This window comes from Haemaphysalis longicornis, unplaced genomic scaffold, assembly GCF_048455015.1.
Source record: "Haemaphysalis longicornis isolate Haplotype H1 unplaced genomic scaffold, Haemaphysalis longicornis Haplotype H1 scaffold_6, whole genome shotgun sequence".
NCBI lineage: Eukaryota > Metazoa > Arthropoda > Arachnida > Ixodida > Ixodidae > Haemaphysalis > Haemaphysalis longicornis.
Window position 1 is genome coordinate 122,586,277 of NW_027526407.1, and position 143,332 is coordinate 122,729,608.

At 46.0% G+C, this 143,332-nt stretch overlaps 2 long non-coding RNA genes across 2 annotated transcripts; one reads left to right on the forward strand and one right to left on the reverse strand.

The window, feature by feature from the left end:
* The first annotated feature begins 5,430 nt into the window (after nt 1–5,430).
* LOC144141923 (uncharacterized) lies at nt 5,431–9,611 on the forward strand. Its single transcript, XR_013316749.1, has 4 exons — nt 5,431–5,592; nt 8,886–9,036; nt 9,105–9,227; nt 9,450–9,611. It is a non-coding gene; the product is annotated as an uncharacterized LOC144141923 (long non-coding RNA).
* Nucleotides 9,612–48,720: 39,109 nt separating this feature from the next.
* On the reverse strand, nt 48,721–118,271 carry LOC144141924 (uncharacterized). Its single transcript, XR_013316750.1, has 5 exons — nt 118,142–118,271; nt 112,850–113,007; nt 76,488–76,558; nt 55,504–55,584; nt 48,721–48,915 (listed from the first exon to the last, which is right to left on the reverse strand). It is a non-coding gene; the product is annotated as an uncharacterized LOC144141924 (long non-coding RNA).
* Nucleotides 118,272–143,332: the final 25,061 nt, after the last annotated feature.

Sequence of the window (143,332 nt, forward strand, 5' to 3'; positions counted from 1 at the left end):
TCAATTCTGCTTCCTCGAGGCGCTACTGTTGCGTCTGTTTCCCAAGACGAAGTTGGTCCTTTTCCCCTTTGCTCTGTTGCGCCTGTTCAGCGCACCTGTGTTCCAGAACTCACGTCCTCGTGCCTCACGTCCACTATCAGCCCTGAACTCTCTGTTGAAAAGAAGGAACAACTCTTGGGCCTACTTAATAAGCACAAGACTTTATTCGACTCGTATTCCACTCAGCTTGGACGCACATCAGCGGCATCCCACCGCATAGACACTGATGGTTCGTGCATTATCCGCCGCCGCCCATATCGGGTTTCATTGTCGGAGCGCAAAATCATCCAAGAGAACGTTGACGACATGCTTCGGCGTGACATCGTTCGTCCTTCAGAAAGCTCTTGGTCATCGCCGGTTGTTTTGGTCCGCAAGAAAGACGGTTCAGTGCGCTTCTGCGTTGACTATCGGGCTCTTAACAAAATAACAAGGAAAGATGTCTACCCTATGCCCCGTATCGATGACGCCCTCGACACGTTACATGGCGCAAAGTACTTTTCGAGTCTTGACCTTCGGTCGGGATATTGGCAGATAGCCATGAACGAAGCCGATAAAGAAAAAACAGCTTTTGCCACACCGGACGGACTCTACGAGTTTAACGTGATGCCGTTCGGCTTATGCAACGCTCCAGCTACCTTTGAGCGCATGATTGATAGCGTCCTTCGTGGCTTGAAATGGAAGACCTGTCTTTGTTATCTTGATGACATTGTTATTTTTTCTGCCACTTTCACTGAACATCTTCAACGTTTGGACGAAGTGCTGACCTGTCTAGCCCAAGCCAATCTCCAGCTCAACACAAAAAAATGTCACTTCGCCAGTACTTCCATCAAAGTCTTGGGCCATGTTGTGAGCAAGGACGGAATCCGTCCCGACCCTGATAAGATCAATGCAGTTCTTAATTTTTCCCGGCCTCTTAGTCAAAAAGAACTCCGCAGTTTTCTCGGATTGGCTTCCTACTTTCGACGATTCATTCGTAATTTTGCAACAATAGCTTCTCCACTTAACAAGCTGCTCTCATCCGGGACCTCATTTCTCTGGACTGAAGACTGTGAAACAGCTTTCAAAACCCTAAAAGAAGCACTCACCTCTAGACCTGTACTATGTCATTTTGACGAGACCGCCCCCACCATTCTTCATACCGACGCCAGTGGGCATGGTCTTGGTGCTGTCCTTCTCCAACGTACCGATGCTTCCTCGGAACGTGTTGTCGCCTACGCGAGCCGCACTTTGTCCCCTGCTGAAAAGAACTATACCATAACAGAAAAAGAGTGCCTTGCCGTTGTCTGGGCTGTGCAAAAATTTCGACCCTACTTGTATGGGCGGCATTTCTCGGTCGTAACAGACCATCACGCCCTTTGCTGGTTATCGTCGCTTAAAAATGTATCGGGACGTCTTGGTCGCTGGATTCTGCGTTTGCAGGAGTACGACTTCTCTGTCACTTACAAGTCCGGCAGAACCCACAAGGATGCTGACGCTCTGTCCCGTTGTCCACAGTCATCCCCACCAGATACCTTAGCCTCTTCCGATTCCGCAACAGCATTGCCAATGGCACCTCTGCACATCACCGGACAAACTCTCCCTTCTAACCTTGTATCTTTACAACGCGACGACACGTTCTGCTGACCACTCATCGACCAACTGGAAGGTTCAGAATCACCAACCAACGGACGTTCCCGCCGACGACTAAACAAATTTTGTCTTCTGAATGGTGGAGCTCTTTACCGCCTCAACTATCACCCCACCGGCGACAGATGGGTTCCAGTAATCCCTCGCTGCCTTCGGAACCAGATCTTAGAAGTTTTCCATGACGACCCCACAGCTGGACATCTTGCTTTCCACAAGACTTACGACCGAATCAAAAGCCGCTTCTTTTGGCCGCGTCTTTCGGCCAGCGTCGCTAAATATGTTGCGTCATGCCCTTCGTGCCAGTTTCGTAAACGCCCAACCTCGGCCTCTGCAGGGATGCTACAACCTCTTCCTTGCCCTCCTGCTCCATTTGACAGTGTTGGCATCGACTTGTATGGACCTCTTCCTCTGACGCCGACTGGTCATCGGTGGATCGTGACCGCTGTAGACCATTTGACCAGGTATGCGGAAACTGCCCCACTCCGTACGGGTTGCGCTTCCGAGGTGGCAGATTTTTTCCTCCAAGCTATCTTTTTGCGCCATGGCCCTCCTCGCACTCTTTTAAGTGATCGTGGCAGAACATTCCTTTCGGCAGTCCTTGAGGAAGTCCTTCGATCGGCCGGTACTGCCCATAAAACAACTTCAAGCTATCACCCTCAGACGAATGGATTGACAGAACGATTCCACCGTACCCTCTCCGATATGATTTCCTGCTACATCAACCCCGACCACAAGAATTGGGACGTTATCCTTCCCTTCGTAACCTACGCCTACAATACCGCCGTTCAAAGTACCACCGGATTTTCACCGTTTTTTCTTGTTTATGGCCGCTACCCCCCTTCTGTTCTGGACTCCTCTTTCTTTTCCTGCCCGTTGTCTACAACAGACAACGCACTGGATCATTTTGTTTCCCGGATAGCGCATTGTCGAAACCTCGCCCGATTGAGCACTGAGTCCTGCCAGAACGACCGAAAATCTCGCTATGACGCAGCTCACCGAGATGTCTCCTTTCATACGGGAGATGAAGTGCTGCTTTCGACGCCTCTCCGTGCGCCAGGACTGTGCGAAAAGTTTATGCCCCGCTTTATTGGCCCCTACAAAGTTCTTCAGCGTACCTCTCCAGTCAACTATTTAGTAGCTCCTACTTGTGCTGTCAGCGACCGCCGGTGCCGCGGCGTGGAGATTGTGCACGTGTCACGTATGAAGCCGTTCGTCTACCGCTCTCCATCCCCTTGACTTTCGGCCAGGTGGCCGCCTCGCCGCCCGGGGGGGAAATAGTGTGAGCACAGTCTGTCTTATCGGATATCGTGTCCTGCAGTGGTCAATCTCACCACAACCTGCACCATCCAGGAACACGCCCATTACCATCATCATCTCGCCGACGGGCGCGTTCGTTTTGGGCTCCATCTTGGCTGGTCTCTCACCAAAGCCGGTTGCACCATTCCCTTGCAATAAACGCTTCACCAGGACCCCTGGTCGACGTCTCTCAATATATATATATATATATATATATATATATATATATATATATATATATATATATATATATATATATATACATATAGCGAATCAGAATAGGAAATGAGGGACTCGTTGAAAATAAGACAGAAATAAGGGTTAGCAGTCAAGAAAACCTCGGAAAGCAAAGGGGAGGATATGGTAGGTCATAGAAACAGATAAAGAATTTTGAAAGAAAGAAAGTGGAGGAAAACTGCCCGTCAGGTGGGATCCGAGCCCACTACCTTCAGAATACTGGTCTGGTGCGATAACCACTACGCTACCTGCGGGGCTAGTTTTCCCCTCCACTTTCTGGGGTATTTACGTCAATGTAATTTTTTCCTGTGCTTGGGGGTGGTAGCCAGCGCCACTCGGACTACTCGGGGTGAAGGGGACCTTCTTTTTAACCCCCGGGCCGCGACTGGAGTGTCTACGACATGTCGAGAGTGGTCGACCAGCGTTGAACCCTTTTAAGCTTCCTATGGCACCAAGACTGCCAGAACAGAGGCCCTCGCTGTGCATGTAGCGAATCAGAATAGCAAATGAGAGGCTCGTTGAAAATAACAGAGAAAATAAGAGTTGGCAGTCAAGAAAACCCCGGAAAGCAAAGGGGAGGATGTGGCAGGTCATTGAAACAGATGAAGAATTTTTTGAGTCAGAAGGAAATTGGTGAGAAAATGCCCGCCGGGTGGGATCCGAACCCGTGACCTCCACAATGCCGGTCTGGTGCAATAACCACTACGGTACCGGCGGGGCTGTTTCCCCACCAGTTTCTTGAGTATTTATGTTCAGGTATTTTTTGTTCCATGTACTTGGGGGTGGTAGCCAGTGCCACTCGGACTACACGGGGTGAAGGGGATCTTCTTTTAAACCCCCGGGTTGTGACTCGAACGCCTACGACATGTTGAGAGTGGTCAACCAGCGTTGAACCCTCTTAAGCTACCTTTTGCACCAAGACTGCCAGAACAGAGGCCCTCGCTAAGCATGTAGCGAATCAGAAAATGGGAAATGAGGGGCTCGGTGAAATAAGACAGAAAATAATAGTTGGCAGTCAAGAAAACCCCAGAAAGCAAAGGGGAGGTTGTGTTGGGTCATAGAAACAGATGAAGAATTTTATGAATCAGAAAGAAATTGGTGAAAAAATGCCCGCCGGGTGGGATCCGAACCCACACCCTCCAGAATACCGGTCTGGTGCGATAACCACTACGCTACCGGCGGGGCTGTTTCCCCACGAGTTTCTTGGGTATTTGTGTTCAGGTATTTTTTGTTTGCAGTAAGGATTATTGTTTAAACTGTACTGGCCTGTTTTCCATCAACAAGTATCTTCAATAAAGGGCTTCGTTGGTTTTCACAGTTTACCTGTTTTTTCAATATATTCATCCAGTGGCTTCGTTCTCGTCGGATTATTGTAATGAGCAAGTTCAAGACTTTATTTACCTACTCCTCTTCCTATTGAGCTTCACAAATACATTTACCTCCGTCAGCATGGTTTCTCGGAATAAGTTTACTTCCGGCCTTATTTTTTCTTCAAGCTTCGGTATTTACCCTCTCATTTTGTCTTTCGCTTTTTGCTGCATTATTGGCCAGCGTTGTAGTGTGAAACACAAAATCATAATCGTGGTGAAACAAAAAATCTTTTAAACCAATAGTACCCTTTACTGAATGTTGCAAATGCAGCAATATTAACAAGGCAAAAAAATGTTTTAGTATCGAATATTAATAATACATGAACACAAAGTATTTATATCGCTGGTCAAGTAGTTTCGCCGCTGCCGTCAAGTGAAGGAAGGTGGAGTGTCGGGCTCCTTTTATGCGGTTGAACGATGACGTAGGATGGTGCCACAAGTCGCTGATGGCGGTGATGGTCACACCTACGGATGAAAAATCTCGATTTCTACATCCTGGTATTCGAAGTGATGAACCGCGTCGGGCTTTGCGTTGAGCTGTTCCGTGGGGCTCCGTACAAAACACCAAGTTATCAAAAAGGTAAACAAGTTGTTTTGACCTGCTGCCACACAGTTCCACGAAAACTAGCGGTTACCGTCCTTGTACGACTCCCGGTGTCAATAATATTGCAAATAAGTTTTTATTTTTTACGTCGCTTTCCCCTAAAGTAGTCGGCTGGCAGATGCGCCTGCCTAACAATCCTAACATTTTCCACAAGTGTGCTCAGGCAAGATGCTGCCAGCCCAAATACTGATTTTGAGTAATTACTTGTAGAGACAGTTGTCGAGAATCGTTGCCTTTCTCCCCGTTTTATAGATTGGGATGTCCTCACGATGGCCAGACCGCTTATGGCTACGCCAAATATACCCCGGACTCAAGGAGCTGTTCCTGGTACGACGGGTATCTTATGAGCCACCAGGAAAAAGACACCCGAAGCATGAAGTTTTCTCGGTGCTGCAATCGTCAGATGTCCATTTTTGCCCGGTATGTGAATATTAAAGTTGCGACGATTTGAGTGTTGATATATACTGATGAGCCAGGTTTAGTATTGCTTGTGTAGTTTATGTTGAAACATTCCTTTCTTTTAAGCAGGCTGCTGTTTCTTGGAGGTACATTTTGTTTTCTGAAAAGTCTTTCGTGTTTTAAAACGACATTTATTAAGGAATGCTACATATACGAAGCAAAAATACAGTGTGATCCTGATAAGTGCAGTCTGAAAATTACGAAGCAATAATACATTGTGATCTTGACATGTGCACTGTGGATATTATCTAGACATGTGAAAGGAGTATGTATGATTTGCAAGTGCTGGGGTTACCTTCCAGCAGAAACCAAATATACTGTCGTATGTGCAATCGTTTCCTCCTGAGATGTCTAAATTGGGAAGTCGTTTTACTGAACCGAAAAGTCGCCCCGAAACATAACACAACAATTCAGGAAGCCTGATTCCCCCCACTTTCGTCCACACAGGATGCTAATGTCTTAAATTTGCAAATGATGAAAGACTCCCGAACTTCTCTACTTTGGCGGCTACGGAAGCTAGATTGGGGTCTAGTAGCTTTAATATCATCAAGGGAATGGGAGGTAATATTCACGTGTATTGATAGCGGAAGATGCGGAAGGAAAGGGGCAAGTTCGCTTTGGTTATAACGTAGTTGAAATGACTTCGCCATTTGACCAATATATGGGAGGTTGCGAATGGAACATTCTACCATATACATTACGTTTGAGAGGTCCTTTGAGGCTGAACTGGTGGCTGTTTGCATGGTAGGCAAATGTGCGAAAATCTCGTAACGAGGCTTGTTGCAACGATCGCGCCCAGGTGGAATGAACCGCGTGTATATAGAGAAGGTTGAGATAACTCGCTGGTTTGTAGCTCAGTTGTATACAACTCTTGGTGGTTCGGGAAGCATTTGTTGCAACCGGTGGTTACGCACAACGCGTCCACGCCTAACTTTACAAATATTTGGCTAAACATTATATTAATTTGACGCAGAGTGACTGATTACACGAGCGTTTTCCCGGACCACCAGGAGTAGTATATCGCAGAGATCGTAACCTACGGGAAACTTTAACTTCATCCGTAACGACCCCTTACTTTTATCCCTGTACAACCCAGCAACATGCCTAGTTGCAAGCCTCGTTGCAGGCCTCGTTAGCGTCTTCTCTGCCCCTACGCTCCCCCTGCGGCTTCGAGCCAATCTTTCTTAATAATGTACCCACCCCAGTGGCTCTGTGGCTAAGGCGTTGGGCTGCTGAACACGACGACTCAGGTTCGACTTCCGGCCACGGCGACCGCTTTTTTGATAAAGGGGAAGAGTAAAACCGCCCGGGTGTAGAAGAATTCGGCACGGGTTAAAGATTCCCGAGTGGTGAAAATTAATCACGAGCTTTCCACTATCCACTACGGCGCCCCTTACAGGCTGTGTTCAGTCGGCGCGTTAAACCCAACAATCAATAAAATCAATCTTAATGAATGTTAATTCCTTCCTTCCATACTTCCGAGGCGTGTCGGAGCGGAGAGTGAGTGCCTTCTAACAAACTCTACGGCAGTTGCTGGTATCAACCACGAATAGGGAAATGTTTGTACACTAAACTAACGTGATCCACAATCTCGCTCTAACTCAGGAACTCAAAGGTAGTCATCAAGACACAAAAAGAACATAGACACAAACCAATCAAAAGCATGTCTGAGTGCGACAATCAAAGCTCAGGTGGCATCTCTAAATTATTACCCGTCAGGTGGACTGAAATCCGTGTCTTTTACAAAACCGCGCGCTTACTGCAATCGGATGAGCCACTGCAGTTAACGCCTCCCCGCCAGATCGCGACAAACCCCGACATGTTTATAGGGCCCACACTCCATAAATTAGATCAGTATCTCTCCATACACTGCAGCGCGACAAGCTATATTCACAAACATACCACCGAAAGTTACCTTGCATCTAGCGTAACTGCACCGACCAGAACGCGCCTGTGCGTTGACTCCTAAGGCTGTAATTGACCCCGAGCAGCTAGAAAGATATTTGTCTATATCGCAGATAAATCTTCGTCCAAAAGGGGCACATGCCAATAGACCTTTCTGCACTCAATAAATTCAAATATAATCAGTCTCTTCTTCCCGCACGAGAACAAAGGTGCGGCTCTCGGCCCGTGGTGCACATAAAAACGCCACATTCCCGCCTTTCCGGAAAAACAACATATGGCAAAAAAAATTTCCGCGGCAAAACAAGGAAGCTTCACAAGGCATACCCAATAACTCAAACTGAGCTGCCGCAGGTATTCAAAGAACATTTGCGGTACTGAAATTGAATCGCATATTTCCCGTTAAAGCTACTCAAAAGAAACAAAACATTCTTTTCTCGTAAAGTGGGAAAGGAGCGAAGATATCTCGGGGTTTGCGATAATATTTTCCCGGTCTCAACACCATAAGAAAGCAGTTTTCCAGGTCCAAAGACAACAATTCCTACAGCCTAATGTAGAAGGAAAATTTATTTTAAAATGTTTTCTAGCAAAAGCTGCAGCACAAAACAGCAGCCGCCAGATGCGCTTACCAACACAGACGACACTAAGATGTCATTACCACACCGCAAGTTCTGCTACTTGGTGCATCGTTGAAATGGAAAGCGAAAAATGGAGGTTAGACGGATAGGAAGGACACAAAAAAGCTGTTAGAAAGCCGGTGAGACTTTTATATCCATATTCATGGTACCAGGTGCGTTAAGCAATTATGTTGCGTCTAGAAGCGGAAGAGCTTGCGCCAATCAGCACTATGTATCTGTACTGTATGGTTTGTCTTGGTGTGAAAAAACTCTGGGTTGCAATGAGTCTGCTGTTGCGAGTAAAGCATTTATTTGTGTTCTTTCGGATCGTCCCTATTCTTTTGTGCGCTCATACCTTCCGCGGTTTAATAACCATGCTCATCGTTACTTGCCCAATGCCGTTCTAGCCACCACTATTTGGGGTACGCATGTATTTCCTTCCGCAAATCTCTATAGCTTAAGCCCTGGTAACTCGAAATGCCTTTTCGCAATTTAAATCCAGATAGGCCGATCTACTTTCTATATCAAGTTCTGTCTGTTTTAGAAAACATTGTCTCCCTAGAAACCGCTGCCTTCTATTTGTTACTATGATTACAATAAAAATACCCGAAAAAAGGTTAAGCGCCACATACTGCAGCAAAAATGTTGTTTTCACATCCCAGAGGGGAGGTTTTTTGTTGGGATATTTTTTCCACTATTCTAAAGATTTCATGATGACTTTATTGATACTTCTAGGACTCGAGAAGCGCAGTGCCTTATATATCAAAGCTCCATAACGCGAATTACAAAAGAAGATCAAACGACCCTCCTTCCAGGACAAGCAGCGGATAGAAATCAGCAATGCAGAAATGCTTATCCTACAATCACCGAAACCTATTGGTTAGAAGTGAGTGCCACAAGTCATTCGAAAGCTTTATATTTGAAGAGTTTTTCTAAAAAATACTGTTTTTACAGAAAATGGGTGACGAGAACTGTACTATTCAGTGTTTTGTCCCTAAGGATGAGGTTTTTGATGAAGATATGGCTTGGCCCACATTTCTTTCCGATGGCTCTCAATGTGGAGATAAAGTTACAACGGTAGGTGCAAAGCAGGTAGGCCAAATAGCCTAAGTTCTTTACTCGCGTTTGCTAAAATGTAACCTAACCAGTGATATTCCACACCATCTGTTTACAAAGGAACTGAAATATTGCTTCCTGAAACTTTCTCAAGTAAAATCGTGTGCAGTTCGAATCCAGGCAGGTATTTTACTGTTACAAGTATAAGGAGCGTATGCTACAAACATGTCGCCTGTCTCCCAGGTTTGCATAAATGGTGACTGCATTGAGAAACGCGCTAAATACCAAGCAAAAGGAATATAGCAGTACAAAAGATGACCAAACTTGTCCTACGAAGAAAGAATGAAGACTGTATAAGACAATATATATGAAGGAACTGATTCAAAGCAATAGGCTATGTACAAATTTTCTGGTCGCAATAATGAAATTTGTAATCAAATAAAGGCTCATTCATGGGACTCATTTTGTGACCTTTCTGGTGATTTTTTAATTGAATCTAATGTAATAAATGGCGTTAAATATTATATTGCCTTAAACAAGGCGTTTTGAGCAACCCTTGTGAGATCAATGTAGGGCACATGGGCAGTACAATACGGTTTAGGCAGGTTTGTTTTTCATTTCTCGAAGCCAACTCTGTCACTTGGCGGAGTATGGGCAGAGAAAGTAATAGGGAAATGGATGAAAGTATCTGCACTGAAACGTTTTAAATTGAGCTTTCGGCAAATGAACGCGAATTTTATTGTAAGGAGTAAAATATGAACACTTTTAGCATCATCATCATTGTCATCATCATCATCCTCATTTTCTTCATCATCATCACGAAAAACCTCGTTAGGGCCACTGCAGCAAGGAGGCCCCTTCCATTAGCCTCGATCTGCTTCTGTACAGCCGAGCTCGAGTGCATTCTTCGAGATCCGAACGTTGTGATTTCGTCTCTACATTTGGTAATGGCCTTCTCCTTTTTCTTGGTAAGTCTTTGGTATTCGCTCTATTACAGTGGTGGTACACCTCTTGTTAATTCGCCCAATACATGGCCAGCCGAAGCCCATTTTTTTATTTGAACGGCGATATCATCTACTTGGGTTTGTTCTTTATTCCAGGTTGCTCGTTTCATGTCCCCAAGGGTTACTGCTATCATTATTAGTTTCTTGGCCCCTTTCTGCGAGCCTACGTTTGCTTTATAGTTCTTATTACCCCCAAAGCTTCCACTCCTTCTGGCAGCACTGGCAGCCGGCATTGGATGCAATTTCTTCGTTTCAGTGATAGAAGTAGCTTATTTCGTAATTTTGGGAGTGCCTGCAGGATGCTTCCCAACGCATGCCTATTCTCTGGCCGTTTTCTATCTCGTGGTTGTGCTGAGCCCTGACAATGTATCTGAGGACGCTATATTCTTGTTCTTGTTGTAGATTCATTAGATATGCTGAAAACAACACTTTCGTCCTACTTATTTACCCTTATAGTTAACGCTCGATGGGGAAACTGAAAGCCTAAACCGCTGTGGTGTTGAAACAGCCCGCGGATTGCGGTAATCAAACCCGAATATTTTTTGTCAGCAGCCATTGTTTCAGCCTACGAGGAGCTTTATACTTGTCGCGTATTTACGCTTACTAGTTTTATCACCTTAATAAAGCAAATTATGAAACGCAACAAGCACCTACGCACGTCTTCGGCCTGGGCCTTCGCTGTGCGCTGCGAATAAACCTTCCGGCGTGATTGGTTTTACACAAACGCCGCGAGCGAAGAGGAAAGACAGCGTTCCATATCACCAGCAGGCTGCCGAGAGTGGGTCATTTTGTTTGGTCAGTCTTGAAATATTCTCATGATACCAGTAGCAGCATCGCAACAATGTTGCGCATAGCTTTTTCTTGTAACGATGAAGCGACGAAGTGAGCTTTGGTTATGTTGTGACTGATGTGACGGGGAAGTTCCGGGAGAATTTGCCAAGTTGATGATACGCCAAAAAAGGGAAGCCCCAAGTGGCATTGACTGCGCATTATCAAGCGCGGATGGTTGAATGGTTTCTTCATGAATTGGTAACCTTTATTTTTTTTGTTTATTGCCGATTTGGGTTCAGCAGGCATAACAAATTACGGTTCGGGTGACGTCAAGTTGCGCAAAAGTGCCGGCTGTGGTCCGGTCTTTCGTATCGTTTTGTTCCGGGTTGAAACACTGAACATATCTGGGCAAACGTTGCCCAGCTCACTCAAACTCTCTCACAAGTTTATTTTGGAATCACCACTCACTCGAACTCACTCACAGCTGAGCAACACATCTGCGCTCACTCAAAATCAAACTCGCAGGCAGCGCAAAACTCAGAACTCACTCGGGCTGAGAATTAACTAGGGCGCAGAAATCAAAATAAACTCAAAACTCAAAATGAACTAAAAGGTCAAATTGTCTAAAATTCACTCGGGCTCGAAACTCAAAATCGACTCAGAGCTGAAATGAATCAATGTTAAAATAAACTTATAACTCACTTGGACTCAGAACTCATAAGGACTATAAATTAATATGAACTCAGAACTCAAAACGGACTCAAACCTGACAATGATCTCAGAAATCAAAGTATTCGAAACTCCAGTTTTTTATGCACTCAAAACTCAACATATGAACTGAGCACTCACTCAGGATCAGAACTCAAAATGAACGCACAATGCGGACGGGCTAAGGTGAACTAAGGATATACGGATTTATATCACAATGATCTCAGAAATCAAAGGATTCGAAACTCCCGTTTTTTATGGAATCAAAGCTCAACATATGAATTGAGCACTCACTCAGGCTTAGAACTCAAAATTAACTCACAATGCGGAAGGGCTTCGGTGAACTAAGAATTGATACGGATCTATTTATTTATTTATGTATTTTTTCATTTATTTACTCATTTATAGTGCTCACGCACAGCACAAGGGCCTTCTCCGGTGACGCACTGTGTACATGAATATAGGGCATACAAAACACGACATATAGGGAGGGAAATAATTCCAAAAGGGGTGAAACTAAATGTGTAGGTAGATATAAAGGAGGAGTGATCGAACAGGCAAAAACATTTTCTTAACAAAAAGAGCTCGGAGGACGCGGGGAGACGATGTCTTAAACAACACAAAGAAGCAAAAGCAATGTGGATTTTTTGGCGCAGAAACACAATAACAGAGGGAGAAGTGCATGTGCGACCTCTCTATAGAAAGTGCATTCAAAAAGTAAAGTTTTTCAAGGAGCGTTTAGAAAGAACCTCGTAATTGAAAAAAAACAGAAGATTGAAAACAGACTGTTATAGGCATATTGGCATCGGTTAGCTGGTGCCAGGCTCAGTGCTCTGTCAACAAGAAAGCAGCCATGCGGCGCAGTGATCTGTGTGGCACTCGCACGTGAACCGAGCTTACGAGGCAAGGGCAGTCAAACTTGGAATGAATGCAGGTCAAAAGAAAACCCATGTCACGCCGGGAACGCATAATATATAGCTCATCAAGATTCAGGAGCCTGAGAAGCCCACCGTGAGTAACGGTAAAAAACTGTTCTGGGGGAGTTCTTCTGAATCTTTTCTAGGCGAAGAGGCGTTGAAGGGATTAGAGTATTCCAAGTAGTACTGGCAAAGTCGAAATTCCCTAAAATTAAGGCGCGGTAGAGGGAGACCAAGCATGATCGTTAGGTGAATTCACTGGTGGCCCGGAAAATCACGCCGAGCATTCCGCGACAGGACTTCGCGTGTTCCATGTGAACAGGTGGTTTACGTGTTAGTTGAAAAGAAGGTTCGCGTCTGTCATTACACCCAAATCCCGAACTACAGTAGCGCGTTGTACGGGTACACCAAGAAGATAGTATAGCACAAGGATCGGGGCCGTCTTGGCAGTATATGTATTAAGATTTCGCTTGAAATATTTGCGGTCGCACCAAGCCGAAACTGCATTGATGTTGTTTTGCAGCTGGACCCAAAAGAACGGTAAAGAAACCGCGCGATAGATGTTCATATTATCGCATACCGAGAGTGCGTAGCATGTTTAATAACACGGTGCATGTCATTACCAAAAATGCTAAAGAGAAGAGGGCCCTGTGTCGAACCTTGAAGTACCCTGATATCATCGCGAAAGGATGGGAGGTGACGCCTTCATAACAGACGCAATTGGAACTCGCTTTTATATAACTGCGGAACCAATGGCACAACTCACTGGCTAGACTGTAGGCGGAAAATTTGCGAAGCAGTAAGTCATAATTAGGAGCGTAAAAGACCTTGCTAAGTCGAAATATACTGTATCTACCTGTGCACGAGAGAGCGCTGGACGGCCAATGTCGTTTAGAAAACATGCGACATGTGATTCGCCTGAACTTTCGGGCACGAAGACGTGTTGGTTGGAATAGAATAATGGACGCATAGCTGCTACAATAAAATGATGCATGAGTTTTTTGAATACTTTGGAATAGGAGGACGACAGAGAGATTGACCTGTAGCTTCCAGGGATAGTGGCTCTTCCGTCCTTCTGCAAAGAGAAAATAGCACCGAATTTCCGGTATGCTGGAAAATATAGCTAAACAAGGGACTTGCGTATGATGTGACAGAGCCGAGGTGCAAAGACAACAGAACCGCCTTTCACGAGGAAGCAGTGAATGCTCACGCCGCCCATTGACTTTTCGAGGGGAGTTGGCGAATAGAGATCATGATATCGTTGTCGTTAATGTTCGGGATTTGCAGTACTGGGCCATCAGACTGGAAGCACAGTTTGTTGCCGCTGTCAGAAGACGTCGAGTAGTTCGAAGAAAAAAGACATGCGAAAAGTTCACATTTGCCTTCCGGATCAGATACAAACTTTTCGCCATCTTGAATAGTTATTATATTGCGTGCATGACATGTGCGTCACCTAATATACCGCCAAAACTCACGAGGGGAGTGGGTAAGAGGTGATTTAAAATCGCAAAGAAACGTCTCTTGGTCCCGGGCTAGAAGCTTTTTTTTGCTAAGGACCACCGTTCCTTGAAGCTTGCGAGAGAAGACGGGTCATTGTGAGCTTTAAACAAGCTATAGATATGATGTTTTTTTCCGAAGCGTGCATCGCAGCCCGTGACTGAACCAAAAAGAAAACTTGGTGGAGCGATTTCGCTGCTTTTGCAGTATTTGGTTAGATCATGAACGACCGCGTCAACACAGGGTGCATTGTACACAGAAGACCAGTCAGTGCTGTCGAAAGATTGGTAGAGAGACGTGTTATAACAGCGAGCAAGGTGCTTATCTAGGATACCATAATGAAATGCAGCGCTAAAAAGGACGTGACAAAAGAAGAATTAACGACGACACGGCGCTGACTCGCAACTGAATTTATTAGAAAAACACACACATATATGTACTGAATCCTCGTGGCTTCCTATCATGTTTCTCGCGATTGCAGCAAAACTACAACGCTGTCAAAATTTGCCTGCCAAATACCACACACTACGCACTGCACCAGACAGTAAAAAAATAATTCACTCCATCACGTTGGCAAACGCGATAACACCACTGACACAAATCACGTGCCGAGGACTACCCTATTGTGCACTGCGACCATTCAAGAACACATATTCACTCTCGGCTAACGACATTGACGGAATGCTGACGCACTTTTCTCCCTTCTTTGTAATCTGATACGCTTGTATAATTTCCCGCACACGTGTGTACGTGCGGCATGACAGAGAATTTTTTCTTTCTGGATTCAAGCTCAGTACACAGATTATCACATGGATTAAAAAAATGTAGCTGGAAGGTACGGAGTAAACGTGTTGTTCTCTGCCCCAAACAAATTAAGTAGATTGTGCAAAACAGTTGATAAGAAGATATCAGGAGCCGCCAAGCATACACGTTGCGACGTCAAACACGTGTCGCCATGCGTTCCTTGTAGCGTGGCAGTAGTGTACATGATCCCGTTTTCGTGCTACCAGAAAGTGTATATCGGGGAAACGGGGCGCTGCCTTAACCTGAGGCTCTTGGAGCACAAACGCACGTTGCAAGGTGACAAGCATTCTCAAGCTGCTCAGCATTGTGCCAAGTGTGGGTGTGCTCCTGTGTTGGAAGACACTGTTGTAATTGCTAAACATAAGGACCAACGTGTGCGGGAAATTATAGAAGCGTATCACATTAGAAAGAAGGGAGAAAAGTGCGTCAGCATTCCGTCAATGTCGTTAGCCGAGAGTGAAAATGTGTTCTTGAATGTCGCAGTGCACAATAGGGTAGTCCTCGGCACGTGATTTGTATCAGTGGCGTAACCGCGTTTGCCAACGTGATGGAGTGAATTATTGTTTTACTGTCCGGTGCAGTGCGTAGTGTGTGGTATTTGGCAGTCATAGTTTGACAACGTTGTAGTTTTGCTGCAATCGCAAGAAACATTATAGGAAGCCACGAGGATGGAGTATATATACGTGTGTTTTTTTCTAATAAATTCAGCGCGAGTCAGCGCCGTGTCGTCGTTAATTCTCTTTTTGTCCCGTCCTTTTTAGCGCTGCATTTTATTATGGTAACTACGAACCAACTAGCCCAACTTGCCATCCTTCTGCTTATCTAGGAATGCTACAACTCCTGTCACGCGCAATGGATACGTGGGCCGTAATGCAAAAGGGGGTTGCCACGCGTCAACGGCAACAGTGAGGTGTGGGAATTGATCAACATCGACGGACCTTAAGTTAGTATATACAGTGTCTAGAACATCTCCACTAGGGTTTAGATCCAAGACAGCAGGCTTGTTGTCGTTGAAAGAAAATAAATTATTGAAGTGAGCTGCTTTAAACTATTCGCTGACTTTTTCTGTGCGGTTTAACTAAATGCCAGGCACATTGAAGTCGCCAAAGAGAAGAATTTTGTAGTTTTCCTGTTTTGACTTCTCCGATAAACTCTGTATAGCTTATGCAAATACAGAATTTTGAAGAGAGAATTTTCAACTGTACACGCCCAACAGAATATTTTTCGCACCTTTGACATTCACCTTAACACGTAGCATTCAATTTTCAACATTACACGCCGAAAATAACATTTTTTGCACCTTTGACATTCACCTCAACACATAGCATTCACTGCACAGCTCAAGATCAGACCGTCTGACCGCAAAGAAACATTTATTTGAAGCAATGAAGACTGCGGCGCCATGCTTTTGCCCTGTTGTAAAATAATTTCGGTCTTTATGAAGAACGATGCACTCATCCGTGAAGTATTCGGCGGAAACAATACGGTGTGGTAACCTGGTCTCCGTGAATGTTCAAAACGACGTTTTCATGAAAGGCTTAGATTTTGTGCGTAACCATTGAACCCTTTCATAGTAGATTGTGAAACGAGTGTTATTTACTCGTCGGACTCGGTATTTGCGGGTACACCCTCCAAAAGGGCGGAACAAGCATCTGTTTGGCCAACCAGTAGCGTTGTTCCCTGCGGCGAAAGAATCGGCACTGACGCTAATTTGAAAGGATGGAGAGGTTGGTAGTTGATTTCTAACTGCATGCACTGAGCGCTATAGTCAGTAACAACAGAGTTCACAAGCTTCAGAACGTTGGGCGCAGAGATGTCAGCGTGCAAGCGCGACACAAACAAGGCTTTTTTGCCGGGTAGCCCGGAACACTCTGGGTGTCCGAGCTGTTGTTCTCTCCAAGGGCTACACCACGAGCACGTCGGCACGTTTCACCTGGGCGCTCTTAACTCAAGGAGGCCCAGTTTGTAGTGGCTGTAATCAGATTAGCAGGGCCGAGGCACTTTAAGAGGCGCTGTTGTCCTTGCGTTGTTGTGCGGGAGCAGGGCCTCGGTCGAAGTAGCTGCTGTGACAATGTCTTGCTTGGCGAGAGCATCGCGGAGGGTATTGTGGTCTCTTCATCCCAGCTCCGAACGCAGCGTGCGCACCTCGTTTTGAAGAGAGGGAATAGCTGCAGACTTCAGATAGGAGTTCTTCTCGGTGTCCTTTTGCAGGCTCGCGTTTTCCTGGCGCAGTGTATTTACCTCGCCACGTAAGCCGGCGCCATGTGTGCCTCCCCACAGTGGGCCGCCACGTCTTACCACCACCCTGTACCGATAAGGCCACCGCCCTTGTTTCGGCCTCCGCCCCAATAAAGCAGTGCCTGGTGAACGTGGAACAGCTGTCCCATCTGTTTCAATTGCGGTTAGGCCAGACATGATGCCAGGTACTACCGCCGACACCTGACACCAACAAGCGACGATTACGGAGCTAATACTTATGGTCTTCGAATACGGTCACCACTCGAAGCTGGAGCCAATACTGATGGTCCTCGAATCCAGTCGCCACACGAATCCTCCTACGGGTTGGACTTCCCCACTACACATTCGATTTTCGTGATTTGGCTACGCGTCGCTCGCCCTTCGCTGGCCGTCGGTCTATCTCTCACATGCGGTGCCGACCAACCGCTACCAAAGAGGAAAACTAGTTGACACAGTTCCGGGGGCCAGAACTGCGTTACCAGCGAACTGGTCGAGGCCCCGTTTTCCGCCATCAAATGTTATAGACGTATTTGTGGAAGATCAACCTGCATTGGCGTTAGTGGAAACGGGCACTGCCGTTCCAGTTATTCATGCCGACCTTTGCCGTCCCATTAGAAAAGTGACGACGCTGTTAAGTGGCTTTTCGCTACTGTTGCGAACCAGGGTAGCGTGGTAGAAGTGGATCATGGTTGGTGTCGTGCCGGTGCATTCATGATGACGAAGTTGACGGAGAAGAAAACTTTATATACAAGCATTTATCTCGGTATCACAGAACGCGCATTGCGCTCCTGCGCACGAGAGATAAAAAGGCACGTTGGGTCCGTTCCCCTCACCCGTTTTCTCGGCTGACATCACGACGCACCAATCACAAATTTCATGGCTCTGATAGTACCACCCCCGCACACGCACGCACGCACCCCCCCACGCACACACGCACGCAGGCACGCACACGCACGCACGCACGCACACACACACACACGCACACACGCACGCACACACGCACGCGCACACACGCACGCACACACACGCACACGCACGCACACACACACACGCACACGCACACGCGCACGCACACGCACGCATGCACGCACGCACACACACACACGCACGCACGCGCACGCACGCACGCACGCACGCACACGCACACGCACACAGATACGAGAACCCGCTCCTCTGCTGCGTAGGTGAGTGTTAGGTTGCCCCCCCGCCGTGGGAATGCGCCTGGGGTCGGAGCCTCCTTTGTCCTGGTGATGTTGCCCCACCATGAAGACGTCTTGCATTCCTCTGTCGTAGTATTCGTTGAGTGGCTTGTTGAAGACGTCTCCAGCGTCGCCAAACACGCCACAAAAAGGGCATGACAAAAGATGCGCAGACACGCCGCCGAAGCTTGCAGTGCGGGGTGCCAAGCAATGCTATTGGCAGCGCCGCCGCTGGCCGGCAGGCGATTGAAGGACCACGAGGTCGCTGAAAGGCTATTGTCAAGTGGCCGCATAGTTCACCACTGTGAACACGCCGGGTCGCAAAAAAATGAATTGCGGTAGGTTTTTTGGTGGTTCACCCGAGCGCTGAAGCCTGGTTGCGTAACAGCATTGCAAAAGCACCCCCCCAACCAGAAAATGCACCAGGATGACGAGCGGCTCATCGCGGCTCGGCTGGAAGGATGCGGGTATTCAGCAGGTTAATCTAGGGCTGAGGCGGAGAGTGCTGCTTTCTTTCTCTGGTCTCATCTGTGAACCCATAGAAGGCACGAACACAAGGCTCCTGGAGAAATGACAAACTCAGCAGAACAACAATTGTCTAACCACACTCGATGCGGAAAGCGCCTTCTGAACAACCCTCGGGATGCTAGGCCAAGATAACAATAAAATTACTGACCACTCCAAATACTACACCCCTCCAAACGACTCGAAGCGCTCATCTCGTGGCACAAGTTCAGAATCACGCATATATTTTGGGTGCTGTTAAAACACGTACAGCAGTGCAAAAGAATCATGAATGGCTATAGGAGCTCTATGATGCAGATGACGCAAAGCAGCGAAGACGCCAACAGAAACTCAGAAGGAATTCCGTTTTTGCTCATGCCCATTTGTCATATCTACTTAGCTACAATTGCCGTACGAGGCAATCGAGGCAACGCATGCCTTTAGTCACAGTCTACAACACAAAAGTCAGAACTACGAGAACGATACCATGGTGCAGCAAAAGAAAGTATGATTTTACACGACTCTTTCAACAACATAACATTTCGCACGTACACTTACAGAAATAAAACCTGTGATAACATGGAAAGCCACTGATATACGAACACTTATCTGAAAGATAACCTAGAGATAGCTAGCTCACAGAGCTCGGCAACGTCAATCAACAGTAATCTGTAGCCTCCCTTCTTTACACTGAACTGCAAAATTAGCGAGACAAGACAAGACAACCTTAAGCAAGACAACCAAACTGGCACAGATAAATGCCTCAAAATACGAACGGACGATAAGCAAGTAGTAAAAAATGCACCTACCTTCGGTGTTTATATACAACTTCGTACACTCCAACAGGGTGAGAAAAAATTAACCCTGCCTGCAGATTCCGCCAACATTACGCGGCGTTAAATCGCGAACATTAACCACTCCTCCAACGAACAGGAAAATTACGCTTACCTCACGCTGTGTTCGATCACGCAACTAACTACTGCTCTAACGGTTAACAAAAGGTGTAACTAGGCGGCGTTAGATCACGCACATGAACCACTTCTATAACAAAACAAAAAATTTACGCCTACTTATGACGACGAATAACACACTTCCAACTAAAAGAAACAGACGCCTGAATTCCTCTGTCTTCCGAAAACTCGGTAAACACTTCACTGACAAAACAGAAAGAGTAAAGTAGGCTGTTATGCACGCGCACGCTCATTCGTCTCAACGCTTGTAAACTTCGTAAGCCCTCGTCTAAAAAAACATTTCCTGTTGTAGCCTGGCGAAACGTTTCTACTGCCTGCCACTTAGGCTGACCGGCTATGGTCACCTGTTGCAAAGAAAACCGCACAGTTTACGGGGGAGTTCTTTGAAACTGAAGGGGAAAACACGCATATCGCGTTCGGAGAGTACTGAGGTGAAGGGAAGCCAGAGAAGAATGGGACGCCCGACCATGACGAACGCGTCGGCGGTCAACGCACTCTCCCCAAAACGTCTTCCCCCTAGCTCCCCGAGAATTCCTGCGAAACCTAGTCGCTCCCTTCCGCCCTTTCGGGCATAGTGACCCTCGGCCTTTGTGACGGCTAGAGAGCGGCCGGTTCATTTCCCTCAGCCGTCTGGGTTTTCGTGTTTCTCGGCCGCTTCTGGCCACCTTAGTGTTGAATGCTGCAAAGTGAAATGGTTCGCATTCCGTCTTTGGCTTTTCACGCTGACTGTTTTTCGACCGCCTCCTTTTTCTTCGTTTGAGTATCGCAGCGCATTCGAGTGGCAATGCACCGATCCCAGGCGACTTGCAGTACAACGTGTGTGGCATGTTCTGGCTGCCCGGACCTACAAATGCTGATCAGCTGGCATAGGCTAGTTTTCTGTGCTTAGGCGCTGCCCGCACTGAACGTTCTTTCTGTACAAATCACGAGGGTCTGCAACTTTCCCGCGTTTCCCTGCGGAAAACAACGCGCCCGAGAATAGCTCCGCTTTGTGACACGACTCATCCTTAGCTTCCGCTATCCCCAAAGCATGGCCAATGCCCACACGGGTGCGTTATGATCTCGGTGGCCTCTCCGGCGCCCCGAGAGCTACGGCTTCACTGGCCTGCGCCTTAGGCCCGCCCCTGTTAAAGCCGCTGAGCATTCCACGTTCTCGTGTAGAGAGCTTCGCGTCAAACACGCGTTCTGTTTGACAAGCGTCTCCTTCTCAGCGTTCATGAACTGCTGGGATGTTTCGGAGGAGCGTTCAAAAAGTGGGCTTTTGTCACGGTCTGGACACATCACGTGCTTGTTAACCGACTTCCTGCACTCTTTTCGCACATGGCGATCTACCGACAAAAAGCCGCTCGCCCCCTACCGGCGCGGCTGCTGGTTCCGCTCGTGGTCGGCGATCCGCCGACGCAGTTGATGCACTACTTCTCTGCGCGCCTAAGGACTTAGGTCGCGCTTCGCGATCTGTCCACGCAGTCGACTCGCTACTTATGTGCGCGGCTACGGAGTTAGCTCGCGCTTCACCATCTGCCGACGCAGCCGACTGGCAACTTTCCGGTACGGCTACGGAGTTAGCTCACGCTCGCGATCTGCCGAAGCAAACGGCTAGCTTCCAGTCTGAGCGACTGCGGGCTCAGCCGGCTGTTCCCGATCTGCCGACATGATCAGTCCGTTTCTATCCTGAGCAGTTGCGCGTACAGCTTGGGCATCGCGATCTGCCGACCCAATCGGCTCGCTACTACCCTGCACGGCTACCGGTTCAGCTCACGCTTTGCGATCTGCCGAGACGGTAGACTCACTACGTTGTTGAGCGGCTACGGAGTTAGCTGGCGCTTCGCGACCTGCCGACGTAATCGGCTCGCTACATAGGTACGGGTTCTACGTATCTAGCTCGCGTATCGCGATATGCCGACGCGGTCGACTCGCTACTTTCAGGCGGAGGTGCGGGTTTAGCTCCCGCTACGGGATCTGCCGACAGGCGGTACCTACTCCGCAGGAGAGCTGCTTAGACCTTGTGATACACCTCCGTATCATCTTTACTCAACCGCGCGATTACATTGGCGACACAACACAGCAGTAGTGCCACAAGGTTTTGGGCACAAAAGTCGGAAGAGAAACCTGCCTTCTCCACGTGCACTCAAAATAACCAAGAAAACCAGCGATGTCTTCACCAAACGTGAACAGCTGCAGAAGGCCTTGAATTTTTCGGCTCCCAGACTCCCGTAAGTACGGAGCAGAGTGTTCGGCGGACATACAAAACTCCAACTCCCTCATCTTGAGTTCATGTGCTCTGCGGCTTTTCCCTGGCCCTAATTTCCGCCTTTTGCCTGTCACGTTCAGCCTGCTCTTTCTGCTCTTGGCTGTCACGTAAAGCCCGCTGCTGAATTTCCTTATACGCTTCCTGGGCCTCCTCTAGAGTTACCTCACTGGCCTCCAAGAGCTCGAGGATCTGTTTTTTTCCCTTTCCCGGACCAACACAAAGACCCAACTCCTCGCAAATTTTGAGGAGGCCACGCACTCTGAACTTGTCCATCATGATACTGCAGCTCCAATAGTTTACCCTCGACTACTCGCTACATGAAAGTAGAAACCAATCACAAAAATCAACATCTAGAAAGCACGGTGCTCCGCTAGCAAGGTCGGACAGTACGAGAGGTAGAACTTCAGGCGCTTACGCCACCAAGGTGCCGACGTTGGCCGATCCCACCGCTGCCACCACTCTGCGAACCAGGGTAGCGTGGTGTAAGTGGGCCATCTTTGGTGCCGGGCTGGTGCAGTCATGATGACAAAGTTGACGGAGAAGAAAACTTTATATATAAATATTTACATCTTGGTAGCAGAGAACGGGCAGTGCGCTTCTGCGCGCGAAAGAATAAATAGGCACGTTAGGTCCATTCCCCCACCCGTTTTCTCGGCTGACGTCAGGATGCACCAATCATAAAATTTATGGAACTGATATTAGCGCCCCCCCCACACACACACACGCACACACGCACACACACACACACACACACACACACACACACACACACACACACACGCACGCACGCACGCACGCACGCACGCGCGCACACACACACACACACACACACACACGCACGCACGCACGCACGCACACACACACCCACACGCACACGCACACGCACACGCACACACACGCACACACACACGCACGCACACACGCACACACACACACACACGAGACCCGCTCCTATCCTGCGCACGTGAGCGTTAATTTGGCCCCGCCGTGGCAATCCGCCTGGGGTCGGAGTCTCCTTTGTCCTGGAGATGCCGCTCCACCATGAAGACGTCTTGCATCCCTCTGTCACAATATTCATTGAGTGGCTTGTTGAAGACGTCTCCAGCGTTGTCAAACACGCTACAAAAAGGACCCGACAAAAATGCGCAGGCATGCAGCTGAAGCTTGCAGTGCGGGGCGCCAAGTAATGCTATTGTCAAAACCGCCCCTGGCCGGTTGGTGCTTGAGGGGACACGATGGCGCTGAAAGGCTATTGTCAAGTAGCCCCATAGTTTGCCACTGTGAACACGCCGGGCCGCGCAACAGTCGATGGCAGCAAGTTTTTGGTGGTTCACCCAAGCGCTGAAGCGGGTTGCGTAACAGCATCGCAACAATACATTCCCCCAACGCACAACACTTCCATGCCTCTGCAGCGTGCATGGCGCCAATGACGATCCAGGATGTTTTGTTCACAGTAGGGTTTATCGTGCTTTCTTCTTGTTCCGATGACCTCTTTTTGTGGTGGGAGTTTCTCGCTCGTCACCCCGCCGCCATCATTTGTGCGCCTGCAGAAATTTAATTTGCACCAGATTGCGATGCGCACAATGAAGAGATAATTGCGGCTAAATTGGTCGCCAGTGATGGTACAAAAATGGCGCAGCAGTGCGTTTTTTCTATGCCCTACGCTGTGAGTGCACTGTGCTTTATACACTGCCCGGCCTCTCAAGCCGACGGAGATGTCTTCCGCTGCCATCGGATCTTTTAATTACCCCTGCTGGTACGAGCTGCATGCTTGTTAGTAACTAGTCCTCGGATGAAATGTCGATGCTGCAGGGTGAGACTATCGGCTGGATTGAGCCTGTCGATTCGAGTGCTGTTATCGATGTGCCTGACGAATCTATCATTATCACTGATGCATCCGCAGTGCATTGTTGAGTGCTACATCCGAAGCCGAGGTTTTATCAGCCGACGTATCGATGGAGATCTCACGCCAACACAACGAGCTCAACTGCCGGCAAAACTCAACCGGTGTCGCTTGTTTTTCAAATGCTTGAAAGCTCCGCTAAGGCGAACATCAATAGTCGAACACGCGATAGACACTGGCTCGCACCCACCGCTCCTACAAGGGCCTTATCGCGTTTCACGCGAACAATGACGTCCTATTGATGAAAATGGGGAGGACATGCATGAGCGAGGCATCATTCGACCTTCCAACAGTCTCTGGGCGTCTCCCGTAGTTCATGTGAACAAGAAGGATGGTTCGATACGCTTTTGCAATGAACATCGGCACCTCAATAAGATAACCAGGAAGGATGAATACCCTCTTTCGCGTACTGATCGCGCCCTTGACTATTTGCATGGTGCAGAATATTTCTCGTAGCTCGACTTGCACTGGAGGTACTGGAAGGTACCTACGGCAGAGTCTGATCATGCAAATACGGCTTTTTAAAACCCCTAATGGCCTGTTTTAGTTTTATGTCGTTCCATTGGGCCTTTGTAATGCGCCTACCAGTTTCGAGGGCATAATGGACAGTACTTTGAGAAAACTAAAATGAATAGCACGCCTGTGCTATCTTGACGGCATCGTCGTTTTTTCTCGGGAATGGATGGATTTGCGCCGCCAGGAAGACGTTTCGACTTGTCTTGCCGACACAAAGCTTCAGCTTAACCTCCAGAAATATCTCTTCGCTGCTGGAAAGGTCACTATTTTGGGCCATGTCGTTTCGAAAGATGGAGTTATAGCCGACACGTCTAAGCTTAAGGCAGTTCCGGAGTTCCGGAAGCCGACATCCACGAAGGCACTGCGGAGCTTCCTCGGCCTCTGTTCTTACTTCAGGAGCTTCGCCCGCAATTTGAGACCATCGTTGCATCATTGACGCAGCTTCCCTCTGGTACCTCTGAAGACCGCACTACGTGGTCGCCTGCTTGTGAAAACGCGCTCGTGACACTGGGGAAGCTTCTTACGCCACCACCTACCCTGCTGCGTTTTGACGCGAACGCACCCATTTAGGTTCATACTTATGCCTGCGGGGTTGGCTTTGCGGCTGTTCTTCCTAATCGTAAATCAGGCTTTGATTAGTACGTTGCCGCCTACGCCACCCGCAAGGCTGAGTCAAACTACTCCGTCACGGAAAAAAGAGTGGTTGGCCATAGTTTGGGCACTAGAGAAGTTCCGACCTTACTCGTACGGCTGCCCATTCGACGTCGTCACCGACCACCATGTGCTAAGCTGGTTCTCCACACTAAAAGACCCGTTTGGGCAGCTAGCTCGCTCAGCTTTACGGCTACAAGAGTACAATTTGCGTGTCATATGTCGGTCTGTCTGCAAACATTCCGATGCTCTCTTATCCCGTTCTCCAGTGTCTCCAGAGACTGTCTGCATCCTGCCTGACGATGCTTTTGTGTAACCTCTCTTTCACTGACATATCATCCGAACAATTTAAGGACCCATGGATTGCTTGGCTGGTCTCCTTGCTCACTGACGTTTTGCGTGCTGAATGACCTCGCGCCTTGCGCAAGCAAAGTACGCACTTCACGCTTCGTGATGGGTTGCTATGCCGCTGGGAGTACCTCAACGAAGGGTGAAAGTAGCTGCTCGTAATTCCCCGGCATCTTCGCACTGACATTTGCGCTTCTAATTACGCCGATCCGAATTGTACCCTCGCGGGTTGTTGAAAACGTACCAAAGTGTCCGCTCCGCTATTACTGGTGCGGCATGTGGGCATTTGTGTGGAAGTACTTTACGTAATGCACTGCGTGCAAGCGTCGCAAGTCTCCGATTTCCACATCGGTGGGTTCACTGCAGCCTATTCCGTGCACAGAGAAATCATTCGACCGTGGTGGTATTGATCTGTATAGACGTGTGCCAGCACCCTCACCAGCAACCGATGGGTTGTTGTCGCATCGATCACCTGACGTGATAGACCGAAACTACTCCTCTGCGTGCCCCCACAGCACGAGACGCCACCCCTTTCGTCATACGGCGCTTCAATCTGCGGCATAGGGCACCTCGGGAGCTTCTCAGCGACAGGGTACGTGTGTGTCTGTCAGGTATTATTCGTGCCCTCCTTGCTGAGTGCCGTGTTGCTAATCGCACAAGTACAGCGTACCATCCACAGACAAACCACCTCACTGAGCACTTCAACTTTATGCTCGGTGACATGCTGTCGATCTCAGTGGATCATGACGACTGGGACCTTGTGGAACTATACGTGACTTATGCTTACAATAGAGACATGGAGGCCACAATGTGTTTCTCGCCCTTTTTCATCTTTTATGGTCGCAAGCCCCCATGTACCATTGACACTGTTCTCCCCTGCCGACCGGATTGCTCCGAGTGCGGCCACGTTCTGAAGCTGCTCAGAACGCGGCAAAATGCCGCCAGCTTTCTAGGTCGTTTACAACTCAAGATCAGTGGGAGCAAAAATCTCGGCATGACGACGCAGCTACACACGTGGCAGATTCACCAGGATCTGTGGTGTGGCTGTGGAGTACCTCCACCACACCAGGGTTGTGTAGCAAGCCTTTTTCTCGGTAGCACGGATCAGGCCGTATCCTCTTGCGGACATCACCGGTTAACTACGTTGTAGAGCCCAAGACAGCTTCCCCAGACCTCTGTCACCACTGGAGAGAGACTTAATGTGCAGCGTTTGAAGCCGTACAATGAGCTCGTACTATCGTGTGCACCGTGAGTCGCCAGGGTGGCACTTTACTACTGGGGGGGGGGCAGTTGTATTGAGGTAGAGCGGGAGGTAATAAGGAAGAGCGGACAATTCTACATAATGGTCATGTGCTATGAGATTTTGCCATGTTGCTCGCAGACAGCCAGCCGCATGTGTCGAAGAGAAAGCTCGGCCTTCCACGGCAATGGGTCTATTCGTTTGTCACCTCCCTGTGCGGTTTAGGACTTCTGTGACACGTGTGTCGACAAGCAATAAACCTCGTTCTATATATGTATATATATATAGCGAATCAGAATAGCAAATGAGAGGCTCGTTGAAAATAAGACAGAAATAAGAGTTGGCACATATATATATATATATATATATATATATATATATATATATATATATATATATATATATATATATATATATATATATATATATATATATATATATATATATATATATATATATATATATATAGAAATAAGGGTTGGCAGTCAAGAAAACCTCGGAAAGCAAAGGGGAGGTTGTGGTAGGTCATTGAAACAGATAAAGAATTTGGAAAGAAAGAAAGCTGAGAAAAAATGCAAAAAAAATCGCACCGGACCGGTATTCTGGAGGTCGTGGGTTCGGATCCCACCTGGCGGGCATTTTTTCTCCGCTTTCTTCCTTTCTTTCCAAATTCTTGATCATTTTCAATGACCTACCACAACCTCCGCTTTGCTTCTTTGCTTTCCGAGGTTTTCTTGACTGCCATTCCTTATTTCTGTGTTATTTCCAGGAGCCCCTCATTTCCTATTGTGATTCGCTATATATATATATGTATCAGGCCTGCTGGCGATGGGGCCGACGGCGTGGTGAACACGAAGTAAGGAACCTCAGTAACAGCAACAGGGGAGAGTTTAATACGACGTTTCGGGTGGGGACCGTCCTTTATCAAGAGCAATATCTTACAGAATGGAAGTGGTTTATATACAGTTCAAGCAATTATAGCCCCGACCATCAACCCCATCTTGCATAGTAGATAACCAACCTACTACAGAATCACGTGGCACCGCTATCGTCATCTTATCTAATACTGCCCTGCCACCTAATAAAACAAAACTACTCTCAAAGGAGCTGAACGTCTGTCCCACAAAAGGCTGTATAATGCATTCCAATTACTTTATGACCTACAACACTTCACAAGAAATTTAAGACTACGAGAATACATTTTTAGATAAGCCGCCTAACGTCCAAGATGCACACACACGCCCAAACAGGGATTGGACGCCAAGCACTCAACATGACGACTGCCTGAATTTGTACATCGCCGCTGTGGAAAAAGATGTCTTGCGTGAATACGAAATTCGCAAAGGTAAATGGCATAATTTAACAAGGTCCGAGAAAGCGTGCTCCGAGAAAACGATTAGACGTTCCGATAAAGGAGGAGCAATTGCAATCATGAATACAGTAGATTACATTCGAGAAGGGCACCGGCAACCTAATGATTCCAACTTGTTTGAGCAACTTGCGGAGGACCCCACTATTCAACACACCAAAATCGTAAATTCAGTATTAAAAGATCTCTTGGACGGGGGAAAAATCACCTCCAGTGACCAGAATTTATTGCGACCATTGCCACCCAGTCCGGGCCGATTTTACATGATTCCTAAGATCCATAAAACTGGCTCGGGACTCGTATATAAAGGACACCACGGACTTCCTCAGAGTGATTTCGAATCTTCGTGAACCAGAGGGCTAGTACCTGGTAACCCTTGACGTATCTTCCCTTTACACAACTATCACCAATAACGAAGGGATAGCCGCGTTAACCAGCATGTATGCGCTCCATAAAGAACCTGATACCTCAGACTGCCATTAAGTTACGAGATTAGTGGCACTTGTCTTAGAACTGAATTCATTTGAATTCAAGAACGAGCACTTCCCGCAAGTTAGCGGAACCGCCATGGCGACCAAGATGGCATCAAGCTACGCCAATTTGTTTATGGGACAGTTGGAGGCGACATTCCTGTTTGAATCGAACTTTAAGCCCCTCCTGTACATTGATGATATCTTTTTATTTGGACGTACACCGAGGATGAGCTCCTTGACTTCATCCATTCTTACAATTCGGCATACCCGAACATTAATTTTACCAACAGATACCCTCAAGGAAGCATACATTTCCTGGCTGTGACGGTGAAAACTGAAAACGGGGAATTCTCGACGAAGCTGTATCGGAAGCCAACGGATCGCCAGAAATATCTGCATTACCAAAGCGACCACCCACGTCATTGTAAGAATAGCATTCCTTATAGCCAGGCCCACCGTTTCAAATGAATCTGTTCTAAAGGGGAGGATTTCACTATTAACACAAAAACTGTAAAATCCATGCTGGAGGAGCAAGGGTACCTAGCACGAGTAACTGATGACGTCATAAAAAATCCTAAGCTCTCAACCGCGTGGACCTAATTGCGAACCGTCCTCCACAACTTCACCTCCAACGAACCAACCTATGCTTAACGTATAGACCAAATTTTCTTAACGTAAAGAACATCTTAAAACGGCACTACAATATTCTCGAAGAAAGTGAACGCCTAAAACGGGCGTTTCCGTCCGCTCCAGGTGTCGTCTACCGACGATCCCGGAACCTCAAAGACACACTTGTGAACGCAAGAACAGATTCATTGTCCCCGCATAATGAATGCCGGCCATGCCTGAAACCGCGCTGCCTTGTCGGCAAGACAATTTAGCAGACAAGCACTGCTCGAAGCTCAAACTCAGAGTACTCTTTAAAAATTCGTGGGAACTTGACGTGTGACACTCCCAATGTGATTTATTTGCTTGAATGCAATGTGTGTCAATGCAACATATAGGGCAAGCAGGGACCCCCTTCAAGGTCCGGTTCAATAACCACAAAGCGCACGCAAAAACGCACCCGACCCTGCCCCTCTCCAAACACGTGAGCCTCCTAGTTAATTTTTTCGATAAACTAAGCATCACGCTCTTAGTAACGGGGTTCAAGTCCCACCGGAAACAAGAAGAACGTGAATCATACCTCATAAACCGATTCAACACAATCAAAAAAGGTATAAATGAGAACCCAGGCACACTTGCAGCCATTAAAACATTGTCATCCACCTAACCACATCAGTGGAGCCCTGTATGTAGCCGGAACAGGACTCTCGAAATCACATGTACGCGTGAGCATTTGTTGATTAAATTTTTTCCCACTTTTCGCGCCGTTTTTCCTTCCTTTCTACTTTACTCATGTTTTTCCGTTTGTTTTTTATTTTGCTTTTTCTCTTCTTTTCCGTCCTGCGTGTTCACTCGTATCCAATTTCTTGTTTTTACATTTTTACTTTCTTTTTTAAGAGTCTATGTATCAGGCTTTAGATAATGGGCATTATTAGTGCTAGAAACACCCTGAACGTGTTTTTAAAAACAACACGAATCATGTAAAGGTCTCAACTTGGGCTAAGAATTAGAGGCTCTGGCAACAACATTAGCCATTTCAAAACCGTGAGGACAATTGTCGCAACTGGTATTGATATTTCCTTCTTTGTTTTTTTCAGTTTTTCTCAGAGGGAGGCTGAAGCGGGGAAGGGGACGCATCAAATAGGCTCCCCCATTAACTTTTGTAGGAACCCCCAAGTCGCGGAAGCAGCATAGCCTCCCCGTACTGTAAAGGGCACCTCTAGCATTCTTTTCCTTGCCGCTGAAGAGGGTCGGTAGTCAATCCTTTTTAGCGACTTGGCGCATGCACTGTCACTGCTTGTGTTGGCATGTGCTTTGATGCTTTTCTCTCGTGGAGACAACGGATGTTCGTGTGGTTTTCACCACCAAAAACTTCTCGCATTTCTTCCTCTTTTCTATCATCCCCACAACTCGCGTTTATGGGGGATGTTCGGTGTAATGGGTTCCTCACGAGCAGGAAATTGACGGCGGCAATGCCTCTCTGAGTGAATTCATTTCTACAATAAACAGAGTGAAATTCAAAACTGCACCTAGTGGCGCGCCATTTTCCTGCACATGTACCCCAGAGAGCGCCCTTCAAACTCCTACACGAAAGGTTCGTTCAGACATGTAACGGGCAAACGAGTTCATCATGTTACCCAACACGCCAAAGGACTTTCAATCGCTTAGGATACCATACCACCTAGCAGTATCTTACGCCTTTTCAAGATCAAAGAATACTGTCCTACAGTACTGCTTGTGGAGGAAGCCATCTTTTATATAAGCCTCTAATGCAACCAGTTGATCGTTGGTAGATCTCCCCGCCCTAAAGCCTGGCTGGCAGCCCTCGAGAAGACCATTGTACACTAAGAAGTACATGAGTCTCCTGTTTATCATCTTCTCGAAGAGCTTACACACGCAGCTTGTCAGGGCAATGGGACGATAACTGACGGGACAGGAAGAGTCTTTCCCTTCCTTCAGGAACGCCTCTACTATGGCCTCCCTGCAAGAGCATGGAATCTTCCCCGAAATCCATATTTTGTTGTATAGGTGTAGGAGTGTTTCAAGAGTGTCTGGGTGTAGGTTTTGCATCACGGTGTATGTTATCATATCTGCACCTGGATCTGAATGTTTACGTGTGCTCCGGGAAGCCTTCAACTCGAACAGTGTAAATTCGGAATTGTAACCGAATTTTGACTTGTTATTGTCACGGGAGGACTTATTTTCATAAGTGGTTTTGTGTTTCAGAGACGTGTTTGTGTAGTTTGCTGAACTGGAAACGTGTTGAAAGTGTTGTGCAAGTGTGTTAGCCTGATCTTCGAGCATATTCCCTGTTGTGCTGACCAGGGGCAGGCTGAGTGTATGTTGTCCTTTAAGTTCGCGTATTCTTGTTCATACTGTGTGCGTGCCTGTGGATCAGTTAATGGATGTAAGGAAGATGCGTCAACTCTCTCGTTTTGCTTCACGGCGCACGCGCTTACCAAATGCATTCGCCCCTTTAAATGATACAATGGTATTGGATGTGGGGTACCTTATTCAGGGCCTCCCGCTCTCGCCTACAGTCCTAATTCTACCACGGCCTTCTCTGGTTGCGTGGGGCACCAGATGCGTGGGGAATGGACTTTTCGGGGGCGTCGAGTATGTGCGGCGTGATGAGTTTGGCAGCTTCCTCCACGTGTATATGTTTTATGGATGTGTAGTGTAGTTTGGATGTCTCTGTGAATGTACTCCAGTTCGCTTTTGGTTCATTAAACCTGTTATGGGAAGATGGACTGCTTGTGCATTTACCTATATAAGTTAGTGAAGTTGGGAAGTGGTCACTACCATACGGGTGAGTGCCCACGCTCCACTCAGAAGAAAAGAGAACTGCGGAACCAATCGCCAAGATAAGTTATGAGCATGCATTGTGTTTTAATTTTTAGTATTTAGGCAATTGTGGTTGAAAAGGCATACCCCAGAGGATGTAACAAACTTCTCTATCAGGCGACTTCGGGAGTCCGTTCGGGAGGAGCCCCAAAGAGAGTTGTGCACATTAAGGCCGCCTGTGAGAATGTATGGCTCGGGTAGCTGGTCAACCAGTTCCTCGAAATCGGAGCTCTAAAGATCAAAATCAGGAGAGACGTGAATAGAGCATACCGCTGTCAACCTATTACATACTATCGTCCGGATTGCTACAGCGTCAAGGACAGTGTTTAAACGGAGAGGGTGGAATGCTAATGATTTCCGGACGACAATAGCCACACCGCACAAAGAGTGGGTGCAGCCAACCCTGTCCTTTCGGAATACCATGTACCTATTTAGGAAATTCGTTTGTTTAGAATTGAGGTGAGTTTCTTGGAGACACATTGGGCTTGGCTGATTGGCATGCAGCATCTTATACACATTGTCAAGATTTTAAAGGAGGCCTCTGCAGTTCCACTGAATGATGTTTTCTGTACAAATTATTTACATTTTAGGATGACTGGAGTGTGTGTATGTGTGTGCGTGCACGTGTGTGCGTGTGCGTGCGTGTGTGCGTGCGTGCGTGCGTGTGTGTGTGCGTGTGTGTGTGTCTTCATGTGTCGCCTTTCGGCGTTTGTAACTTGGAAGGGGCTTTTTGGGCCTCTGTGTTGGCTTGGACGTCGGGGTCCGCTTCTTGCGCTGCGTTGCAGGCAGGAACGGCCCGACATCCATCTCCTCGTCAGATGTCAGAGTGGTACCCTACGGACCAGGACCCATGGACTTGGCTCCTCTTCGGGGGCCCTTCGTTTGAGCCGCCGCCGCCGCAGGCGTCGGAGGCGCCCGAAGTGGCACGGATGGTGCGGTGGCGATGTGAGCCAATGCGGGGCCCCCGATGTCCATTACCTCGGAACCGTCCAACGCACTCAAGGACGGTAAGGCAGTGGCGAGAGCATCTCTGGTGACGACGGTAGCGTTTGGCACCACAACCGCAGCTGCCTCAGGAAGCGCTGTGGTGATGGGTTGGGCTGCCTGAAGCAACCCGGCGGGGGGCGGCAGAGGTACAAAGTCAGACTCGCTTAACTGGGTCACTGTGGAAACCAGAAGCCGCTCCGCTCTCCGGGGAGCTGCGTCGGCGTACATCCCCAAGAGGAAAGAGGCGAATCTCTCCCGCGCCTTTAGGAAGCTGATGTTCTCAGTGACCATGATGTTGATTATCCTTTTTTCTAATTGCATTTTTTTGCACTTGCGGGAGTATGCCGCATGCGGCCCCGAGCAGTTCACACAAGAGAGGGTGTGTGATGGACAGGTGTCGGTAGGATGATCCTGTGCCCCGCATTTTGCACACGTTGTTCGGCCGCGGAAAGAGTTTGTACCATGCCCAAACCGCTGGCACCTAAAACAGCGCCGTGGGTTCGGGATTTAGTGACGGATGGAGCAACGGATAAAGCCGGCATTTATATGTTGCGGAATTGCTGAGCGGTTCAGGTCAAGATTATGTGCTTGGTGGGAATCTCCTTGTCGTCTATGCGGATGGTCATGTGCGTCAGGGCTGTGACACCCTGATCCTTCAAGCCCGCAAGGAGATCCGTATCTGTTTCGTTCAACATATTTGGCTCAGAGATCACACCCAGGGATCTTTTCAGGCTCCGTTAGGGTGTGACCCTGACGTTCGAATCAGCCAGTCGAGTTTGAGCTAGAAACTTTGTGGCCTTCTGCTTGTCGTTTTCATCGACAAGGACCTCACCAGTCCTTTGGTTTTTAGCCCTGTAAGATCTTCCAAATAGGCCTTTAAGATATTTTGCAATCAGGAGCACTGACTGCGATGCAAGAGGTTGGGCTTGAGTGAGGGATTCCACCAAAAGAAATCGAGTAAAATTATCCGGTTCAGGAAAGGTTCAGGATGACCACGGGGGAAAAGATACTTCGGTGAGGCCCCTTTTCAGGAAGCCATCACGGTTGGGGGGGTGAGGGGTTTAGACATTACCATATAGCATAATATAAAAACAAGGAGACGGGGGTACTTTCTTTGTCAGTGTTACCCTGGTAGCTGAAGAGGTCCCGGAGACCCCTGCCTGGTGAACAGACAGGCAGCCCATCTGTCAGAGCTTGACCTCGGCACCGATGGCCACCGTTTGTGGTTTCTCCCTTTCTCCTAGCCATGGTAGATTACAGCGAGAGCATTGGGGCTCGTGGTCCGCGATGTCGCTAACACCGTCACCAGGATTGCTCAAAGTCCCCCGTGCGGGGTTTCCCAAAGCTTTCATTCCTGAGGAACACCTGTCTCAGGCCGAAACGTTAACATAAGATATCTGAGATCCGAGGAGCATAAATTTACTTTGTGCATATTCCTGGAGCAAGTAAGAACTACACTTCACGACAATATATAAATATATATATATATATATATATATATATATATATATACAGAATTTATTATTATTTTATTCATTTCTTAAAGCTGCCAACCCTCACTTGGGGGTAAAAGCAGAGATGGAAGCAAGCGATAGATAAAGCAAATACAGACATTGATACTTTTCGCAACTTCGAACAGTAACACAATCGCATATTCATTGCTAGGCGAAGTAAACATCAAGAACACATTAAAATATCTTAACGTCAGAACTTTAAACAAAATGTTGCGGCAATTTGTTCCATGCTTCTATAACATCCGGAAAAAAAGAATTACGAAAGACGTGCGCGCGAGCACCGAAGAGGCGAACTGCCGTGCCATGGTTTATCCGGCTTCTGAGCATATTTCGGGGGTGTACATAAATCCTTTTATCTAATTTTATTTGACCTTGCAATACCTGAAAAAATACTTTTAAGCGCTGCTTTTGCCGCTCTAGTTTCCGGAGATTCCAAACCAATTAGTTTTATCATATTGGTAACTGAATCCGTTCTGTTAAAGTTCGAATATAAAAATTGCGCGGAAACTCTCTCAATTCGTTGCACTTTACCGATTCGTTACAGTTTACTGAGGCAGAAGAAGCATATTATAAAACAGGGCGCACAAATGTTTTATATGGAACAGCTTGACGTTTTTCGTAGTGTTCGGTAATTTAGCTCGCAAGAAACTCTGTTTTCTGTAAGAGGCACAGTATACTTTCTCAACATGTGCACGCCATTTTAAGTCTTTCGTAATGTGCACTCCCAAATATTTGAATGCACACACCTGTGGTAAATAATTAGGTCCAATGCTGTAGGTAAATGTTAGAACGTGTTTCTTGTTAGTTATGTGCGTATATGTTGTCTTAGTATAATTCATTTTCATCTCCCTTTAGAGCAACATGTCTGAAAATCCTCGAGGCAATCATTAATTACATTTTGGTCATTCGCACACGTCATTGGGGCATAGAAAAAGCAAGCACCGGCAAGAAACGTAATTTTTACAGGGGGTTAAAAACGTCAACAACGTCGTTTATATACACCAAAAACAGCAATGGGCATATCACGGACTCTTGTGGGATACCGGAATAAACATCAAGAGATTAAGACTCAAACCCATCAATTCGCACGACTGCTTGCTGTTAGTTAAGTATGCCTGAATTCACTTTAAGATATTTTCGTGTAGCCTGTTTGTTTCAGCTTGAAGAGCAATTTATAATGCGATATCGTATCGAAGGCTTTTGCAAAGTCTATGCGTATTACGTCGACTTGTTCCTTGTTAACTAGAGCAGCGTTGAAATCATAGAGAGTTTCAACCAGTTGAGATAGCGTGGAAAGACCTTGCATGAACCCGTGCTGTTGCCTACATTATAGCCCATTTGCCTCCAAGAATATAGCCATGTTTTTTGCCATGACGTGTTCAAAAACCTTAAAGCAAACGCCCGTCACAGGCACTGGCCGGTAGTTGGTAAAAAAAGCATCCTATCCGCACCTTTAAATACCGGTTTAACAATGGCGCTCAGACAGTCTTTTGGGAGCGAATGTGTCAAGAGAGATTTTTTTCGAAGATCATGACTAAATAAAACGACATCCACTCCGTATTCCACCTAAAAAAACAGCGTGTGTAGTCCATTCGGTTCATTGGCCTTCTTTTCGTTCAAATTTAGTAGCTGCTGAAACACGCCCGCTTGAACAAAAGAAACTCGATTCATGGCGCATGCGCCTGTGTGAGCTATGTTCTTATCTTCATCCGTGAATGCCATCTTTGTAAATGCAGTTCGGTAAACGTCATTGAAGCCATTAGCTAAGTCTTGTTTCCGAGTCACATCAGAGACAACCGCGATATGTTCAATCGCTTCTTTCCGATCGCTCAAGTACTGATAAATTTTTCTAGGCGAAGTGCGAGAAAACCAGAAAGCGTTTCATTGAAAAACCTTTTTCTAACGTAGCGATTTTGTTTTTAACGCTGCTCGTAATTGTGAAATCTGCTCAGAGTGGCCTTGCCATTTGCGTAATCTCTTTATTTTGCGTTTAGGGTGGATAATATCTCTAGTATTCCAGGGATTATTCTTTTTTGTTTTGTAATCGAATGGGAACAAACCTGTCTATGCAGCGGTTTATTATTGATTTGACGTTCTGCAACAAACAATCAACTGGTTTACTTTCAGAGGCTTTCTTAAGAACATCAAAAGCAGTTTCCAAAAAATCTAAAATTGACGGGCAATCTGCCCCGCCGTAGTCACTAACAGGCACCTGAACGAAGGGTCGTTTGCGAAGTTTTACCAGGGGCCGGACTCTTCGGCTGGTTTTGGTGTCGCAAAATAAAGTGCCGCCATGACGCTGGTAGCCAAGCAAAAATTCAGCAATTTTGTTTATGTGGCTTTATCTCGTAAACATACGCAGCAATAAAGTGGAGTGATGCTATTATGTGTGGAAGTAAGATGTGTTTTTGGCTGTTTCCTTTTTTGGCACCCTATTCATTTATTTAGTTGCTGCATTCGTTGCGCCGACGGGTGGCGCTTTCGCTCTTATCTCTTCTGCTACCGTCCTGTCTGCATGCTGCTGCCGCTTTCACTGTGCGGACGTGTAAAATTTTGTAGTATGCCTTGAAGGTGAAAATGTTGGTGTCTGTGAGTCGAAAGGACTCAAAATGTCAGAGAAACTGAGAAAAGGACATAACGCATGCCTCGACGCTGTGCGGTGCGACAAGTCGGGAAGGAATAGCAGAGAGAAATTTTCCCGCTTCCCAGCATACGGAAGGTCAGCACACTTTATATTCAGTCAAAGTTATCAAGAGGAAAGCGCTACCCTTATCCAAAAGGCTGTAGGGCTAACCGAAAAATCTGCTACTGTTGCTTTACAGTGAATTTTTTTGTTTGGTACATCAACTTTGTCAGTAATGAAGTCATGTGAAGCTACTTGTCGACAGTTTCTCATATACCGATTCATGCCAGCGGACACTCAGACGGAAATGTCGCTTCGGTATCGGTTTGTTGTGCGGTTGCTCTTCATTTACTTTCCCCCAGAGAAAAGCTTGAAAATATGTTAGCCTAAATTTCCTGAATACTTCTTTTGACGAACTGGTTTGGCTTTAGAGCGTTCCTACGATCAGTTTCTTATAGTGGCATTACCACCTTTGAACGCTTAGTAACACGAAATGAGCCTCCAAAGTTATTTACGTGGCAGCTGATCGCTTGAATTCCGTGTTACGAGAAGGTAGACTTACCTGCGTGACGGCCGAGCTGCGCTTCACTTTTCAATCTGTGCCAGGACACAATTTCTGTATCTTGTTTGCTCTCAATATTTGTATCGCCTTTACGTGTTGTTTATTAATATCCATGGTGGTAGATGTTCCATTTACTAGGTGTGACGTATGGCGAAATTACGCAGAAAAGTCGCTTGCTATAAAACGTTTTTTTGGGCTAGCAAGTCTACGAGAATAAGAATATGGAGCGGTTTTAATGGTGACAACATAAGCTGGTCATCTCACTTGGTGATCATTTTATATTCACAAACATGTGTTTTTATGAAACATCGCTTCTGTAGAATTGGATTGTGTACAGCAAATGTGCGTGGTGACCTCTGCAGCAATTTTCTCTATCTGATAAAAAGTACGAAGATGTCTCGTGTGTTTGTGTAACCGACACAGAATGCGGACATTTGTACTTCGTTTACGAGATACACAGCTCTGTGCTATTGCGGCATGCATTGAACTTCGCTTGCGATACGTTGCTAATAAAATAAGTGAATAAACTAAATTTCCCGCCTGCTACTTTTTTCTGCTGCAAACAAAAGTGTCAGGCTCCAGGGCGTGCTGGTTCGGGTTTATTCAACTAAGAAAGATATCTAAACAAATGTTTTCTGCACGTGCTGACCGTCCAAGCAAATTATCAAGTGGAAGCTGTCGAAAACAAGAGGAACAGCATCAACACAACCTGAAAAGCTAAATGCAAGCGGTGCAAGTTCACGCTTTAAGTCGCGCTCGTTGAGCCCATAGCAGACGATAAGCGGCGCGGCGCTTCCTCCTGGCGCATGAACGAAAGCGTTGCCGTAACAGCATAAGTGGTTTTTTTTTGTCGTTTTTTGGTTTGACAGTTGGGCCTACCGAGCACTAGGGGACTATTTGGCGGTAGTGGCGCAATTATTGGTTACATGGGGGTATACAAGCTGACCTAGCCGTGCGTTTTACCACATAGAATCTGAACCGAAATCAGTTTGTGGTCAGATATGCCTTCTTAGACCGTGACACTGAAGTCCTCCATAGTGCCCGAAATGAATACCAGGTCCAGCAGTGACTGAGAACCCGAAGGCATGGGAGCAGTGTCGTCAACATGCTTCCTAATCCGCTACTACACGGATTTCAGACTCTTTTCACATGTCTGGCCAGCTGGCTATCAGCATCCCCCTGCGGTTCCGCCTGTCAGCATTCGGGGCTGATACCCGGAGAGCCGATCAACAAGGGTGGCCACTTTCCCATTATAAACGGTGCACTGTGTGTGGATTCGGACCATGCAAGGATTCTACATACGCCCCCTTCTGCCGAAGCACTCTTCATCAGTCCGTCAGTCCTATGGTAAACGTCATCACCTTTCGACGCCCTGGATTTGAGCAGCACGGATCCAAGCGTCCACTTCAGTGGGCACGGGAGCAGTGCCGTCAACATGCTTCTTATCCTAATCCGCTAATTCACGAATTTCAGGTGTGTACACCATATTCACTTTACGCTAAGAAATGCGATGAGCGATGTATATACTGCTCCCGTGCCCACGGCTCTTATGTGACACTTTCTGCGAGTGTTTTTTATGGTGTATTTAATTTTCTTCTGTGGAGAAATAGAGGCTAACCCTGGTCCGCTTTGTACACACCCTAAGTGAGTTGATGACTCCGAATCTTTACCCTATGATTCCGCTGAGGAAACTAAGCTAATGTATAAATTACTGAACGTACGCTGGGAAGTACAAAATTTCAAGCCGAAGTCACCGCTGATATAAAAGTTATCGAAGAAGAAAAAAAAGCATCGAAACCAAAATGACCGCCATCCAGCACAGACTCGACGAGCTTGAACAAAAATCTGAGGCCTTTTTCTTATTTGAAGAGCAGCTATCACAAACAAAACAATCACTTGCAGGCCTAACCAACCACACTGATTATTTAACATCCCGTGTCGACGAACGTGTAGATAGATTCCGTCGTAACAACTTAATATTTTATGGCATTGCAGACGCTAAAGAAATGTGATAACAGACAGAAGCAAGACTAACATCTGTGTTATGTTTCGTCATATTCTTTTCAACCCGACACAGTAGAACGTGTACACCGTTTCATGGAACAAATCATTGCTAAGTTTACTAATTTCAAGTATAAACAAAAAATACTTTCACTACATAGCCAACTCAATCTTATGGACATCGCTGTAAATGAACATTTCTCTGTTACCACTCATATTGTCAAAAAATCTGATCGAATTCGCTAAAACTCAGCCTGGATCCCCTTCTTTCCAACTCAGCTACAAAAGTACATTTATAGAGAAGAAATCTTACATCTACAACGCTAGCATTGACACCGTACGGTGTCATTTAAACTCCATTTAAATTTAAACTCGAGACGAACGCCCCAACCGTACTACCAATGCCGCCTCTCCTGTCTTATCATAGGAAAACGAGAAGATTGGTAATGTTTGTTCATCGTTTTTGTCACCCAAAATTTTGCTCTTTTTTGCAATGTAAGAAGCGTACTTAACAAACATGAGTCATTGTCATCGGCGATTGACACGTGTTCCGCCCACATTATGGCACTAACAGAAACATGACTTTCCACACAAGGGCGCGACACGGAAATTTTTTGCAATGCCTCTCACTACTCTATTTTAGCCATATCAATAGGTATTCCATCCAAGTGCGTGCATATTAACAGTCATTTAGAAATATTTTGGGCCTCTATGACGCTTCACCGTCAAAATATAGTCCTCGGTGTTTGCTATCGATCTCCTTCTTCGCCAATTACGTTTATGAATGAGTTACATGGCGCAATCAACTCAATTTCTACACGCAATCCTTCCTCGTGCCTTTTTCTACTGGGTGACTAACTCTCCTAACATTTGTTGGAGCACGAAACCACCTCATTTATTGCCATTTTCTACTGAAGCAAGTATTTTTTTAGATTTGTGATCTGCATTTTTGAAGCCCATTCATAACACAACCGACTAGAATACTAAGTAACGCAGCAAGTACTTTAGACATTATCTTAACGAACGAACCTGATTTTGCTTCATTCTTCACTTATTCCCCTGGATTGAGTGATCATTTGTTGTTGACGTTTTACACTAACGGAATCATCCGAAGAAAAAGCAAAAGAAAAAATAGATTCGTGGCTACAAGAATGCTAACTTCGAAGCTATTACCAACGAAAGGTCAGCCTTTACCGATTCATTCTTGCTGCACTTTGATGAGTGGTCTGTTCAAACGTCATTGGGGTTTATTGTCGAGTAAAAGTGACCAACTAATGAATAAATACATTCTGAATCATGTAGTTACATCTTGTCCCCACGCACCATGGTAAAACTCGTATATAAAGCGCCAGTCTACCCGTAAGGAGCGCTTTTACCGATTAGCCAAAACAATTCCCCAGGAGAACCCGCTGGGATTCTTGTCGCGTCGCTTCTAAAGCTTATGTCAATGCGATAAAAATGCTAAAAAATCTTTATTATCTACAGTGCTGCCATCTATGCTAAAGACTAACATTGAGAAATTTTGGCGCGTCATTAATCTACCCGCTGATGATGACATCGGCCTCGAGTACGCCTGTAACAATCCTGTGCCTTTTAATATGTGTGCGTCTATCTTAAACGACACCTTTGTAAAAAAAATTTCTAACAATACTGTTGATAAGCTTCCGCCCATCTAACATTTCGAATATATTATCATGTCTCAAGTGATTTCCGATGTTCTTAGCATTTCCAAATTATTTGACGGCTTACAGAATCATTCATCCCCTGGTTTTGATCTAAAAACTGCTAAGGTTTTGAAAAATACAAATGCTTATGGTTCTATACTAGCAACAAAAATTTTCCAACAATCACTGGATACATTTACGTTACCCGCTGCGTGAAAAATTGGGAAGGTGGTTCCTCTGTACAAAACAGGAAATAAATCTGATCCCGCCAATTACCGCCCGATTTCACTCACCAGCGCATGTTATAAAACGCTCGAACATGTTATTTTTTCTAATCTGGCTAATTTTCTTGAATCTAGCTCATTTTTTTCGTCGGCACAGCACGGCTACCAGAAAACATACTCCTGTGAAACTCAACATTTACGCACAGTCTTCGCCGTATTCTTAATCGTTCGTCTAATACAGATTGTATTTTTTTTACTTTAGCAAGGCCTTTGGCAAGGTCTTTCAAAAACTAATGCTTCATAAAGTACGCCAACTAAATATCAATGATAATTTTCTAAGATGGATTGAATGTTTCTTACTAATCGTTCGCAGTTCGTTGCAGCAAACGGCTACAATTCACCCCTAAGAGACGTACACTCCGGTGTACCTCAGGGGTCAGGGCTGGGGCCACTCTTATTCATAATATACCTTAAGGATCTCTTCTCCCTGGTAACTTCTGAAATCCATCTTTTTGCTGACGATTGTGTCATTTTCCGAGAAATTAACACCGACAAAGAACGCGCAATTCTTCAGATGATCTAGTATTACTAGTATCGCTTACAGGTGTCATATATTGGCGAATGGAGCTCAACACTAACAAAAACAAAGTTCTGCGTGTATCCAGTACAAACACCACTCTGTTACTTTATTTTCTTAATAATTCGGCTTTAGAATTTGTTGTCTTGTGTAAGTACCTTGGCGTTCACATCACATCTAACCTGCCCTGGGCCCTTCACATTGAATCGTTATTACAATGTTAACCGTATGCTGGGATATATAAAGCGAAACATTTTTAGCGGTCCGTCTGAACCCAAACTATTGCCTTTTACAACACTAGTGCGTTCAAAATTAGAGTACGCCACAACTATATGGGACACCACTCACGAAATACTAATAACAGCACATAAACCTGTACAGAACAATGCAATCCGCTTCATTCTCTCTAATTGTAACCGATGTGCAAGCATAACAGCAATGAGGAATACACTTGGCCTACCTACGTTGTCTTGTCGTCGAAAGCGTTTTTGTCTAACCCTGTTCTATAAATTGTATCCCCACCCGGAACTCCGTAAAATAATTCCACCACCTCAGTGCACATCGCATTGATCACTCTCACAATGTCGGTCTTAAATCATGCAACACCAAAACCTTCTGTCGTTCATTTCTCCCCCGTACATCCCGCGAATGGAACCACCTTCCCCGTGACATTGCTGATATTATTGGTAACCTGAATTTTCGCGTGCATTTAGCTAATATTGTATATTCAGGAGCAATACAATGTGTTTTTGGTATGATACTCACTGCACTGTATTATTATTTTTGTGCCTTGTCACCCACTACCCCTCTGTAATGCCTTTAGCCCTAAGGGATACAATAAATAAAATAAATGAATAAATAAACATCGTCCTGTTGAACAATTTCGGTAGGTTTTGTTTGATCATTTCAAATAGCTTTTCGCTACTAGCAGCTTCCTTGTTACCAGTCGATAAAGAAATCCAGGTTATGGTTGGTAAGTTAAAGTCCCCGGCAGGCACTAATTTCGTTGTCTCATTTACATTTGTGGTCAAAAAAGTCTGAAAGTCTTCCAGGAATTCGGGCGAAGTGGCAGGTGGTCTGTATACAGCTGCAATTAGGTAATTGGTGTTCGCGTACGTAAATTTACACCATGTAGATTCTGATCAGTTAAATTTAAGTGAAGCTGCTGAGATACATTATTTTACGACAATTGCAACGCCCCACCACGGGAATTTCTGTCCCAGCGAAACAATCCGTACCCAGAAGAAACAACCACATCATTCAGAATATCGTTGTTTAGTCATGTCTCTGTTATGATCACCACATGGTGAAAACACGACAGCAATAAGTGTTCGAGTTTGGTTACCTCATTAAGAAGGACTGCGAGCATTGAACAGGAGCATCACGAGCTTTGCATGTGGTGACGCAGCCACCACCCCTTACGCTGTCGGAGTTGTGGACAGCTGCTGACTGCCCTTTAACATACCACTCTTTCCGAAATGGCTGGCGTTCATCTCGGTTGTGGTCCCAAGTATATGAGCTGTCGGCTATCTTCAATTAGTCATGAACTAGCGATACCTTCTTTCCGCTGGCCCTGTCCGCAGCTGCGCTGTCCCTCAACGTTTTACTCACCTCGACCGTCTTCTTCGAGTAGTCGTTGCTTACGCTAATAGAAGTTCCCTTTAGTTTGCTGCAGTTTCGGAGTATGTTCTCTTTTTTTTGCAATCGTAGAACCTCGTTATAACTGGGCTAATATGCCCCGGCCATTGCTTGCCAAATCGATAAATTCTTTCTATTGTTTGAACTTGCACATTCACTTTTATTGAAATATATTGTCGAATATAGCAACTTGTAGGCTTGACTCCGATTCCGGGGTTCCCTTCTTTACGCCAAAACCCAAGAGGTTATTGTGCCTACATCTGCTTTCTAATTAAGGTAGCTTTTCTGCTTGTGTTGTTGCATATAATCTAGAACTTCAATGTTTGCGTTCAGTTTTTGGACTGACGCAAATAGGGCCGCCAATCTATGGGTATTGGTGTGAATCTGGGCTTAGTAATCAGAATTCCAGTCAACCGATGGTCAAATACTGCCTGATTTTTCAGAATAGTTTTTAGCTGCTGTGCCGTTGTAGGGCAGGGGTTTTCTTCAACATCCCCCGCCAGTAACAACCGCAGCAACACAGACCAGCAATCAAGAAGAATAAAGCAACTTCTATGAGGACACGGCTGAACAATCAAAAACCTATTATCGCTACGGTAAGTGACACCCGAAGTTTGGAAACCAACCTGGATAACGAACGGCGGCGGTTTAAGTATTTCGTATGCATGGACGTTGCCATTCCCTCTGGGGCGTTGCATGGTGTGCTGTTCCTTAACTAGCTGCGCTGCCGGTGACGTCACTTGGGCCGATGCTCTGCCGATCCAGGACGCATCCTCCAACACCAGGTTAGGATGAGGCAGCAGGAAAGGCGTCCCATGAGATCCGCTCGTCGCGATCGCTGTCAAAATCTATGGCACAACCTGGATAACGAACGGCGGCAGTTGAGGCATTTCGTTCGCATGGACACGTTGCAATCGAAATGCCTAAATATATATAAGGGTTGACATTCAAGATTGTTCGGAAAGCAAAGGAGGATAGGGTAGTTCATTGTAACAGGTGAATAATTTTGAAAGACAGGAAGATATTGCAGAAAAAATGCCGGCCGGGTGGGATTCGAAACCACGACGTCCAGAATACGCATCTGGTGCGATGACCACTACTCCACCGGCGGGACTGTCTTTCCCTTCCACCTTCTGGCGTATTGATGTTAAGGAATTTGTTAATGGATTCCCCTCCACCTTCTCTGGTGGTAGCGAGCGCCACTAGGACTACTCGGGGTGAAGGGGAGCTTCTTTTTAATCCCCGGGCCGTGACTCGTGTGTCTACGACATGTCGAGAGTGGTCGACCAGCGTTGAACCCTTTTTAGCTACACATGGCACAAAGACTGTCATAAGAGAGGCCCTCGCTATGGATGTAGCGAATCGGGAAAAAAATGAGGGGCTCATTGAATTAAGACAGAAATAAGAGTTGGCAGTCAAGAATGTCTCAGAAAGCGTAGGAGATAAAGCGGTAGGTCATTGAAACATGAAGAATTTTGAAAGACAGAAAAACACTGGAGAAAAATGCCCGCCGGGTGTGATCCGAACCCATGACCTCCAGAATACGACTTCCAGAAGACGCACCCGACGCACCAGGTTATACGTAACGTGAGCTAAGGTTTAGCTGGATATTCTTAGGTTTCCTGGTTGTTCAGGATTAGCTGATGATCATGCTTACTCCTGTTAAAACGATTTGCAATCCAATCCAAATCCAAATTCAATCCAATCCACTCGTGGCGACGGCGGCTCCGGCATGGCAGTTGTGCGCAGAGAGACGGAACTGCTCCTCACGGATGCGCTGCATGGCTCTCAGGAGCCACGCGAAACTGCTCAACCTCGGCCAGTGTAGCTCACGCTACAAAAGCGAAAACATAGCGGCCTGGTATGTATCGAATGAAACCAAAGACAATAGCACGTGCTGTACCCATATTTCGGTAAAAGCTTGCACCCTTTGACGCGTGCTCCAATCTCCCGTTGAGAAGGAGTGATTTTTTGGGAATTTTTTATGTGGTGATATGAAACGATTTCAATATTTCGTGGTGAAGTAGATTGTTTGAACAGCACACCTTAACGCAAAATGAATTCCGAATATTCAGTGCTCACTGCTGTATAGTCCCTCGAAGAGACGTATCTATTCCTTCTTCAAATTTATGTGTTGTGATACGATAAATGTTTTCCGCAGAAAAACCACCTCCGTAACATTACCTAAATGTATAGAAACGGAAACTTTGCAACATATGGTTGACTATAAAGCAGTCGTTTTTATCAAGGTGCAGTACAAGACCTTTGTGAAAACAACGGCTCACCTTGTTCAATATGTAAATCTTTGCATACTAGTCACAATAAAGACCTAAACTCCCTGGTCGGTCGAGAGAGGCGAGTTTTAGTATTGCTCGAAAACCCTCATCAGCAGAATGTATGTAGGCTCTCACGTTACTGAAGAGCCATGTTCAGACGTATTTGAGCACGTTGCTCCTTCCTTTTTATTTTATTTGTAGTCATCTTCGAACGCTGGTAAAGTTATAATTGAGGGATATTGTCGCTGCTAATGCACCTGTTGTGTAGTAATATTTATTCTGGGTGCGCTTTTAAGCATTCCATTGCGAAATTCGTCTTGGAAGCAGTGTTGCGTGTTATATTGTATAGTTAATTTTAATCTGCTGGCAGTCTTAGTGCACGAGTGTGTTTTAATGCAGTAGTGGAAACGATTTTGGTATGTGCGGAGTTCAACCAAAAAATTAGTTTGCTGGTAACTTGACCATTCCTTTAAACATAACGGTAATATCACATAGCTCTTTTAAATCGCTTGCTAATTCGGGCCTGCTTCCGGTAGAAGAGTCAGCCTAATCAAAACCCCAATCTTTCCACTGGCATAGCATCACAAAAAATGTGGGGATGACGGCACACAGCGGTCCCATGTACCAACTCGATACCTTGGTGTCCAACAGGTCTCCTCCAGGCACCGCTGCCGTTAATTTGGGCATCGCCGTAAGTCGCTTTTAAATGCTCTCAGGGTTTCAGTCTCGATATTAACAAAATTGTGTGAACTCTTGAAGTGTAGGAAGATTACAGGTAAAACAGGTAAAAAAAGAGGCATATCTGATGCATGGTGCTCGGAGTTACACGAATCTCATTTGTAGGGATTTAGAATTTTTTTTATGATCTACTGTAGAAATCAGGAACCGTGAACAACATCATAGCGAAGCTTGGGAAAGCAAAGAAAGCTTAACTAGTTTATTCTTGCTAAAATATCTACATGTAGCATGATAAAGGGATGTTCTTTCACATGGAGATTATGTAGAGTATGTTTTGCTAGTATTGGTTTTAATATTTCTTTTGAGAATGCGTAAGTTTGTTAGGGTTCCTCAGCCAATGCTTTTTAGATAAGTGTTCTCTCGAATACTGAGTCAGCGTAAAAATGTGTGCTACCTAAATGGCCACCACCCTGCCACTTATCTGTGTTTGTTATACGTTATATCTTACCGATGTCTCGAGCCGTGCGAATAAAATAGCTGATATTGCATTAGCACACGTCTTGCACTCAACCAATTTCATCGCGTACATTGTTCCCACGGTTGTTTTGAAGGTTATTGCGCATAGTGGCTTGGAGAGAAATGAGTACTGTGTCAAAAATACTATGCAGAGGATGTGTCGGATTCGCACGTAGTACTAGCGTGGTTCCATTTCGATATTCACTTGGAGCAAGTCTTCTGGTAATTTTTATAACCACATTTATTGCTCACGCGAACGGCCTACACGGCTTTTTGTGTATTGGGGAAATAATGATAAAGTGTTCACAAAACTCCTCGTTGAAGATATTCCCAGCGCTATTCTCAAGTAAATTAGGATAAAGGCAAAATAAAAATTTGAACTTTGAAACTACCGTAAACAAGCTAGACACTATTCTACACGATTTCGTGTGACAGTTCAGACCCTTTGCTTTAAACTATAGTGCGCTCTTTTTCTTTTAAAACATTTCACACACAACAAGTAGTAAAAGAATGCAGTTATTTTCGCAATTTAGATAAATCGAGTTTGGTTTTAGATGCGAAGCAGCTTATGGCCGAGTCTGTTTCCTCCGCCGTTGTGTGGGCGCCGTTGTGTGACGTCCACACCCCCACTGCAGATTTTTGGCCTGGCACCGCTGATGATGATTGTGGCAGCATGCGCCTAGGGATTGGCCAACCAAAAATTGATCACAAGATAGCTTCGTGTTCAACTACCGTCGTCATCTTCCTGTAGGGGAACACTGAGTAGCATGCGAAGCAATCCTCCTCTCCTCTCCGACGTTCCTCTCCTCTCTGGCATTCCTCCTCCCCTTTCCGAAGCTCCTCTTCTTTCCTGGATTGCTCCACGATTGGCAACACCTGCGGCTCCGCGCGCGATAATGCCAACCAGCTAAGGCTTAGTGAGGCCACGGTAGGCGCTGCATACTCCGCTTGGGCCTCCACTCTAGCTCCGCGGTATAAATGACGCGCGCGCTCCGCTTCCCTGATTCTCCTCCTGCAACGCCGCGATCGAACTGAAAACTAATGGGAACTTGATTCCACCCCATGGCTCCTTCGCTTACTACTCAGGGTTCTTCTACGGGAAGATGGTGAAACTTTTTTCTCTGGAAGCACTCACTGAGTTCGAGGACCACAAAAACAATCGCAAATGTTAAATTAAAGAATATACCCTGCCCAACGCATTTTTAAACTTAGCATTTTGGTTCTCGTTTCATGCTCTTGGCCCCAACATGTCGACTGTTGGCCAGTGTAAAGTGGTACATCGCCTCAATTTAAAGGTAGCCTTAGGGAAGGTAACAAATTCGCACACAACCTGAGATATACTGTTAGGAGAGATACTACTCCTAAACTTATGTAAAGGAATTACCTGAAAAGAAATATCAGAACAAGGACGACTAAAATACCACAATCACTGTTTATTGGGAACAAGACATTAGTTCTCCCTATTTTCTTCCTGTTCCTCACAGTGTGGCATTGTAGACATCTAATTTTTGCAGTTAGCGGTGTATGTTTGGGCCGGGACACCGCATTTAGCGTCGTTTCCGTAGTGGACAGAGCATTTGGCGTGATGTCCGGGAGAGTGACTGACAACACGAAGGTCACACCAAAAAGTTGTTCCTAAAAAGTGTAAAAAAGCGGAGGTCATGATATGATTCATAGCGTGCTAATGCGACTTTTTGAGCCCTGTGTACAATTTTAGTAAACTGCCTTTTAGAATCATTGATGTGTCGCAGCTACCCTAAATATCACCCACCACAACATAATTCAGGTAACAGACTTTAAAGTACAGAGTAATTACATCGTTGCTGATTTGAAGGGATGGATTATGTAAAGTGACTCAAGATGTAGTGCTAGTTTTTTTTAGATTAGGATTCCCGCCATACCGAGCATTGCATTCGCTCAATAAAAAGTTTGCGTTGTGACTTGTATGTACGCGTTTGTTTGTAACGAGCTTATTCCGTAGTATTATGTGACAAAGTTTACTAATGGCAAGAGAAAATTAAAAATACGCCAGTTGGGCACACTTCACCACTGGTTTGAGCATTATAACACCTATATATGCCGCCAGCATACGCACCGCTGTTGTAAGCGTGACACCATTTATATGGTGTGCGTGGGCCAACGCCGAGAATTGGGTTAAGTGTCCATTGTTCTTGCTTTCGGGAGGTGTTTTCTGTGTGATTTTGGGCATCGTTTGAAAGATGGTGGAGTATTTGGTGCTTCAATAAATGCTACCATGGTTGGTTGTGCAAAGTTGTTTTGCCGTGAGGTTGTTTGTCCCCAGTATGCGTCTTTGTCAGTTTTTATATGCGGTGCGAAACTTCGCGTGTTGTACGTGTGATGTTCCAGACCCGCCTTTTAGTTAGTTTAGGTTAAATGAAGTTAAGTAGCCGTGAAGAAAGTATCCAGACGTAATGTTTGTCCAAAAATAAGCAAGTGTTTTGCCCAGATAGGTTTCACATAGGAACTCTCTTCTCAAATATTTATCTAGAATAGAAATGTGGTTTTATATAAAAAATATAGAATGTGTTCTTGACCATCAATATACCGAAGTTAGCAAAATGGACGAATAAAATAAATTTTGCATCTTATTGCTCTTACGATAAAATTTTGCAGATCGAGAATAGCAAAGTGTCAAATATGGCTTTTTGGAGCGTAGAACAATAAAAAAAGAAACTGATTCCGTTAAATGCAAATTCTATGTTTGGTTTTATTGAGTGTGTTTCTTAGAAATTTGGGTGCCTATCGCCCCTTTTAAGAATAAATATTTCGTTACGTAAAACCGTGGCCAGTCTATTGCTTGAGTGACCCATTGTTATTATGTTAAACTTTACCAGGATAACATAAAGTGTTCGAACGAACAAATACTAATAGAAATAAACTTAAATCCAATGCATGCTGTATTTTGTGACGGCGAGAACATAAAAATACGGGTGGGCATTTGCAATAGTCAATGCTTGAAATGTCCCATCAAACCCAAAGGGTGAGTGCAGTCATTAGCTACACAACTTGCAGAAAAATGGCCGCCGCATTACAACTGAACATAGCCACAAAAGAATTCCAGCTGTATTTGAATCCGCGTGCCAGGAGTGACGCTAACTGGTGTACTGCACTGAACCGGAACATCGGGAAACGCAACAAAAATAGCGTGAAACGGGTCTCTGACGCATAAACTATAGGACGTGATTCGAGTAGCTGCACACAAAGAAAATTTCTCACTGTCTTACTGCGGTGACGCACTCACTTCAACGGACGCAATCCGCCCTTTGAGAAACTCACCTTCCATGAAAAAAAAAGGGAAGTAAAGAAAGCGACAAAACCCGATTTCGAAGTAATGTAGTTTGAAAATCACAGCAATGTTGACCTCAAAGCATGGAAGATGCTCTATGTTCTTGGGAATTTCTATTGGTACCTGTTATCTGAAATTATTGTGACTAAGTTTATTTTTCGGAAATTCTGTGTGACTTTCTACATAAAACCGTTTATTATTCGCCACTCTTATATGCCACTATCATAAAGGGGATGCATAGGTAGCCTAGAGGTACAGCATCCACCTGACGTGCAAAAAGGAGTGTGGTTGGAATCTTGGTGAAGCCTAATTCTCACGGGATTAAAAAAAAGTCGCGTGTTGACGGAATCGGAGAAGGAGGCTTCAGGTGCGGCCTCATCCTAGCGACCATTGCCGGCAATGCACTCCGTGAACAGACCAGGATTGGCCGCCTGGTGTAGTAATGGCCACAACCTCCCATAAATCCGGCAGTTACCCACGGCCCTCAGACTCCAGTGTATACGAAGCAAAAGACCACGGGGGTGGAAAGACCTGTGACTGAGCGGAGTGAGCTAGAAATCCCTGGATCGAGAAAGGCGGCCATTAAAATCTGAACATGGAAACAGTTAACAAGAGAACTTTATCTAGGAAGGTGTGTTTGGAGGTGTTCGAGCAATTAGGTGGCATTAAATGGAATGTATGAGGGCCTAGCAAGGTTAGGAGGATTGGAGAAGCCTTTACAGTGCCGAAAAAATACACGTCCTATATTACCATGGTCTAGTTGACCGAAGAGAGCTCTGAAGTGGCATTTCTAGTCAATAAAAGCATAGCTGGCAACATAGACAAACACCGTTGTACGAAACGATCGAAAGGAACGAAAGGATCGCCGGTATCGCAATTAGGCTTAATAAGAGGTACGAATTCAAGTTGGTAAAAGCACAGTATACCTTAGTTGTCAGAGACGTTAACGCTAAAGTAGGCACGAAGCAGGCCGTAGAAAAGGCAGTTGGGAACCATTGTCTGGGTTGTGGAAATCACAGAGGAAACTACTAGTCAGGTTTGCCGAGCAGAATAACTTACGCATAATGAATACCTTATTCTGCAAACGGGCGAGACGGAAGGTATAAGTGGAGGAGCTCGATTGGGGAGCATAAAAATGAAATTGTATTATGCGGTATCCCTGGAGGCGTCCAAGCTGTGAATATGCTCGGAAAGGTGAGGTGGAGTGACCACCATATAGTAAGATCTCGAATTAGGCTAGATTTGAGGGGGGACCTTAACAAGCTACTACGAAATAAGCCGATGAATTAGTTAGCCATCAGTAAGGCTGAAAGTTGAACAATTTAGGGTCGTCCTCCAGAACAGATAATCAGCTCTAACCGAGGACGCAGATTTTTGGACACAGGAAGCCAGCGACGATCTTACACGTATTATCACGGAGTGTGCAGTAGAAGTCAGTGGTACCAGCGCTAGACGTTTCCGTGAGACTAAAGATTTAATTAGGAAACGGAAAAGCAAGACGATCTCCATTTCAGCTGACAGAATAAAACCAGCAGAACGTTCAAAGTAATGAATCAGCGTAAGACGGGTCAAATACGGAAATATAATATGGAGAGGCTAGAGCATGCTGCTAATAATAGAGGCAGCATGAAAGCTGTGAAGCGGGACCTAGGCATAACAAAAGCAGATGTAAGCCTTAAAGACATCCAAGGCAATGTCATCACAACAATGCATAAAATGGTCATAGTATCGAAGAAGTTTTATAGAGATCTGTACAATAGCCGTGACATCCAGGATAATACCGAATGAGAAAGTAGTTCAGAGGAGATAGACATTCTACTGGTTACGAGAGAAGAACTGAAGAAGGCTTACAAGCAAATGCAAGAGGCCAAACCACCTGGTGAGGGTATATTACCAGGAGACCTCCTGTAGGATGGTGGGCAAAACCTGTATACCCAATGTCTAATTACCGCTAGTATACCGGAATCTTCCATGAACCCGAAGATCATCCTAATCGATAAGAAAGATGACAGGAACGTCTTGAAAAGTTGTAGGGCGATCAGCTTATCGTCAGCCGTTTACAAGGTACTTACCAAGGTTATCACTGACAGAATTTCTGCCACCTTAAATGGCAGTCAACCTAATGTACAAGCATAGTTTCGTAAATGCTATTCAACAATTAACCATATTCGCACGATCAATCACGGGATAGAGAAAAGTGCGGAGTGTACTAACCCCTATATATAGCTTTTATTGTTTATCAGAAAGCATTTGAGTAGGTCGAAATGTCACCAGTCACTCGGACATTGCGGGATAAGGGTGTAGACGAGCATTAGGTTGGAATGCTAGAGTATATCTACAATGAGTCCAGGCCACAGCTACCACCGTACCCTATAAGGAGGGCAGTAAAATACCGATAAGGAAGGGTGTCAGACAAGGATACACAATCTTTCCGATGTTATTAACAGCATGTTTACAAGAGGTATTGAGAACATTGAGCGGGAAACAGGTGGGTGTAAGGGTTATAGGAGAATACCTCAGTAACCTCAGATTTGCTGATAACGTTGCCTTGCTAAGCCAATCGGGGATATGCATTGATATGCATGCTTTCCGCAATGGACAAGCAGAGTAGGACTACGGGCCTGAAAATTAATATGCAGAAATCTAAAGTAATGATCAATTACCATGTGAGGGCACAGGGGTTTCGACAGGTGGTGAGGCAGTGGAAGTGGTAAGCGAATATGTCTACATAGGCCAAGACCCCGGATCCAACCATGAGGCAGAGATAAGTAGAAGGCGACAAATAGGATGGAGTGCATTAAGTAGGCATTATTTATTAATGAATTGCAGCCTAACATTGCCACTGAAGCAGAAAAAGTATACATGACAGCTGCATATTACAGGTACTCACCTACAGGGCAGAAACTTGAATTCTAAGAAAAGGGTTCAACTTAACTTGTGGACTTTTTAGCGAGCACTGGATTAGAACGCGGTAGGTGTAACTTTAAGGGACAGAGAGGAGCGGAGTGGGTCACGGAAAAAACGCGTGTTAAGGGCGTATTAATAGAAAATAAAAAAATTGGGTGCGGCCAGGTCATGTATTGCGAATGCAAGATAGCCGTCGGTTATTAAGGATTACAGAGGGGATTCCTAGAGAAGGCAAGCATGGCAGGGGGTGGCAGAAGCTAGAAGGGCATATGGGATCAAGAAGTTTGCACGGATCAATTGGTCGCAGTTAGCACAGGCCCGGGATAATTGTAGATATATGGGAGAGCCCTTTGCCCTGCATTGGGCGTAATTAGGATGATCATGATGATGATGATCATTGTTTTGTCAAGAAAATGAGGATTGATTTTGAAGGCTGCCTAAAGTATTCGTGTTGTGACCGAATGCTACAATAGTTTGGTTTGTTTCTAAAGATATTTTGTTCATCCTAAGGACGTTAATCTGTTTGGCCAGACATTGAACCTTTTGCACTCGAACTCCTGGTGCACCACGAGGAATTCTGTAGCATAACTGAGAGCTTCCAGTTTCCTATCCATAATTGTTACCTATTAAAAGAAAGTATTTTTCCTACCCTATTTAACTTATACAGGTGATTTATTAATTTTCCTTTGCTTAACGAAAGCTACTCCACGTTGTCCACAGAAATCTGTTCTGAAAGGTCAGTTAAATCACTTTGACTCCATTGTAAGGCGCTTTTGGCACTTAGGGTTGAAATCTTACAAACGTATCTTGGGCCTCCCTGCCCCACCGTATTTCCACATTTTGGAAAGGGTTTCATTAGGAACAGAAGAGCACGACAAAGGGAACGTACAATGCTTGATTTTGTAAAATAATTGTAAGGTCTTCTAACCAGCCAGGAATTCTAGGGGGACAGGGGCTCTATGGTTTTTGGGCATTTCCTCATGGCAGTGTTTCTTGTGTGATGTCTTGGTGGGCCGTCGTTCAGAGGGAATTGATTTAGTTTTAAGGTTTTTATATATGTAGTTGTGGTGATTTCAAAGCGTGGTTCAGAAATAGGCAAGTAGTATTGAAGTATGTTTCGGTACCTTGCATGCCATAAGCATGCCACAAAGCCTTAATAAAAATTCGCATTACAAAAAATGCCCAAAGCCTACACGCACTCTTCCGTGTTATTGCGAACTTTTATGTCGTTAGTTGTTTGAAGCCGTTTTACATTGTTAACCTGAGGAGAGTTTCCGTACAATGTTTTTGTCATTTTAAATCACTATGCTTCCGTCAACGATTGAAATGATAATTTAAAATGTTTCTTACCGTGATAAACAACGTTTGAAATGTAATAAACGTCATAAATCTGAACGTTGTTGCTAATGAGCCCGATTTGGACATTTTGAATCATAAGAATTAACCCTCCTAAGATAACAAACGAAGTCATGCGTGAAGCTAACTTGAGTTTTCTGAATAAGAGAAGCTTTAATTTGCCTATGTAAAACGTTCAAAACGTACTTTTTTAGCAAAAAGATGTAAAAACCCGTAAGAGTTTCTTGCCTGCTTTGAAACGCAAAATTAACTTTTACATTTCAGTCCAAGAAAAATATATACAAGCATACCGAACCACAGCCCGCTAGGTTCATACTTATGCTGCACAAGTATATTTACTCTGCATTTTAAAATCAACTACCACAACAACATGATGATGATGATGATGATTCCTAGTGGTTTCCCCTTTGAAGCGGGGTGATGACATGTCATCTTACCAAAAAGGACTAATATAACCATGTTTTACACTCTTGGTTTATTACTAGCACTGCTTATGGCAGGCCCTAAAGCTTATGAGGCCCGAAATACTTTCTTTTCCCTGTTACAGGTGGTAACTGTCCTAGGCAATATTCGCCTCTCTCGGGAATAACTGGGATAAATTTAGGCGCAAATAATTTCAAACACACTTTAATATTTATTAAAGATAACTTTACCGTTCTTTATATGAAACACGCCACAAGTACGTTCTTCATTTGCGTAGACTAGTTGTTCAACAGTGCCGGCCCATGGGGAGCCTGTAAAAATAGTATCACAATAGGAGTGGAATGACGGTGAGCTTGTAGCTGGGTTTGGGAAATAGAAGGAAGTAAGGGCTACTTCCTGAGATAAAATGTTTGCAGAAGGTTTTCTGATAGTTGTTCCTATCTCTAGTCTTCGGCTGAAACGTATATGCGCTTTCCAGACAGCGATAAAAATTAGTATATTTTATTTTACCATATGTGATCGTTCAAACTTTTATTAAATGGGGCCCCAGTCACTCTGGGATTACTGCAACATACATAGGTTGCACTCATACGTAGAAAGTAAAACGTCTTCAATACCTGATTTCTGGAATAATATATATTGAACAATTTGTTTCGCCTAATACGGAATACGTGCAGAAATACGTGTACAAATGGAGATAATGAATCAGTCTCAAAGCTACTTTCTGTTGAGCAGCTCAATATTGGTTTTGTATAAGCTATTTCTATTCTTTTATGAACCTAAAATAATTCTTTGGTGCAAAGAAACAATGTATGACCTAATTAAGTCGGCGCCGACATTGAAATAAAATACATTACAAACCATTTTCAAAGAGGTTAGGTAAATTGAAAATGGCTTCTTCATTCAGTTCAGCGAACTGTGCCCATACTCCGAAAGCAGTATGTGGCACACAATATGAAATGCCCAGCTGTTTGAGTAATGCAGGGACAAAAAATTTTAGCTGCACCTCTGGAAAGTAAAAAACTAAAGAACCGCTTTATTTCGATAGCGAGGGCGCATGCAAAACATGCAAAACTTCACCGAATGAAAGGAAAAAAATGATAGAGGCGAATAAAAAATAAAACCGGAATCTCGTAAGCTAAAATCAAAAGGCAATGACGGAATTCAAAACCCAAATTTACCTAGTCTCCAAAACAAACCGTGTCATTTTGCTAATCCTTCTGCGAACGAATACCTTTAGTATACGTTATTGCAGATCATTCTCAGCTATCCTATGCGACCTTTACGTTCGTCAGTGGCTGCAAGCTAGTTGTTAGAGAACTACACACGGCTTGCCCATGCTGCTGCAGAAGCTGAGCTGTCCGGCAAAAACGAGCGACCATACCTGCAATGTGGGGTGATGAAAGCAAGGACATTCATATGCGCCCATTGGTGTCACTATACAGGGTTAAAGATTACCGGCAACCTTTTCTCTTGTTTCGTGCCGACGGCATGATAATTTATCAGTCTGCATCACGTGAGTTTTGTTCACGTGGCTGTGGTTTATTGGCGCCACAATTTTTTCTTTATGCATTTTATTCGGTCAACTCTGGTAGACATAGCTTGTTCTCCCTGATCTGGTCGTGCGCGCGAATGACATCGTTTTGACCGCGCATCAAATGTAACGCGTGCATCAGCATTTCAGCAGCAGTTTGCCCGAAGGTGCCGTTTCGCCGCATCTTAACAAACGAACCGATGGAACGCAGCGGCAATACCGTAGATGCGGTAATCTCGTAACACTGATAAAAACCAAAATGGTGTCCGGGGGACGCGCAGCGTAATGCCGGGGGAAGCGCAGTTTACGCTGCGCGTGCCCCGTACACGTAGGCGCTGGCATCCACGCGCCAACTGCCGGCGCTCATTAGCCATGATGCACTAAGCTTCGCCTCTCCTAGATGGCGCACCATCTGAAAGAAAGGATATAGGGCGCGTCTGTCGTTCTGTACACACTTCTTTTCATAGCGCAGTCGGGAGTGCATTTCGAACCTCCCATTGCGGCGAAAGAGTTCGTTGCTTAAATTCTGGCGCAGCCACGGCAATCAAACTTTTTATGGGAATGTCATTGCCATGACGGATTGGAGGTCAGGTAAACCTTGGTTGACCACGGCATCAACACGTTCGTGTTAAAAAAACAATTTCTGGGTAGCCACCGGTTTTCAAACGTGCGGAAGTATTATGCCTTTTAGCATTCGTTCATTGTTGTGCCGCCTGTGTGTTGCGGTGATGTCATAAGATACAAAGTGTCTCCGATTCAGCTGCACTCGCTGAAGTAAATCAGGTAGTTCCGCACTAATTTTCAGGTGCAAATGGAGCTGCGTACAATTATATTTTTGATATCAGGAAGTGGACAGATAGAGGGGGATTAATGAGAGAATTTATTTAGAAGGGAGAGGTCGAATGCCTAATGTGAGATAAGGGCAGGAAGATGAGGGGAAATAAACCAGCGGGGGGATGCGGTTCAATCACAGCTCGGGTTCTCCCCGCACACGGACCACTTGATTTTGGTCGTTTTCAGTAACCTGTAAGTTCAAGGCTTCGTCTGCAGTACCAGGAAATAGGTTAAAAAAAATTCTGCACTGGTTCTGAACTTGGGGCACCTGCGCTAAACAAATGAAGAACTGGTGCATTAGGTGCAGGCGAGGGTGAAAGGACCTTCTAAAGGGCTAATTTAAAGCCCCGAGGAACCGAGTTCCCAATAGCATCGGGACTCATCACATACGTGCAGAAGGGGATTGGCCAACAACAATGAGAACCGTCTGGAGGCTAAGAGGCAACCCGCAAATTTCATTTCGAACGCGAACTAACGCACTCACAAATAGTATCCACATGTCAGAACAGTGATACTGGTCAGAGCAGATATTCGCTGCCTTGATATTTTCAAGGACAAATAACAAATTCTTCTATTCGTAACTCTTTTGCCTTTGTCATGTACCCATACTTGATCGCGGAAGATGCCGCTTCTATATGATGCTCACGTACGAATTGCCGATTGCCATGGGTGTTAATTTCGACTTCACGTAAAGTAAGTGGACTGAAGTGCTCCCAATAATTTTTTTTTTGCAACCACTCGAGATGCCAGCGTAAGTCATAATGCACAAGAAGAATCCCAATCTCCCAAAAAATCTCTCAAATTGAAGGGGACAATCTGAGCACCCCTTTAATATTATCCATGCCGGCCATTTCGGTCGGTCATCCAGGTCGGTCATTTCTTTTCAAAGGGAAGATTTTTTTAAACAGCCTACCCCTCATTCTTCTTAACGACCGCAGGAATACTTCCATCTCAGCTCTTCTTCTGATGATCTTCACAATGGTGATACTGTAAACAAAACCACATCAACCTCCAATATCTGACCAGTGGTGTCACCGACCAATTTCAGCGCACCATCTCTCTTATTGTTTCGTTTCATGCAGCCCTCGCCACGATAATTGGGATACTGTTTTACAATTTGCCATTCATGCGCACACTACTCCTACGTAAGAAAATGGTGGTGATTGCCATTCTTTCGCGTTTAGGGCTCCTTTCGTTCTTTAATTCTCGATTCACCTATTCTCTCCGCACCTACCCGTACGCAAGCGCGCGTCTCATAGCATTTTTTTCTTGTCATAGACAGTGCCGCCTCCTTGCGCAGTTGAAGACCCGTGACATACCAAGAAGACCGCTAGTCCCTTACGATGGGGAGAATCGGCCTGTTTCTTTTCGAACAGATTATAAAGTATTTTTTCCCAGTCTTCCCAGTGCACGTGGATTATACAAAAAGTTTCTTCCTCGTTTTATCGCTCCTTATATCATTTTTAAGCAAAGCTCTTGTGTGAACTATCGGCTGGCGCCTACTCGCCAAGTGTTATACCATCGGTGCAGTGGAGCTAAAATTAACCATGTTTCAACGCTAAATCGATGACATTGGCGGCCTGATGTCTTTAACGCTCGAAGTGTTCCCTTCCACCGCGGGGGAAAATAATGTGAGCACCGGAGTTTTCGTTGTCCCCGGACTGCTTTTAGACTGGTCAATATTACCTTGCAGCTCAGCATCTATCTTCATACCTGCTAGCAGCACACCATCTTTTCATCACCCCGTTTCGTACCATCTTAATGCTAGTTTTTAAAGAGGATAGTCTTTCTTGGGCTACAATAACGCAGACATTTTGACCTGTCTGTCTCTCTGTCTGTCTGTCTTTCTGTCTGTCTGTCTGTCTGTCTGTCTGTGACTCGATTCAGCCACCCGGACAAACTTTAGCAGACATTGTGCAATAGTCTTACATACTGCCAAATCTAAACGTCTAATTCCGGGGTAATGTTAATCCCTGTCAATATTGTCACCTTGTCACCTTGTCGCGGAAGTTAGCTAGGTTTGTTTTGCTTGCGGGTGACGCAGTGCATGAACCGCACCCGCGCCGAAAACAAAGTAGTAGTAGTAGTAGCACCTTTATTGGTAAGGAGGGCCAAAGGCCGGTTTAGGGAAGAAGAAGGGGAGTAGGGTAGGGGAATGCAGCGTATTTTACAGGGACGTGGGAGCTTGCAGGGACTAGAGTCGACCCCAGCTACACTGCCCGTGCTAGGCCACTTTTGATAGGAAATAGCCCTATTTTTTGCAGTAAAGGTTTCTCCATAGTATGATAGTTCTGGGGTGCTTGTGGGCGCGTCGAAAGATGTGATGATGTCTAAAGGATGTTGCGAGAAGGAGCAATCTTGAAGGATATGGGCGAGGTCCGCATATGTGACGGTATTGCAGAATGTGCATTTGAGAGGCAGATTAGGTGAGAGCCATTTTTGGAATATAAGCGGGATGTTGGCGGCATTTGCTAGGAGCTTGTTGAGAAATACCTCACCGGCTCATGGCAGGGTAGGAATGCCAGTGAAGTGCCCTTGTGGGGTGGCAGCGATGTAGCGGTTCCTCTTGTCACGTTTATGTATAAGTAACTGCATGGAAGGAGGTAGCGGTGACGGAGTCGGCGTGCAGGGAACCAGCGGAGGCGGGATACTGCTCTCCTCTGCCGCAATATGGGCGGCCTGGTTACCCCTGCAAGCTGAATCATGGCCGCTAACCCAATCAATCCGTACAGATACCCCGTTGTGACGGAGTAGGGCAACATGGGTAAGGATTTGTTGTGTGAGGGGGTTGAAAGAGGATTGGCGTCAGAGTTGTGGAACTACGCTGAAGGAGTCCGTGAGGCTGCGAATGTGGGATGAGGGCATCTGCGAGATGTCGAAGCTTATGTGGTTGAGGGTACCGATGACAGCGTGGAGATCAGCCTCCAACGGCGTGATGTGGACAAGGTTGAGGCTTGCTGTGCCGCTGAGATCTGAGGTCTCCGAGCAGTGCCATGCCAGACCGACGATGGCATCCATATAGATGTCAATCGCTCCGGGCAAATAGGAGCGGTTGAGCTTCTCTAGGAGCTCTTTGTGCAGCGTGGAGTGACCATGCGGGACTGGTTTCGAAGGTGCATTAGGGACGACATCTGGGAGAGCCCATGGAGCCATTGGGCTGAGCAGGTTGTGCACCTGGATGGGCCGTTGGTGGTCCCAATCTGAGAGCGCCAGTCCTTGCAGGGTAAGTGTCCGTTTGAAGTCCGCTTGGATTCCAGTTTCCTTCATTATCAGGTCGATGGGGGGTAGTGGAGAAGCTTGTTCCAGAGCAGTAATTTTTGTATGCCGAGGTAGCCGGGTTATGATTCGGAGTGTGGCTCTGTGAAGGGTGTGTAGAAATTTGAGATTAGTCTTGCTGAAGTCATATACAGGGGCACCATATGCGAGGGCACCGATGGCCACAGCACAAGACAAAGCAACGCATGAACTTTGTTGTGCACCGCCGTACTGGTTAGACAGGCGCTTAATAAGGTGAAGCATCGGTTTCCATTGCTTTTTAATTTGGTTAGCCATATCTTCGGACTGTTGTGACAGCCCAGCGGGATGCCAAGCAGCTTGATGTAACCGCAATTTGCACGAATAGTGTTATTTGCAATGTGCAGGGCGGTTGGTTTCGTATCAGGCGAGGACTTGATGTCGTGAACAAGAAGGAACTCAGTTTTTCAGGCGCCATCTCACGGCCAAGTTGAGGCAGATGGTTCTCAAGGCTTGCGACAGCCACCTGAAATACAGTAATTATACTGTCCGTGTTTTCGAAGTCATTACCTTCTGTTCATATCATAATATCATCCGCGTAGATAGCGAAACGGGTGGATGTGTCTGGCTCGAGTTGACGAGCCATAAGGGTCATCGCCAGATTAAAGACAGTAATTAAGGACAGTGTTCAAAGTGACAGGGTGGCATGCTAAGGATTTCCGGGCGATTATGGCCGCACCACCAGAAGAGTTTGTGTTGCCATCCCTACCCTTGGTGTATACCACGTAAATATAAATAAAAATGGCGTGTTTCAAATTTAAATGTGCTTCTTGAACACACTATAAACTTGGCTTATTTGCTTGCAGTATTTCGTATACATTGTAAAGATTTTAAGGAGGCCTCTGCAGTTTTATTGCATTATGTTTTCCTTTCTCTTTATGAAGTGTTTGGAGCTACTGGAGTGTGACTATTTACTTAATGTCTTTCGGGGCTAGAGCTTTTGGAAGGTTTTTTTGACGTTCTCTAGATGTTTTGATGGAGGGACCCGCTCCTTCCCCTGCGAAGCAGACAGGAAAGGTCCCACATCCATGTCATCATCAGATTTGGAAAGGGTACGTGGCGTACCAAACCCCCCCGTCCTGCCCCCCCTCCCCCCCCCGACTTGGCACCCTTTCCGGTGCACTTCGTCCAAGCCGCGACAACCGATGGTGTCAAGAGCACGCCCAGGTGGCCAGGTGGTGCTGCGGGGGTGGGAACTACTGCGGTTTCCTCCGTCTCCATGTCCTCCGCGCCCTCGGGTGGGCTTCGGGCCGGTGGAGAGGAAACAGTGGGTGCAGCAGCATTCCCAACGGACGTGAATGCCACCACAACAGCTTTTGGCTAAGCGAGTGGTGCGGAGGCGAGTTGGGGTGCCTAAGGCAGCCTAGGGGGGGGGGTGGGGGAGAGGAACCAGACGCCCCTCCGCCCCTGGCGAGATGCGTCGGCATACCTCCCCAGGGGGAAAGAGGCGAACCACTTTTGCTTCTCTTGGAAAGTGGTGTTTTCGGTGATCTTAGCATTGATTATCTGCTTCTTCTGCTTAAACTTGTCACATTCTCGGGAGTACGCTGCATGGGGTCGTTGGCAGTTGGCACAGGTGAATGTTTCGGATGCGCAATTTTCTGAAGGATGGTCATGCTAGCCTCATTTAGTGCAGGTAAGTCGGCCACGGCAAGAGGTTGTGCCATGCCCAAACTGTTGCCACTTGAAGCAGCGCCGCGAGTTCTGGATATACGGGCGGACAAAAGAATGTATATAACCGGAATTTATGGATTGTGGAGGGGTGGATTGATCGAAGGTCAGGGTAATGTGTTTAGCTGCTATCTGTTTGTCATGGCGGCATATAAATATGCGCTTTACAGCCGTGACGCCCTCATCCCTTAAGCCTTGCGAAAGGTCAGTATCGGTTTCTGAAATCAGATCTGCCTCAGTGATCCCACCCTGAGAGCTGTTACGGCTGCGGGGGGTGTGTGACCCTGATCTCAAGGTCTGCCATGCGGGTTTGTTTCAGGAGGATTGCGGGTTGCTGCTGTGTTTTCCCTCGAACTAGCATTTCACTAGTTATGAGTTTTTTGGCGTCGTATGCTTTGCCCAGAGCACCTTCAAAGGGTTTAGAAACAAGAAAATCGAATTGAGAGGTAACCTGCTTTATTTGTACACATACTCAACCATCAAAGAACGCGGGTAGTTATCTGGCTTTTGGAGCAAGATCGAAGGCAAAGCAGGGAAAGAAACTTCGGTGCGGGTCCTTTTCAAGGACCGACCACGTTTGGGGGGGGGTTTGAAAATACCATACGGCGTAGTATAAAACCAGGGAGACGGGGGTACTTTCTTCCTCAGCCCTACCCTGATAGCTGAAGAGGTCCAGGAGCTCCCTGCCTGGTAAATAGACTGGGAGACTATCCGCCGGAGCTTCACCTGGTCTCGGAGGGCCACCGTTCTTGGTTGCTCACTCTCAACCTTATAAACACATCGCCACGGTTTGATACAGCTTGTGTTTTGGGGCTCGATGTCCGCGGTCTCGCCAATACCGCCACCAAGATAATTCAAGGTGCCCCGTGCGGGGAGGACTGCGAAAGGATAAAAACTGACATGCAGATTTTATGACTAAACCGTGAAAATCCGTCCGCAACCATTGTTTCGTGTCAGCATAAATGGAATCTTCCAACACGTCATAAGCCATCAATATTGTTTTGTTTTGAATTGTTTTGAATCATGCGTGAAGTGCCAGTTATGGTAAGTCAGTTTGGTTTTATTTTCACCCTTCAGGCCTTTTTAACTCTATTTTATGTTTTTTTTTTCGCAGAAGGTATTACATTTCTTCGATGATTTCTCTCTACAAAGGAATCGAGCATGTCTCCGCGGTTGTTTCTAGGCCCTCAGCCAAACATCTCCACCGCATGATCCCCTATCTGGTGTGCCCCAATTTCGGCTTTGGAGTCGCCCATAATGATTTGCACCGAGCTTTTACTCATGTAATTGCCAAGTGAATGTCTTCGTAAAATGCGTCCAAAGCCGCATCGTCAGGAGCGGACCTAGGCGCACAGACTTGTACCACATGCAAAGGAAGGAACAGCGCACATTATAACAAAGGACGGACAGAGTCACACACCACAAGCGCTGACTATCAACTGATGGCTTTATGACAAGCTGCGGAAAATGAATAGCACACTTACAGGGGGGAAAATGCAACAAGTGCGCACAAAGAGATAAGAGGAGAAGGATGGCGTGATAGCTAACGAGGCGTGATAGCTGGCGTGATAGCTAACGTGGGCACACTAACACATTTATCCCCAGCTGTTTCAATCATTGCAGCTTCAACAAGTTCCCTCGTGGTGTGCTTCCCGCTGTTAAAGATAGCTGTTGTGTTATCGAACACAGGGATTCGACCAGCACAGAGCAGGCAGTAACGCGCGTGCTGCCACACCTGGCCTTGTAGAGCCCGACGGACATTGTAGTGATGTTCTTTCAGCCGTTCATTCAAGAATCGGCCTGTCTGGCCTATATATTCATTACCACAGCCCATAGGAATCCGCTACAAAGCACCGTTTTCGCATTCAGTGAATTTTTCCCTATGATTAGTACTACTCTTGGTTTTTTTTTTGCGGACAGGGTTGCTTCTTTTACTTAGCTGAGATAATTTGTTTAGTGTGGAAAATACAATGTTGACGCCAACACGTTGACCAATATTCTTAAGATTGTGGGAGAGCTTATGGTAGTAAGGGATGACCGCTATCTTTTTTCTTGGGTTCCGTTGTGTCTTCAAGGTCATCGTGGCGGCTCGTGCAGCGTTTTTTTATTTTACTAATCAGGCCTTCAGACACTGACACAAGTAATGTCTGGTGGTACCCAGCATTGCTGAGCCGGTTAATTTGCGAACGAAAACTTTCCTAGGTCATGCGATCCCATGATTTCGTAAGTGCATTTGTGAGGCATGAGTGTGCTATGCTTCTTTTCACAAGGTTTTAATGGGCTGAGTGGAATGGTAACAATGGTTTTTTTGTACGAGGCTCATACAGCCAACACACATGGTCATTGTGGAAATGGAGCCGCAAGTCTAAAAACGAATGCTATTGTTCTCTGGTTCTTCAGGGGGTCTTCATCAAAGGCATAAAACATTCATTAAAACTCCCTAAAATAGGTTGAATGCATGCATACTTTTGTCCAGTACCTTCAAAAATAATTGACAAGTCATCACAAATCCGAAAATCTTAAGAACACTTATGCCTTCTAAAAGATCTGCCAGCATTTTGTCTCGAGCTCCAAGATATAAATCACTTAGAATAGGAGCAATGCACGAACCAATGCCTACTCCTTGTTTCTGCAGGTAGGTAACAGCGTCAAACGTAACATACTTTGACTTAAGGTAAACTTCTAGCAGTTCCAGAAACCCTGCTACGCTAACGCCTACTTCATTTTGCAACGGAAAGACACCACGCCTGTCAATGGCATCCTCAACTGCAGACAAAATCTAACTGTGTGGCAATGAATAAAACAAGTCTTTGATGTCCACAGAGAAGGCTTTTAGACACTTATTCTCATTGCTGCGCAAATATTCAATTACTTAGTCAGAGCTTCGATTAAGACAGGGATCATCATTGCATAGCAGGTTCAGTTTTCCTTGCAGGAACAATGCTAGAGCCTTCTGCCAGGTACCTTTTTCTGAAACTATTACCCACTGCGGCCGCTCTACTTTGTGAATCTTAACAGAAAAGAACATATCCAGGCTCAATGTCTTGTGATTTTGAATGGATTTCAATAAACTGTTGAGTCCTTATTCTCAACAGGGATTGATATCTTCTGCTGACACACAGTCCCGGCAGTCAAAGCACGACGTGAGGTAGGACTGCAAATCCACCCTCCTTATCTGCCGGTAGAACGCATAACTTTTTCTCTGCCAGAAAATTGACAATGCGCTTGATAGGCACTGCTTTCCCGGACGCTGTCGAACACTCGAGGATGTCCACTCTATGGCACACGCAACTGGCACACTCATATTCAGGGGCTAATCTCACCACCTTTCTACGAGTCCCAGCAGCTCAGGTGCCTTTCTGGCAGGCTCCACTGCACACTTGTGCCCGAGCTCCAGAACACGTTGCACGTCGACCGGAAGGACAAAGTATCCAATGGTATGCATCCGGGTGGTGGCTCTTAGTTGCTTAGGAGGTAGACTGGCTCGAAGGTTGGCCAGGGTCAGCTGCCAGATGCCCTCCGTCATCCGGTCGAGCATTCGGCACAATTCATGCCACTTTTTCCAAGCAGTAGATGGTCCGTCACTACGGTGCACATGTACGAACAGGCAGTCCTTGTAGCGACGGGCAAGTTTTTGCCGATGGCCTTTGAACATCTTGAGCAGTCTGGCAATGAACCCAGCTGGAGGCAGGCTCACACCTAGCAGAACCTTCAGTTTTTGGGGTAGGAACCTCTCACGAATACAAAAGGTGAGCAGGTTTGATTGACAGAACGCGTTGATGGCTAAGGCAACCAGCTGAGAAGGGTTGGGGAAGAAACACGTAAAAGGGCCCGTTGTACTAGAAACATAATACAAAAGGGTGCCATGTTGTGCTAGTTGGTGGTTTTCAGATGCAAAGGAAGGAACAGCGCCCATTCTAATCAAGGACGGACAGACTTCTCTGTCTGAAACCTTCTTTGTCGACATCAAAGACTTGTTTTATTCATTGCCACACAGTGGGATTCTGTTTGCAGTTGAGGATGAATTTGACAAGCGCGGTGTCATTCCGTTTGAAAATGAATTGTGCGTTAGCGTAGCAGGGTTTCTGGAACTGCTAGAAGTTTCTCTTAAGTCGACGTATGTTACGCTCGACGCTGTTACTTACCTGCCGAAAAAAAAAGTATGCATTGGGTCGTGCATTGCTCCTCTGCTAAGTGCTTTATGATGATGGTTGGATGTTTATGGCGCAATGCCAGGTGGGGCAAAGAGCGCCAAAACAACAGTCATATATGAGGGGTGAAACCTTAAACACTAAGTAAAGTCACTAAAAATAAAAGTGAAATCACAAAACGACAATGAGCATGGCTGGTGTATAGGGCCAGATTTCATGATGCGTGATAGGAAATGAGGTTTAAAAACTTGACCTTTGACAAATACTCAAACACACGTTTCACAGAAACAATGGCATCGTCACCTAGAAAAAACAATGGATGTAGGGGAATATGTTGTCTGTAGAGTTCTCTGAAGTGTTTGTGTCGTGTTGTGTGAAGTGCCTTGAATGTGATTAGTATGTGCACTAGGGATAGGGCCTCTTCGCACCTGCTGCACTGGGGTCTAGAAGATCCCGTCAGCAGATACGAGTGCGTCGCATGGGTGTGCCCTATTCGCAGCCTACCCAAGGCGACTTCCCTGTGTCTGTTGCGTGAGTCAGCTGTGTACCGTCCCAAGTGTGGCTTTATTACAAGTAGTTTGTTGTCTGTCTGTGCGCCCCAGTGTGTTTGCCATGTTCTGCGCAGGTGTTGTCTTATGTGTGGCTTGAGGTCTGTGTAGGGTACGGTTGTTATGTCTACAGTGTTCCTGAGTGCAGCAGCAGCAGCCCTCTCGTCTGCCAACTCGTTCCCAGCGATCCCAGCGTGTCCTGGAACCCAGCAGAGGAGCAGCTGATGCCTTTTTGCATACACAGACCTGATAGTGTTAAATACAAGATTAACTATGTGGTTTTTGGTGGGTGTATGCGATGACAACACTCAACGAATCTGTGTAGATGATAGACTTCGGAATTTGTTTTTCAAGTATGTGTCGTACAATCAGCAAAATCCCATACGCTTCTGCTGAAAAAATTGTCGTGTGGACGCTCATGGTTCTGGCTGCACTGAAATTCAGACCATGAGCAGCGCAGGAGACCATAGTGGAGGTTTTAGACGCGTCACTGTAAAATTCTGCAAGTGGGTATTTAAACTGCAGAGACAGAAATTGCTGCAGTATTGCAGCTCGCCGTACCCGATTTTTGTCAAGTTTCATAAAAGAAAGGTCGGAGGACAGAGGACGAACTTTCCAAGGAGGTAAAATGTCTTAAAAGGTTGATCTGTACACATCTAAAAACGAAGCGCTCAGATCCGAGGCTCGCTCTCTTACTCTAAGTGAAAAGGGCAGAGGAACGGATGGGCGATTTACAAAAAGAACAAATGTGGATGTGTCGTTAAAACAGGATAAAAAGGATGGTTATTCAGCGATGAAATTTTAAACGCATAAAGTAAGTCCATGTACGTCCGTTGGTTCTCAAGGCTCCACTTATTACACTCGGCATACAGACTCTCGACAGGGCTAGTGCGAAAAGCACCCGACGCAAGCCGTAGCCCCAAGAGTAGCACTGGGTCAAGCATTCGCAACGCTGTTTTAGACGCCGACCTATATACCACACAACCATAGTCTAAACGATACCGAACCAAAGCAGTATAGAGCCGTAGTAGGAATTCTTTCTCGGAACCATACGATTAATGGGAGAGAACCTTAAGGATATTCATTGTTTTCAGACATTTATGTTTAAGTTCCTTAATGTGTGGAATAAATGTGAGTTTCTGGTCAAACACAACACCTAAGAACTTGTGCTCCTTGTTCACAGGAAGCGACACTCCATTAATAGTAATGTCTGGGTCCGGATGGACCCCACGCTTCCTGGAGAACACAAGGCAGGAGCTTTTTACAGGATTCAATTTAAACCCATTCTTGTCTGCCCAGCCGGCAAGCTTCTTGACACCAAGCTGGACTTGACGTTCGCATATTGACATATTACATGATTTGAAAGATATTTGCACGTCGTCTACATACATAAAATAAGAGATTGTTGGTGGCAGCGGCTTTCCAAGAGAGTTCATCTTTACTATGAAGAGAGTGCAACTCAACACGCCACCTTGCGGCACGCCATTTCCTTGGACGTGAACCTTTGAAACTGCACAACCAACTCTTACTCTGAACGTTCTCTCTGACAAATAATTAACAAGGGTGTTCAATATATTACCCGAAACGCCGAATGACCTGAGGTCACTAAGGATCCCATAACGCCAAGCTGTGTCGCCTTCTCGAGGTCGAAAAAGACAGTTAAACAGTACTGATTATGTACGAAGGCATCCTTGATGTATGAGTCAAGTGCAACCAGTTGATCGTTCGTGGATCGCCCCACCCTGGAGCCTGCCTGGCAGCTCTCGAGAAGACCGTCGCACTCGAGGAAGTACACGAGCCTGCGATTTATCATCTTCTCGAAGAGGTTGCACAGGCAGCTCGTCAGGGCTATTGGACGGTAACTTGAGGGGGACGATGGGTCCTTTCCCTCCTTCAAGAAAGCCACTACAATGGCCTCCCTCCAAGAGTGCGGAATGTGCCCCGAAAGCCATATTTTATTATATAGATGTAGAAGTGCTTCAAGTGTGTCTGCGTGTAGATGTTGTATCATTGTATGAGTGATGTGGTCTGGGCCTGGAGCTGAGGTTTTACACGTGCTCAGAGCAGCCCTCAGGTCATGTAGTGAAAACAGGGAGTTGTATGAAGTCTGTGATTTGTTGTTGTCGTGTAGGGACTTCTTTTCACAAGAGGCTTTATGTTTCAGGAAAGTGTTCGTGTAGCACGCTGAACTGGACACGTGTTGGAAGTGTTGTGCGAGTGTGTCAGCCTGGTCTTCCAGTGTGTCCCCTGTTGTACTGACCCAGGGCAGGCTGTGTGTCTGTTCTCCTTTGAGTTTGCGTATACGTGTCCATACCTTGCGTTTGTCTGTGTACGAGTTTATAGATGTTATGAATGAGCGCCAACTATGTCTTTTTGCCTCACGGCGCACACGTTTTCCGAATGCCTTGGCCCGTTTGAACAAGAGGAGGTTCACCGACGTGGGGTACCGACGGAGGATACCCCACGCCTTGTTCTGGGCCTGTCGCGCCCGCCTACAGACCTCAATCCACCACGGCCTCCGCTGGTTGCGCGGGGCACCAGAGGCGTGGGGAATGGTCTTTTGGGCGGCGTCGAAGATGTGCGCTGTGAGGAGTTGTGCAGCTTCATCTACGTGTAGGTGTCTTATAGTTGTGTACTGTAGTTTCGATGTCTCTGTAAATGTGTTCCAGATAGCTCGTGCTTCATGGAACCTATAATGGGAAGATGAACTGGTTGGGCCTTTACCTATGTGTGTAAGTGATGTGGGGAAGTGGTCACTGCCATATGAGTCAGTTCCCACACCCCACTCGAGAAGAGGAAAGAGAACTGCGGAGCCAATAGCCAAGTCAAGACATGAGTATGTGTTGTGTCCTATGTTATGATATGTAGGCTGTTTATTGTTGTAAAGACATGCTCCAGAGGATGTAAGAAACCTCTCTATCAGGCGACCCCGGGCATCCGTACGGGAAGAGCCCCAAAGGGAATTGTGAGCATTGAAGTCGCCTGTTAGAATGTATGCTTCGGGCAGCTGGTCAACCAGCGCCTCGATGTCAGAGCTCGAAAGTGTAACGTCAGGAGGAATGTATATGGAGCATACCGTTATCAACCTATTAAATATTATTAAGCGTATTACTCCAGCCTCAAGGATAGTGTTTAAAGTGACAGGGTGGCATGCTAAGGATTTCCGGACGATTATGGCCACACCGCCAGAAGAGTGTGCGCAGCCATCCCTGTCCTTTCTGAAGACCATGTAACTATTCAAGAAATTTGTGTGCTTGAAATTCAAATGTGTTTCCTGAACACACATTGCACTTGGCTGATTAGCATGCAGTATTTCGTATACATCGTCAAGATTTTCAAGAAGGCCTCTGCAGTTCCATTGTACTACGTTCTCTCTTCCCATTATGAAGTGTTCGGAGCTACTGGACTGTGTTGTTTATGTGTCGTCTTTCGGGCTGTGACTCTCGTCTTTCTTGGTTTGTCGGGAGGCTTTGGCGTCGGGACGCGTTCCTTGCGTTGCACCGCAGACAAGAACGGACCGACGTCCATTTCATCCCCGGATGTCCTCAGAGCGCCTGAGGGATCAGGCTCCTTGGACCGCGAACCCTTTGGAGAGCGCTTTGCCTTGCCCGCAACCACCAAGGGATTCAGGAACGCCTCGGATGCGCAGGCGGTGCGGTGGGGGTGGGAGCTACCGCTGGCTCCCCCAAGTCCATCTCCTCTGCGCCCTCACCTGTGGTTTGGGACGCTGGAGTGGAAGTGGAGGATGCAGCATCGCTTCCACCAGACGTGGTTGCCCCCACAGCCGCTGCTGGCTCAGTGAGCGGTGCGGAGGCGGGTTGGGCTGCCTGAGGCAACCCAGGGGGGGGGGGGGTGGCGGGGACGGGACCAAGTCCGACTCGCGGTACTGGGTCCCCGCTGAAACCAGACGCCGCTCCGCCCCCCGGCGAGCTGCGTCGGCGTACCTCCCCAGAGGGAAAGAGGCAAACCTCTTCCCCGCCTATGGGAAGGTGATGTTTTGAGTGACTTTGATGTTGGTGATTTTCTTTTCTAGTTGAAACTTTTCACATTTTCGAGAGTAGGCGGCATGGGGTTCCTGGCAGTTGGCGCAGTTGAGGGTTGATGATGGACAATTGTCCGATGGGTGATCATGCTGGGTGCACTTTGCGCAGGTCAGACGGCCATGGCAGGAGTTGGTTCCATGCCCAAACCGGTTGCACTTAATGCAGCGGCGCAGGTTCGGAATGTAAGGACTTACGGAGCATCGAATGAAGCCTGCGTTGATAGGTTCAGGAAGTGAGGAGCGGTTGAAGGTCAGGATAATATGTTTGGTGGGGATTATCTTATCATCCCTGCGTATCGTGATGCGGCGCATGGCGGTGACGCCCTGATCCTTTAAACCTTCGAGAAGGTCGACATCGGTCTCGTTTAGGAGGTCTGGCTCAAAGATCACACCCTGCGAGCTATTCAGGCTGCAGTGGGGTGTGTCCCTGATGTCCAGATCGACCATTTTCGTCTGACCAAGGAGTGTGGTTGCCTGCTGCTTGTTTTTTACCTCGACAAGCACTTCACCTGTGCGTTGTTTTTTGGCATTGCAGGTTTTCCCAATTATTCCGTCAAGGTATTTTGTAATCAAAAATACCGATTGTGAAGCAAGTGGGTGGGCTGCGTCAAGAGATTCGATAACAATGAAACGAGAATAGTTGTCTGGCTTGGGGAAGCTCATGCTTGGAAGTGAAACAAGACATCGGTGCGGCCCCTTTTCAGGGACCGATGCCGTTGAGGAGGGGGGTTTGATTTTTCCATACGGCATAGAAAAAAGCAGGGAGACGGGAGTACTTTCTTTTTTGACCTTACCCTGGTAGTCAAAGAGGTCCCGGAGCTCCCTGCCTGGTAGACAGACAGGGAGCCGATCCACCGGAGCTTGACCTGGGCTCCGACGGCCACCGTTTGAGGTTTCTACCCTTCACCTTAAAAACACATCACCACGGTAGGTCGCAGCTTATGTTGGGGGGCTCGGGGTCCGCGGTATCGCCAGTAGCGTCACCAACATTACTCAAGGTGCCCCGTGCGGGGTGCTAAGCGATTTATATCTTGGAGCCCGAGACAAAGTGCTGGTAGATCTTTTAGAAGGCTCAAGTGTGATTAAGATTTTCAGATTTGTTGATGACTTTGTAATTATTTTTGAAGGTAGTGGACAAAAGGATGCATGCATTGAACCTATTTTAGCGAGTTTTAATGAATGTTTTAAGCCTTTGTTTTTAACCCATGAAGAACCAGAGAACAATAGCATTCGTTTTTTAGACTTGCGCCTCCATTTCGACAATGACCATGTGTGCTGGCTGTATGAGCCTCGTGCACAAAACCATTGTTACCATTTCACTCAGCCCATTCAGAAGTTGTAAAAAGAAACATAGCACACTCATGCCTCACAAATGCACTTACGAAATCATGTGATCACATGACCCAATAAAGTTTTCGTTCGCAAATTAACCGGCTCAGCAATGCTGTGTACCACCAGCCATTACGTGTGTCAGTGTCTGAAGGCCTGATTAGTAAAATAAAGAAACGCTACACGAGCCGCCGTGATGACCTTGAAGGCACAACGGAACCGAAGAAAAAATAGCGGTCATCCCTTACTACCATAAGCTCTCCGACAATATTAAGAATATAGGTCAACGTGTTGGCGTCAACGTTTTAAATCCGGCAGCAAAGAAATTATCTCAGCTAAGCAAAAGAAGCAACTCTGTCCGCAAAGAAAAATCTAAGCGTAGTACTAATCATAAGAAAAAAATCACTGAATGCGAAAGCGGCTTTGTGTGCCGGATTCCTATGGCCTGTGGTAAGGAATATAAAGGCCAGACAAGCCGATGCTTGAATGGACGGCTGAAAGAACATGACTACAATGTCCGTCGGGCTTCACAAGGCCACGTGTGGCAGCACGAACGTGACTGCCTGCTCTGTGCTGGTCGAATCTCTGTGTTCGATTACACAACAGTTATCGTTAAAAGCATATACCAGACCACGAGCGAACTTGTTGAAGCTGCAATGATTGAAAGAGCTGGTGATAAATGTGATAGTGTGCGCTCGTTAGCTATCACGCCAAAGGAAATCGCATTCTTGGAGGCCAGAGAAAAGTGGATGTGGCAATAAATTCAGTGACGCAATAACACTTTGACAGGCTGGGCATCCTTCTCTTCTTATCTCTTTGTGCGCTCTTGTTACATTTTCCCCCTGTAAGTGTGCTATTTATTTTGCGCAGCTTGCAATAAAGTCATCAATCGATAGTCAGCGCTTGTGGTGTGTTACTCTGTCCGTCCTTTCTTAGAATATGCGCTGTTCCTTTGTTTGCACCTGAAAACCCCCAACTAGCCCAACAAGAACCCTTTAGGACCACATGCAACGTGTGCTTTTTATAAAGCCTAATAACCATTGAGGGTACACGCTCCGTATTGCTCTAAAATTATACAGATACTGTATATATATATATATATATAAATATAAATATATATATAGGCAGTAAAAGAAAACTTCTCGAGGAGCCAGAAAAAATACGTGAGAAATTGGTAGACGCACGATTAAAAACAAAAACAGTGGTTTACTGACGTTTCGACTGCGGGACCAGTCTTCATATATATATATATATATATATATATATATATATATATATATATATACATATATATCGTAAGCATTGATTGTACGCTTGCTGTAAGCCTATAATTTACTAGTGTAGTTATAAAATATTAGGCTCTGCTGTGTACTCCTGGAGATGTGTTTGGAATTTGTTCATTTGACATCGTCAGAAAATTTGCCAGGCAGACGTCAGCCGGTTTACGTGTAATGGATGACAGCACTATATTGGGTGTAACTTCTACGTAATGATGCATAACGTTGCACGTTTGCTCGCCAAACCGCATTACGGTGCTCCTTTGTCCATTTTTCAAATGCCTACTTCGTGGAAGCCCACGTTTCGATGGCGCTGCGGCAATTGTTTTCGCGATATTTATTGCAGACACTGACGCCTGTGTTGCACACAAAATGACAAGGCAGGAGACAGTTCAAACTACTGCTGATGCTTCTTCAGAATGAGTGGTATTTGCAGAATTAGGCACACTTGTCCTCCTCGCGTGCCGTTGCATGCGCCTGTCAAAATATATTGCCAATCGTCGGACGGAAAGTGCAAAATATTCCTTTGCACCTTTCCAGGCCCCGTTCTGTAGTGTTGTAGTACAAACGCACGTTTTGCTACAGCAGCGCCAATGGTCGGATTCTAAAGTACATAAATTCTCTATTTTTTCTTTACGTTTGTTTTCTGTTTTTGTGTCTTTTATTTCTCCAGCAACAGACATTTTTTTTCGGTGACTACAGCAACATGGCCGCTTTTACGCCTAACAATCCGGAAATTCTTTTTGCATTGTTTAGTTTTGGCTACGTCCCCGAGCACATGTAACCACAAATTTGGCCCCCTTCGCAATTGATTTGAGGCGTAGTCAATCTGAGACGCGCGCTCCTTCTCCCAAATATCTGCGCCGAGATACGCACTCTCTACTCCTGCGTGTCGGCTCCTTGCCTCCTCGCGACTTTCCCCAGACTTCTTGTTTTATCCACTGAACTTTGCTGCTCCGTTTTTTGTTGATTCCAGGCACGGATGAACCTCAAACTAAAACAGTTTTCCTGTTACCAATCACTTCCGTTCGAGTCTAAGGAGAAGGATCACCTTTAAAGCTGGGCGCAGTGAAAGGAGGGCACAAAAACGCACCTTTAGTTGTAATTTGTGAATTAGCCTTATTCCAAAGCCCTCAACTAAACGAAACTTCGAAGGATTGCAGTTTAAAACTATAGGGCCGAAATCCTGCGGGCCGTTTCCCTCTTTGTCATTAGGCGTTTAGTTTATTTGATACAATACGCCAATTTGTTCGATCACGGAAGTAACCAGTCAGATCACATAAGACCGGGGATTTCGACGTTGACATCTTCCTTCTGGTGATCGGGAATGCCAAAGCTAAGCACAAGTACATCAATTCTTTACGCGCATGCCCGAACCTCCCTCGCCGTAAATAAATCCATAAAGATGGCAGGGGAAGAGATACGCCGCGCGTTACGAGCAGTATTTCCTTCTTTGACTTGGGGAGCAGCGAGGGTAGGGAACAGTAGGTTGTAGTGTACGGCCTGCGAAGATGACAATTATTTAATACGCAACTTACAACGTGAGAGAGCTAGATTACAAAAGCCAAGCTTACACGGATATCCCTAAAGTAGTCTTCACCGGCTTGCCGAAATAAGAATCTCGGAAGTCTTTTTATACAGGCACTACAGGACATTTCATCTCAAACCAGAAGAACCTTTACACTTGTATGACTTAAATGTTTTTGATACGCTGTAGAAAATCCTGGTGGTATAGCGGAACGCGGCGATTTCTTTCGCTCCCGTATTATATTCGACACGTGCTTGAAAACTAAGTAGATGAGACCTATACAGCTGTGCTGTAAAATTGAGCTTTTTTCAGCAGTTGTATGATACCAGTTTCTTTGCATGAAGTAATTAACACACTTAGAAAATGCCGTCTTTCTAGATTTCGTGATTATTCTAAAAGACACGTTCTCTCGCGTGGACAGGAAGATTCGCTACATCCTAATATATTTTATTTCTACGCAGCAATTATCACAGGCCCTTTCCAAGCGCTTCTGCTCTAACCTGCTCTTCAAACATATGCTGTGCACAAACACACTACAGCTGCTTTACATTTTCTACTACGGCAATTCTTTACGCAGTGTCTAATTTATTTCAGCGTTCACGTTTATTGAATGGCACTAGAAAATGGAGTCGCAATTCATGTTGTATATATGTTTCTTTATCACGAACGCACTTAGCTTGACGTAGCTCCGGCAGAAATAGATATTCACATACAACCTTGGTTGCAACGTGCGCGTGAATATTTCTAGCTCGCGCCTAATAATACCGTTGCGTCTTAGAAAACTTGCAGTGAGAAAAGCGAATACGTCTACCACACAAAAGAAAACAAATTTCATGATAAATAGTTTTTTTCTCATTTATTAGTAGTACAGTTAAAAAATGTCACTAACGCACTGTTCGTGTTTGTTCATTTTTTGGAAAACATATAAGCGATTTTTCTTGTGCGTACTGAACACGTGTTAAAACATATATATTAAACAAAAAGTAGGGTGGCTGTACAAACTCACCTTCCCCTTTACTCCAAACAGACATGATTCTGTCTGTATTAAGAATTCCGGTCATGTTGTACACATAAGTTCTAAGAGAGTTCCATGTTAATTGGCGAAGAGTCAATGAGAAAAAGCTGTTCGTTGATACATAGTAAATACTGGATAACGTGAGATGCCTTTTTGCTCAAGGCACCTAACAAGAACCACTGAGGCAAATAATATTTTTCTTTTAATATTTTGATTGTTCTGTTGTGCCATATAAACGCAGTTATACCCTTGGACCTCTGTTCGTAATCAGTAAGAACAACATGCGGTGTATTGGGAGTTAGACGAACAAGCCTGTACTGGGCAAGACTATTACAAACATTTATTTTGAATTTTTTTCTGAATTAATAACGACAATACTTGTGTATGTCATTTCTTGGTTATGTTGTTTGTATTTATTTAGTCTTGCTGTCTTTTTTAAACATAACGAAAACAAAATATATTGAAAAAACTGCCTTTACGAGCACCTGAATAGGTTGAAAACAATAAAAATCCTACTAGGGCTGCTTTGAAAAACTTGACACTAATAACTGCATACCACAGTGCAGTAAGAAGACGCCAGAGGAGGCAGACAAGCAAAAGCACCTTCGTGAAACACGATCACAGGATATCAAGGGCATATATATTACGAAAATTTGAATACAATCACCATGCGTAACACGAAACAAAGTTCACCACCTTGACTGATGAATAAAATAATAACACTGTAAAACAGCGAAACGTTTGAGAAAGGCGCGATACGGAGGGATCCAAAGATAGTGACTATAAGTTTGTGCAGAGATAAAAATACAGCGCTTGAGTGCAAGACAGGATAATATCTGGTAAATATTGCAAAAACCTGCTCAAAAGGAATAAGCCCCAGTGAGTACTTTGGATCTGTGAGAGCAGTATTTTTTTAAAATTAGGGATGGTATATTGAATCGATTTTTGATTGTAATACTAGCTCATTTGTGTGAGCAAGCGTTTTTTGTACCTTAATAACGGTTATTTCCTACAAATTTTTGAGATAAAAAAAAATATTTTTGTTTTCCGTAGACGATCATGTACCAATGCGGCTTTTAAATGCAGCGTATATAGGCTGAAAACCAAATGTGAAAAAGAAACATTTCATATCAGCCTATTTTTCACTTTTAATCAAAATTTGATCTATCTTCACAAAGAGTCATTTCCCACACGTATTGGCTTCCCCGAAACCAATATACGATAAATCTAATGTATTTGTCTTATTACAGTTTATTTTACTAATCGAGTCATCTTAGAATTTCAATGCGCACATTACAGGCGGCACGGAGACGCATTGACACCCTTCTTTTATCATGTTGAATGTTCATTCCAACAGAAAAAAATTCCAAATCGATCATCTACCCATACAACGTTTGCTCTGTGCCATGCAATTTTATGCTGCAAAGTAGGAAATATTGCCACCTAAAAGTTTTGGTATCAAGGAATGTATTGTTATGCATTTATGCTTTGTTGTGGAAACTGGACTGTATAAAACCTGCTAACAGGTCTTTCTCGCAAATACTTGAAGTAAGTTGTGAAACAAGTGTTCGCACTATTAGCAAATAATTCTGCAGTGGGGTAAATATTGCAGGCTGCGTTTTTCAAAAGTAAGATTTCAAACAGCGCTAAACTGTAGTTATGTAGTAATCCTATGTATAGATCCTGTCAAGAAACAAATTTGCCGCATTTGGCTAATTTGTTTAACATAAATTTATTTTAGTGCCCTAATACTATTTCCCTGTTTCGAGTTTGTGAAGGTAAAAAAATTGCGGAGGTTAACCTTAACAAGCATTTTTTGCTGAATACGCCTTTCAACCTAATAACTATACTCTAGAATATTGTCAAACATTTTGCTGTTGATTTCAAGTAATTGCAACTCACTCATTATAATCTTTAATTGCCTCGTTATTTGGCAGAACATATATATTGGCTCTTAAAAATATTCATTACTGTAAAATTCGCAAAAGTTACATTTTCGGAAAACTCACAGTTGTTACTGTTGCGGAATAAGATCTTTACTGGAACATTTTTGTGGGATTGTGAACTCTGCTAATTGCAACTCAGCAAGTTATTCTCCCCTGAAGCATGAAACATTTTTGTGCAAGATGGCTCGGTTATAAAGATACTACCCCAAAAAAATTGCCCTTTCATCTTATCATAGCAGAACAAGCACTAATTTATTTGCGGTATTGAGAATACACTATCTCTGAATAGAATGATTGATTTACCTGCGTGATCGTTGTCGTGCACTGTTTTGTGCAATTGAGTAAACGGATCATTAAAATTTTTACATGTCCTAAACCAGTTTACAAAATGCGCCTCAAAAATTTGCAAATCTGAGTGAAAGTTCAATTTTTAGGTTACAGTTCACAGAAAAAAACGCAAGACGTTTCTTAAAACCAGTTATTCTTTTATAACGTTTTGAAAGGTGCAATAACTGACCGCCGCTCAATTTGGCCTGGGAAGTGCACCGTTGCATATGAACGTAAATGTGCCTTAAGAACGTAAATGTGCCTTAGTATACCAACAGCATAAAAAAACATGAAACAAATTTTCTTTATTATAAAATGTGAGAAAACTTCCGCCACCTTTTAGCACGATTTTTAAGTGCTCCTTTAGATCTTAGCAAGGTATTGAGAGGTAGACTGAGCATGGTAGACGTACATTATATTCTGTATAATTAAAATTATTCAAAAAATACCTAAATTGGTAGTAACAACTGCATAGGAACCCGAATGCTAACATCGTCTTAATACATGGCAGACATTTCTAAATCCCACTCATATGGCGATATTGCCTCAAGCTTGAGCAATCGCACTTAATGATGATTATTGTTTTTTATGGCGCAAGGCCGACTAAGGGCAAAGAGAGCCAAAGAAAAACTTTTCTATTAGGACGAAGTAATAGCAAACGTTAAACATCTAACTAAAAACAAACGTGACATGCCTTTAGAAACATTGTAGATAGCTGGTGTAAAGAACCAATTGTCAACATGCATGGTAAGTAATCAGGTGTAAAAACTGGACATCGCTAATGAACTAAAAGTATGTTATGGGTAATTATGTGGTCGTCCCCTAAAGAGTATGATGGGTGTAGTGGAATGTGTTTTCTGTATTGTCAAAAGTGTTTGTGTCCTAGTGTTTCTAGTGCCTTGCAATGCATGAGGATGTGTATCACTGATAGGCCATCGCCACACCTGTTACACAGAGGTGTTGCAGATCCAGTGAGCAGGTGGGAGTGTGTTGCATGTGTGTGCCCTATCGACTTCTGTGTATCTATTGCGTATGTCAGTGGTGTATCCCCCCAAGTGTAGATTTATTACGTGTAACTTGTCTGTCTGTGCACTCCAGCGTATTTGCCATTTTTTTTGCGAAATTGTTTTGTGATGTGTCGCTTGATATCGGTATAGGGTAATGCTCTTATGTCTTCTCTATTCAAGAGTAGCAGCGGCGGCCATTTGATCCGCGGCATCGTTCCCAGCTGTACCACAGTGGCCGGGGACCCAACAAAGCACCAGTCAAATTTTCGGCATAAACAGACATAACGGCATTGAACGCAGGATTGAGTACGTGATTTTAAGACATTGGAGACGAAAATTCACGCACAACGCTTGGGGAATGTGTATAGATACTGGATTTTTGACAGTGACTACGAAAGGTATGATGAACCAGAAGTATGCCATAAGCCTGTGCCATAAAGATACTAGTATTACTATTCAGAGTTTTAGTGACATTTAAGCCCAGTCCATGTGGAGCGCAGGACACAGCGTAGGCAGTTTTTAGGCGTCTGTATAAAATTTAGAACGCTGATACTTCTCCTGCAGATTGAAGAAATGCTTCAGGATTGTACATCTCGATACTCGGGTTTTCGCTGTGTGTGCAAAGCTGTCTCGAATGAAACAGGGCGGGGTGCCATGGTGCTGTTATATCTGTTACAGAAGTTTGAATGGTATCTAAAAAGGACACAACAAGCTCTGATGCTTCCTCTCTAACTTTGTAAGAGAAGGGCGCAAAGAACGACGGTCTATTTAGCAGGAGTTCTGTTATCAATGTGTTGTAAACAGTCACCTAAAAGGATGGTGTGGCAAGGATGAAATTTTAAAGCATAAAGGAGATCTGTTTAAGCTGGCTGACGTTGTAGGCTCTATTACACTCCACATAGAGGGTTTCGACCGCGCTAGTGCGGGAGGCGCCGCATGCAAGGCGAAGCCCCAGATGAAGAACTGGGTCCAGCATTTTAGGGATAGTTTACTGGCTGGCCCATAAGTAGCACTTCCATGGTACAATCGTGACCTTATTAGGCTAGTAAAACACGTAAAAAAGTTGTTTTCCAGCACCCCATGAAGTGTGTGAGAGAACCTTGAGTATAGTCGTAGCCTTTAAGCATTCCTGTATAATTTGTTTGATATCTGGGATGGATGCGACCTTTCGTCAAGGACAACACCTAGAAACTTCTGTTCATTTCTGACTGCAATTCAGACACAATTCAGTTTGATGTCTTGATCCGGCCGAATGCAATGCCTTTTCGCAAACAAACACAAGTAAACGTTTATGGAATAAATGTAAAACCGTTGAGATTTTCCAGACAGCTAGCCTGTTAACACAGCTTGACTTGGCGCTCGCAGATGGACAGATGAAAAGAATTAAAGGATAATTGTACATTGTGTGAACAGACTGAAGAGGATGTCCTTGGTGGCAAGGCCTGTCTGAGTGAATTCATTTGTGCAATAAACAGAGTGTAACTTCCTTACAGAGTGTCATTTCCCTGCACGTGCAAGAATAAAAAGAGTGCCATTCCCCTGCACATGAACCATAGAGAGTGCACATACCACTCTTACACGAAAGGCTCTTTCAGACAGGCAAGCGTGTTTATCATGTTACCCGACGTGGCCAAGGACTTCAGGTCGCTGAGAATGCCGTAGCGTCCGCGGTATTGTACGCTCTTTCCAGATCAATGAATACCATCATACAGTATTGCTTGTGGAGGAAAGCATCTTTTATATATGAATCTAATACAACGCGTTGATCGTTGGTAGATTGCCCCCCCCCCCCCCGAAGCCTGCCTGGCAGCTCTCGAGAAGACCGTTGTACTCAAATAAGTACACGAGTCTCCAGTTTATCATCTTCTCAAAGAGCTTACACACGCAGCTTGTCTGGGCAATGGGGCGATAACTTCATGGGGGAAAATGGTCCTTCCCTTCCTTCAAAAAAGACACTACGATGGCGTCCCTTCACGACTGTGGAAGCTGCCCCGAAAGCCGGAATTTGTTGCAGAATTGAAGTAGTGATTCAAGTGTGTGTGCATGTACGTTTTGTATTATCGTGTATGTCATGTTGTCTGCCCCTGGAGCGGAAGGTTTACATGTGTTCAGAGCAGCTTTCAGCTCATGAATCGAAACCATGGAATTGTACGAAGCGTGTGGCCTATTGTTTTCACGCAAGGACTTCTTTTCACAGGACATTTTGTGCTTCCTGAATGTGTTTGTGTGGTGTGCTGAACTGGCATGTGTTGGAAGCGTCGTGCCAGTGGATTATCCTTGCCTTCCAGTGTGTCCCCAGTTGTACTACCCAGAGGCAGGCTGTGTGTTTGATGCAAATTGACTTTTTGTATATGTGTTCAGAAGTTGTGAGTGTCGGTGTATGAATTTATGGATGTGAGGAAGCTGCTCCAACTCTCCGTTTTCGCCTCATTGTGCACGGGCTCCCAAGTACTTTCGCCCGTTTGAAGATCGATTTATCCGACGTGGGATACAGAAAAAGGACACTCTATGCCTTGTTCTATGCCTTTTGTGCTCGTCAGTAGTCGTCGTTCACCCCGGACCTCCTTGGGTTGCGCGTGCACCGGATATCGGTGGAATGGACTTTCCGGCGGCGTCGAGAATGTGTGCCCTGAGTGGGTGGGCAGCTTCTTTCATGTGTAGGTGCGTAATGGATGTGTGATGTGGTTGGTATGTTTCTGTAAATGTACTCCACTTTGCTCGAGATTCATTGAACCTTTTATGGGACGGGTAACATTTCGGGCCACAACCTAAGAGGGTTAAAGTGGTTGGGAAGGGGTCACCACCATATAGGTTAGTGCCAACGTCCCACTAAGAGATGGAAAGACGACTGCAAAACCAATATCGAAGTCGAGGTGGGAGTAAGTATTGTGTCCTATGTTATGGTGTGTGGGCTTGTTTTTGGTAAATAACCATGCTCCTGAAGATGTCACAAATTTCTGAATGAGGCCACTACGGGAATCGTGCGGAAAGAGCCCCAAACTGGATTATGTGCATTGAGGTCCCCTATGAGAAAGAAGGGCTCGGGAATCTGATCTAGAAGGCCCTCGAAGTCAGGGCTCAAAAGCTGGAAGTCAGAGGAGATGTAGAGAGAGCATGTTGTTATCAAGCTGATAAATATCATCGTGCGGATGGCTACAGCCTCAAGGACAGTGTTCGAAGAAAGAGGGTGGCATGCTAATAATTTCTGGGCGACAATGGCCCCACCGCCCGAAGAGTTTGTGCAGCCAACCCTTTCCTTTCTGAATACCATGTACCCATTTTAAAAATTCATTTAAATTGAGGTGCGTTTCTTGGAAACACATGACGCTTGGCAGAATAACATGTTGCATCCCGTACACATCGCAAAGATGTTTACGTATGCTTCTGGAGCTCTACTAAATGATGTTTTTAGTTCCCATTATTTGCCTTTAAGAATAACAAGAGTGTGTGCATCTATGTGTATGTTCATGTGTTGTTTTGGAAGCTGGTATGCGGGGATTATGATTTTTAGGCCTTTCTGTAAGCTTGGATGTCGGAGGCCGATTCTTGCGGTGTATAGCAGGCAGGAACGGTGCGTCATCCATCTCCTCGTCAGATGTCAGGCGCTTGTCTCTAGACTTGGCACCCCCTCGGCTGCCCTTCGTTTGACCCACCCCCGCCAAGGCCGTCAGGAGCGCCATAGGTGCAGCGGGGGTGGGAGCCGATGCGGGGCCCCCAGTGTAAATCCCATCTTCACCGTTCAACGTACTGGAGGATGCGGAGGCTGGGGCAGAAGCGGCATCGGTTCCGACGGGAGCGGTTGGCACCAGAACCACTGCTGCCTCAGCAAGCTGTGTTTGGACGGGTTGGGCTGCTTTAGGCAACCCAGCGGTGCCAGGTGAAAGACCAGGTCAGACTGGCTGAATTGGGCGCTTGTGGAAACGAGACGCTGCTACACCCATGGGTAGCTGCGTCAGCATACCTCCACACGGGGAAAGAGGCCAACCTCTTCCGCGCCTCTGGGAAGGAGATATTCTCAGTCACCTTGATGTTCATGATATTTTTTTGTACTTGAAATGTTTCACATTTTCGGGAGTATGCCACATGCGGCCCCCGGCCGTTCTCCCTAGATAGAGTGCTAGATGGACAATTGTCACTCGCACGATCTGGCGCACTACATTTTGTACAGGTTTCTCGGCCACGGCAACAGTTTGTACCGTGCCCGAACCACTGGAATATAACAGCGTCGTGGGTTCGGGATGTAGGGACGGATGGAGCACCGGATAAAACGTGCATTTATGTGTGCGGGAGTGGTGAGCTGTCAAAGTCAAGATGATGTGCTCGGTGGGAATCTCCTTGTCGTCTCTGCAGATGGTGTAGCGCCTCACGGCAGTGACGCCCCGATCCTTCAAGCCTTCAAGGAGTTTGAATTCGTTTCATTCAGCAGATTTGGCTAAGAAATCCCCCTGAGAGCTGTTCAAGCTCCAGTGGGGTGTCACCCCGATGTCCAGATCATCCATTTGAGTTTGAGTTAGGAGCTTTGTGGCCTGCTGCTTGTCGGTTTCTGCAACAAAGACTTTAGCAGTCCATAGTTTTTCCCTTATTTGATTTCACAATTATGCCCTCAAGATATTTTGCAATCAAGAGCACTAATTTTGTTGGCAGAGAGGGCTGTATCACGAGATTTTATCTCAAGAAATCTAGAGTAATTTTCCGGTTCAGGAAAGGTTAAGGATGGCAATGGGGGAAGAAATACTTCGGTGCGGCCCTTTGCACCAACCGATCCCCTTTGGGGGGTTTAGAAAATACCATATAGCATAGTATAAAAGCACGGCATGGGAATATTTTAGTAGCAGCCCGGAATGTCAGCTGCTGAAGGAGGCGAGAAAGCTGACGTAGGGCTGGTTTGATGTTTCGAGACAAAAAATGCTTATTTTCCAAAGATGCGTACGGCGAGAGCGTCCCCCCACCAGGGAAAGAAGGGGAACCCCCGCGTCCTTCAAAAGAGACAGGAAAAAAGGACCCTGAAGCCAGAAGACGGCAACGGTGCAAGGACTAATCCCAGAAGTCGGCCGGGCAACAAGTTATGCCTTCACCGACGGCGACCGTTGAAGAGAGCGCGTGAATGACCCCAGTAATAAGCTTTCGGCCACGTCGCCAAACGCGCCTCCACAAAAGCGGACTGTGGTCGGCAGACCGGAGAGAAAGGAAAAACCCCGCTTCGCGGGAGCCGCTTGTGCTGAGTGCCGAGCGTCTTCCGCTACAGAGGCACCCCATACATTCTGGAGCTTTTAAAGAAAGGCAGCAGCACCGGATGAATGTCGAAAGATCAGAGTCAACTGGTTATCACAGAAAACGTACGTGAGAGGCTGAATGAGCAGAATCCTCAATATGAGCGGGCTTGGCGCGGTCGACGGCGACGACTTCTTGTTTGCTACGCACTTGTATTGTGATGGTCTTGTTATTACGTCCCAAAACTTTGAAACGGCCGTCTTACGCGGAGTGAGGGGTGGCTTAGTTGCGTCGTGTCGCAGAAACACATTTGTACCTTAGTCCATGTCGGGAAAAGTGAAAACCTTTCTGCTGCAAGCGATGCGAGGTGCTGTTGTCTTAAGCTGCGCAAGCCATGCGCGCAGCTTCTCAACGTTGTCGGAGGCTGCATGGGAGGAAGGTGTCGGGTCGGAGACGAATTCTTCCAGGAGGCGCACTGCCAGCCGAACACCATTTCCGCTGCGCTAAAGCCGAGGTCTTCCTTTACCGTTGAGCGTAGGCCAAGAAGAATGAGCGGGAGCTTTTCCACCCACTGCTGGCGATCGAGTTTCGCTGTAAGTGCAGCTTTGACTTGCCTATACAGGCGCTCCACCAATCCGCTCCTGGCGGGTTGGGAGGCGGTTGTATGCAGCAGCCTCGTTCGAGGAGGTTCGAAAGCGTGGGAAAGCGGTTGCTCTGGAACAGCCGTCTCCGGTCAGTTGTTATGCGGGCGGGCAGCCAAAGCGGGACACCCATGTCTGAATAAAGGCCTGCGTGACGGTCTCAGCTGATATGTCCGCAATTGGTATAGCTTTGGGACATCGGCTGTATCTATCGATGCATGTGATCAGTTACCTGAAACCTTAGCAGGGTGGTAGCGGTCCCACCAGGTCGAGATGAACGTTATCAAACGGCGACTTAGGAGCCCTAAATTCCTGTACTGCAGCCCGCGTACGGGGAGTCACCTTCGCTTGCTGACAGGTTTCACATGTCCGAGCCCGACGTCACTTCGTCCGTGTTGACGATGGGCAAAACAAAGCGTTCTGTTATAAGCCGCTGGGTGGCACGGACACCTGGGTGCTGATGGATTGCAAAGTGTTGAATACCACTCGGCGACAATACAGTGGGACGAAATGTCATGGGGTGCCTGCGAGTTATCGCAGGTTGTTGTGCCCTGGACGTAGGAAAGCGCCACCTCCGGAAGTACAAGGGACGATTCCCCAACTTTGAGTCTCGTCAACTCAGTGTCCTCGCGCTGAGCCGCGGCCAAGAGGACAGCCAACGTTTCATCCCCAATCGATGTTTATTTTCTTAATTGGGGCAGGTTGCCGTCATTGCCTTTACTTGGCACAGCTAAGGCTGCTGGCCACTCCACAAGCGCTTTGCCCTTACAGAAGTTGCCTGTGAGATTACGTTTAACCCTGCAAGGAGGACACCCTATTTTTCATCCCCAATCGATGTTTATTTTCCTAATTGGGGGCAGGTTGCCGTCACTGCCTTTACTTGGCACAGCTAAGGCTGCTGGCCACTCGACAAGCGTTTTGCCCTTACAGAAGTTGCCTGTGAGACTACGTTTAACCGTGCAAGGAGGACACCCAACTTTTCATCCCCAATCGATGTTTATTTTCTTAATTGGGGGCAGGTTGCCGTCATTGCCTTTACTTGGCACAGCTAAGGCTGCTGGCCACTCCACAAACGCTTTGCCCTTACGGAAGTTGCCTGTGAGACTACGTTTAACCGTGCAAGGAGGACACCCAACTTTTCATCCCCAATCAATGTTTATTTTCTTAATTGGAGGCAGGTTGCCGTCACTGCCTTTACTTGGCACCGCTAGGGCTGCTGGCCACTCCACAAGCGCTTTGCCCTTACGGAAGTTGCCTGTGAGGCTACGTTTAACCCTGCAAGGAGGACACCCAAATTTTCATCCCCAATCAATGTTTATTTTCTTAATTGGGGGCAGGTTGCCGTCACTGCCTTTACTTGGCACCGCTAGGGCTGCTGGCCACTCCACAAGCGCTTTGCCCTTACGGAAGTTGCCTGTGAGGCTACGTTTAACCCTGCAAGGAGGACACCCAAATTTTCATCCCCAATCAATGTTTATTTTCTTAATTGGGGGCAGGTTGCCGTCATTGCCTTTACTTGGCACCGCTAAGGCTGCTGGCCACTCCACAAGCGCTTTGCCCTTACGGAAGTGGCCTGTGAGACTACGGTTAACCGTGCAAGTAGGACACCCAACTTTTTATCCCCAATCTATGTTTATTTTCCTAATTGGGGGCAGGTTGCCGTCACTGCATTTACTTGGCACCGCTAAGGCTGCTGGCCACTCCACAAGTGCTTTGCCCTTACAGAAGTTGCCTGTGAGATTACGTTTACCCGTGAAAAGAGGACACCCAACTTTTCATCCCCAATCGATGTTTATTTTCTTAATTGGGGGCAGGCTGCCGTCACTGCCTTTACTTGGCACAGCTAAGGCTGCTGGCCACTCCAAAAGCGCTTTGCCATTACGGAAGTTGCCTGTGAGACTACGTTTAACCGTGCAAGGAGGACACCCAGCTTTTCATCCCCAATCGATGTTTATTTTCTTATTTGGGAGCAGGTTGCCGTCATTGCCTTTACTTGGCACCGCTAAGGCTGCTGGCCACTCCACAAGCGCTTTGCCCTTACGGAAGTTGCCTGTGAGACTACGGTTAACCGTGCAAGTAGGACACCCAACTTTTTATCCCCAATCTATGTTTATTTTCCTAATTGGGGGCAGGTTGCCGTCATTGCATTTATTTGGCACCGCTAAGGCTGCTGGCCACTCCACAAGCGCTTTGCCCTTACGGAAGTTGCCTGTGAGACTACGGTTAACCGTGCATGTAGGACACCCAACTTTTTATCCCCAATCTATGTTTATTTTTCTAATTGGGGGCAGGTTGCCGTCATTGCATTTATTTGGCACCGCTAAGGCTGCTGGCTACTCCACAAGCGCTTTGCCCTTACGGAAGTTGCCTGTGAGACTACGTTTACTCGTGCAAGGAGGACACCCACCTTTTCATCCCCAATCGATGTTTATTTTCTTATTTGGGAGCAGGTTGCTGTCATTGCCTTTACTTGGCACCGCTAAGGCTGCTGGCCACTCCACAAGCGCTTTGCCCTTACGGAAGTTGCCTGTGAGACTACGGTTAACCGTGCAAGTAGGACACCCAACTTTTTATCCCCAATCTATGTTTATTTTCCTAATTGGGGGCAGGTTGCCGTCATTGCCTTTACTTGGCACAGCTAAGGCTGCTGGCCACTCCACAAGCGCTTTGCCCTTACGGAAGTTGCCTGTGAGACTACGGTTAACCGTGCAAGTAGGACACCCAACTTTTTATCCCCAATCTATGTTTATTTTCCTAATTGGGGGCAGGTTGCCGTCACTGCCTTTACTTGGCACAGCTAAGGCTGCTGGCCACTCCAAAAGCGCTTTGCCCTTACGGAAGTTGCCTGTGAGACTACGTTTAACCGTGCAAGGAGGACACCCAACTTTTCATCCCCAATCGATGTTTATTTTCTTAATTGGGGGCAGGTTGCCGTCATTGCCTTTACTTGGCACCGCTAGGGCAGCTGGCCACTCCACAAGCGCTTTGCCCTTACGGAAGTTGCCTGTGAGGCTACGTTTAACCCTGCAAGGAGGACACCCAACTTTTCATCCCCAATCGATGTTTATTTTCTTAATTGGGGGCAGGTTGCCGTCACTGCCTTTACTTGGCACCGCTAGGGCAGCTGGCCACTCCACAAGCGCTTTGCCCTTACGGAAGTTGCCTGTGAGGCTACGTTTAACCCTGCAAGGAGGACACCCAACTTTTCATCCCCAATCGATGTTTATTTTCTTAATTGGGGGCAGGTTGCCGTCACTGCCTTTACTTGGCACAGCTAAGGCTGCTGGCCACTCCACAAGCGCTTTGCCCTTACGGAAGTTGCCTGTGAGGCTACGTTTAACCCTGCAAGGAGGACACCCGACTTTTCATCCCCAATCGATGTTTATTTTCTTAATTGGGGGCAGGTTGCCGTCACTGCCTTTACTTGGCACAGCTAGGGCTGCTGGCCACTCCACAAGCGCTTTGCCCTTACGGAAGTTGCCTGTGAGGCTACGTTTAACCCTGCAAGGAGGACACCCAGCTTTTCATCCCCAATCGATGTTTATTTTCTTAATTGGGGGCAGGTTGCCGTCATTGCCTTTACTTGGCACAGCTAGGGCTGCTGGCCACTCCACAAGCGCTTTGCCCTTACGGAAGTTGCCTGTGAGGCTACGTTTAACCCTGCAAGTAGGACACCCAACTTTTCATCCCCAATCGATGTTTATTTTCTTAATTGGGGGCAGGTTGCCGTCACTGCCTTTACTTGGCACAGCTAAGGCTGCTGGCCACTCCACAAGCGCTTTGCCCTTACGGAAGTTGCCTGTGAGGCTACGTTTAACCCTGCAAGGAGGACACCCAACTTTTCATCCCCAATCGATGTTTATTTTCTTAATTGGGGGCAGGTTGCCGTCACTGCCTTTACTTGGCACCGCTAGGGCTGCTGGCCACTCCACAAGCGCTTTGCCCTTACGGAAGTTGCCTGTGAGGCTACGTTTAACCCTGCAAGGAGGACACCCAACTTTTCATCCCCAATCGATGTTTATTTTCTTAATTGGGGGCAGGTTGCCGTCATTGCCTTTACTTGGCACCGCTAGGGCAGCTGGCCACTCCACAAGCGCTTTGCCCTTACGGAAGTTGCCTGTGAGGCTACGTTTAACCCTGCAAGGAGGACACCCAACTTTTCATCCCCAATCGATGTTTATTTTCTTAATTGGGGGCAGGTTGCCGTCACTGCCTTTACTTGGCACCGCTAGGGCAGCTGGCCACTCCACAAGCGCTTTGCCCTTACGGAAGTTGCCTGTGAGGCTACGTTTAACCCTGCAAGGAGGACAGCCAACGTTTCATCCCCAATCGATGTTTATTTTCTTAATTGGGGCAGGTTGCCGTCATTGCCTTTACTTGGCACAGCTAAGGCTGCTGGCCACTCCACAAGCGCTTTGCCCTTACGGAAGTTGCCTGTGAGGCTACGTTTAACCCTGCAAGGAGGACACCCGACTTTTCATCCCCAATCGATGTTTATTTTCTTAATTGGGGGCAGGTTGCCGTCACTGCCTTTACTTGGCACAGCTAGGGCTGCTGGCCACTCCACAAGCGCTTTGCCCTTACGGAAGTTGCCTGTGAGGCTACGTTTAACCCTGCAAGGAGGACACCCAGCTTTTCATCCCCAATCGATGTTTATTTTCTTAATTGGGGGCAGGTTGCCGTCATTGCCTTTACTTGGCACAGCTAGGGCTGCTGGCCACTCCACAAGCGCTTTGCCCTTACGGAAGTTGCCTGTGAGGCTACGTTTAACCCTGCAAGTAGGACACCCAACTTTTCATCCCCAATCGATGTTTATTTTCTTAATTGGGGGCAGGTTGCCGTCACTGCCTTTACTTGGCACAGCTAAGGCTGCTGGCCACTCCACAAGCGCTTTGCCCTTACGGAAGTTGCCTGTGAGGCTACGTTTAACCCTGCAAGGAGGACACCCAACTTTTCATCCCCAATCGATGTTTATTTTCTTAATTGGGGGCAGGTTGCCGTCACTGCCTTTACTTGGCACCGCTAGGGCTGCTGGCCACTCCACAAGCGCTTTGCCCTTACGGAAGTTGCCTGTGAGGCTACGTTTAACCCTGCAAGGAGGACACCCAACTTTTCATCCCCAATCGATGTTTATTTTCTTAATTGGGGGCAGGTTGCCGTCATTGCCTTTACTTGGCACAGCTAAGGCTGCTGGCCACTCCACAAGCGCTTTGCCCTTACGGAAGTTGCCTGTGAGACTACGGTTAACCGTGCAAGTAGAACACCCAACTTTTTATCCCCAATCTATGTTTATTTTCCTAATTGGGGGCAGGTTGCCGTCATTGCATTTACTTGGCACCGCTAAGGCTGCTGGCCACTCCACAAGCGCTTTGCCCTTACGGAAGTTGCCTGTGAGACTACGGTTAACCGTGCAAGGAGGACACCCAACTTTTCATTCCCAATCGATATTTATTTTCTTAATTGGGGGCAGGTTGCCGTCATTGCCTTTACTTGGCACAGCTAAGGCTGCTGGCCACTCCACAAGCGCTTTGCCCTTACGGAAGTTGCCTGTGAGACTACGGTTAACCGTGCAAGTAGGACACCCAACTTTTTATCCCCAATCTATGTTTATTTTCCTAATTGGGGGCAGGTTGCCGTCATTGCATTTACTTGGCACCGCGAAGGCTGCTGGCCACTCCACAAGCGCTTTGCCCTTACGGAAGTTGCCTGTGAGACTACGTTTAACCCTGCAAGGAGGACACCCAACTTTTTATCCCCAATCTATGTTTATTTTCCTAATTGGGGGCAGGTTGCCGTCATTGCCTTTACTTGGCACAGCTAAGGCTGCTGGCCACTCCACAAGCGCTTTGCCCTTACGGAAGTTGCCTGTGAGACTACGGTTAACCGTGCAAGTAGGACACCCAACTTTTTATCCCCAATCTATGTTTATTTTCCTAATTGGGGGCAGGTTGCCGTCATTGCATTTACTTGGCACCGCTAAGGCTGCTGGCCACTCCACAAGCGCTTTGCCCTTACGGAAGTTGCCTGTGAGACTACGTTTAACCCTGCAAGGAGGACACCCAACTTTTCATCCCCAATCGATGTTTATTTTCTTAATTGGGGGCAGGTTGCCGTTCTTGCCTTTACTTGGCACAGCTAAGGCTGCTGGCCACTCCACAAGCGCTTTGCCCTTACGGAAGTTGCCTGTGAGACTACGGTTAACCGTGCAAGTAGGACACCCAACTTTTCATCCCCAATCGATGTTTATTTTCCTAATTGGGGGCAGGTTGCCGTCATTGCCTTTACTTGGCACAGCTAAGGCTGCTGGCCACTCCACAAGCGCTTTGCCCTTACGGAAGTTGCCTGTGAGACTACGGTTAACCGTGCAAGTAGGACACCCAACTTTTCATCCCCAATCGATGTTTATTTTCCTAATTGGGGGCAGGTTGCCGTCATTGCATTTACTTGGCACAGCTAAGGCTGCTGGCCACTCCACAAGCGCTTTGCCCTTACGGAAGTTGCCTGTGAGACTACGGTTAACCGTGCAAGTAGGACACCCAACTTTTCATCCCCAATCGATGTTTATTTTCCTAATTGGGGGCAGGTTGCCGTCATTGCCTTTACTTGGCACAGCTAAGGCTGCTGGCCACTCCACAAGCGCTTTGCCCTTACGGAAGTTGCCTGTGAGACTACGGTTAACCGTGCAAGTAGGACACCCAACTTTTCATCCCCAATCGATGTTTATTTTCCTAATTGGGGGCAGGTTGCCGTCATTGCATTTACTTGGCACAGCTAAGGCTGCTGGCCACTCCACAAGCGCTTTGCCCTTACGGAAGTTGCCTGTGAGACTACGGTTAACCGTGCAAGTAGGACACCAAACTTTTCATCCCCAATCGATGTTTATTTTCCTAATTGGGGGCAGGTTGCCGTCATTGCATTTACTTGGCACAGCTAAGGCTGCTGGCCACTCCACAAGCGCTTTGCCCTTACGGAAGTTGCCTGTGAGACTACGGTTAACCGTGCAAGTAGGACACCCAACTTTTCATCCCCAATCGATGTTTATTTTCCTAATTGGGGGCAGGTTGCCGTCATTGCATTTACTTGGCACAGCTAAGGCTGCTGGCCACTCCACAAGCGCTTTGCCCTTACGGAAGTTGCCTGTGAGACTACGGTTAACCCTGCAAGGAGGACACCCAACTTTTCATCCCCAATCGATGTTTATTTTCTTAATTGGGGGCAGGTTGCCGTCATTGCCTTTACTTGGCACAGCTAAGGCTGCTGGCCACTCCACAAGCGCTTTGCCCTTACGGAAGTTGCCTGTGAGACTACGGTTAACCGTGCAAGTAGGACACCCAACTTTTCATCCCCAATCGATGTTTATTTTCCTAATTGGGGGCAGGTGGCCGTCATTGCATTTACTTGGCACAGCTAAGGCTGCTGGCCACTCCACAAGCGCTTTGCCCTTACGGAAGTTGCCTGTGAGGCTACGTTTAACCCTGCAAGGAGGACACCCAACTTTTCATCCCCAATCGATGTTTATTTTCTTAATTGGGGGCAGGTTGCCGTCACTGCCTTTACTTGGCACCGCTAGGGCTGCTGGCCACTCCACAAGCGCTTTGCACTTACGGAAGTTGCCTGTGAGGCTACGTTTAACCCTGCAAGGAGGACACCCAACTTTTCATCCCCAATCGATGTTTATTTTCTTAATTGGGGGCAGGTTGCCGTCATTGCCTTTACTTGGCACAGCTAAGGCTGCTGGCCACTCCACAAGCGCTTTGCCCTTACGGAAGTTGCCTTTGAGACTACGGTTAACCGTGCAAGTAGGACACCCAACTTTTTATCCCCAATCTATGTTTATTTTCCTAATTGGGGGCAGGTTGCCGTCATTGCATTTACTTGGCACCGCTAAGGCTGCTGGCCACTCCACAAGCGCTTTGCCCTTACGGAAGTTGCCTGTGAGACTACGGTTAACCGTGCAAGGAGGACACCCAACTTTTCATCCCCAATCGATGTTTATTTTCTTAATTGGGGGCAGGTTGCCGTCATTGCCTTTACTTGGCACAGCTAAGGCTGCTGGCCACTCCACAAGCGCTTTGCCCTTACGGAAGTTGCCTGTGAGACTACGGTTAACCGTGCAAGTAGGACACCCAACTTTTTATCCCCAATCTATGTTTATTTTCCTAATTGGGGGCAGGTTGCCGTCATTGCCTTTACTTGGCACAGCTAAGGCTGCTGGCCACTCCACAAGCGCTTTGCCCTTACGGAAGTTGCCTGTGAGACTACGGTTAACCGTGCAAGTAGGACACCCAACTTTTTATCCCCAATCTATGTTTATTTTCCTAATTGGGGGCAGGTTGCCGTCATTGCCTTTACTTGGCACAGCTAAGGCTGCTGGCCACTCCACAAGCGCTTTGCCCTTACGGAAGTTGCCTGTGAGACTACGGTTAACCGTGCAAGTAGGACACCCAACTTTTTATCCCCAATCTATGTTTATTTTCCTAATTGGGGGCAGGTTGCCGTCATTGCCTTTACTTGGCACAGCTAAGGCTGCTGGCCACTCCACAAGCGCTTTGCCCTTACGGAAGTTGCCTGTGAGACTACGGTTAACCCTGCAAGGAGGACACCCAACTTTTCATCCCCAATCGATGTTTATTTTCTTAATTGGGGGCAGGTTGCCGTCATTGCCTTTACTTGGCACCGCTAGGGCTGCTGGCCACTCCACAAGCGCTTTGCCCTTACGGAAGTTGCCTGTGAGGCTACGTTTAACCCTGCAAGGAGGACACCCAACTTTTCATCCCCAATCGATGTTTATTTTCTTAATTGGGGGCAGGTTGCCGTCATTGCCTTTACTTGGCACAGCTAAGGCTGCTGGCCACTCCACAAGCGCTTTGCCCTTACGGAAGTTGCCTGTGAGGCTACGTTTAACCCTGCAAGGAGGACACCCAACTTTTCATCCCCAATCGATGTTTATTTTCTTAATTGGGGGCAGGTTGCCGTCACTGCCTTTACTTGGCACCGCTAGGGCTGCTGGCCACTCCACAAGCGCTTTGCACTTACGGAAGTTGCCTGTGAGGCTACGTTTAACCCTGCAAGGAGGACACCCAACTTTTCATCCCCAATCGATGTTTATTTTCTTAATTGGGGGCAGGTTGCCGTCATTGCCTTTACTTGGCACAGCTAAGGCTGCTGGCCACTCCACAAGCGCTTTGCCCTTACGGAAGTTGCCTGTGAGACTACGGTTAACCGTGCAAGTAGGACACCCAACTTTTTATCCCCAATCTATGTTTATTTTCCTAATTGGGGGCAGGTTGCCGTCATTGCATTTACTTGGCACCGCTAAGGCTGCTGGCCACTCCACAAGCGCTTTGCCCTTACGGAAGTTGCCTGTGAGACTACGGTTAACCGTGCAAGGAGGACACCCAACTTTTCATCCCCAATCGATGTTTATTTTCTTAATTGGGGGCAGGTTGCCGTCATTGCCTTTACTTGGCACAGCTAAGGCTGCTGGCCACTCCACAAGCGCTTTGCCCTTACGGAAGTTGCCTGTGAGACTACGGTTAACCGTGCAAGTAGGACACCCAACTTTTTATCCCCAATCTATGTTTATTTTCCTAATTGGGGGCAGGTTGCCGTCATTGCCTTTACTTGGCACAGCTAAGGCTGCTGGCCACTCCACAAGCGCTTTGCCCTTACGGAAGTTGCCTGTGAGACTACGTTTAACCCTGCAAGGAGGACACCCAACTTTTTATCCCCAATCTATGTTTATTTTCCTAATTGGGGGCAGGTTGCCGTCATTGCATTTACTTGGCACCGCTAAGGCTGCTGGCCACTCCACAAGCGCTTTGCCCTTACGGAAGTTGCCTGTGAGACTACGTTTAACCCTGCAAGGAGGACACCCAACTTTTCATCCCCAATCGATGTTTATTTTCTTAATTGGGGGCAGGTTGCCGTCATTGCCTTTACTTGGCACAGCTAAGGCTGCTGGCCACTCCACAAGCGCTTTGCCCTTACGGAAGTTGCCTGTGAGACTACGGTTAACCGTGCAAGTAGGACACCCAACTTTTCATCCCCAATCGATGTTTATTTTCCTAATTGGGGGCAGGTTGCCGTCATTGCATTTACTTGGCACAGCTAAGGCTGCTGGCCACTCCACAAGCGCTTTGCCCTTACGGAAGTTGCCTGTGAGACTACGGTTAACCCTGCAAGGAGGACACCCAACTTTTCATCCCCAATCGATGTTTATTTTCTTAATTGGGGGCAGGTTGCCGTCATTGCCTTTACTTGGCACCGCTAGGGCTGCTGGCCACTCCACAAGCGCTTTGCCCTTACGGAAGTTGCCTGTGAGGCTACGTTTAACCCTGCAAGGAGGACACCCAACTTTTCATCCCCAATCGATGTTTATTTTCTTAATTGGGGGCAGGTTGCCGTCATTGCCTTTACTTGGCACAGCTAAGGCTGCTGGCCACTCCACAAGCGCTTTGCCCTTACGGAAGTTGCCTGTGAGGCTACGTTTAACCCTGCAAGGAAGACACCCAACTTTTCATCCCCAATCGATGTTTATTTTCTTAATTGGGGGCAGGTTGCCGTCACTGCCTTTACTTGGCACCGCTAGGGCTGCTGGCCACTCCACAAGCGCTTTGCCCTTACGGAAGTTGCCTGTGAGGCTACGTTTAACCCTGCAAGGAGGACACCCAACTTTTCATCCCCAATCGATGTTTATTTTCTTAATTGGGGGCAGGTTGCCGTCATTGCCTTTACTTGGCACAGCTAAGGCTGCTGGCCACTCCACAAGCGCTTTGCCCTTACGGAAGTTGCCTGTGAGACTACGGTTAACCGTGCAAGTAGGACACCCAACTTTTTATCCCCAATCTATGTTTATTTTCCTAATTGGGGGCAGGTTGCCGTCATTGCCTTTACTTGGCACAGCTAAGGCTGCTGGCCACTCCACAAGCGCTTTGCCCTTACGGAAGTTGCCTGTGAGACTACGGTTAACCGTGCAAGTAGGCCACCCAACTTTTTATCCCCAATCTATGTTTATTTTCCTAATTGGGGGCAGGTTGCCGTCATTGCCTTTACTTGGCACAGCTAAGGCTGCTGGCCACTCCACAAGCGCTTTGCCCTTACGGAAGTTGCCTGTGAGACTACGGTTAACCGTGCAAGTAGGACACCCAACTTTTTATCCCCAATCTATGTTTATTTTCCTAATTGGGGGCAGGTTGCCGTCATTGCATTTACTTGGCACCGCTAAGGCTGCTGGCCACTCCACAAGCGCTTTGCCCTTACGGAAGTTGCCTGTGAGACTACGTTTAACCCTGCAAGGAGGACACCCAACTTTTCATCCCCAATCGATGTTTATTTTCTTAATTGGGGGCAGGTTGCCGTCATTGCCTTTACTTGGCACAGCTAAGGCTGCTGGCCACTCCACAAGCGCTTTGCCCTTACGGAAGTTGCCTGTGAGACTACGGTTAACCGTGCAAGTAGGACACCCAACTTTTTATCCCCAATCTATGTTTATTTTCCTAATTGGGGGCAGGTTGCCGTCATTGCATTTACTTGGCACCGCTAAGGCTGCTGGCCACTCCACAAGCGCTTTGCCCTTACAGAAGTGGCCTGTGAGATTACGTTTAACCGTGAAAAGAGGACACCCAACTTTTCATCCCCAATCGATGTTTATTTTCTAAATTGGGGGCAGGTTGCCGTCATTGCCTTTACTTGGCACCGCTAAGGCTGCTGGCCACTCCACAAGCGTCTGCCCTTACGGAAGTTGCCTGTGAGACTACGTTTACCATGCAAGGAGGATACCCAACTTTTCATCCCCAATCGATGTGTATTTTCTAATTGGGGGCAGGTTGCCGTCATTGCCTTTACTTCGCACCGCTAAGGCTGCTGGCCACTCCACAAGCGCTTTGCCCTTACGGAAGTTGCCTGTGAGACTACGGTTAACCGTGCAAGTAGGACACCCAACTTTTTATCCCCAATCAATGTTTATTTTCCTAATTGGGGGCAGGTTGCCGTCATTGCAGTTATTTGGCACCGCTAAGGCTGCTGGCCACTCCACAAGCGCTTTGCCCTTACGGAAGTTGCCTGTGAGACTACGTTTACCCGTGCAAAGAGGACACGCAACTTTTCATCCCCAATCGATGTTTATTTTCTTAATTATTTTCTTAATGTCCGCCGCACCATGCTTACGCTGATAACTTTCCAGGCGCTGTTGTGCTGGTGCTCTACCAGCGCTTGCCCGGCCCTGGTTCCACAGCCGTGGACTGGGCAACTTCCAGTCGCCAGCCCTTCAACCATGAAGCCGCTGCAGCCCGACTATCCAAATCTGGCTCGCTCCGCCAGCCTCGGCTGGCAACGACCGTCATCGGCTACGTCACCAGTCACGTGGCCGGAGCGCGGTGGATATAATCTGCAAGCAACTACTGTCTGCTCGGGGCACGACATCGTCCGCCGCACCATGCTTACGCTGCTAACTTTCCAGGTTAGTTACCTTAAATGTGCCAAAGAATTTCGCTCTAGTAATCGGTATGTTGTAACGGTGTCGTGCTCCATCGACTTGATCTTTTTTGTGTACCGTACCTGCTGTGACATGCTCGCGCAACATCTGTTATGTCAACTGCTCTTACTACTTAGCGGTGACGTCGAGCTTAACCCTGGCCCAACGAAATCTTCCGATTTAGCCGCCATTTTAACCACATTAAAAGAACTACAAGATGGTCAGGCTGCTATACCTAAAGAACTAAACGAACTTAAGGAAGCCCATGATGCTCATAAAGGCTTATTAACTAGCTTGACAGACAGGGTGACTAAGTTAGAATCATTCCATGATCATCCTCTCGCTGAACCAGTCTCCATTGAATCAGGCAATCTAAAACACGACATTGCAGCCCTCAAAGCTGCAAGTGTCGACGTTAGCAACCGGCTGCGTAGAAATAACCTACTTTTCCTTGGCATTGATGATACGGACAAAGAAACATGGAAGGATTCTGAAGATAAGGTTTTGGCATTTTGCAAGGATAAGCTATCCTTCGAAATTTTTCCAAACAGTATTGAACGAGCGCACCGCATTGGATCACCTTCCCCAGAAAAAAATCGGCCCATAATCGTCAAATTCATGAACTTTAAAACAAAAGAAGAAATACTGTCCTGCGGTCCTAAACTAAAAAACACAAACTTTGCAATAAGGGAGGATTTTGCCACCACCACTCGCCTTGCTCATTCTAAACTTCTGAAGTTTATCCGCCCTGCCAAATGCGCATTCAAACTTAGGCTTGACAGGTTGCATGTTGGGAAAAAGTGCTACTATTACGACGCAATCTCTGACTCCGTACTAGAATGCACCAAATCCCTTTCTAACATCACAGAAACCACCGAATCATTGACTGATGTCGCTAACTGACGCCATTCTCGACGCCCAAAACCACGCTTACCTTCTCGGCATTTGTCGTACATGAACTTCAACATTGCATTTACAAACATACGAAGCCTAATACCTAAGCGTGACCATCTTCTCAGTTTCATAGATGACATCAATGCTGACATAGTCCTTCTAACCGAAACGTGGCTACATGCTGACATTCTCGACCACGAAATCTTTCCGTCAAATCACAACTTAACCCTGTATCGCCGTGACCGAATCGGCCGCAGGGGAGGAGGCATTCTCATTGCTATCAAAAACACAATTGCTTCGTCGCTCATATGCCACGACGACTTACTTGAACTAACATGGGTACTAATTCATTCCCAGGCAGTAAAAACCATTATCGGCGTATGTTACAGACCACCCGACAGCAACCAGTCTTTTTGCGATCTGCTCAGCCAATCCCTAACTCGAATTACGAAAACTTTTCCCGACGCTACTATCTTCCTATCTGGTGACTTCAATTTCCCGCATATAAATTGGCCTTAGCTCTCAGCTTTCAACAGATCTCAATCCAACGAAGCTACCCAATTCGTCTATTTATCACTCGACTTCAACCTTCATCAAGTCATAACCTGTCCCACTAGAGGTTTCAACATACTCGACCTGCTCTTAACAACGCACCCTGATGACGTTTTAAGCGTGACATCGTTGCCGGGCTTAAGTGATCATAGGCTTTTACATATTTCCGTATCTCTTCCTTTGAGAAAGAAACTACCAACAAAAAAACACATAACTGATTGCAAAAGAGGGAACTATGAAGCTATAAATGATGAAGTAGGCCGTTTCTACGTACAATTCCAAGGCTCTCATTTAACCCGCACCGTAAACGCGAACTGGGAACTGTATAAAAATGAACTTCTTAGATTACAAACCAAATACATCCCAACGCTAACCGTGACATCTGATTCAAACAACCAGTGGTTCAACCGACAGCTCAAATCAATTCTTAACCGAAAAAAGCGTGTTTACAGATCAGCTAATCACAGAAACAACCCAGCCACATGGGAAAAGTACCATGCGTGCGCTAAACAGTACGTTAAAGCAATAACGAAAGCAAAGAACAAATTTTTTTTCGGTGATTTACTGTCCATCCTCAAAACAAATCCTAGCAAATTTTGGCGATTACTCTCTCCCAAATCCCGGACTGACCAACTTGAACTCACTAGCCTTAATGGGGAGCCGATAGAAAGCAATGAATGCGCAACAGTTCTTAACAACTATTTTGCCTCCGTTTTTACATGTAATTCCGACACCATAACATTACCACGCTCCTTTTCTTCCACCACGTTTCCCGATATACAGATCAACCCGGAGGGAATATCCAACCTGATCCGTAACCTTAAGGTATCATCATCATCAGGCTGTGACCATATTAACAGCAAGATTCTAAAAAACACTGAGTATTATTCCAGCCTGATTCTACATCTAATATTCACCCAGTCATTGCACTAAGGTTGCGTTCCAGACGATTGGAAGGTTGCTCAGATAGTACCATTATTTAAATCCGGTATTCGCTCACTAATTACAAACTACCACCCAATTTCCCTAACCAGTATACCTTCCAAACTACTCGAACACATAATCACCTCTAGCTTAATGACCTACCTAGAATCATTTACATTTTTTATCCGCACCAACATGGCTTTCGTAAATGGTTCTCATGTCATACCCAGCTCGCCGAATTCATACATGATATACTACAGGATATGGACAATAACCATGAAGTAGACGCAATTTTCTTGGATTTTTCTAAAGCATTCGATCGTGTCAGCCACAACCACCTACTTGCTAAGCTATCATCACTAAACATCCCTTCTAACCTGATATCATAGATCCAACACTTCCTAAAAGGACGCACACAATTCACTTCGGCTAATGAGCACAAGTCTTGTCTAACCAGCGCATCGTCCGGTGTCCCGCAGGGTGCAAGCCTATCGCCTCTTCTCTTTTTAATATACATAAATGACCTACCTACTAACATTACAACAAACCTAAGGCTCTTTGCAGATGACTGTGTATTGTACCAAACCATTCGCGCCGCCGATGATCATTCTAACCTGCAATCAAACTTAGACAGCATTTCATTATGGTGTACAAAATGGCACATGCCATTAAACCTAACAAAATGCAAATCACTCTCATTTTCTCGGAAACGTGCCATATCTCAATACACCTATCACGTTAACAATATACCGGTCAGCTCAGTCCTATCATATAAACACCTCGGGGTTCACATGACGTCATCGCTTTCTTGGTCAACGCATATCGACACCATTTCTCGGAGGCCTCACGTACCCTCGGATATCTTCGCCGTAACCTTAAACTTGCTTCTCAAGAAATAAAAAGACTAGCCTATCTAACATTGGTAAGGCCGAAGCTGGAATATGCATCGGCCATCTGGCATCCATCACAATCATACCTAACTGTACAGCTCGAATCCATTCAAAACCGCGCTGCACGCTTTATCACCTCGCAATATTCAAGTCATGTCAGCGTCACTGCCCTTAAACTGTCTCTCTCCCTTCGGACCCTTGAGTCACGCCGCGTTATTGCTCGCCTATGCCTCCTTAATAATTTCTTTTATCGACCAGAATGAAGACACACACTACTAATGCCGCCTCACAGAATATCACCCCGCTTAAATCACACTTGCCCATTAGCTCCGATAGCCGGCGGAACATCAGCATTTGCTTAGTCATTTTTTCCTAACGCTATTACTCTATGGAACGCTTTACCCGCCGACATCGTCAAATGCACCAATAACAAGCAATTTAGAGATAAGCTTGAAAAGACGTTCGCATAATGCATTAACGATGTAATTCTACTGTTCTGTCTTGATGGTCCTATTGATGCTTCAACTGCTTTTTTCTTTTTAAATTCTATTTGCTGACTTCACTGTTACCTTTGTACATTTTTTTGTAATTTTTACTTAAGGTATTGTTGTTTGTATTTTCCTGCTTCTTGTTCACCTTCTTGTTTTTTTTTGCTCGTTCAATTGTACTCCTGCAAACCCTGTTATCCCCCCCCCCCTTATGTAATGCCTCCGGGCCCTTAAGGGTATAATAAATGAAATGAAATGAAATTGGGGGCAGGTTGCCGTCATTGCCTTTACTTGGCACCGCTAAGGCTGCTGGCAACTCCACAAGCGCTTTGCCCTTACGGAAGTTGCCTGTGAAACTAGATTTAACCGTGCAAAGAGGACACCCAACTTTTCATCCCCTATCGATGTTTATTTTCTTAATTGGGGGCAGGTTGCCGTCATTGCCTTTAGTTGGCACCGCTAAGGCTACTGGCCACTCCACAAGCGCTTTGCCCTTACGGAAGTTGCCTGTGAGACTACGTTTAACCGTGCTAGGACACCCAACGTTTCATCCCCAATCGATGTTTATTTTTTTAATTGGAGGCAGGTTGCCGTCACTGCCTTTAGTTGGCACCGCTAAGGCTACTGGCCACTCCACAAGCGCTTTGCCCTTACGGAAGTTGCCTGTGAGACTACGTTTAACCGTGCAAGGACACCCAACGTTTCATCCCCAATCGATGTTTATTTTTTTAATTGGAGGCAGGTTGCCGTCACTGCCTTTACTTGGCACCGATAAGGCTGCTGGCCACTCCACAAGCGCTTTGCCCTTATAGAAGTTGCCTGTGAGATTACGTTTAACCGTGCAAGGAGGACACCCAACTTTTCATCCCCAATCGATGTGTATTTTCTAATTGGGGGCAGGTTGCCATAATTGCCTTTACTTGGCACGGCTAAGGCGGCTGGCCACTACACAAACGCTTTGCCCTTACAGAAGTTGCCTGTGAGACTACGTTTAATCGTGCAAGGAGGACACCCACCTTTTCATCCCCAATCGATGTTTATTTTCTTATTTGGGAGCAGGTTGGCGTCATTGCCTTTACTTGGCACCGCTAAGGCTGCTGGCCACTCCACAAGCGCTTTGCCCTTACGGAAGTTGCCTGTGAGACTACGTTTAACCGTGCAAGGACACCCAACTTTTCATCCCCAATGGATGTTTATTTTCTTAATTGGAGGCAGGTTGCCGTCACTGCCTTTACTTGGCACCGATAAGGCTGATGGCCACTCCACAAGACGCTTTGCCCTTATAGAAGTTGCCTGTGAGATTACGTTTAACCGTGCAAAGAGGACACCCAACTTTTCATCACCAATCTATGTTTATTTTCTTAATTGGAGGCAGGTTGCCGTCATTGCCTTTACTTGGCACCGATAAGGCTGCTGGCCACTCCACAAGCGCTTTGCCCTTATAGAAGTTGCCTGTGAGATTGCGTTTAACCGTGCAAGGAGGACACCCAACTTTTCATCCCCAATTGATGTGTATTTTCTAATTTGGGGCAGGTTGCCGTAATTGCCTTTACTTGGCACCGCTAAGGCGGCTGGCCACTCCACAAACGCTTTGCCCTTACGGAAGTTGCCTGTGAGACTACGTTTAACCGTGCAAGGAGGACACCCACGTTTTCCTCCCCAATCGATGTTTATTTTCTTATTTGGGAGCAGGTTGCCGTCATTGCCTTTACATGGCACCGCTAAGGCTGCTGGCCACTCCACAAGCGCTTTGCCCTTACGGAAGTTGCCTGTGAGACTATGTTTAACCGTGCAAGGAGGGCACCCAACTTTTCATCCCCAATCGATGTTTATTTTCTTAATTGAGGGCAGGTTGCCGTCATTGCCTTTACTTGGCACCGCTAAGGCTGCTGGCCACTCCACAAGCGCTTTGCCCTTACGGAAGTTGCCTGTGAGACTACGTTTAACCGTGCAAGGAGGACACCCAACTTTTTATCCCCAATCAATGTTTATTTTCTTATTTGGGAGCAGGTTGCCGTCATTGCCTTTACTTGGCACCGCTAAGGCTGCTGGCCACCCCACAAGCGCTTTGCCCTTACGGAAGTTGCCTGTGAGACTATGTTTAACCGTGCAAGGAGGACACCCACGTTTTCCTCCCCAATCGATGTTTATTTTCTTATTTGGGAGCAGGTTGCCGTCATTGCCTTTACATGGCACCGCTAAGGCTGCTGGCCACTCCACAAGCGCTTTGCCCTTATAGAAGTTGCCTGTGAGATTACGTTTAACCGTGCAAGGAGGACACCCAACTTTTCATCCCCAATCGATGTGTATTTTCTAATTGGGGGCAGGTTGCCATAATTGCCTTTACTTGGCACGGCTAAGGCGGCTGGCCACTACACAAACGCTTTGTCCTTACAGAAGTTGCCTGTGAGACTACGTTTAATCGTGCAAGGAGGACACCCACCTTTTCATCCCCAATCGATGTTTATTTTCTTATTTGGGAGCAGGTTGGCGTCATTGCCTTTACTTGGCACCGCTAAGGCTGCTGGCCACTCCACAAGCGCTTTGCCCTTACGGAAGTTGCCTGTGAGACTACGTTTAACCGTGCAAGGACACCCAACTTTTCATCCCCAATGGATGTTTATTTTCTTAATTGGAGGCAGGTTGCCGTCACTGCCTTTACTTGGCACCGATAAGGCTGATGGCCACTCCACAAGACGCTTTGCCCTTATAGAAGTTGCCTGTGAGATTACGTTTAACCGTGCAAAGAGGACACCCAACTTTTCATCACCAATCGATGTTTATTTTCTTAATTGGAGGCAGGTTGCCGTCATTGCCTTTACTTGGCACCGATAAGGCTGCTGGCCACTCCACAAGCGCTTTGCCCTTATAGAAGTTGCCTGTGAGATTGCGTTTAACCGTGCAAGGAGGACACCCAACTTTTCATCCCCAATCGATGTGTATTTTCTAATTGGGGGCAGGTTGCCGTAATTGCCTTTACTTGGCACCGCTAAGGCGGCTGGCCACTCCACAAACGCTTTGCCCTTACGGAAGTTGCCTGTGAGACTACGTTTAACCGTGCAAGGAGGACACCCCCGTTTTCCTCCCCAATCGATGTTTATTTTCTTATTTGGGAGCAGGTTGCCGTCATTGCCTTTACATGGCACCGCTAAGGCTGCTGGCCACTCCACAAGCGCTTTGCCCTTACGGAAGTTGCCTGTGAGACTATGTTTAACCGTGCAAGGAGGGCACCCAACTTTTCATCCCTAATCGATGTTTATTTTCTTAATTGAGGGCAGGTTGCCGTCATTGCCTTTACTTGGCACCGCTAAGGCTGCTGGCCACTCCACAAGCGCTTTGCCCTTACGGAAGTTGCCTGTGAGACTACGTTTACCGTGCAAGGAGGACACCCAACTTTTTATCCCCAATCAATGTTTATTTTCTTATTTGGGAGCAGGTTGCCGTCATTGCCTTTACTTGGCACCGCTAAGGCTGCTGGCCACCCCACAAGCGCTTTGCCCTTACGGAAGTTGCCTGTGAGACTATGTTTAACCGTGCAAGGAGGACACCCACGTTTTCCTCCCCAATCGATGTTTATTTTCTTATTTGGGAGCAGGTTGCCGTCATTGCCTTTACATGGCACCGCTAAGGCTGCTGGCCACTCCACAAGCGCTTTGCCCTTACGGAAGTTGCCTGTGAGACTATGTTTAACCGTGCAAGGAGGGCACCCAACTTTTTATCCCCAATCAATGTTTATTTTCTTATTTGGGAGCAGGTTGCCGTCATTGCCTTTACTTGGCACCGCTAAGGCTGCTGGCCACCCCACAAGCGCTTTGCCCTTACGGAAGTTGCCTGTGAGACTACGTTTAACCGTGCAAGGAGGACACCCACGTTTTCCTCCCCAATCGATGTTTATTTTCTTATTTGGGAGCAGGTTGCCGTCATTGCCTTTACATGGCACCGCTAAGGCTGCTGGCCACTCCACAAGCGCTTTGCCCTTACGGAAGTTGCCTGTGAGACTATGTTTAACCGTGCAAGGAGGACACCCACGTTTTCCTCCCCAATCGATGTTTATTTTCTTATTTGGGAGCAGGTTGCCGTCATTGCCTTTACTTGGCACCGCTAAGGCTGCTGGCCACCCCACAAGCGCTTTGCCCTTACGGAAGTTGCCTGTGAGACTACGTTTAACCGTGCAAGGAGGACACCCAACTTTTTATCCCCAATCAATGTTTATTTTCTTATTTGGGAGCAGGTTGCCGTCATTGCCTTTACTTGGCACCGCTAAGGCTGCTGGCCACCCCACAAGCGCTTTGCCCTTACGGAAGTTGCCTGTGAGACTATGTTTAACCGTGCAAGGAGGACACCCACGTTTTCCTCCCCAATCGATGTTTATTTTCTTATTTGGGAGCAGGTTGCCGTCATTGCCTTTACTTGGCACCGCTAAGGCTGCTGGCCACTCCACAAGCGCTTTGCCCTTACGGAAGTTGCCTGTGAGACTACGTTTAACCGTGCAAGGAGGACACCCAACTTTTTATCCCCAATCAATGTTTATTTTCTTATTTGGGAGCAGGTTGCCGTCATTGCCTTTACTTGGCACCGCTAAGGCTGCTGGCCACCCCACAAGCGCTTTGCCCTTACGGAAGTTGCCTGTGAGACTACGTTTAACCGTGCAAGGAGGACACCCACGTTTTCCTCCCCAATCGATGTTTATTTTCTTATTTGGGAGCAGGTTGCCGTCATTGCCTTTACATGGCACCGCTAAGGCTGCTGGCCACTCCACAAGCGCTTTGCCCTTACGGAAGTTGCCTGTGAGACTATGTTTAACCGTGCAAGGAGGGCACCCAACTTTTTATCCCCAATCGATGTTTATTTTCTTAATTGGGGCAGGTTGCCGTCATTGCCTTTACTTGGCACCGCTAAGGCTGCTGGCCACCCCACAAGCGCTTTGCCCTTACGGAAGTTGCCTGTGAGACTACGTTTAAGCGTGCAAGAAGGACTCCCAACTTTTCATCCCCAATCGATGTTTATTTTCTTAATTGGGGGCTGGTTGCCGTCATTGCCTTTACTTGGCACCGCTGGGGCGGCGGGCCACTCCACAAGCGCTTTGCCCTTACGGGGGTTGCCTGTGAGGCTACGTTTACCCGTGCAAGGAGGACACCCGACTTTTCATCCCCAATCGATGGTTATTTTCCTAATTGGGGGCAGGTGTCCGTCATTGCCTTTACTTGGCAATGTGCAGGAGCTGCTCGTCCGGGCGTTAGGGCAAATGGCTTGTGCAACAAACGTGTCAAGTGCTCACGACAACAGAAGTGTGTGCCTGTGCAAAATTGATTCGCTACACAAATTTCCTGCGCCCCTTGAGCGCCGCCGCGAATTGGTCACTGTGTTGAATCGGAAAGACTTTCAGGCAAGCAAATTTGCCAGAATACCCTCTGTTGTACCCTGCTTCCGAAAAGTTGAGCCGAAAGCGAGATAAAAGCATCGCGATGGCGGAGAACGCCCGGTCGTGTCAGGAAATAGCTGTTCGCGGTTGCCACCCACCGCTGAAAAGCTAAAGTTCTTCTAAGCAAGCAAACGGTCGTGAAATCATGGTGTATCAAAGAAGTTGCCCCTGTTTGGCAGCAGGAAATAGTGTTATTAGGTGGAAAATATTTTACTTTTATGAGCATGTACGTCAACGGCCTGCACTTTTAAAGGAGTATTTCATGGCCTTGTTTAACAACCAACTCAGTATGAGGTATGGGAGCACGTAATAAATATCCACTTGTTCGCGCACCGACAGGAGGAAGCCATGCTTGGAATTTCGCACTATCGCACGCGCAATCGGAGGCATTCGCTGATGGCGCCAACCCACCTACTTGTTAGCGGATACGTAGGAGGCATATCAGCCCAATCGTTCCTAAGCTATTTCATGGGGACGCAGGCATCTTGATGGATGTTGAGTGCTGAAATTTGTCTGACCAACCACGCTTTTAAGATTTAGTGCCAACAAATAACGAGTACAGTTATTTCTATCTGATATTGAATAAGATATTTTTACTTTACTGGTCATTATTCAGTGCCGTGATTTGCTATGGTTGCATCCGATCCACCTTCCTTCTTCGATACAATATTTTGATACCCTACACGCCCTATCGGCATCACTTTGAATTTTAACCCAATCATTGGCTAGCCATGACTATATCATGATGATAAGAAGGACGCATTTCTTTATTTATTCCACGAGATTTCCATCGTCGAGATCTTACACTTGATACCCAAGAAGCACTACTAGCGTCACTTGAAATTTTCACTCAATCTATGAATCACCATAAGTATCTCATAACGATAACAAGAAAGCATTTTTCCATTTGCTCCACGTGATTCGCCTCATCGAGACATTTAATTTGATACCCCACACACCCTAGCAGGATCATTTGGAATTTTATTCAAATCTGACTAACCATGATCCTCATGACTGTAAGCAGGTCGCATCATTTATATGCCTCACGTGATTCCACTACTTCAAATTTTGAATTTGACGACCCATTTGCTTTAGTGGCCTCACCTTGAACTTTAACCCAATCTATGACTCAGATGACTATCTCAGGAATAGATCCACGAACCCTTTTTTTATTTGTTCCTGGTGATTACCTTCATCAAGATCGCAAATTTTATACCCTACACGCCCGAACGGAGTCACTTCAAATTTTAACCCAATATAAGACTCGAGATGACAATCTCATGACTATAACCAGGAAGCATTATTGTATTTGTCCTACGAAATTCCCCCATCGAGACCATTATTTTCATACCCAACACATCCTAGTGGCCTCAGTTTGAATGATAACCCAAACAGTGACTAACCATTACTATCTTATGATATAGCCATACCAAATTTTTCTCTGTGATTTTCCTCATCGCAACCTTCAAGTTGATGCCCCGCACACCCTACTGGCATCATTTTGAATTTTCACCCAATTTATGAGCTATTTTGACTGTCATAGGAGAATATTCAGAGAGCATTTCTGCATTTGTCGGACGTGACTCCCCTCATCGAGACCTTTAATTGCATACGCCAGACACCCTAGCACTCTGAATTTGAATTTTGACCCAATCTATGACTAGCCATGACTTGATCATATTGTCACCAAGTCAAGGACAACGCAGTTGTATTGAAGGAGAAACAAGTTTATTGGAGTGAACTTGTGCTCCCCTAACAACTCAAAAGAATACAGAGGCGGGGAAGCAGCGGTCAACAAAGTGACTTCCGTCGGCGAGCGTCGCAGAATCGAATGCCGCGGCGTCTGCTGTGGAGGCTTTTATCTTTGGGCGCGAGAGTTTCTGGAACCGTCGATTCACACCCAGAACATTGTAGATCACAGAAGATTATTCTGGCCTAGCGGCGTTAAGGCGAAACACTCTGCTTATCTGAATAAGATAGCCCGTGCGGCATAAAAATAAATAATGGAACACGCGCTTCGCATGGGACACAGATAACAGATCCGGGCGCGGCCGGGCAATAAAATGAAACGATAAATAAACAAACCCGTTCATGGTTCGCGGCAATATAACTATAGCGCATTTTCATCTCACGTGATTTCTCTCATCTAGACCTTCAATATATTTCCCCATACGCCCTCATGGCATCATTTTGAATTTTAACTCAATCTATGACCTATTAAGACTGTCTGATGACTATACACAGGAAACACTTTTTTAATTTACCTCGCCTGATTCTGTTAATCGGGGCCTTTAACTTCATTTCTTACACGCCTAAGCGACACCTGTTTTATTTTTATACAATCTATCTCATAATGCGGTCATTATTCTATCTAGACGGGCGTCGCCCACTCAGTTAAGTCGACAACTCATTTGAAACAGCCACAGGGGACATCCGCTGCCTCTTCCACCTGGTGCTCACCTCTCCCTTTTTAACCCTAGCAAGTGAAACCGCTAACACAAGCAGGCGAACAACCAGCAAGAAAGCGGCGCCGTGTGCTTTCCCACCACCCTCTCCCACCTTCTTAGAGGATCCATCAAGAGGAAAAGGTGCGATAACTCTTTTTAAGACCTCAGCAGTCGATTAGTATTCACACGCCCAGCCGCTAAATCAGACACCCCCTCCCAGCCACACCCCCACCCGCACCACCTGCCCATCAATCGATCATACGCATCGCAAATGCTGCCGTACACGCTTATAACCTGAATTGCGAGCCCAAAGCGGCACATGAAACTTAAGTAACAACCATATCTGCCTCCTAGACTACTCATATGTACTCCGAAGTGCAAATGTACTCAAACTCAAAATGTACTCAGTACTCAAAATGTACTTAAAATCAAAATGTACTCAGACCTCAAAATGTACTCAAACCCAAGTATACTCAAACACAAAATGTACTCAGTACTCAAAATGTACTGAAATCAAAGTACTAAAAACGCAAAATATACTCATACTCAAAGTGTACTCGGTACTCAAATTGTACTCTAACTCCAAATGTACTCAAAACTCTATATGTTCTCAAACTCAAAATGTACTGAAACTCAAAATGTACTCAGTATTAAAAATGTACTCAAAACTCAAAATGTACCTAAACTCAAAATGTACTCAGCACTCAAAATGCACTCTAACTCAAAAGGTACTCAAAACTCGAAATGGACTCACAACGCACTTGTTCTGAGATGTACTCAAACTCAGTTGTGCTCAAACTCACTCAAGCTCAAACTCACCGTGCTACACTAGCCTCGCGGTCACTCAAACTCGAACTAGCGTGTGAGTTTGAGTCCAGATGAGTCTGAGTGAGTGGACTCATGAGTGAGTCCGCTGAGCTCTGGATGACAACGGTGCTCGTAACAGCGTTAACTGCTGAATGTATTTTTGAAACGCTAGAGGTACATTCAGTCACTATAAACAAACGAGTATGGTCAAAGTGGAACTTTTTGTATAGTGTTAACACAGAATAGCAGGTAGTTTTTATGAAAACATTAGAACGTGTATATTTATTTATTGGTTTTTTTACTCATACTGTTCACCGGTAGGGCCTTTATACGGTGGGGTTCCCAAATCTTTGTATTAATATAGAAGCATCAATGCACTTGTGTAATCGCGCACGCCTCTATTTGTGCACAAACTACGTACACAAATTAGGCGGCACTACTCGTACTACAGTTATTATTAAGCCAACATGTTTTCTAAATCCTTGACACTATCGCCAGAAGTACAATTATGACCCTTCTCTTCGGCACCCTTTATCATACAGAAGTTTTTCGATAATTCTATGCAGCTCTTTAAGGTGCTGCCATAAGGGGGAACGCGCCACGCTCAGCATACGGGTTGTTTTAAATTATTAAATAACAAAAATTTCAGCCCAAACAACCAAAAAGCGCTGATAAGGTCCGGCAGCATAGTTCGCTTGAGCAGATTCCTGAACACAAATATTTCAGTTTCGTGGACCCACGAGAAGGCACTAAAACGAAATATGATCAAATAATGTAAGACAAGACTCTTTGGCTGTGACGAAATGATAACCTGATAGAAGCGATAGAGTAAATATCTGTAGAGAGGTATATTATCCACGCTTCTGCAACACAGAAAGACAATTTTCTCGTCCATTCAAAAGGATAAATTCGGCTTTTGCTGATGTTTTTCGTGAAAACTGTAGTTTGGTTTATAACGCACCAACATATGGACACGATGTTATAGTCACGTCTTTTCCGCGTGAGCACACAGCTGTGTTTCTTCCTAAAGAGTGTCTTCCAAAGTTTGTTCCTATAACCACCGGCGTCAAATCACACGTGTTGCTGGAGTCTTGACCAGCTGCTTGAAATTACCTTTTCATAAAAACAATTTACAACCATCCTTATAGCAGCGATAAGGAAGATTTCCAGTCGCAACCACCTTCTCTACCTTAATTTGGCGTTCGAAATCATAATGAACACAACAGCAGCAAGAGGAGCGTTCATAAAGTTATTGCCTCATGTTTTTTTAGTATAATGCTTCTATCGGAGAGAAAGTTATTTTTTATTTTTGTTCCTTTGAGACAAAAAGATTAAAACAGCCGAAGAATCACAGAATCAGCAAAATTCATCATTTTCGCCCTCTTATCAGAGAAGTTACGGTATGTAAGCAATGTTTTGAACTACAAGACATCGGATTCACAAGTAAAATGTCCAGCTGGCTATTTATTAGCACCGGAGTCATGTAGGCAATGGTTCCAAGGGACTTCACAGAAGAACAACAAAGAGCAAGAGCTGTCTGGCGCGTAGCTCTCAAGGATGCTTTTTTGGCCGCTGCGAGCATACTGTAAATTTATCGAGTGCATCTAGTTGTAAATTTATCATTTCACCATCAATAATATATCTCTTCATAGGTTTTAAATTCACGTAACAAATGCACTGAAGACAAAAATGGACGACAAAAAATGAACAAATTTCAATAAAAATAACACAGTCGATTTAACGGAGCTCGAGAACATTTTCGGCGAATAATCTGCTTGGCATCACCACTGTTGTTGGAATGTCCTCAAGGCTTAGCAACCACTTTGTTGTATATTCTCCTGTTCACGGTTCAAAACGCCACGTTATCTCTCCTCCACTATTTTGAGCACCTTAAAATTTATGTATTAAACAAGCAGTGGTAAAAAGGCATATAGAGTGAAGTATATTCGAGGTGTGGCCCATTTTCTTCAATGTTGTGATTACGCAACCATTATTTACGTATTGTTTCTCAGAAAGGTTTTATTTCACGGGAAATCGTTTTGCTCTGTACCCTGCCCTTCTATGTAAGATATAATCACCACTATCACGGCCATCAGCGTGGCCAGATAAATATTAGACGCACTATAATTCAACTACATAATTCGGCCAGGTTACTGACGAATAGACACAAGGTATTCTATCCGTCCATTGGACCACACCAAGCTATTGTTTTACTAATCAGGTGCTTGGCTTACGCAGGAAAACGCTGAGAATACACATAACATAGGCTTAAAATACTGACCTATAAAAGATAGGTTAAAGGAAATGCAATTGCACACTTACTTAAACTTCTTTTCTGTAAATGTGGAGTATGTTCGATTGAAATCAAGTACCCGTGTATAGTTATTGTAGTCTCGAACTTTGTCATGCAGGCAAAGCAGCTTTGGTTCAAGTGGACGAGAGCTCCAATATGTCCATACTACAAAATTTACTCCATACAACTAGAAATAAAAATCGATATAACACTTCTTGTCATTCTTTTGCAGGAAATAGTTGCTGATACAATAAATTGAATATTCATTACTATGCAATTAAGTCGCACGTTATAATGGCTCCTTCAATGCACGTGTTTCACAATTTATTTTTCGAATAAACATTGCTCCGTATGCGTTATGTTAAATGTGTATTTAATTTTGTTGCCGACCTATTTTGAATTTTAAGAGCCCTGTGGTATCTATGTCTTAAGTTCCGCGTATCTGACTTACCCTAAACAACAATAAAAAGGCATACTCTATGACGAGTATGAAACGCGTTTGGAAGCTATTGTTCCCAATGTTCAATCTTTTAAAACAAAACCTAAATTAAATATTTTAAATTTGGACTCGGAGGCATAACAATGTCTGTATGCCTGCAAAAAAATTGCGTTTGTAAATTGACCCAAGCACTAATGTTATCAGCGGGGCCATCACAATTAGGCAGTGCATGAACGAATAATGCAAAAAACAAGTCCAGACTTTGGTTGGCAGGGAGCCCGGAGTGGAAGACATTTGACAGATTGCATGTACTTCCCATACCTAAGTAGCAGAACGCTGAAAAGAAGTTCTGTGCCTAATATTTAAAATAGTTCTTAACGAGAAAAAATTATATTTGTTTCCAAATTCCCACTCTCAGTGCTAAACACAGACGTAATGGTTTAACCTATATAAAAAGAAAATTAGACTTTTATTCACCGACATTTGTTAACAGAACCCTGTCCTTACACAGAGTAATGAAACTGTTTTTTAAGGGCGTGACTGTTGGGGTTCGGCCACTTTTATGGGTATGCTGTAGGTCACCCGACACGAATCGGTTGGAGCAAGTTTTCAAATCACCAGATAGAGGGCGCAGTTTTCTCCATACATTCGACTGAAACAGTTTTTTAGACCTGTCAATAGAGGGTTTAGTGGTGTCGCTACTGGAGATTTCTCAGGAAACGTTTCCCAGTCCCAACAATAAAGGGCACAGGGGTCTCGCAGTCGCGGATTCCTCTCCCTTCCGTTGGTAGGAAGATAATAAAGGTACCCTCCAGCCTTTGAAGTGTAGCTGCCGACTCAACATCGGCCTCCGCATTGTATTATTCGTGCAAGTGAAAAGCGTTTCATGATACCTGGCGCCAATGAGGCATATTTTATAGAAACATTTTTCAATGCCTACTGTAGGTGGAAACGAAATCCTAATGAAAAGTTTCTTGTAGATTCGATACCTGAAACAATCCCAGTGGCCAGCGTAAAGTTTCTTTCTACGTGAGCTTTTTGTGCCAGGGCTACAGCCTCAACTAGGCGTCTACGCTTGTTGCGTTTCTGCTGTCGGCGTCGCTGCTAGTATGCTTCCTATCCCATTGGAGCACGTAGTACACGCTGCATAGGCAGTGTGAAGTAACGTGCGGCTGGAGTTTTCCTTTGTCATTTTGATGTGGCTCCACCTGCGTCTGCTCGGCTTATTCTGGCAGTCATCGCTTCAGCTATGCTTCCCGCAGTAGTTCAACCGTGGCTTCTCTACTGCGAGAGACCATTTTTTGCTCCCTCCCCTCATTTCTGACACATCTCCAACCTCTTCAACGCGCTTGCTCATGGAGTTTCGCCGTTGCACTATTCTGCGTGCGTGATCCACTGAATTTTGCTTTCGCGTAGCCATTTGGCAGCTTGCTTTAAAACTAATCCGGATGTCAGAAACAGTCCATTTCTCTGCAATTATAGGGCCAAGTTTACCTTCCGCCTATACGTGCATGACAGACCATTCAAGGTGGTGATAGATCATGCGTTTTTTGGGGGGAATAATTGTAAGGACGCCTCTTGCCGTCTCGAGAGATGAAGCATGCGTCTCTAATAACTCCAAGTGTACCAGGAAATATTCTTTTGCAGACAGCCGACCGCGCACCCAAATACCCACCGCGACAAGATTGCATGTTCTGCTGGAATCGAGACGGAGAGCGACCAAGTAGCTAAGCAGTGCACCATGCCTTTGTTTTGCGTCGCAATCGACTACCTTTAAAGACGCAACGCCACCATGCCAGAGGCTTTCAAGCGAAGTTATTCTGAAATATAGGTGTAAACAAATCAGAATTCATAAAAACACCCGGCCCCGGAACGAGAGCAAGTTCCAATCGTTTCAGGAGACCTGTCCAATCGTTTCAGGAGACCCGCGCTGGAAAAAAAATGAGGACAAACCAGTATTAGGCCCACCTAACTTCCAATCTTCATCATTATGTCGGTAGCTGCCGCGGCTGTCAGCGAAGCAAAACTTCGCCCAAAATTCGCCTGATCTTAGCCGGTAACGCCTGTATATCTAGACAATTCTTACCGGACAAACTGGACCTTAAACAAAACCGAGTTTTACATCGTTAGAGAAAAACGAGCGGGTTGCCGTAGCCACTTGATACAAGACACGCTATGCAGAGTCGACTACCTCCCCAAGTTGCCTGTACGAAAGATACTGAAATTCTTCATCCATCAAATTCTGATTCAAAATGGAGGCCCTCAATTTCAAATAACTAACCGCGGAACGGCCTTCACTATAGGGCCTATACGAGGAGTTTTGGTCAAAAGCAACTGGGGTCATGAAAGTACCCTGGCGTACGGGACAAAATTACGGGAGAAAACAGCGGCCCGCCTAAGACAATCGTGAGTGCGCTGTTTAGGCCAGCGGTAAACATTAGACACAGGGTAAAATTCTTTATGATTTGACCGTTCTGTACACTCAACCTATTGTGGGAAATATGCAGATCGCCACAGTAAGGGTGTCTTAAGCACGACTGCCGACAACGACACTCGTCGCCATGCTGCTGCGCTTCGACAGCAACGTTGACAGCCACACCGGCGGGCAAATGTAGGTGCAATGTGCGGAGACTGCCCGCCCGGTTGCTCAAGTTTGCACAGAGTCACGGGACATTGTGGACAATGTCCGCTAAATTCATCTAGGCCCACAACCTCAGTAACCGCCAGGTAATCGTTTTGGGGGTGTGACTCAAATTCGAGAAAGCCCCAGCCAGAGGGCTGGGGGTGCTGCTTCTGAGCAAGTAGATTTGAACGGTGTGTTGGGAAACGTCTCTACGAGGTTGTTTCTGTCGTTAAGTATGGCACAACGCACCTCACAGATGGCAGAGGCCGTTAAAGTTGTCAGACTCATTCCACATAATAAACTTTGAAAAGCTTGTAAAACTATTTGCTTTCAGCATCCCGCGGTTGTACTCGTATACCGGTCGCTACCCATGCCTGACGTTTTACTAGTATTTTTTTGTCTGCGCCTGGCCGCCCATGCTGTAATATCCGTCCTTGCAGCAGAGCGAGTGTTTGCTCTTGTTCTCTTGTTTGCCGCACAGAAAATTGTATTCAAACCGAAAACGGTGCGTTTCCTGAGATCACTATCTAACACCGTTCAGATATATTCTAGGTTTAAAGCTATGTTAGTCCTAAAAGTCACACTGTAGCTTGATGTGTTCCGAGAAAAGGAAGGGATAATCTCATTTTGACGATCAAGAGTGCATGCCACGTTGCTCACTACCTCGTCGCCGAAGGTGGTTTCTTTTTTATGGTAGCGCAACCGCGCTTTACCAAACGCAGTTACTACATGCACATTGGTTGTTATTTATTGCATGACAACATACTTTGCTTTGTAAATCGCACTATCTGCATTGTGACCTGGGGAAAGGCTTGTGCAACGAGACGGTTACCGCCTCCAAGCATGTTAAGAGGGACCATTAATTACCCTATAGTATCCTAACCGATATTCTGCACCTGAGCGCTAGTGTTTTATGTATAACGGATTTCTCAGCTGAATGTTTCACTGGACTCTTGCGTGTATAGTAACACAATTTTGTGGGTGCGCTGTTTGCTATAAACAATAGGATCAGCGGCGCGAAGGGCCTTGACAAATTACGGCACACAAACCACAAAAAATTAGACAATTACCTTACTAGCATGCATTTTGCTGATCCAAGGATCTCACTTAAAATGGTTTCAGTAAGGTAAAGGTAATATAGTGCTGTTTAATTGAATTATTGAGACCGTCGCATGGTCACCTTAGTAAGAATTTTTTTACTCACACAGGGAGTATTTTGTCACGCACTATATGGCACCATACCATCTAACATGTCATTGTACCAGAAATCGTTCTGCGGATATGTGTCTCTATTTATCACTATTGCTTTTCAAACTGAGATTATCGTATATATTGTGACTGTAGGTGCACAGATTTAACCATAATGCAAATGCCCGGCATAGACCCCGTGAGGAATTGTTTGCGCATCTCTTTGCACAGTGCACCATCTGATTTTGAACATAACAAATAAGTGATGTGTACAAGTTTTTTATTGGGAAACTTTCGCAGCTTAACACAGGGACTTCTAATTTAATTACAAAGGTTCAACGGAAACTCACCCATTTCTGTGATGGGTAGTTCTCTTTTTTCAACAAGTTTTAAACACCTTATTTAACACATGTGTGCACTAACCCAGTTAAAATATAGGACAGAAGAGGTGGGTGGTTTGACGCTAAATATATGTAAGGTAACTACGGCATGACAGCCTGTGTACATTTTATCTTCAGAGAATACTCAAAAAACATATTTTGTAGCAGTCATCTGGTACCTGTTGCCTGCCCTAATGTAGTTACTTATTGCTTGCTTTGTCCAGGATGGGAGAGACGTTTCCGAGTCATATCCCATGTACAAGCCGGATGTAGGTGCATCCCTTCAACAAAAGTATTTTCTAGGCCAGTGTTTAAAGCAGCAAAAGGAAGTTTAGGTTAGTTTCAGAGACAAAATTTGTTTCTCTGCCATTATCGCATATATTTTGCTCTCTACGTTGGGTCCGACGACGTTCAGCGGGTCAGAAGAAAATAACAAGGAAACAGAACTTTTCATTAAACGTACTAGTACTGTTGCAGGAGTATTCTTATCATATACAATATAATTGGTTTTGTGGAAGGCCTGTTTAGAAATCATTATTTGGGCAGCAAACGCTGGATTGACGGTAATACTCGTATAAGAAGTTTTTTTCCCGTAAAACTCCCGAAGCAAAGAAATAACCACTGGACAAGTTAAACAACTAATCGTTAGACGCCACCTTAAACCAACGCTTCAAATACCCGAAACACTTACGTCTTGGATGCGTGGCCAAATGTACTCTTTTTCGCAGAAAACATACGGCATACACAAATCGTTAATAACTACTGTACCCAGGGCTGTTAGCAAGAGTATGGAAGTTATCACGTGCATTGTGAGTAATAGCAAAATACTCTACCAAGTTTACGAAAACAAGTTCTTTTTTAGACAGTCATTTGTGTTTTAGAACCGCAAAACATCGCTAGCCCAACAATGATATTTTAGCGGATCACCGCTGACATGTCTCTGACAGTTGTCCCTGAATGAACGGCAATTTCAGTTACAGTTCATGTAAGCGTCTTCTAGCTGTGGCATGACACCTCAACGCAGAGAAACTACGCCCTAAAATGCCGAGATATTGAACAAAAAGTTTCATACGAATACGCAGAACAATGCCTGGGGTGTTACTCACGGCATTAAAAGATAGTTGAAAGATAAACACAATGGCTTCTTTGCGAATATAAAATCGTGGTCACTGACCAAGTCAAAAAAGGAAACAATTTGACGTTTCGGAGCCCATACGGGTTCCTTGTACGGAACCCGTATGGGCTCCGAAACGTCAAATTGTTTCCTTTTTTGACTTGGTCAGTGACCACGATTTTATATTCGCAAATATGAACCCTGACCAGACGACGTTTCGTCGAACACTCGACTACAATGCCTTCTTTCTACGACTACTTTTTTTAGCCACCTTGTTTGACTGGTGGTATTTTCACGAAATAATATTTCGGCCACCAAAAAATTCATTTCGCTGCTCGAAGTGTTACTTGGGTACTCCGCGAGCATCGAAACTTATCGAAGTGTTCTCATTATGTTAATAACACAAATTGGAAAAGAGAGTGCTAACTTTGCGAGGACGTCTCCCATAGTTACTACAACTGGTATAGATTAGCGTAGCATTGTAATATGAATATGTCAAAACAATTATCCAACCATGCTGCTCAAAAGCAAGAGCTAATAACACACAAACGGGTGAAAAACACTGGAAAAAATGTCCGAGACACTGTTTTACTGCTCATTCAATCACTGACCGCCCCAAGACGAAGTGATTTATTTGAAAAATAAAAAAGCATCAATAATATGTAGAAAGAACCCTGTTCCATTATCGCTTATGTACGACCACGTACCTATCGTACGTAGTCGTACATAAGCGATTAGTTGTTAAGCCTGTTCACAGTATCTAAATAGGAAAAGCAATGGAATTGGGAAAGGGTACTAAGTTTCAGAACAGAAGTAGTACCAACTAGAAACATGTGAATGGAAGCTGGGCGCCATCACTATGCGTACAAAGACCGCGATGACAGCTATGAAACCTGGCGGTGCACAACATATCAGCTAATTTGTTAAAAAAATATTCACAAATTGTTTCTGAACTTTTTTTCTAAAAAGCGCATAGGTGTTGATACTTTTTTGTAAATAGTGACTTACAGGAACGACAGATTAGAAGTGCCTACGAACGCGTCGCGAATGTCTTTTCTTGTATTGCATGGGAAACCTCTTTCTAATAATCATGTCGGGAAGGTTTCTGCGAGGTAACCGTACTTTGGTAGAACACAACCGTCCCATAATGATAACGCATCGGCCTTCGCGTTACCGACACCCCGTCTTCATCGTTTTCTACGTGTTTCCGCGGTGCCAAGATGATCAGGTGGAAAGTGTAAACAGGGAAAGTTCTAATGCGATGCTCCTTACTGCTCACTGATCAGGCCGTTCATCAGGCCAAAAGCACTGTAGTAAACCCTGGTGACCAAACAGGTTTCATAAAACGATGATGGTAAGCAAAGGAGCCCCAAGTGCCTCACAAAATCCCTCCCCGTAGTCAAAATCCAGTGTGGTGCTTCGCATCACGAAGGCGACGTCTATACGAAATCGCCATTTCGAACTGTCCAAGTAGTCTGGATCTTCTACTTGGACCGCGCTTGCTTGGAAGAAAGCTTCACATTTTAACCATGTCCTTTTTTAAAAATTGGCTGTAAATGTTTAGATGAGACGATTTAAAAATTTAAATCTTGATGTAGCACTGACCCTTGCTATATTGTCATTGCAATGGCGGGGCTTTGTCTTTCGGCGTGACGGGAATTTTACATATTTTCAAAGCTAGTGTTTCAAGTGTTCTTTCTTGTGTTCGCCAACAGAGCTGATCTACCGATATCTGTTTTACATCTCTAATTAGGAAATTCGGATTTCGTCCCGGTTTACACTGACTACAATAGGTTTATTTGCCTTCGAACCCGTCTTTCTGGACATCTCCTCCGGTTTCTGTGATAGGTGTTGTAAGACTTCGGTGAAGTGCGGCCGCCAGTCCCCCGAAATAAGGGAGGAGAACCTGCACGCAGAAAATTCCCGCAAAAGATGGCAGAAGAGAAGAAGAGGACGTGATCCTTGTAACAGGAAGAGGAAGATGTCGGCCGAGAGGTCGGCAGCAGAGAGAGAGACGGGGAGCAGAAGAGGAAGAAGAGAATGTGTCTTATGAACTCCACAGAGAAAACAGGCCAATCTTTGGCGAATGGGTATGCGCCTCGAGGAAAAAACACACGTCGTAAAGCAGGATGAGCAGGAAGAACATGACGGGGCTCTTGGGCGGACGAACGTTTGGGGGTACGATGTCCCGTGCGACTGCACCGGGACATCGCCGGGTACCCCTTGGTCACCAGCCAGATCCGCTACTGCACAAAGAAACAGCTGGGGGATCCCTCTCCTGCCATTGCTTGCGGCGCCTCGTGGCTTCGTTTTCAGTTCCCGTCGGGAAGGGACCATCGACGTAACTGGTGACCGAGTCACAATAGACTACATAGGTGAGACTGCTCTGTTTTTCTTCCCGCTAATACTCGTTCTCACGAATCGGCGCCGAACTGTGACAGGGTAGGACTTCGTCCCGATTACCTCTTCCTTTGTGTTTCATTCAGTTATTTTTCAGTTTTGTTTTTTTATCCCGTTCTGCGCATCCCCATTTTCCCACTTCGTGCAACACAATGCACCTGTTTGACCTTCGTGTTGTGGCTTCTGTCGTCATTGGTCTTGTGTGCATGTCTCATGGTTCACACCACCGAACCCTCACATCACAATTTGCGTCCGTGATAGAACCTCTTGAATGACATTTCGAACAGGTCAGGAGGCTTGTGCAAGAGGTGTGAGGACTGAAAAGTGATATTGAGGTGGATAAGTTAGTGGCCAACGGAAAGTAAGTGGGACTCCGCGATGCCTAACTGCAGGAATGGGTCAAATCGGAGCAGGATTGGTTGCGCAGAACGGGAAGCTCTGAATGCCGCAGCCGAGCAGGAGCTGGCAAAGGAGGAGAGCCTACGGATACGCTTAAGGGTACATGAAGGCGCACAAAACGAACCACATGCTGAGGTCTCCGTGACCGCCCAAACTCGCGCCGTGCCTGTGATGTCAACGAGCCCGCATAACTTTATTCCCACGTTTGATGAGCGGAAATACGCCCTGCACACATAACTCCTAAGGTTTTAGAGGCCCGCTGCAGCTCAAAAATTGCCGGAGGATAAATGGGCCGTCGGATTGAGCAGAATGCAAGCGAGTTACCAAATTAGCTACCACATCCCGCCTTTGCTGTCCTTGGCATTCTTGACTGCCAATTGTTATTTCTGTACTATTGCAAAGAGCCCCTCATTTCCCATTTCTGATTTGCTACATGCATTGCGAGGGCCTCTGTTCTGGCAGTCTTGGTGCCAAAGGTAGCTTAAGAGGGTTCAATGCTGGTCGACCACTCTCGACATGTCGTAGACACTCGAGTAACGGTCCCGGGGTAAAAAGAAGGTCCCCTTCACCCCAAGTAGTCCCAGTGGCGCTGGCTACCACCCCCAAGTACAGGAAACCAAAAATACCTAACATAAATACCCAAGGGGGTGGGGGGGGACAGTTCTGCCGGTAGCGTAGTGGTTATCGCACCAGACCGGTATTCTGGAGGTCGTGAATTCGGATCCCACCAGGCGGGCATTTTTTCACCACTTTCTTTCTGACTCAAAAAATTCTTCATCTGTTTCTATGACCCACCACAACCTCCCCTTTGCTTTCAGTGGTTTTCTTGACGGCCAACCCTTATTTTTCTGTCTTAATTCACTGAGCCCCTTATTTCCCATTTCTAATTCGCTACATGCATAGCGAGGGCCTCTGTTCTGGCAGTCTTGGTGCCAAAGGTAGCTTAAGAGGGTTCAGCGCTGGTCGACCACTGTCGACATGTCGTAGACACTCGAGTCACGGCCCTCGGGTTAAAAAGAAGGTCCCCTTCACCCCGAGTAGTCCCAGTGGCGCTGGCTACCACCCCCAAGCACCTAACATAAATACCCAAGAAGGTAGTGGGGGAACAGCCCCACCGGTAGCGTAGTGGTTATCGCACCAGACCGGTATTCTGGAGGTCATGGGTTCGGATCCCACCCGGCGGGCATTTTTTCACCACCTTCTTTCTGTCTCAAAAAATTATTCATTTGTTTCTATGACCCATAACCGCCTTCCCTTTGCATTCTGAGGTTTTTTGACTGCCAACCCATATATATATATATATATATATATATATATATATAAATACATATATATTGCCCTCACGAAGGAAATCTCTTGCCTCAAAGGTTGACAATAATCGTTGCTTCTACCTTGTTCGAAGTTTTCTTTTCTTGTGTTCTCTACCCGCTTCCAAGTTTTATTTCTCTGGATATATACATGTGTGTATATGTATATAAATTTGATGATTTTCGCCTAAGGCCCGAAAGAACTTTTCGGTATAAATATAGACACCTTCGCGGTCAACATATATATTACTAATTTGTCCATCAGTTTTGACAGTAGGTATTATCTTCTGGAATATTTTATGACACCCAAAAAACTATGCGAGAGATTGCTTTTTCCTCACTCTCCTCAGGAAGTACCCTCGAGAAAATAAAACTAGAGAGAATAGTAACAAAGGCGACAAACATACAGCAGTTGCAACGCAAGACAAGGAAAACGAATGGGTAAAAAAACTAATGAGTAAAAAAAATGTTAAATCAAGAAGATTTGGAGACAAAAATGGAGGAGGAGAGAAAAGGAGACAGCAGTCCCACGATAGGTGGTAAGTGGGTACAATGTGGTGAAGAGGTTAGCCACTACGAGGATGACGAAGAAGAGAGACCGGAATTCAGCCAAGGCATAGAAACAAACTAGGGGAAAATGGGTGGGGGGTAAATTGGAGCTGAAGTCCTAGGCCCAACGACATACTTGCTGCGCATTATGCCCACCAGTAGTAGACGGCCCGCCTGGAGGAGAGGCACTGCTTTTAATTAAGGATTGATGGTAATTCAACTTTTGATTATCTGCAGCGTCACATTGAGGCGGCCGGACAAGTCTCGCATAGCAAGGAAGCGGCGCGCCTCAAGACCAATGCCCACGGGGAAAAAAGATCACGCTACAGAAGTGACCGATGGGTTGTCATCGGAGAGGGCAAAATTGTCTCCAACTTTACGTAGTGGCGACGCAGATATATTCGTATGGCGCGAAAGGTGTGAAGTTTAAGGAAAGGCCATGAGAAGAAACCTTTTCGATTCCTTGGTGGCATTGTACGCAAACTATGCAAAACTTCCACCCAAATTGGGTCCTGAAAGCGAAATAAATACTGCCAGACCAGTATTCATTGCCACGCGGACCTGTTTCCCTCTATTTTCTTATCGAAACATAAATGTATTCAGCGTTTCAGTCACAGATTGCTCAGCAAGCCGCTACATGCTGGAGTGTGGGACTTTAGGAGCTTTTTTTAAATTCCCTTTGTATGCGCTAGTTTTTAAGGTAATAGTGGGTGTTCTAGAAACAAAGACAAAAGGTTGGGGCTAAAGCAACTCTACTGCCATGTCCACTTATTAAACTAAGATCTGCTGTAAAAGGGAGGCCCAATGTGCTGCGCGCTGTCTCACTCATACCATGAGTAAGGATTTTGAACTTATAAAGAAGGCAGCGTAGTTATGAGAGACCTTAATGCTAAAGTAGGCAAGAATCAGTCTGGAGACAAGGCAGTTAGGGACTATGGTCTCGGGTGAAGAAATACCCGGGAGACTACTAGTTGAGTTCTCAGAACGGAATAATCTACCCATCGTAAATACCTTCTGCAAACGGGAGAGCCCGAAGTGGACGTGGAGGAGCCCGAATGGGGAGCATAGAAATGAAATATATGCAATAACGCTGGCATCATGCAGGATGTGGAAGTGCTTGGAAAGGTAAGGTATAGTGACCACCGTAGGGTAAGATCTCGAATTAGGCTAGATTTGAGGAGGGCCCGTAAAAAGCTAGTACGAAAGAAGCTGAATAATGAGATAACCCTAAGACGTAAAGAAGAAGAATTCAGGATCGCGAAGCAGAAACGATATTCAGCTGTTACCGAGGAAGCAGAGTTTACGACACAGGAAGCCAGCGACAATATTACACGCATTATCACGGAGTGTGCAGTAGAAATCGCGGGCGCGATGGCTAAACAGGAAAGTGGCAAACTTTCTTAGGAGACAAAACATGTAATTAAGAAACGGCAAACCTTGACAATTTCCACCGCAGCTGACCGAATAGAACTAGCGGAGCTTTCGAAGTTAATCAATAAGCTCAAGAAAGTTTACAGACGGAAATTTATTATGTACCTTATAGAATGAGCTGTAAAGAACGGAGGTAGCCTGAAAGCAGTGAAGAGACGTCTTGGCGTGGGGAAAAATCAGATGTATGCAATTAAAGACAGGCAAGGCAATGTCATCGCAAATAGGAATAAAATAGTCAGAGTAGCCGAGGAGTTCTACATGGATCTCCACAGTAGCCGGGACATCCAGGATAATGCCGAACGAGAAAGTAGATCTGAGGAGATAGACATCCCACCAGTCATAAAAAAGTAAAGAAGGCTATGAAAAAAATGAAAGGGGCAAAGCATCGGGTGAAGATCAGATAACAGCAGACCTCTTGAAGGATGGTGCAGAAATTCTACTTGGGAAACTGGCAAACCTGTATACGCAATGCTTAATGACCCCGAGTGTATCGGAATCTTGGAAGAACGCGAACATTATCCTAAGTTATAAGAAAGGTTACATAAAGTACTTGAAAAATTACAGGCCCATCAGCCTACTGTCAGTCTTATACAAGGTACTTAACACGGCAATCGCTAACAGAATTTCTGCAACAATAGATTTCTGTCAACCTAAATAACAAGCTGGTTTCCGTAAAGGGTATTCAACAATGGACCATATGCACATGATCAATCAGGTGATAGAGAAGTGCGCTGAGTATACTGAACCCCTATATATAGCCTTCATAGATAACAAGAAAGCATTTGACTCGGTCAAAACCCTAGCAGTTATTCAGGCATTACGAAACCAGGGTGTAGATGAGCATTATGTAAGAATACTAGAGGATATCTACAATGGTTTCACAGCTACCCTACTTTTTCATAAAAAGAGCAGTAAAATACCCTTAAGGAACGGCGTCAGACAAGCAGACACAATCTCACCAATGTTATTCACAGCATGTTTACAAGAAGTATTCTGAACATTCAGAGCCTCAGATTTGCTGAAGACGTTGCCCTGCTAAGTAACTTGGGGGGCGATATACAAAGAATACTTACCGCACTGGAGAAACAGGGAAGAACCGTGGGCCTCAAAATATTTTGCAGAAAACAAAAGCAATGATCAATAAACGTGGGACTGCACAGCGGGTATACATAGGTGGCCAGGCAGTGGAAGTGGTAAGTGAATATTTCTACTTAGGCTAAGTTGTGACCCCAGATACCAACCCCGAGGCAGAGATAATTAGAAGGATAAAAATGAGGTGCAGTGCATACGGCCGACATTCTCAGATAATGAATGGAAGCCTACCGTTGTCCCTGAAGAAGAAAGTGTATGACAGCTGCATCTTACCGGTACTTCCCTATGGGCAGACACTTGCAGGCTCACTAAAAGGGTTCAACCTAAATTGAGGATAACTCAGTGATCAAAGAAACGGATGTTTATAGGTGTGCGATTAAGGGATAAGAAGAGCGCCGAGTGGGTAAGGGAGAAAACGCGGGTTAATGACTTATTATTGAAATTAAGAAGAATAAATGGACGTGGGGTGGGCATGTAATCCTAAGGCGAGATAACCGTTGGTTATGAAGGGTAACAGAGTGGTTCCCTAGAGAAGGCAAGCGTTGCAGGGGGTGGCAGCAAGTTAGATGGGTAGATGAGATGAAGTTTGCGGAAATAAATTGGTCTCAGTTAGCACACGACAGGAATAATTGGAGATTATTGGGAGAGGCCTTTGCCCTGCAGTGGGCGTATATAGGCTGTGATAATGATGATGATGATGATGAAAGAAGGCACAACTTTTTCTGTTCGCATTCGCGTCTTTGGTAAAAATCTGCTTTAACATGGTGACCTTTATATAGTTGAATGAGTGTTTCGTGAGGCTGAGATATCTTGAGAGTGACAAGTTAGATTATGCTTCACCGTGAAACCGATAGGTATTAGAGCGCGTTCATGAGGCTCTTCCTGTTTGTCGGGTGTACTGCATGCTGCAAGTGCCATAAAGCGGCACGGAGATAAGAACCCAAGCCCTTTTCTTCATCCGTCTTTGTAATGATATCGTTATCATGCTGGCGCACAATGCCGAAGCAATATTGGTAATTAATAAAACCGACTCCATAAAAAAAGAGTCAGACATCAGAGTAACGAGAATGGTTAAAACAACCTACTGTAAGCCTAAAATAACCAATAATAAGCCGAGAATACACAACACAGAAATGGCGGCATATCTATTGACTTGTTAATAGCTAACACAGCCAATGTCCACCTGGGTGCTTGGACCTCCTTTTTAAAATTCATAAAAATTGTAAATCAGACACCCAATGTTTTCCTCCAGTGATACTCCGATGGAATCAATATCCAGCTTCTTCCTTATCCGCCTGTTAAATATTCAATATCCTTGCAAATTTATTTTAATGAAAACGTAATGTGTAATATCCAGTTGAATATCCACATGTTAAAAAAACAAAGTTTCCCCATTGCAGCACACATGAAGGGCACGAACCTCTTTCTGATAGAGGGATTTGCACTGGTAGTCTCTCCTGACAGAATTGCCGTTAAAATAGATGTTTTGTCGTTGCACAGAAATATTCCTCTTTCAGACGGCGTCCAGCATACAGTGAAAGCGTGTGGAAACACTGCGATAGCAATACACGTTATTGGGCACGTCCTTGCTACACTATCCCACTTAGTGCGTCGTCGAAGTTGTTTTGAATTTGAAAAGTATTCATCCACCCTAGCTGTATACCTCCGGGCACAAAAAATGGCAACTAATTGTGGGAATGTGTTCTAGGCGTAGATCTAGATACCGGTGTTTTAAGCGCAGCACAGTCGTTCTCTAAATACAAAACATTCAGAGATTACAGATTTTTGTTTGGCCCCATAAGAAAGCAAGTTTGCGCAAGTTCGTTTCGGGCTTGCGTGCGGTCCATGCGTTCATGTCTTTCCCGCTCAACATTATAAAGACATCGGTAATTTTTAAGACCTCGCTATCCAGAGGGTACGTATGACCGCCTCCACAGCATTTTATAGAAAACAACGCAATCGCAGGCAGTGCCTGCACTTCAAACGAGAACCTACACTTCATTGCAAGATGAGCATTCGTATGCGGGAGCTATAGGTGGAGCAGAATTTGAACTACTAAAACGAACTTTCATTGCAGCTCCCTGGGACACAAAGATACGTTAATCCCTGAAAAGCACCCAGCAGCAGAGGTTCACTACATCGTCAACAGGGCACATAATTTAAATCGCTGCAAATTTCTAAATGAAGCAAACCCCAAAAATGAAGAAAACCGCACAAACCTTGACCTCAGCCACCTATGTGACTTTTAGTATCTTAACCATGTGTTTACGAGATATTTTAGAATATAACAAAGCACCCGCCTATCTTCAATCTGTCGAAAGCCCCGTCGTGGTTTACGGCTTAGAAGAAACTTGATAGATATGCTAGTCAAAGGGAAAACGAGTACCAATAGAAGCATTCAGAAAGGTTCCCTTCCGTGCCTAAAATCCTGTTGCAAGGTCGGTTTAGACATGGCCACTGCTGTCACTGCTACAGGTAGCTACTCTTACCATGTAATCAAAATAAAAGCACATCTCAACTGTGACGGCTCCAACGCAGTTGAATGTTTCACTGGGACATTTGTGGCATGCAGTACATCCTCCAAATAGAAACAGCCTCAGAAAGCGCCTTTATATTCCCGAGCTTCAAGGTAAACTACCACCAAACATGCCGCTATCAGGACATATGAGTTTCAAGAGAAATTCAAATAAATTTCACTCTGCTAGAGCAATGTAGTTCACGCAAAACGCGGCCGCCAACAGATAGGATGGCTTCCTATGTATTAGTTGATAATGCCAACTCACAGTGGCATCGAGAGAGCAGGCAGCATGTCGTGTCTCTAGGGGACAGCTAAAGTTGGTTCACAACCGGACAAGGATATGCATTCCCTTGACCTCCTAACATCAAATGTGTGTTTTTATGTACATCCCACTATAAACTCGGCAAATAAACACCTGCGAAGGCGATTGGTTTTCCATCAGCTGCCAACGCCACGCATTTCAGCGTGTAGCCGGTGGCTTGGCATGCTGCGTGGGAAACGGTATCTGATGTCATGTTGGGAGAATGGAGAAAAGTAAGAGAGCTCAGCGTGGCATCGCAGTGCCGGTCTGGCCTTACGTTATTGTTTTTCCAGGATCAGCACTCCCACCTTATTTTGCATTCCAGATATAATGTTCATCGGGATCCCAATATTACTCTGGAAAGGAGCATACCAGGGCGAACGCTTTTCAAAATGCTCCGAAGGCCTCGCTGTCCAGCGTGTAGCCCGTGGATGGGCATGCTTTGCGAAAGACGGTACCTGATGTCCACGATGGGAAAAGAGATGAATGAAAGATGAGGCTGTGTGACATGGCAGTGCACGTCTTGCCGTACTTCCTTATGTTTCCAGAATCACCTCTCCGGCCTTGTATTGCGTTGTTGCGTTGTTTTGGAAGATTCGTTTTTGAAGATTCTGAGAAGACGTTTTCCAGCTTTAACGACTTCAACTGTGAATGTGCTGGAGACCCAACGGCCCTAAAAACTGACCTTTTCTTGTGTTTCCACCCCGACTGTTCATTGCGACTATTTCAAAGCGAAGAAGTTCAAATCAGGAGCTGGTGCTAACAAAAGTGTGGAGACAAAGATGTATCAGGGCAGCTGCAGCCAGCCGTAGGAGTTTGATTGCTGGATTACATCTAGCTCTATATCGTTCGTCTTGTTGGTGCTAGCCTCAGAACTTACTTTACTACTGTAATTTATCACCCTACAAACCGCAGCTAAAGAGCAAGCAGGGATTCTTCCACGAGACCATGGGAGCACTGGCCCCTCTCCCCACGAGGCTTGCGGAGTGGCCACCAAAGCGGTGGTTCGCCGTTAGAAGGCAATGCTGCTACACGAGTTTCCCTCTCTTTTGACAGAGCCTTAAAGATAGCCGACAGAAACTCCCTTAGGTTGTTTTGGGGTTCCGAGTGTTGTTGCTGTGACGGCTGGTGGTGTTAAAACCGGTGTTTGCGTGGCGGGTTTGTGTGGTTTTACCGAGAGCAGTTTTTGACGCAGTCTGGATCAAGGACTGCGACAGAAATAGTGCCAGTCCTACCATGCATATCCACAGTAATACTTTTACCAACGCAATAAATGTGATGGTACGAGCCGGCTTGTGCGCCCTGCAGAGGGGTCCGCACCGAGTTCCAGTGAAATAAAACCTACGGGGACGTCTCTTGCTCGGTGGAAACGTAGGAGCCGTACGCTTGTGGCAGATAGTGCCGGTGGCCAAAAGCGCAAAAAAGCAAAAATATCTCCTTGCAGACGGAGCTGCGCATTAAAGACCATCTGAACGGGCGTGCAATGGAGTCCCAGCTTCAAAGTAGCCCCATGAGTCAGAAGAACAAACGGTGTATATGTGGAACAATCGGCAGCATCGTTTCTGCCTTGCGTGGGGTATTTGGAGAGCAGGGAAAATGCTCAGCGTGCCCGTTCACAATACGGTGGTATGCCCTGCTACATGCCGTACTACAGATGTCAATAAAAGCCGGCAGGCCAATAAAGAGTGATAACTCCAATCGGCGACCCCTTTTGGTCGTAGTAGTTGATAGAAGTCACTAGCGGGCAACTCAGCCTGCGATGAATTCATTGGCGATTATTATGCTACTGATGTCGGAAACAAGAAAAAAGTCCTGTCCACGCATTGAAGAATTGATGCAAGTTAGGAGGTAAATGTGACGTTTCGATGAGGGCCAGAGCACCAAATTGTATATATACACCTTTTTGAAAGAGTAGATTAGAGGTGTAACTCAACGCAAAGAGACACTGGACTCTCAGTATCATTTGTATGGCTGGCATATGAGGCAGCAGTGCGCTCACCTACGTCCGTCCTTGTTGATGCCTGGCCACAAAAACGTTCATGAGCAGCAATTGTGTGCCTAGTATGCTGCGAGTATCATTAAAATGCATGAGAAACGGTGCACCATGATTTTCTGGACTAGTACGGGAAAGAGAATAAAAAAATTTCAAAGCTCCGCGACCGCACTCAGTGGGATGACAACTTCCCCAATTTTCAGCAAACGGTGTGATTGCGGAGCTCTATTATGTCGGCGTACTCTTGCTGCGATGTGATAGGTGCGGCAAAGTCAATGTTTGCCGAATTGTGTGCTCTGGATCTGGGAGCAGCAAGACGTGATACCGCATACAATACGTGGTTGTCGTCGTCCTGCACGTGCCGTACGTCCATTGTGAGTTCCTAAAAAAACATAGATGTCAGGTTGAATGAGGGAAACATTTTGCAGGTTTCTGCAGGATACGAAAATTGTGCAGAATTAGGCAGGAAAAGTTTGTAGGAAACGTTCATGGGCTTATAGTTCGTCTTCTAATGAACTCCATTCTCCTACATGGTACAGTGGTATACATCGGAAGGAGTTCACACAAGAGCTGCAGCGTGTCTATGTGGGTAACGCCATCTGGAAAAACACCAACACATTGCCAAGCATTAAGACAAAACTGATGCCGGAGAGCTCCCACTCAGCGTCAGAGGCACCAGGGCTCAGGCGAAATGAAACTGCCGGCATCGTAAAGACGGGAATGCTTGTGTTCAACGGCTTGGTGTTGATTTTCTAAAAAGCGGTTAGTACTGAGGCTAGAGTGAGCTCGTACGCTTTGGTTCGTTTCCTCCTGGACCATGTGTGCCGGAGCGCGGAGGACGGCAGTGACGTTCAGGATGAAACAGTGGTAACAATTCAGGAGGCCAAGACATTCGCTAAGCTAATCCAAGACATTCGCTTAGATGGCATGAACCTCTAAACGTCCTTAACCTTAACTGTTGTAGGCCGTTCTTGTATAGACATAAACAAATGTCAATCTCCTTCCCTCCGAATTCAGAGTTAGGCCTATTGGTTATGAGGACGCGTTCTTCAAAACAAATAAAACTTGGCGCAGTTGCTGGATGTTCTGTTCTGCATCGCTACGCAATGGAGAAAAGTGATTGATGTAAACGAAACAGAAAGATTATCCTTGGAGCACTCTGACGATGAGCCCTTTCATAGTTTGAGCATAGTTCCGAATGCTCAAAGGTATGCGGACGTTCTCGAAACTTCCTAACGTAGGGATGATTACAGTCTTCGGGATATCCATCGGCTAAGGAGCCCGTCGCTCAGGATCTCTGAGGAGCCCGTCGCCCATACAGTGCTACTGAACAACTCGGAATGTACGGAATAAGGTAGCGATATCGAAAAGTGTCGTTGCTAGCACGCATTAGTCACGCTAAGATGCCGGTCTCTACGTTACGGCTTTGAAATCCTGTGCAGTGAGGATACTTAAGGGCTTGACCAAGGTGTAGTGATTCTGATCTCAGCATGTGGTCAAACTCGCCGGGAGGATTTTTAAAGGATCATATTGTAAGCCACCAGCTCTAGCATAGTTTGGTTGCTCAGTTGTGACGGGCCGAGAGGTTGCCCACTGTCTGAGGTTTTCCTCGGTGGCAACCTAAAAAACAAACTAGGACAACCTCAATCAATAGAAGAACAAAAGATATTTTTTACACATATACCTCTGTGATTGGACAAGCCCTCTTAGGCAAAACATCCCATAAATTAAAGCGGCATTGAAAAACTGTGAGTTCATAATGCTACGTTCACTTGACTCGATGTATTGAAGTGTAATTGTTGCTACACATAGTGTGAGTTATTTCCTTTGTGTAGTGCCTAAAACTCCAATATTAAATACTTCATCAAGAGCTCTACCGTTTATTGGTCTGAGTAATATTTACAACTGCTGCAAAGAATAATTTACCGGGTAGGTTGACGATATATTTGTTCACTGCTGCCCTATGCGTAAGCGCGAGCTATTGGCCCAGCCAGGTGACATTTCAACCTCCTTTTGACTTGACCCGTGGGCATTGTAAATATGCCCATATACAAGATTTAAATAGAAATCCGAGGTGACTGCAGTCATTTCTGAGGCCTTGTCTTTCTTAGGTTCATGTCCAGAACAAAGGTTTTGGCAAACCGCTTGCAGCCGCCAAACGCAGTTTTTTTGTTGCTATACGAAGCACAGAGGTGTGCATAGTACGACGACAAAAGTGCGTCCTGGGCACATCAACTAATAATTAGTAGTTACAGGCAGAGCCTGCAGTAAAATTGAGGTACATAAAATCAGCAACAAAAGACCATCGAAATCTTCTCTGGAGACCAAAGTTGAGTGACATTTATTGTTATCAGTAGTTGGCAATGCGTTTTCTTGGCGGCTTGTAAGTATTTTGTTGCTTCTCTTCAAAACACAGCTGATAAGTGCGTGACATTCTTCTTCTCGCCGCCATCGAAAGAAAAACGCTTTCTTGTGTTTTTCGTTCATCAATCAAAACAACAAGCTGTATATGAAAAACACAACATTCACGGCTTGTTATGATCTGCGTGACCTTTTTGTTGAAATTTGCAATCCTCCATGCACTTTCATGCGGCTCCTATAACGCTGCGGTAAAACCGGTGTACGCTTTGCTTTTATGCTGACGGCGAAAGCCAGCACAAGGAGGAGCCCCGTGTCAGATATCGCTTGCGTCAGATTAAGACAGCGGCGGGCTGGAATAATAGGTTGTGGTCTCCCTGTAGTATCTAACGGCAGCGTCTGCAGCGCAGATGAACACTGCGTTCTATGTGCTGCTTTGTATCTCAGAACGTACCGCGAGCGAAATGTTTAACGCGAAAATTTCCATAGAATCCGCACCGTACATGAATGGGCAAGTTGGGCTAGAGGGGATAAAGGTAAGGTGCCAGTGGTCGCTGTACCATACGCATAGATGCGGACAAATGTTGTAAATAGGTCCAAAGCAAATCTTGATTGTACAAACTAATTTTATGCAGCACTACGCAATACAAAGGCCTAATTACTGCACGATAAATATCTTTCAGAAAGACAGCCCCAGCTGCCGGGCAGCTTCGCGATGTCTTGGCGAATTCTCAGAGTAGGTGGGAGTAGTCCCCACTCGCGATACGGGGTTCTCGACGTAGCACCAACAGTGGTGATTTATCGTCTTGGGTAGGCTGCTACACATTGTATCTACATTTGTGGAAACCTACAGGCATCATTTTAAATTATGCCATATTTTACACTGTCCTTTTCGGAACATTTATTTCTCCTCAACATCCTTGCATTGTTTGTTGCGTTCCAAAACGCACTAATGGCACAGCGAGCAATGCAACGTACGATTAGTGGAATCTTCCCTGCTGTAAAATTTTTTAGTCACAGCCATAACACTGTGAGTACAAAATATCTCATATGCTCAGACTAAAAAAAATTTGTGATTCTCGCAACCTGAATATAGCAAAAAAAGCAGTCCTCTATGTTTTTCTTTTGAATATCTTGCACGTGGCGAAACGCCAACACAAATAGCGGTGGAAGAATTGATTATTGATTTGAAGTAGTATTCATGGCACATTTAAAAAAAATTGCAACTGCGTTCTGGCAGTAGAAGACAATAGGTTGGATGTGTGGCTACGATGATTAAGTTATACGCGTTTATGGTTCAGTCTAAGCTAGAAGCTGGTAAAACCGAGTGAGTTGTTTCCGAGACACAGCATTGGCACGCCAGGTAAAAATACTCTGCAACGCTACACTGCTTGCGCAAGACTTCATTATTTAGGAAAACAGTTCAGTGATAGGTTTGTAATGAGCCCATTGTAAAGGCTCATACAAAAAGGTCACTTGCAAGGGCGCGAATTTTGATGTCAAGTGAACTTGGCTTATAGCTATATCATCATCATCATCATCATCATCTATATTTCTACGTGCCCACCAACCGCCAATGGCCTTAAGCGGCCGTGCACACGATGAAACAGAAAATTTGATGCAAACTAAACCAACTCAATATGTAGCCTTAAAAGAGGAAAAATAAATAAAACGAGAACGAAAGAAAAAAAAGATCAGTGCACTACAGTCAAATCAAGCTTAAACAAATGCAAATTGTTGTTAAAAATATCAAGGGGACTTGCCTTTTCATTGTACAGTCTAAGGAATATTTGCATAGGAGAACAAGTAGAACCGATGCAAAAAAAAAGAAATTCACGAAAAGACTTATAGGGAACTCTAATCTCAATTGACGACGTAAGGTCTTCACAATCAATGATGCTGTGTAAAGACTGAAACAAAAAAAAGCAAATCCACGTCAAGCCTCTTTTTAGACAATGTGGCCAATTGCAATTTCTCCAAGATGTTTTCATACTGATAGTAAAGTCGGCGATCGAAATGCCTGTCGTATACAATTCTAATAAAACGTCTTTGTACATTTTCAAGCTTAGCGCTACTTGTTATGCCCAACCTGTTCCAAACGTCTGATACAAAATGAAGTTTTGGGATCACCATAGTTAGGAATAATCGAAAAAAAACACAAAGGATTAGAAAAAGATCTCGTAGTTCGCCACACAATTCCCAAGAGGCTGTAGGCCTTGTTCACAACAGAATCAACATGCGAACGAAAATGCACTTCTGAATCTACAACAATGCTGAGATCACGACTTTCTTTAACCCGTTTGAGCACTGTTCCATTTAGTGTGTAATCATGTAGCACAGCAAGACTTTTTCTAGTGAAAGTCAATACATACGTTTTGGTGACATTATTCAACAGCATATTTTCAGCACACCAATTAACTGTATTTAAGATGTCAGACTGATGATGATGATGGTTGGGTTCTTTATGGCGCAAGGCCGACTAAGGGCAAAGAGCGCAAGAGAAATGTTTATTTATTGAAGTGAAGGGGTTACCACAAAAAGGTAGGTAAAAAAACGTGTCAACCGAATAGAGTAAAAGCAGTTAGATAACGGTGATGGCTGGTGTATAGGGCCAGATTTGATTATGCGTGATTGGAAATGAGGTTTAAAAACTTAACGCCCGACAAATACTCAAACACACGTTTCACAGAAACACTGGCATCGTCATCTAGAAATAGCGATAGATGTAGGGGGATATGTTGTCTGTAGAGTTCTCTCAAGTGTTTGTGTCGTGCTGTGTGAAGTCCCTTGCATGTGATTAGTATGTGCACTACGGATAGGGTCTCTCCACACCTGCTGCACAAAGGTCTTGGAGATGCAGTGAGAAGGTGCGAGTGCGTTGCATGTGTGTGCCATATCCGTAATCTAGCCAAGGCGACTTCAGTGTGTCTATTGCGTGTGTCGGTGGTGTATGGTCCCAAGTGTGGTTTTATTACGTGGAACTTGTTGTCTGTTTGTTCGCTCCCGTGTGTTTGCCATTTTTTGCAATGTTGTTGCCTGATGTGTGGTTTCACGTCGGTGTAGGGTAATGTGGTTATGTCTACTGTATTCAAGAGTGTACCAGCAGCAGCCATTCGATCCACTCACTGCTTCATTCCCGGCTATACCACAGTGGCCAGGGAGCCAGCAAAGGACTAGTTCAAATTTGTGGACATACACAGACATAATACCCTTAACTATTATATTTACAACGTTATTTTTTGAAGACTTTGTTGACGACAATGCCCGCACGACACTGAGGGAGTCTGTATATATAATGGATTGTGGGATGTGACTTTGAAGGATATGATTAACAACAAGAAGTACACCATAAGCCTCTGCCGTAAAGATACTGGTATTACTATTAAGAGTTCTAGTGACAATCAGGCCGGGCCCCTGCGCCACGCTGGACACAGAGGCTGCAGTTTTAGAGGCGTCCGTATAAAATTCAGAAAATTGATACTTCTGCTGCAAATACAAGAAGTGCTGCAGAATTGCACATGTGGGAGCTCAGTTTTTATCTACATGTGTGAAAGATGTGTCGCATAAGACAGGGCGGAGATGCCATGGTGATATAAAATCTGTTTGAGAACTTTGTATGGTGTCTAAAAAGGAGACAGAAAGCTGGGACGCTTCCTCTATAAATCTGTAAGAGAAGGGCGCAGAGAACGATGGTCGGTTTAGGAGTAGTGCAGTCATAGACGTATCATAAAAAGCTGATTTAAAAAGATGCTGTGGCATGGATGAAATTTTAATAGCAAAAAGGCGATCTGTGTATGCTCGCTGACGTTGAAAGGTTCCACTTATTACACTCCACATAGAGGCTTTCGACCGGGCTAGTCCGGAAAGCGCCACATGCCAGCCGGAGCCCCAGATGAAGCACTCGGTCCAGCATTTTGAGGGATGTCTTACTTGCTGACCCATAAACAACACTTCCATAGTCCATCGTGAACCTTTAAGGCTAGTAAAAACACGTAAAAGAAGTTGTTTGTCACCACCATATGAAGAGCTGGAGAGAACCTTCAGAACATTCATAGCCTTTAGGCATTTATGTTTGAGTTGTTTTATATGTGGAATGAACGAGAGCTTTTCGTCAAGGGCTACACCTAAAAACTTGTGTTCATTTCTGACTGGAATTGAGACACTATTGAGTTTGATGTCTGGATCCGGCCGAATGCCACGCCTTTTCGAAAACAAAACACAAGTACACTTCACTGGATTAAATTTAAAACCGTTGCTATCTGCCCAGCCAGCTAGCTTGTTAATACCAAGCTGGACTTGGCGCTCGCAGATAGACAGGTTACAAGACCTAAATGATCATTGCACGTCGTCTACATAGATTGAGCAGGAAATCGACGGTGGTAGCACCTTCCGAAGAGAATTCATTTTTACAATAAAAAGGGTGCAACTTAAAACTCCACCTTGCGGCACGCCGTTTTCCTGCACATGAACTCTAGAGAGTGCAGTTCCAACTCGCACGCGAAACGTTCTTTCAGAGAGGTAACTGGCAAGCGTGTTCCACATGTTACCCGACATACCAAAGGACTTCAAATCGCTGAGGATGCCGTACCGCCAAGCAATGTCGTACGCCTTTTCAAGATCAAAGAATACTGTCATACAGTACTGCTTATGCAGGAAAGCATCTTTAATATATGACTCTAACGTAACGAGTTGATCATTTGTAGATCGCCCCGCCATGAAGCCTGCCTGGCAGCTCTCGAGAAGACCATGGTACTCTAAGAAGCACACGAGTCTCCTGTTTATCATCTTCTCAAAGAGCTTACACAGGCATCTTGTCAGGGCAATGGCACGGTAACTGGTGGGAGAGGAAGGGTCCTTCCCTTCCTTTAGGAAAGCCACTACATTGGCCTCCTTCCAAGAGCGTGGAATGTGCCCCGAAAGCCATATTTTGTTGTATAGGTGTAGGAGTGTTTCAAGTGTGTCTGAGGGTAAGAATTGTATCATTGTGTAAGTAATCTTATCTGCCCCTGGAGAAGATGGTTTACATGTGGTCAAAGCAGCCTTCAGCTCATAAATTGAAAAAGGAGAATTGTAAGAAGTGTGCGACTTGTTGCTATCACGCAGTGACTTCTCCGCAGATGTTTTGTGTTTCATGAAAGTGTTTGTGTAGTGTGCTGAACTGGACACGTGTTCGAAGTGTTGTGCAACGTGTTGGCCTGGTATTCCAGTGTGTCCCCTGTTGTACTAACCAGGGGCAGGCTGTGTGTCTGTTGTCCTTTTAGTTTCCGTATTCGTGTCCAGACTTTGTGTGTGTCAGTGTATGAGTTGATGGAAGTGAGGAAGGTGCGCGAACTCTCCCTTTTTGCCTCACGATGCACTCACTTCCCAAAAGCCTTTGCCCGTTTAAAAGAAATTAGGTTATCTGACGTGGGGTACCGGCGAAGGACACCCCACGCCTTGTTCTGGGCCTCTCGCGCCCGCCTACAGTAGTCCTCGTTCCACCAGGGCCTCCTTGGGTTGCGGGACGCACTGGAGGCCTGGGGCATAGACTTTTCGGCGGCGTCGAATATGTGTGCCGTGACGAGTTGGGCTGCTTTCTCAACGTGTAGGTGTTTTATGGTTGTGTGGTGTAGTTTAGATGTTTCTGTGAATGTACTCCAGTTTGCTTTTGATTCATTAAACCTGTTATGCGAAGATGGACGGCATGGGCCTTTACCTATGTACGTTAGGGAAGTGGGGGAGTGGTCACTACCATATGGGTCCGTGCCGATGCCCCACTCAAGACATGGAAAGAGAACTGCAGAACCCATAGCCAAGTCAAGATGTGAGTATGTATTGTGTCCTAAGTTATGGTATGTAAGCTGTTTTTTGTTGAAAAGGCATGCTTCTGAAGATCTAAGAAACTTCTCTATCAGGCGACCTCGGGCATCCATTCTAGAGGAGCCCCAAATAGAGTTGTGCGCATTAAGGTCGCCGGTTAGAATGTATGGTTCGGGCAGCTGGTCGACCAGCCCCCCGAAATCATAGTTCGAAAGTGCATGATCAGAAGGAATGTAAATAGAGCATACCGTTACCAACCCATTAAATATTATCGTACGGATTGCTACAGCCTCGAGGGCAGTGTTCAGAGTGACAGGGTGGCAGGCTAAGCATTTCCGGGCGACAATTGCCATACCTCCTGAAGAGTGTGTGCAGCCAACCCTGTCCTTTCTGAATACCATGTACCTATTCAAGAAATTTGTTTGTTTAGAATTGAGGCGGGTCTCCTGGAGACACGTGATACTTGGCTGACTGGCATGCAGAATCTCACAAACATCGTCAAGATTTTTAAGGAGGCCTGTGCAGTTCCATTGGATGATGTTTTCTGTTCCCAATATTTAAATTTAAGAATAACTGGAGTGTGTGTGTGTGTGTTTGTTTATGTGTCGTCTTTCGGGGCTGTTGTTCTATGATTTTTAGGCTTTTCTGTCGGCTTGGACATCGGAGGCCGCTCTTTGCGCTGCGTTGCTGGCAGGAACGGCGCGACATCCATCTCCTCGTCGGATGCCAGAAGGGTGCCCGGCGGACCAGGCCCCCGGACTTGGCCCCCTTAGGGGAGCCCTTCGTTTGAGGCGCCACCGCCGAGGGCGTCCGGAGCACCAGAGGTGGCACGGGAGGTGCGGTGGCGGTGGGAGCCGATGCGGGGCCCCCGGTGTCCATCCGGCCAGCACCTTCCAACGCACTTGAGGACGGGGAGGCAGAGGCGGGAGCGGCACCGGTCCCTACAGAAGAGGTTGTCACCACAACCGCTACTGCCTCAGCAAGCGGCGTGGCAACGGATTGGGATGCCTGAGGCACCCCGGGGGGGGTTGGCGGAGGGACCAGGTCAGACTCGCTGAACTGGGTCCCTGTGGACACCAGACGCCGCTCCGCCCCCCGGCGAGCCGCGTCGGCGTACCTCCCCAGGGGAAAAGAGGCGAACCTCTTTCGCGCCTCTGGGAAGGTGATGTTCTCAGTTACCTTTATGTTGATTATAATTTTTTCCAGTTGGAATTTTTCACACTTGCGGGAGTACGCTGCATGCGGCCCGCCGCAGTTCACACAACAGAAGGTGTCAGATGTACAGTTTTTAGTCGGATGACCATGCGCCCCGCATTTTGCACACGTCCTTCGGCCACGGCAAGAGTTTGTACCATGCCCGAACCGCTGGCACTTAAAACAGCGCCGCGGATTCGGGATGTACGGACGGATGGAACAACGGATAAAACCTGCATGTATGTGTTGTGAAAAAACTGCGCGGTGAAAAGTCAAGATAATCTGCTTGGTGGTCATCTCCCTGTCGTCTCTGCGGATAGTGATGCGTCTCACGGAAGTGACGCCCTGATCCTTCAAGCCGGCAAGGAGATCCGCATCCGTTTCGTTCAGGAGATCTGTTTCGGATATCACACCCTGCGAGCTGTTGAGGCTCCGAGGGGGTGTGACCTTGATGTCGAGATCAGCCAGTCTAGTCTGAGCTACAAGCTTTGCAGACTGCTGCTTGTCATTTATTTCTATTTGGAGTTCAACAGACCTTTGTTTTTTTTGCACTTATACGATTTTCCTATTATTGCTTCAAGATACTTGGCAATCAAGAAGACTGACTGAGATGCTAGAGGGTGGGTTGGATTGAGGGACTCCATGACAAGAAATCGAGAGTAATGATCTGGTTGAGGAAATGACAAAGATGGCAATAGAGGAAACGATACTTCGGTGCGGCCCCTTTTAGGGTGCCGATCACGGTTGGGGGGGGGTTAGAAGATACCATACGGCATAGTATAAAATCAGGGAGACGGGGGTACTTTCTTTTTTGACCTTACCCTGGTAGTCAAAGAGGTCCCGGAACTCCCTGCCTGGTAGACACGCAGGGAGCCCGTCGGCCGGAGCTTGACCAAGGCTCCGACGGCCACCGTTAGAGGTTTCTACTCTTCAGCTTAAAAACACATCACCACGGTAGGTCACAGCTTATGTTAGAGGGCTCGGGGTCCGCGGTATCGCCAGTACCGTCACCAAGATTACTCAAGGTGCCCCGTGCGGGGAAGATGTCAGACTGAAGTAGGACGTAGTCATCATGCGTGCTAATGTCTTGAAACAATGTGATATCATCTGCATACAAAAGGGTGCGGGAATTTTCGACACAGCATGTAATATTGTTACGGTGACGTGAAGGAAGACGTGTAGCCAAGCGGTACAAGATGTATCTGCACAGTGTATTTACAATTGCAAGAGCACCCCGCAGGCCAGGCGCAAGATCCTCTTCTACATCGACATCCAGCTCGTTTTCCGAGTCCGCGTGCGCTACCGTCATCTTCGTTCGGCTAGTATCTGACACATGTCCCAATGTGATGCATAGGCTAAGCACGTACCGTAGCATAACCCCCGCGGCGGAAAGCGCCGTCTAGGTGCTAATTATAGCGACGCGGGTCGTCTTACCGTGGTACGGTTTGAGGCGGGCTACGTGAACAACGTCCGTTGTTGAACGGTGGGAATTTGGCGATGCCATGGCCGGTGTTATTTCGTACGTGACATCGGTGACTTGTCGGATAACACGGTAAGGACCAGAATAGGGAAAGAGGAGTTTTTCAGAAAGTCCCACGCGGCACGATGGCGACCACACCAGAACAAGTGATCCCGGCGAGAAGTAAAGGTTTCAGTGTCGGGAGTCGTAGCGCGCCTTTTGGGAGACTTGTGATGAGAGAAGGTTAGAGCGGGCAACTTGCTGAGCGTAGTCGGCACGAGCGATGGCGGCTTCGGCATACTGAGTTGTCGGCTGAGAAGGCGGCAAAAGGGTGTCAAGCGGCAAAGATGGCTCGCGGCCGTAGAGCAAGTAGAATGGGGAAGAGCGTGCAGTGTCGTAACGGGACGAATTGTAAGCGAACGTGACGTAAGGCAACCCCACGTCCCAGTCGCGATGGTCGATGCAGACGCACATCGACAACATGTCTGTAAGCATCCTGTTGAGCCTCTCCGTAAGGCCGTTGGTCTGCGGATGGTAAGCAGTGGAGATGTGTTGTGTTGCGTATGCACGAAGAAGGTCCTCAACAACTCGGGACAAGAAATAGCGGCCTCGATCAGTAATAAGCTGGCGAGGTGCTCCATGATGAAGAATTACATCGCGTAGAAGGAAGTCGGCAACGTCGGATGCGCAGCTGGTGGGGAGAGCACGGGTAATGGCATAGCGTGTCGCGTAATCGGTGGCGACTGCTACCCACTTGTTGCCTGAGGTAGACACTGGAAAAGGACCGAGGAGGTCAACACCAACACGATAAAAGGTCTCAGTGGGGATGTCCAATGGTTGTAGGAGAACGGGCGGTGAAGCGGTGGGCGTCTTGCGGCGTTGGCATAGGTCACACGTGGCCACATAACGTTGGACAGAACGGTAAAGGCCGGGCCAAAAAAATTGACGACGCACACGGTCGTACGTTCGGGAAACACCCAGGTGAGCAGCCGTAGGTAGGTCGTGAAATTGTTTGAGGATGTCTAAACAAAGGTGATTAGGGACAACAAGCAGGACCTCAGGGCCATCTGGACGGAGATTCTGTCGGTAAAGTATGTCATCCTGGAGCCGAACGGATGAGTGGTAGGTGCAGGGGAGCCGATGGTGAGACTGTCGATGATGAATTTCAAAGAGGGATCGCGACGCTACTCATGACCGATGTGGAGTAATCCCGAAATGGACAAGAAGCAAGATTGGGGCAGAGGCTCAGGAGGGTGAACCGGATAACCAGATAGACAGTCAGCGTCCCGATGAAGGCGACCAGACTTGTAGATGATGGAGAAAGGTTAGTCTTGAAGGCGTAGTGCCCAGCGACCCAAGCGTCCAGTGGGATCTTTCAATGAAGAGAGCCAACATAACGCATGATGATCGGTGATAACAGTGAAGGGCCATCCGTACAGGTAGGGCCGAAACTTTCCAACGGCCCACACAAGTGCAAGGCATTCCCGTTCGGTGATAGAATAGTTGCGTTCAGCAGGCGAGAGGAGGCGACTGGCGTACGCGATAACGCGGTCCTGACCGTCCTAGCGTTGAGCCAGTACGGCGCCGATCCCGTGACCGCTGGCATCAGTTCGCACTTCGCTAGGAGCGGCTGCGTTGAAGTGGGCTAAAATTGGGGAGGATGTAAGGAGGGATATTAGGGTGTGAAAAGCCTCATCTTGGTCGATACCCCAGAAGAACTTAACGTCTTTCTTGAGAAGGTCAGTGAGAGGACGGGCGATATCAGCAAAGCTTTTGATGAAACGTCGAAATAAGAACAATGTCCTACAAAGCTACGCACGGCGTCTGTGGAACACGGAACCGGAAAGTTCTTCACGGCGTTGACTTTGTCTGGGTCAGGCTGAACTCCTTCAGCGCCGACGAGATGGCCGAGGATCGTAATGCGGCGGCGAGAAAATCGACATTTAGAAGAGTTTAGTTGCAGGTCAG